Source organism: Schistocerca cancellata, chromosome 8 (assembly GCF_023864275.1).
Source record: "Schistocerca cancellata isolate TAMUIC-IGC-003103 chromosome 8, iqSchCanc2.1, whole genome shotgun sequence".
Lineage (NCBI taxonomy): Eukaryota > Metazoa > Arthropoda > Insecta > Orthoptera > Acrididae > Schistocerca > Schistocerca cancellata.
Genome location: NC_064633.1, coordinates 534,619,948 through 534,764,126, shown reverse-complemented (window position 1 = coordinate 534,764,126; position 144,179 = coordinate 534,619,948).

The following is a 144,179-nucleotide window of genomic DNA, read 5'->3' as shown; positions in this document are numbered from 1 at the left end:
AAATTTCTACCCCATTACTATTCTGTGCCATAACAACATACAGAAGACAGACATTAGTGGATGCAGAATCTCATCAAAATTTTAGCTCACATTACTTGTCGTCAGTATGGGCACAGTTTATGTCGCAGGAAGTGCGACATTCATCATAGTCACTGACACTAATTGCCCAAGAAGGCGGGACAGCAGCCCGCTTTGGAAATCTGTTCGTTTGGTTGCCTAACCTCAGGCGCAGAATAATGCTGAAGTAAGGAGAGTATAATTGGTGTACATGTTCTCACATTGAGAAACTACTCAGAGGCGTGGCTAAACCCTGAGACAATTACACACAGGCGTGCTTAGACACATGCGATCTGTTTTGACAGGTGGCAGAGCCGGTGAGCGCGAGATGGGACACAGGCGAGCATTACTTTCGAGGAGGTAGCCACTAGAGTCGTCTGCTTCACCCAACAGATGAGACTTCCAGTATCTGTAACTGGTGGAAACGACAGGACACGAAGTAATCCGTTTGACAAGGGGACAGTTGGTAGCCTGGAGGGCTACTCTATGTGGGGAAAACACGGGTGGTTGACGGCTGAAGGACGCTGATGGGATGAGCAGTCGTCATGGCGTGGATTCACAGGCCGAAAATTCATTTCACGGCCACAAAATACGTAAATTTCAAACAATTATCGTCAGAAGTTCGGCGGGGACACTAAATGAACGAGACAAACGCCTTCTCGTTAGACAAAATAGTACCTAAGATATTAAAAATGTAGTAAGTTCTAAACTCCCCAAGCGATTTTATAGAACAAAGTCTTGACAAATAACAGGCGAGCAGTACTATCAAAACAAATTCGAGAACTTTTATTCATGTATGAGAGGGGGGGGGGGGGTAGTCAGCTGAAAATGAAACAGTCAGTTGTTCATTATTTCAAAAATATTCGTCATAATTATTAATATATTCTCCCCACAGTGAGACAAAACGGCCAGTGCCTTCATTGAAAACTGTTTGTGGTTGCATACGGAACTGTAATTATACCCAGGCGTGCAAAGAAGATCTACGGCGCCGAATATCTTTCATTAGGCCCCAAAAATATAGATATCGTAGGGGGAGAATGGAGACTGTGTGGCGGATGTGTCAGGGTTTCGCAGTGAAACGTCTGCAACGTTCTTCAAAGCCACGATACGAATGCGCTGCAGAAGTTTCGATGGGAAACCTTTGCACATCCTTCACACAGTCCCCATATCTCCCCTGCGATATCCATATTTTTGGAAGCCTCAAGGAAGACATTCGTGGCCATCGATTTTCTTCGGATGAAGAGGTGCACGCAATGGTACATTCACGTTTGCAAACATTTTTCCAGGAGGGTACTGACCGTCTTGTCTCGCTGTGGGATACATGCGCTGAAATTATGGCGATTACTTTTGAAATAATAAACAGTTCACTTACATTTTTCCATCTTTCTTGTTTTCATGTTACTGTTAAATGTAGATTTGAGACTACTTATCGCTTCTTTATAAAGGCGGCCATACTCGCCAAGGACAGACCACTTCGATTTGGGTGAGGACTGACTTACGTTTCCATGAGTGGCGAATCGGCCACAGGCTTGAAATGACTCGGCCAGGTAGCAGGTCGTGTTAATGATACTGCTTCCGGAACGGGAAGGCACCTCGGCCGCGGATCGAATCCGTCTAGTGGATTAACGTTGAGGGGCAGGCGCGGATGTGGTTTGTAGACTGTTTCCCATGTCCCGATAGATGAATTCCAGGTTGTTTCCCCTTCTTCGGCTCAGATGAACGCTGCGCAAACATTTAAAAAACTTTTTCGCACTCTCACACAGAATTTTCTCTATGCTTATTTCCTGGGGGACGGGAGGGGTGAATGAGAAACCTGTCAACTCCGTTGTTTGGTCTCGATAAACACTCGACCAAAAAAGCAAACAAGCTGGAAATGCTAGAAATTTTTTGAGGCGCCACGTTTACGAACTGAAAATTCCGAAAAATAGATACTTCTTTCGTAGAGTTCGACGTTTGTGCTGAATCGCATTTGAGATTGCTAAAATTTCGATAGTTACTCTGGTGAATTTTAAATTTGGAGCAGAAGTGCTAGGACTTGTAAAATATTTCGGAAATTAAGCACAAGAACTTTACTATAAAGCAGTCTTTTGGTGTGCCATAGTTAACACCTTTCTAATTGCAAATCGTTTTATTGCTTTGTCGACCTTAAAGGTTCAATAAACATTTTTAATTTTAGGCGCTAGATATCCGGTATTTGGAACATTACTCACAGCACTAACCACAATTCTACTTGTAATTAAGTTATTAAAGAGTTAACTGACCAGTTTACTGGGTGATGAGAGAGGTTTCGCCCCAAATACGCTTACGTACTCAGTGAACATTAGTCAGTCTCGCACTTCAACCTTTCACTTGCCAAAACCTTATAGTAGCAAAAGGTTCAAATGGCTTTGAGCACTATGGGACTTAACTTCTGAGGTCATCAGTCCCCTAGAACTTAGAACTACTTAAACCTAACGAACCTAAGGACATAACACACATTCATGCCCGAGGCAGGATTCGAACCTGCGGCCGAAGCGGTCGCGCGGTTCCAGACTGTAGCGCCTAGAACCTCCCCGGCCGGGCCTTATAGTAGCGGCTGGAGACAAATATGCCACAACACGCCTGCCACCTAATGCAGTTACGTCTAGGCTTGTATTACAAATCGGAACTGGGAGAAATACTGTATCCGCTGAGATGTGTAGTTTATGCGTATTTCGTGGACGCCTCCGTGTAAAGTTTTTCCGGATGCCGCAAAGTGCTATCACTCTCAGATACCTTATGAATATAGGCTGCCGGCCGCGGTAGTCTAGCGGTTCTGGCACTGCAGTCCGGAACCGCGGGACTGCTACGGTCACAGGTTCGAATCCTGCCTCGAGCATGGGTGTGTGTGATGTCCTTAGGTTAGTTAGGTTTAAGTAGTTCTAAGTTCTAGGGGACTTATGACCTAAGATGTTGAGTCCCATAGTGCTCAGAACCATTTGAACCATTTTTTTTGAATATATGCTGGGTAATTTGCGCACCTTGAGCTAAACTGCTTCGAGGCTTATACGAACGTTCTGACTTCAATACTTTGCTTACTGTGTTCATCCTTCAATATAAAACTGTATTTCGTGATGAGCGGACTGTGAGAGCATTTTAAATTTTTAAATTCGCTCAGTAATTATATGAAACACCCAAAATCTATTTTTGTTCCCTCTGATTGTTGTCGGATACGCGACTTTCATCTGGGGCCACGTGGCAATTTTAGTCGTTCTGCAATATATATTCAACTAGGTACGCTTGTGATCGGTTTTGACACCTGTGGCTCAAGGCTATTGCAGTGCAGGCAGCTAAGCGGAAGATCCGGCGGCGACGCGCCCAGTGTCCCCCCACGAGCGACGTAGCGCGTGTAGTGGCGCGGACAGACTGGCGAAAGCGCACTGGCGCAGCTGCTGACGCGGCGCTGAATAAAAGAGGAGCGCCGCGCAAACTGCCCGCTGGCGCCAGTCCAGCTCGACTGGCGCTGGCGCAGCGGCCCTGCGGGCTGCATACCTGATGGGCGGCCCGCACGCTCGCCTGGTCCTCCCTAATCCGTTGCCGCCTCTGTCCCTCCAGCTGCCGCGTCCCTCCAATATTTACCCGGCCGGCGCCGCTGACTGAGGCGGTGTCCGGCGTCAGCGCGGGCCGCCTACTCGGTCCGAGGGCAGCGGAACAAGGGCCATTTTCGCCGATCATTAATGCAGCACGTACCATCTAGCAAACAGTTACTGATGTAAAAGCCATGTTGCACCATTGATAGCACGCGTGTGATGAAGAATCATCCGGGATTCCGCAAACGACGATATCGTAAAACCCATTCTGTTCTGTTGTTCCTCCATAAAACCCGGAAGTCAATGATACGGGCATGTTCGGCGATGCCGTGTTCATTGACTACTGGAAGGAGTTCGCTAGAGCTCCGCAGTCAGCCTGTTGTACAAAGTACGACTGTATGGGATATCAGACAAGCTTGCGCGGCTCTTTGCAAATAAAAAACAATATGTTTTTCTTAACAAAGATAAACGCTCTGACATAAAAATACACTGTGCGACAAAATTAAAGGACAAATTTTTCAAAACACCATAATGTCTCCCATTACGATGCAGTACTTTGACATTTGTCTGAAAGGTGCCTACTATCTTCCTCTGAAACGCTTCAAAAGCATGGAACCTTGTGACGTCACCCTCGGGCTCGACAACGCTTCAGACAGCAAGGAGTCGAAAGATGTTAAAAAATGGGCAGACTTCGGAAGTTCATCTGACGTGTGGGGTGGAGCAGTAATGTCACGCTGGAACCAAATTTCACCACAGTTCTCTCCAGCACCACCATGGACCTGTCACACGGTGGGAACACTGTCACAACACTGTCACAACACTGTCACAACACTGTCACAACACTGTCACAACACTGTCACAACACGTCTTATCCACATCCCATCCTCCTCTTTTGACGCCTCTGAGACGCCCAGCATGGAAATCACGCTGTCCTCTAATGGATGGTAGAGGAAAACATTTCAGACACACCGCCGCTCAGAATTGACAGGGAAAGGCCTAGGAAGGTAGCATAAATTAGGGCGCCAGTGAAACCACCCCTTTGCTTGGGGCGTTGATTCACACACATTTCCCACACGAAAAAGACAGTTCGCCGGGTAAAAGGAGTCGTTCTTGACAACTTTTGACACTACTGGCTTCCTCGGACGTTTCAGCTCTTGTGTAAAGCTATTGTGGTTCTGTATCATCATTCAACGTGATTACATCCCTTTCAAGAGCAGCGGGACTGCAGTTTTTGCGCCGGCCGGAGTGGCCGAGCGGTTCTAGGCGCTACAGTCTGGAACCGCGCGACCGCTACGGTCACAGGTTCGAATCCTGCCTCGGGTATGGATGTGTATGATGTCTTTAGGTTAGTTAGGCTTAATTAGGCTTAATTAGTTCTAAGTTCTAGGGGTCTGATGACCTCTGAAGTTAAGTCTCGTAGTGCTCAGAGCCATTTTTTTTCAGTTTTTGCTCTCGTTTGCAGGTTGAAACTTCTAAGGAACGTTCAGAGCCATTCGACACAGTGGCCGAGTGGTTCTAGGCGCTTCAGTCTGGAACTACGCGACCGCTACGGTCGCAGGTTCGAATCCTGCCTCGGGCATGGATGTGTGTGATTTTCTTAGGTTAGTTAGGTTGAAGCAGTTCTAAGTTCTAGGGGACTGCTGACCTCAGATGTTAAGTTCCATAGTGCTGAGAGCCATTTGACCCATATGAGTAACACCAAAATGAAATAATAGTTGCAAAGAGAATGCGTCATTTACAATAACAAAACACACTGCATACACAAGCATCTGCCGAGAGCAGAATTTGTCAAAGGCTTTAGGACCAAGGCTATACAATACGTCGTACCAACGAACTGTCTTCGATAAGCGTGAACTCTAAACTGTTTACATTTCTAACAGCTCGCAGGAAGATATTGCGAATGGTTGTTTGAGAAGTGTTACTTTCAAAGTAAATTTCTCTGTACACCAGACGAATTTTGTTACGTGTGACAATCTGCGATGAATTCCGTAAATCACGGATCGTTTGACTCTCCTACTGAACTTGAGGACACTTTGAGGACCAGCCACTTACAAAAAGATTTCAGATCAAGAATACCAGCCATTTATAGTATGTTATTACTTAAAATTTTAGTGGTACATTTGTGTTTGGTATATCGTAAAGAGCAACACACGCTAAAAAAGACCAAACTTCATAGTTAGTTTTTCATATTTAGTTAGCTCTTTCATAAATAAAAATCGTGCAATAACGATGACAAAAGAGTGCGAGGCGAGTGTTCTTGAGCAATTTCACATGTAACTGGATTTCAAATGGCTCTAAGCACTATGGGACTTAACATCTGAGGTCATCAGTTCCCTAGACTTAGAACTACTTAAACCTAACTGACGTAAGGACATCTCACACATCCATGCCCGAGGCAGGATTCGAACCTGCGACCGTAGCGGTTACGCGGTTCCAGACTGTAGCGCCTAGAACCGCACGACCACAACGGCCGGCTTAAGTTCTAGGGAACTGATGACCTGAGATGTTAAGTCCCATAGTGCTCAGAGCCATTTGAACCATTTGAACACCCTCCGAAAAAAGTTGTGACTACCAATATTATATGTGCAAGCTTAGCTTTACTCACAGCTGTGTGTTTAAACCATTAACTTTAGGTATCTGTGTGTTCGCGCTACTTATGTGATGTTGCTATTGACTGAATTCTACACTACTGGCCATTAAAATTGATACACCAAGAATAAATTCAGATGATAAACGGGTATTCATTGGACAAATTTATTATACTAGAACTGACATGCGATTGCATTTTCACGCAATTTGAGTGCATAGATCCTGAGAAATCATTACCCAGAACAAACACCTCTGGCTGTAATGACGGCCTTGATACACCTGGGCATTGAGTAAAACAGAGCTTGGATGGCGTGTACAGGTACAGCTGCCCGTGCAGCTTCAACGCGATACCACAGTTCATCAAGAGTAGTGACTGGCGTATTGTGACGAGCCAGTTGCTCGGCCACCATTGACCAGACGTTTTCATTTGATGAGAGATCTGGAGAATGTGCTGGCCAGGGCAGGAGTCGAAGATTTTCTGTATCCAGAAAAGACCGTACAGGACCTGCAACATGCGGTCGTGCATTATCCTGCTGAAATGTAGGGTTTCGCAAGGATCGAATGAAGGATAGAGCCACGGGTGGTAACACATCTGAAATGTAACGTCCACTGTTCAAAGTGCCGTCAATGCAAACAAGAGGTGACCGAGACGTGTAACCATTGGAACCCCATACCATCAGGCCGGGTGATACGCCAGTATGGCGATGACGAATACACGCTTGCAATGTGCGTTCACCGCGATGTCGTCAAACACGGATGCGAGCATCATGATGCTATAAACAGAACCTGGATTCATCTGAAAAAATGACGTTTAGCCATTCGTGCACTCAGGTTCGTCGTTGAGTACACCAACGCAGGCACTCCTGTCTGTGATGCAGCGTCAAGGGTAACCGCAGCCATGGCCTCCGAGCTGATAGTCCATGCTGTTGCAAACATCGTCGAACTATTCGTGCAGATGGTTGTTGTCTTGCAAACGTCCCCATCTGTTGACTCAGGGATCGAGACGTGGCTGCACGATCCGTTACGGGCATGCGGATAAGATGCGTGTCATCTCGATTGCTAGTGATACGAGGCCGTCGGGATCCAGCACGGCGTTCCGTATTACCCTCCTGAACCCACCGATTCCATATTCTGCTAACAGTCATTGGATCTCGACCAACGCCAGCAACAATGTCGCGATGCGATAAACCGCTATCGCGATAGGCTACAATCCAACCTTTATCTAAGTCGGAAACGTGATGGTACGCATTTCTCCTCCTTACACGAGGCATCACAACAACGTTTCACCAGGCAACGCCGGTCAACTGCTGCTTGTGTATGAGAAATCGGTTGGAAACTTTCCTCATGTCAGCACGTTGTAGATGTCGCCACCGGCGCCAGCCTTCTGTGAATGCTCTGGAAATCTAATCATTTGCGTATCACAGCACCGTCTTCCTGTCGATAAAATGTCGCGTCAGTAGCACGTCATCTTCGTGGTGTAGCAATTGTAATGGCCAGTAGTGTATATAATGTGTGTCCTTCGCTCTGAACATCTGCTCTCAATGGCTGGCGACATCGCGTGACATGACCCACGTTTGGCTGACAGAAGCCTAGTGCGCAGAGCGATCTCGATTTCAGTGTTCGGCAACTACTGAGCTGTATCTGGTGAAATTCGTATTTATATTATCGTAGTACGAAAATATGCGGTGTGGATGCTGCCGCGCATGAAAGGTATTTCAAAGGTCGTTGTTCTTTTTTCCTTTTTTTTATGTGTTTCATCTCCTAAAGTGCTGGGAAGTTCTGCGTCATTGTATAAAACTTTTACCATCCGAAAACAATGCATTTTTAGTCGGGAAATACGAGAATTTTTTCTTGACCGCGCATAAATTCCGTAAAAAAATCACTTAACAGCTATAATAGTGTCGTCGGTGTATCCTTGGTCAGCAATACAAGGGCACTGCCAAAGATCACTGCTGCAGAAGAATCCCAGGGAGGTTGGTGTAACGTCGGTGAATTCGCTTGACTGTGACAGCAACGCCTTTGCGAGCCTTGGAATTTGGATGCAGCCGATACCCAGCCAGTCAGATACAAGCGTGAAAAGCTGCTCTGTCGACGTGAGGGACGGAAATATTTGCAACTCTTTTGTAAAATCGCCGCGGTGGCTCTCGGCCTGCTGAATTCCGCTCTGTTGCTAATGAAATACCGCTCTCACGTGTACCAAAACGAATCAAAATACAGCTTCGGTAATTTTGCGACAAACAAAGATGAATCCCCGAAAGGAAGTATTTGGATCTCCAGTAGCGTTTGACCTTTTTTTCTGTAATCCTTGAAATTCTGTTCTGCCGCGTACCAAACAACACCTTTGGCAAAGCGTTAGTGAGTGCCTCTACACAGCGTTATAATCTCACGTGTTACGTGTTATGCGCACATCTACAAGAAGGCGTGGTGTGGAATGAGTTAAAATTTCGAATCATTAGTTACTTGACTGTGCATTTATTTCATCTGACAAGAACAAACCATAGAAGTCCCTTCTTATAATTAATTAGACATACTTAGGCCGAGCGAGGTAGCACAGTGGTTAGCACACTGGACTCGCATTCGGGAGGACGACGGTTCAATCCCGCGTCCAGCCATCCTGATTTAGGTTTTCCGTGATTTCCCTAAATCGCTCCAAGCAAATGCCGGGATGTTTCCTTTGAAAGGGCGCGACCGATTTCCTTCGCCGTCCTTTCCTAATCAAATGAGACCGATGACCTCGCTTTTTGGTCACTTTCCCCCAACACAACCCAGCCCAACATACTTAGAAAGTGAACAACTTACTTCATATGGAGTTCACAACACGTTACCTAGGATGGAAAGCCCTCGACAGATGCAGAAGTAACAGAGTAATTGTGAGAAAGCGATTAGAGGGATTGGGACGCTTACAGAGGCAGACACCTTCCTCTCGGTCAGTAAGCGAATTGACCAGGACTAAAACTGCTAGTGTTGGTACAAAGTACTCTGAGCCATTCAATGTGCAGTGGTTTGTGGAGTATTATAAATACAAATGAAAGGGGCTTGTAGAGGGCAACAGGAAGCACATAATCCTAATAATCGTAGGTCCGAAAACACTTGTTTCCGTGGTACAGCGTATTCGGACCGAATGAGTGAAAATGTCATAAGAGAGCTCCTGAGGATGCAAATTGCAGATCTGCACTTCAGGAAAAAAAATTAGAATAAGTCTCCTATATTGCCATCGTTCATTGGAAGGCAGGCTGCAGACGTCTCCTCGCTGATGCCAATACAAGATCCAAAAGTCCCCGCCAGTTCTGAATGCACTGTAAACTATCCACTATGCTTTTCCGGAGGTAATCGACACTATCAGACAGGCCCTGAATATACCAAAGCTTTTCAAATATCCTCACACAAAAAAAATTGTACGAATCCAAGCCGCTGAACCTAGGAGGCCATGATAACGGCGAGACACGATCGATACACTTCTTGTCGAAACGTTGTTTACCAGTACTTAGGTATCCGGAATAGTGATAAAATCAAACGAGGGCAGCTTATCACTTCGCAATTATCGTTCCATTTGAAATGTTTCGAAATAAATGTAGACGTAGTTGGTGACGGTGTTGCAACATTGCGATGAATGAACTTGTGCGTAAAAGTCATACAGAGGAAACTGTTGGTTTCTAGACCTGTTTTTACTACGATTATTTCAAATGGTTCAAATGGCCTTGAGCACTATGGGACTTAACTTCTGAGATCATCAGTCACCTAGACTTAGAACTACTTATACCTAACCTACCTATGGACATCACATGCATCCATGACCGAGGCAGGATTCGAACCTGCGACCGTAGCGGTCACGCGGTTCCAGACTGTAGCGCCTAGAATCGCTCGGCCAACACGGCCGGCACTACAATTATTTGTTTGTCTCATTGTCCTTTAATAGACCTGTTTACCTATCCCGTCAGTCTAAAACCTTTAGAGAGTGAATTAATAAAAAGTAGAGAAACCTTAAGATAGTTTTTTTTAATGCTTCAGGTGATCTACAATATCAAAAAAAAAAAAAGGTTCAAATGGCTCTGAGCACTATGCGACTTAACTTCTGAGGTCATCAGTAGCCTAGAACTTAGAACTAATTAAACCTACCTAACCTAAGTACTTCACACACATCCATGCCCGAGGCAGGATTCGGCCCTGCGAGGTCTACAATATCCCCCTCCCTCCTGCTCCACTACTTTGGACTGGATGTCGATTATAACACGCGTATGACCCCAGTTGTTTTTCGCCGTAAAACAATTTTCCGCGTTTTGCATTTCATTCAAGTCGCTGCAGGCGTCGACGCGTCGTTGTTTTTGTTCGAGAGTCAAGGTGTGTGGCACAAACGTCGCACACACTTTTCTGTTCTTCAAAACATTCTGGAGACTGTCTTGACCATTTGATTTAAGATGGTGGCCCACCGCGATGTGCGACACAGCAACGTTGACACGCTTGCGTAGCGCTTTCGCTGCTTAGCACTGACTGCTCGAATGCACATTTCTTGTTTACAGTGTTAGTGTTATTGGGTTTCATGTAACGTGGATCATTTTGCACGATAAATAATGATGATGTGGGACGAGTCATTTTACATTCGCATTGCAATTTAATATGTAAATGGGGTTACATGCTCAACATTTCTAAACTTTTTTTAATACATTGATGTTAGTAATTCCTACCCACCAGTTTTTATACATTACTATAACAGAAATTGTGTACGGGATAGAAGTTACCAAGGAAAAACTTTTTTAGTTTGTTTTCGCCTTTTACTTCGCTTTATATTAGACATTTTATGTCACTGAGTAAGAATCGAAAATTTTTGTCGGAGGATTGTGCACACCTTTTTGTGCTAAAGACAGCCCTAATTTTTGAGTAGGGAATGTCATTATTCCTTCAGATATTGTAGTTAAGGGCATCATGGTTCTGTTTGAACTGTAGTGTATTACTTTCAAGAAGTTTCGTGAGGGAATAAATAAAACACGTCTGCAAAATGAGAGTGGGTGAATACCTCATATTGTTACTAAAGCAAGTTTCTAAGCAACGGCTTCTCCGTTCTTAAAGATGAGTTACAGTAGAACATTATTCCATATGACATTATTAAATGAAAATATATGCAAAGTATGTCAACTTCCTGATTTCTATCTCCCTGAAATTTGCAATGATTCTAAGTGCCAATGTAGCTGAAGCAAGTCGTGTCCACCCTATTTATTATTTCCTCGCCATGTGTTAGGCGTGTCATTGGTGTACTATTCCTAGATGTGGAGAACTGAATATGTTTTGGCTTTATAAAATTGAGGGTGAGACCATTCGGAGAAAACCAGGCAATTATACTTCTAGGAACATTGTTTACCATTTCTTCTGCTTCTGTATGTATACTTGGATTGATTAAAGCACTGATTTCTTCTTCAAAAAGAACTAATTCTGTTTACTGAATATTAAATGGAAGGTAGTTTACATCTATAAGGAACAACAAATGGTTCAAATGACTCTGAGCACTATGGGACTTAACATCTGAGGTCATCAGCCCCATAGAACTTAGAACTACCTAAACCTAACTAACCTAAGGACATGGCACACATCCATGCCCGAGGCGGGATTCGAATTTGCGGCCGTAGCGGTCGTGCGGTTCCAGACTGAAGCGCCTAGAACCGCTCGGCCACATCGGCCGGCTATAAGGAGCAATAGTGGGCCTAAGATTGAGCGTTGGGAGCCCCATAAGTGGTTCCTCCCCAGTCACCGGACTATACTGCTCTGAATAACTAAATACAATAGTCGGCATTTCTTTGATTAGATATTACTTTATCCATTGTTGGCTGTACCATCAGTCCCATAAAACTTCCACTTGTTTGGGAGAACACTGTGATTCACACAGTCCCAGTTTCTTAGGTAGGTAGCAGAAAATTATAATAGCGGCTATTTTATTATTTGATGCTTGTAAAATTTGGCATTCTCATTAAAGCAACTCTTCTGAAACCCAAACTGTGGTTTGCTGAGGATATTATTGTTTCTAAGGCAAGAACGCATCAGCTTCTCAAAACCTTCGGATAATGATGTCAGCAGTGAGACAATTCGGTAGTTATTGGCATCTCCCTTATTGTGTGTCTTGAAGAAGGGGTTAACAATGGCATATTTCAGTCTCTCTGTTGGAGCTGTCGCCCACAGTGCTGACGTCAGGGGAATAAAATCAGTCTCCCAACTTAAATAGTCAAACACCTTGTATATGTGCGGGTTCTCGCAATATGTTCATCGGTGCCACAGTGAACAGCTAGATTTATCAGACTCACTTAATGACTCGCATAGTGCCAGAGCTGTGTATCAGGCAAAATGAAACAGTGACTCAGTTGCTTTAAGACGGAAGAACCGTTACGTGACAATCAGCACGGATACCTCAGGCCCCGATCATGTGGCAGCCAGCTTTCTCCGTTCGTTCAGTCCAGCAGGCTGCGGTCAGCGGAGCTCCAGTTGATGGCGCGCTTCTGGATTTGCAGGTGGTTTTATTTAAACACTGTCTACCGTTAAACAAAATACGCTCTAAGTCAAGAAAAAACGACGCGCCACGAAGTAGTTATCCGAATGGGACGGAAATAAGTAAATGTGATGTACACTCCTGGAAATGGAAAAAAGAACACATTGACTCCGGTGTGTCAGACCCACCATGCTTGCTCCGGACACTGCGAGAGGGCTGTACAAGCAATGATCACACGCACGGCACAGCGGACACACCAGGAACCGCGGTGTTGGCCGTCGAATGGCGCTAGCTGCGCAGCATTTGTGCACCCCCGCCGTCAGTGTCAGCCAGTTTGCCGTGGCATACGGAGCTCCATCGCAGTCTTTAACACTGGTAGCATGCCGCGACAGCGTGGACGTGAACCGTATGTGCAGTTGACGGACTTTGAGCGAGGGCGTATAGTGGGCATGGGGGAGGCCTGGTGGACGTACCGCCGAATTGCTCAACACGTGGGGCGTGAGGTCTCCACAGTACATCGATGTTGTCGCCAGTGGTCGGCGGAAGGTGCACGTGCCCGTCGACCTGGCACCGGACCGCAGCGACGCACGGATGCACGCCAAGACCGTAGGATCCTACGCAGTGCCGTAGGGGACCGCACCGCCACTTCCCAGCAAATTAGGGACACTGTTGCTCCTGGGGTATCGGCGAGGACCATTCGCAACCGTCTCCATGAAGCTGCGCTACGGTCCCGCACACCGTTAGGCCGTCTTCCGCTCACGCCCCAACATCGTGCAGCCCGCCTCCACTGGTGTCGCGACAGGCGTGAATGGAGGGACGAATGGAGACGTGTCGTCTTCAGCGATGAGAGTCGCTTCTGCCTTGGTGCCAATGATGGTCGTATGCGTGTTTGGCGCCGTGCAGGTGAGCGCCACAATCAGGACTGCATACGACCGAGGCACACAGGGCCAACACCCGGCATCATGGTGTGGGGAGCGATCTCCTACACTGGCCGTACACCACTGGTGATCGTCGAGGGGACACTGAATAGTGCACGGTACATCCAAACCGTCATCGAACCCATCGTTCTACCATTCCTAGACCGGCAAGGGAACTTGCTGTTCCAACAGGACAATGCACGTCCGCATGTATCCCGTGCCACCCAACGTGCTCTAGAAGGTGTACGTCAACTACCCTGGCCAGCAAGATCTCCGGATCTGTCCCCCATTGAGCATGTTTGGGACTGGATGAAGCGTCGTCTCACGCGGTCTGCACGTCCAGCACGAACGCTGGTCCAACTGAGGCGCCAGGTGGAAATGGCATGGCAACCCTTTCCGCAGGACTACATCCAGCATCTCTACGATCGTCTCCATGGGAGAATAGCAGCCTGCATTGCTGCGAAAGGTGGATATACACTGTACTAGTGCCGACATTGTGCATGCTCTGTTGCCTGTGTCTATGTTCCTGTGGTTCTGTCAGTGTGATCATGTGATGTATCTGACCCCAGGAATGTGTCAATAAAGTTTCCCCTTCCTGGGACAATGAATTCACGGTGTTCTTATTTGAGTTTCCAGGAGTGTACATGTGCAAGCAAGCAAATGATTGTAAATTCAGAAAAATCAGGAGACAGAGCTTCACAAACTGCGTAGGTCAGTATCGCATTGGTCCACTTCAGGCCCTTGCCGAAGCATTCATTCGGCTTGGCATTGTTTGGCAATAATGCTCCAAAAGTTTACAGTTTGGGAGAGATGCGGCGAGCAAGGTAGAGATTGTCAAGCATGGAGACAAGCAATAGAAACTCTCGCTGTGTGCGAGCGTGAATTATCTCCGTGAAATTTACGCCCAAGATGGCTTTCCCGATGGCCAACAAACTAGGGTGTAGAATATCTACCACTCCTGGTTGTCGGGCAATATGGCGGGTGACATCCTCGTTGGTATCACGTCGCTGGCCAAGGCGCCTCCAGACACGCCTTCGCCAGTCAAAGCCGCTCACTTCGAAGTGGGACTTAAGACAATTATACTCCAGTCAATTACGTTCCAGGCCGAAGACGTGTCTGGAGATGGTTCGGACAGCGGAGGGGTACCAACCTGTCTGTTTCCCGCCACTTGTCCCGACATCCAAGAGTGATGGTGTGTGACGCCGCTTCTTTATCATCAGCTGCACCCTTGCAGCACAGTGGTACTCCGACTATACTTCACGCCTGCTTTTGTTGTCCTTCATGGTACGCCGTCCTGGGCGCACATTTCAGCAATATAAAGCCCTTCCGCAGACGGCGAGAGTTTTTGTTCCTTGTCTTAATGCTTGCCAACCCCTACCTTTCGCAGCAAGGTCGCCGGATCTCTCCAGAATCGTAACCAGGACCCTCCAACCAGCTCGGAACTTTGACCATTTAACGCACCATTTGCACGGATTTTGAGTCGATATTCCTCAGGATGGCATCCAACAACTCTATCAAACAATGCCAAACCGAGTAACAGCTTGCATAAGGGCCAGCGGTGGACCAGCGCGTTATTGATCAGCTCAGTACGTAAAGCCCTTTCTGTTCAATAAATCACCCAATATTTCCGAAATTCTAATGATTTGTTTGTCTGTACATGTACGTCACATCTATCGATTTCCGTTCCATTTGGGTAACAGAACTGAAACTTTCCCAGCTAACACACTTCTTAGAAAGCGAAATAAACTACCCAATTACCCCTAGGGGTTCTCATAGGGACGTCACAGTATACAGGGTGAACCAAAATTCGAGTACTAGGACGCCACAGCACGTTTCATTGCGTACTAATAGTAAAAAAATTCTGTCACAACATATCGTCCCATGCTTTCGGTAGCAAATGGACGAAAAAGGAGGACAATTTGGCAACACCGTATTCTAATGTGCGACAAGTAATTTCATTCAATCCTGTGTAGCTTTGCTACGCCGTTAGTGCAATGGACAGAACTTTCTATTGGAACACACGAGTTCGAGCTCTCCATTCGGGGTCTAGGTATATATTTCAATATTATTTTCTAATCTTGATATACCCAGAAAAACTGCAGTTTACACTTCCTTTTGAACGATGTATACCCTAAAATTAATTTTCTTAACGTTGAACATAACAACTATTGGCCAGACGAGGTGATGGACAGAGTGACCTTTAGAAATACCTGACACATTCATTTAATTTTATCAAGCAGTAGACGATATTTATACTTTGTAGAGATTGTGGTTCCGACGTGACGGTCCATATGCACTGTATTTAAGCAGAGCTTTTCCCGGGAAATGGATAGGTCGTGGAGGTTCTGTTTTATGGCCTCCATTCTTCTGACCTATATCCTCTGATTGTACTCTTGTGGAGGTACCTGAAGTAACAGATTTATTCTACTGCAATGAATTATGGAAGATCTGGTAACGCTCTTAGACGCTAGCCTTGTAACCGTGGATGCATGTATGCTGAGAATAATTCAGAGAAGCATCAGCTAGCGAGTCGCTAAACGTTAAGAGAGGCAGGGAGGTCGATTTGAGCATCCTCTCCGAACACAATATATCTTAGTTTTATAAAAGACATTCTCTCTGATAGTACATTAATTGTATTACGACTGGGCGCTCTTCCTAAATGTAGTACGTGTATATGATTGACTTTTCCTCATCAGAATTGTCTTTTTTCTGTCCTATGGCAAGCAATTTATTTTATACTGATTATACTCCTCATTAGATTTTTGAACTTTAATTGATACGATTAATATGAAATACTCGAAACTGTAGCAATATTGTTTGATATAACATTATAGGTCAGATTATACTCAAGAAGAAGTTACACTACCATCGAAAACGAACTTTCTTATACGAACACTCGAATACTGCAACACAAAAATCTACCCACTTCCCTAACGGGGTACAAGAGCTACGTTGTATACTAAATGATCAAAATATCCGGACACCTCTCAGTAGAAACTAATGAGCGATGTGTCCAACCTTCGTATTTGTGTCGTGACGTGTCTGAATTTCTGCGGAGGAATGAGCGCCGATTCTTCCTCAACAGCCGAACCGAGAGAAAGTAATGATGTCCGATTCAGGCGCCCAGAGCGAAGTTGATGTTCTAACTTATCCCAAAAGGGTTTCGCTGTGTTCAGGTTGGGACTATGGGCAGGTTGGTCCATTTCATGAATGTTGTTGTCTACTAACTATTGACACACAGATGCTGCTTTATGACAGGGTGCACTGTCATGCTGATACAGTCACCGTCCCAGTACTGTTCCTCTCCTGTACGCAGTACACAAAGCTGTAAGATATGTTCATATCCTTCTGAATTTGGCGTAGTTTTAATTGCAGTAAGGGGACCACAATCAGGCCACGGAAAACACTCCCATACCGTAGCATCAGCTCCTCTTCACTGCTTCACTGTTGGCACTATGAGTGACGGCAGGTAACATTCTGCAAGATTTCGACAGACCCAAATGCTTCAGTCGGGCTATCAAAGGGTATAATATTTTTCGTTAATGCAAATCACTCGTATCCAGTCATCCACTGCCAAGAAGCATCGCTCTTTAAACGACATCAAATGTCGCTTAATACTGACTTCAGAAATGTGTGGCTTATAAGGGCTGCTAGACCATCGTACCCCATTAGTTTTAAGTCGTTATATACAGTCATTGTGCTAGCTGAACTGCTGGCAGTACTTTGGAATTCACTTCCGTTGATTTCGTGCCCACCCCACCCCCTTTTTTTACGACCACCCTCTGCAATGATCGACGATCCGTGTCTACAAGGACATGAGGACAGCTATATCTGTTCCTTTGGATGTTTGTTTCAAATTCACATCACATCAATGACTAGTCCATGTTCGAAGTCCCTGAGCTCTCCTGTTCGACTTATTCTGTTGTTACTGCCTCACTACTGACAGCACAATGCTGTACGCCTCCGTTTATACCTTTCGTGTCATCTATTGATTAATTCCGCATTGTCTAGGGGTGTTCATATACTACTGATGAGACAGTATAATTTTGTGTACACGTTGCTGTAGTGTTGCAATTGTGCCTTTTCTATCGAAAATACGAACGAGGTGAAATTTTTGTTACAGAGCTTGCGCTATTTTGCTTCGCCCTATATTTACAGGATGGTTCAGCTTCCCCTGTCGATAGGTTTTAAGCAACCCACAATGCCTTCAAAAACCACGCACAAGATTTCCATATTCTCTCGCTCGCTACACATAAACCTTTAGTCCTGCAAGAAAGAAAAGAGCACTCACTTTTTTGTAGGAAATTAAATTTAGTTCAATCTTTTATTGGATTAATTTTTCACTGGAGGCCATGGTTTTCGAGTTACACAAGAAAAACGCGTTTTCATTTAAATTCATTTCTTATAAAATATCATTTTTCATTTATTTATAGGACTAATATTTGCATGTAGTGAGAGAATACGAAAATTTTGCATGTGGTACTTGAAGGCGTTGCGGGTTGCATAGTATCCATGGGTATGGGGAGTTGAATCACCCTTGTATACAAACGCCCTGTGAACAACGATTTTTACCTCTCAGGCTACTCCAATGTATACAAGAATGAAGTCTCGTCTTTCGGAAATAAGCTGCACCACTTGACCGGATGAATCTAAGAGAGGAGAGTATTTTCCAAGATGGAGTCTCACACTTGTAAATCGTTTTAATTGACGAATGAAGAACTGCGTTGGAATTGCAGGCTTAAACTGCTGTCCAATACAAGTGTGCCTATTAATGTACAGATAAAACTGGTATAAGTCGTTGAATTTATTGATTAGTTTCGCTCCTGAGATGCGAGCCTCTTGAAACGTTCATTTCTCTGGTGGAAACACGTCAGAAGCTTGAAACTTTGGCAACTGTGCCTTTGGCTGAGTGTCACTGACTGCATTGTCACTGAAAACTTATTTATGTGAGGCCATTGTCTCACGATATCTATTTTACACTAGGGTGTGAACGAATAGGGCTTTCTGTTAGACGTTCTTTTCGGTTTGTTGTGCATGTTTTCGTTTTGGACTGTGGTCTGAGAGCCACTGAACTCGACCGCAAAATTTCCGGCGTCTCCTCTATTTCAAACATTTTTCTTTCCCACTGGACTTTTTTTATACGTACGTACAAACGGACCTGTGTGTGGAGGGGGGGAGAGGCAGCAGATCACAGATAAGCTTATGTATTCCGGCGGGTACAGGCACAACGCAAGGGCATAAACCCGAGATTTTTATGAGATGCCTGCCCCCTCTTCCAGTACCTCATTTCATTCGCAGTTACTTTCTCTCTCTCTCTCTCTCTCTCTCTCTCACACACACACACACACACACACACACACACACACACACACACACTTACTCCCTTTCCATTTTCCTTCTTGCATTCTGCCCACAAGATCTAATTTCAAATAAGCGCCTTCTGGCTTTGTTTTGTAACGCTTTTAGCTACATCCATTCTCAGTAAGATGCTTTGTCAAAAGGCTTGTGGTAGCAAATATTAATCTACCCCATCGCAGCTTCGTATTAGCGAACGAAATTACTTAATGGTGATTTCACCAGAAGATTACTTGAAAACTCGAAATTTAGAACTTTCTGTCATAATCCAGTGTCCATCATAATCAGTGGAAGAAGCTGATAAAGTAGAAAATACACTATACGAGAGGTGGAAAAGCCTTAGTGAATACGAATACGCAAATGCACCTCATTGTGAGATAAGTGCGAATGTGACAACTGATGCAAAACCACTGATACGAACTCTATCGACTGAATGAGGACGCAATTAAAGAAATCCAATGCCATGAGCTGATTCCAGTCCTATCTTGCAATTTAATGAATACGTCGTGATAGAAGAAAAGTTATGAGCGAGCAGAATTAGAACCCGGAACTACCCTAGTGGTAGTGATGGAAAGTGGCAGGAGAAAACATCACATTATATGTGATAAGGCATCAGAGAACAACACATATGCTACGAGACGGAGTCGCAGAGAAGAAAAAATTGTTTGGTAAGGCAGAGGCGGATTGCGTACAACAATTAATTGAGTTTGTCAGGTTGCTACTTTGCTAATGAAATGAAAAGACTAGTATAGGACAAGAAAACTCGGCTGATCCTAGCAATTCACTCAAAAGACTGATGAGGGAGAAATATACGCAAGCACTTTTATTCTTCGGCTAATGGCAAGCAAATGGTAGAAAATTTAGTTTGCTTTGGCAACAACCAGCTACTAGCACTTCTTCAGTTTTCCTTTTCATGTTAATATTGAAAAAAACATTTTTTTTTCAGAGCAAGTTATTTCGTTACAGGACTATTGTTCATATTACGTCTGAGTGCACCCAACGTTTTTTGCATGCTATTTTTCGTGATAGGTGGCATAATCAACTGTGCTTCCCCTAACTTATCTGGCCTACTCAGAAAGTGTTTTCTTTCTCCGCGCACAATGACCCCTTTCCTAGCTGCGGGTGGGAGCTGAGTCTCAAGTGTATCTGATGAGTGTCGGTAGATTTATGGATGTATGAGTAGAATAGCCATGAGTCATGTTTGTGCTGCCAGGCCGCCAGGGTTAAGGTTTCCATCCGATGAAGTAATCACCATCAGCGGTGTCACATGACCTCTGTCTGCTGGACACTGCTGCGTGATTTTGGAATTTCATGTAAGAAATTAATGCAGTGTCTGGTGGTCAGGACGTTTTCTCCACCACCCGACCTCTCCTTGCCGACCAAATACTGGAGGTGAAAATGTATTCCGCCACCAGAATTAAAACAGGTTTACCTCTGAGTCGAATGCCACCACAAAGGCGTGCATTAGCACCTTCGCTACGGAAGCAGGAAACACTCATGTAATAACACTTCTTTACAAATATTAGACAACTTGTACGATGATAAAAATAGACATGAGGAGTCATTTACGTTTATAAAGACAATACAGATCATTTCCATATTAAAGCAAAAAAATTTCACGTGTTTCATTTGTACCTGATATTGTGTTGTGTTGAGATAGCAACATTTCTAAACTGTTACCATTTTTTCTAACTGGCATGATTTAAAAAATAATTTAATCACCAGCAGGTGCTAATTGCAGATTCGCAATTACCTGTCAAATAGATCGTTTTTCGATCTCTTGTTTATCCAACGATTTTAGTTCTAATGTCAGTTTATGTTACTATTCATGGTCAACCGCGTAGAGCTTACGACAAGGTGTTAAATCGTTTGCATCGCTACGTAAGACGATATGGCATAGCATAAAAGACATCTTATTGGAACGCTTATTGACTTTTAGCACCAAAGCAAGTTCTTTTCAAATATATGCTACAGACATCCTGATTAGGGGACGATCTGAAATATGAAGAAATACTTCAGAGCCAATATCTAAATGCGATCTGGGCTCGGAAGTATTTCTTCAAATGTCTCTTCAAATAGTAATCAAACATGAGGTAAAGAAAATAGGGCTAAATATATGTTCGTGTAAAGTTCTCTACGTAATCAGCGGAGACGTGTATGACGTACCAACATGCAAATGTGTAACAACAATAGATTGTGACCCTTTTAGCCCTAATAATAGCGTGAAATGCACAGTGTTATGATTGCACCGTGTACAGCATTATCCCGAGTAAATGAAGCAAATTCATAATATCGTGCCGTTGTAGTTTCGGACGATGCCAGCTGCCACCAGTTCCGTGCTTGTGAAGTATTTATATGTTGCAGTGATACGATTGCGCTATAAAAATGCGACTACATCGTTCGCTGTATTTTTATCGGCACTAACTATAAACATAAAGTGCAAGCAGCCATATTAGAAATTTCGAATCACAATTAATGGAAGGGCCAGAAAGATTATAGGACAGGAGAAGCAGTTTACCACGGTGCTTAACGCAGCTCCCTCTCTAGCTCAGCTTATAAATACACTCCTGGAAATGGAAAAAAGAACACATTGACACCGGTGTGTCAGACCCACCATACTTGCTCCGGACACTGCGAGAGGGCTGTACAAGCAATGATCACACGCACGGCACAGCGGACACACCAGGAACCGCGGTGTTGGCCGTCGAATGGCGCTAGCTGCGCAGCATTTGTGCACCGCCGCCGTCAGTGTCAACCAGTTTGCCGTGGCATACGGAGCTCCATCGCAGTCTTTAACACTGGTAGCATGCCGCGACAGCGTGGACGTGAACCGTATGTGCAGTTGACGGACTTTGAGCGAGGGCGTATAGTGGGCATGCGGGAGGCCGGGTGGACGTACCGCCGAATTGCTCAACACGTGGGGCGTGAGGTCTCCACAGTACATCGATGTTGTCGCCAGTGGTCGGCGGAAGGTGCACGTGCCCGTCGACCTGGGACCGGACCGCAGCGACGCACGGATGCACGCCAAGACCGTAGGATCCTACGCAGTGCCGTAGGGGACCGCACCGCCACTTCCCAACAAATTAGGGACACTGTTGCTCCTGGGGTATCGGCGAGGACCATTCGCAACCGTCTCCATGAAGCTGGGCTACGGTCCCGCACACCGTTAGGCCGTCTTCCGCTCACGCCCCAACATCGTGCAGCCCGCCTCCAGTGGTGTCGCGACAGGCGTGAATGGAGGGACGAATGGAGACGTGTCGTCTTCAGCGATGAGAGTCGCTTCTGCCTTGGTGCCAATGATGGTCGTATGCGTGTTTGGCACCGTGCAGGTGAGCACCACAATCAGGACTGCATACGACCGAGGCACACAGGGCCAACACCCGGCATCATGGTGTGGGGAGCGATCTCCTACACTGGCCGTACACCACTGGTGATGGTCGATGGGACACTGAATAGTGCACGGTACATCCAAACCGTCATCGAACCCATCGTTCTACCATTCCTAGACCGGCAAGGGAACTTGCTGTTCCAACAGGACAATGCACGTCCGCATGTATCCCGTGCCACCCAACGTGCTCTAGAAGGTGTAAGTCAACTACCCTGGCCAGCAAGATCTCCGGATCTGTTACCCATTGAGCATGTTTGGGACTGGATGAAGCGTCGTCTCACGCGGTCTGCACGTCCAGCACGAACGCTGGTCCAACTGAGGCGCCAGGTGGAAATGGCATGGCAAGCCGTTCCACAGGACTACATCCAGCATCTCTACGATCGTCTCCATGGGAGAATAGCAGCCTGCATTGCTGCGAAAGGTGGATATACACTGTACTAGTGCCGACATTGTGCATGCTCTGTTGCCTGTGTCTATGTGCCTGTGGTTCTGTCAGTGTGATCATGTGATGTATCTGACCCCAGGAATGTGTCAATAAAGTTTCCCCTTCCTGGGACAATGAATTCACGGTGTTCTTATTTCAATTTCCAGGAGTGTACATTGCGAAGGTGGCACCTTATAACAGCAGTGATCAAGACATACCATGACAGGACAAAGTTTTTGAAGAAATTCGAGTTAGACTCTACATCTACATCACGTTTCTACAATTGGCAGCTAAATTGCCCAACACACTCTAATATTCAAAAGATAACTTACAGTACAGACGATACCATGTATGCGATTGTAGTTTCGTCACAAATAAGTCACAAAATTATTAGTGGTGTAGTTATGCAACAAGACGCAAAAGATAACGCAATGAAAGTGTTCTTCCTAGTTTTAGTTGAGAAAAAGTGTGTTTGAATGTCACAGATGTTTCAATCACAGCTTGGACACAGGGTTTCGAACTAGTCACTAAGGGAATGCAGCTATTCACAAATACGTGCCATGAGACTTAAGTCTGTACAAACGCGTTTCAGTGAAACGTAGAGGAAACTAAAGTGACGTGTGGGAAATGCTCAGATTAAGCCGAGAGCATGCAGCCATCCCACCCAAATATATGAAAAAGCATGCTGAAACAGCTGTCCTGCATCGTCCCTGCCAAAAGGAGCACCAGAGTCTCCCAACAACACAAAAGCTCGATCTAGAGTGGCTTCCTGTTGCGGCCCAACTGTCTGAAACTGTAATGTTCGCGGCGAGCACACTTGTCGTCTCCAGCAGCCCAAAGATAACCTGTGATCCGCAAGTTATACCATGCACCGCTACACAGTGATAATACCGCAAAAATCTAGGTATTGCAGCCTGTCGGAACTTCTATATACAATCTAAGACAAAACAAAGCACGCGCCACGAATGAATTGTCGTAATGGGACGAAAATCAGTAGATGTGATGTATGTTTATTACATTAGAAAAAATGCATGATTTATTCAAGGAAAGTAGCTTCGCAAATTCGGCGAGTCAGTAACGTGTTGGTCCATCTCTGGCCCTTCGCCAAGTAGCTCTTCGGTTTGGCATTGAGGTGTTGCATACCCTCCTGAGGGATATCGTGCCAAATGCCGTCCAATTCACGCGTTAGCTCGTCAAAATACCGAGGTGGTTGGTGGCTCCTGCCTATAACGCTCCAGAGGTTCTCAACTAAGGATAGATCCGGCGATCTTGCTGGCCAAGGTATGGTTTGGCAAGTATGAAGACAAGCAGTTGACACTCTCACCGCGTGCGGGATGGCGTTGTTTTGCTGAAATGCAAGCCCAGAATGGCTTGCCATGAAGGGCATCAAAAGGGGGCGTAGAATATCGTCAAAGAACTGCTATGCTGTGAGGATACCCGATGATGACAACCAAAGGAGTCTGGTTAGGAAAGAAATGGTACTACGGACCATCACTTCTGGCTGCCGGGCCGTATGTTGGACGACAGTCCAAGTTGGTACTCCACCGCTATCTGCAGGGCCTCCAGACACTCCTTCGGACTGGAATCTCATTGTAGCCAGCCAAGTCTCCTGATCTCTTCCCATCTGAGAACGTTTGGAGCATTGTGGGCATTGTCTTCCAATAATCTCGCGATTTTAAAGATCTTACGCGCCAATTTGATGGAATTTGGCTCAATATAAGATGAACATCAACAAAAGCAAAACGAGGATAATGGAATGTAGTCGAACTAAGTCGGGTGATGCTGAGGGAATTAGATTAGGAAATGAGACACTTAAAGTAGTAAAGGAGTTTTGCTATTTGGGGAGCAAAATAACTGATGATGGTCGAAGTAGAGAGGATATAAAATGTAGACTGACAATGGCAAAAAAAGCGTTTCTGAAGAAGAGAAATTTGTTAATATCGAGTATAGATTTAAGTGTCAGGAAGTCATTTCTGAAAGTATTTGTATGGAGTGTAGCCATGTATGGAAGTGAAACATGGACGATAAATAGTTTGGACAAGAAGAGAATAGAAGCTTTCGAAATGTGGTGCTACAGAAGAATGCTGAAGATTAGATGGGTAGATCACATAACTAATGAGGAAGTATTGAATAGGATTGGGGAGAAGAGAAGTTTGTGGCACAACTTGACCAGAAGAAGGGATCGGTTGGTAGGACATGTTCTGAGGCATCAAGGGATCACCAATTTAGTATTGGAGGGCAGCATGGAGGGTAAAAATCGTAGAGGGAGACCAAGAGATGAATACACTAAGCAGATTCAGAAGGATGTAGGTTGCAGTAGGTACTGGGAGATGAAGAAGCTTGCACAGGATAGAGTAGCATGGAGAGCTGCATCAAACCAGTCTCAGGACTGAAGACCACAACAACAACAACAACAACAACAACAACAACAATATTCCTCAGGATGACATACAACAGCTCTGCCCACCAGTGCCAAACCATAGTGTTACTGACTTGCTCAATTCGTGAAGCCCTTTCTCTTGAATAAATCATCCAATTTTCTGAAATTGCAATCATTTGTTTGTCTGTACGTGTGCATCATATCTACCGATTTCCTTCCGATTTGCATAATTCCTTCACGGTGCCTTTTTTGCCTGAGGGAACGTAGAATAGCGTGCGTCGTGGTTGAGCGCATGTCAAGCGTTCGGCGCAGATAGCCGACGAGTTTCATTGTAAACTTCTGAGTGAGGAGACCAGAGTTTCACATCCCTGTCGAGTTTGCTGGTGGGGACAAAACAGATGTACTTTGCTGTGTTGACAGTTTGGCGTTCCTTATTTCGGAGGACAAAGGCTGCTATGTAATTTGCATTTGTGTTTTCCCTTGATGATGCTACTTCGTAACGGTACTGCCTGAAGATCTGCTAGCGCCGCAACAGGGCCACACTGGAGAGTCCACCAGCCGCCGAAGTGCGTGCTGAGCCGCACCGGACGACAAACGAATGTCGCCGCTGCGGGCGGATGCAGAGCCAGGTGGCGGAGGAAGCAATTACCGGCAAATGGAACGCTCCCCGCCCAGATAGACCCTGCCAGCTAGCTGAATGCGCCCGGACTGCGCCACTGTGCGCAAACAGCGCGCCCTGCTTGCCGGACCGCCATGGAAAATCGTGTTCCAGTCACAGAGACCTCGAAGCGGTAATAGAATGGCAAAAACATTTCAAAACACTGCTTACGCAAGATTAAACCAAATGTAGGGCGGCGGACTAAAAGGTTTGTTATTGATTCATGAGATATTATTTGTTCTTCATGCATTTTCTATACGTTTCCGCGATTTTTAATACGAATTCTGTTTACAAGAGACGAAAATTGTTTGCGCAGACAGCAAGAAAGTAATCGCGAAATCTGCAACCCATAATCTCCAGTCCAAAAGTCCACAATCCAGCTCGTCGAACTGGAATAAAAAGTTCTAACTCTCTATGTACATGGCCCAGTGACATTAATGTGACCACCGCCCACGCTCGACGTCAACGTGCAACAACCAGTCGCAGACGGCAGGTTGCAGCACTAGCAGTGGAGGGTATATTTAGCGTGTCGGGGATTGGGGGGGGGGGGGAGGGGACAGAGCAATCGTTCTCGTAATGCAGAAGGGAGCGATTTATGTGACGTCCAATGGCTCTAAGCACTATGGGATTTAACATCTGAGGTCATCAGTCCCCTAGACTTAGAACTACTTAAACCTAACTAACCTAAGGACGTCACACACATCCATGCCCGAGGCAGGATTCGAACCTGCGACCGTAGCAGCAGCGCGGTTCCAGTGTCCACAAAGAGTCCAGAGTGTACGAGAAGCGCCTAGAACCGGTCGGCCACAGCGGCCGGCTGCGCTATCCATATCTGGCGCCGAGGGAACAGTTTTGCACCACGGGCCGTAGATGACTGGGGTGAACAACTGCTGCGGAGAAGTTTACGGGTGAACAGACGTGCAACTCTTGAGAAGTTGATCACCCAGACGAACCAAGGTGCTACCAACATGGTGTCCTCAATGACCGTTCAGCTACCGTTGTTGCATATGGCCTTCCACAGCAGGCACCTGGATCATGTGCCCATGCTAACTGCTTATCATCAGCAACCAAGGCTGGTATCTGCACACTAATATTGTAACTGGACATCAACTGAATGGAGACGTGTGGCATTTTCAGATGACTCGCGGTTTGTGCTCCATTGGACAGATGGCCATTGGCCTGTACAGTGAACAACGTCTGAAGAAAACACAGTACAACAATCGAGGCTGAGTTATTGTCTTGGGGAATGTTTTAGTGTAATTCCCTCTGTGTTCTCGTCATTCTAGAAGGCACAATGGACCAACAGAATTATGCATGAATCCTTGGCGATCATGCTCCCCCCTACAACCCGTTTGTTTTACGTCGACCTGATGGCATCTACGAGCAGGACGCAGCTTGCGCTGAATGTGCATGGTTCGAAGAGCACCAGTATAATTTACCATACTTCCCTGGGTACCGAACTCCCCGGATTTAAGTCCAATTGAGAACCTATGGGACCATCTCGATGAGGCTTTTCGCACCATAAGTCCTCAACCGAAAAACCTAGCGCATCGGTTCAATCCCGCGTCCGGCCATCCTGATTTAGGTTTTCCGTGATTTCCCTAAATCATTCCAGGCAAATGCCGGGATGGTTCCTCTGAAAGGGCACGGCCGACTTCCTTCCCTAATCCGATGAGACCGATGACCACGCTGTCTGGTCTCCTTCCCCAAAGAACCAACCTAGCGCATCTGGCGACGGTATTGGAGTCGATGTGGCTCCACATCCCCGTCAGTAAGTTCGAGGACATCATTAACTTTGTTTCTGCACGTCTCGCAGTGAAAAAGGTGGTTATCCATGCTATTGACAGGTAGCCACATTAATGTGACTGGGTGATGTATAATTAGGAGGAGTCGTGAACTGCGGCGATAAATGAAAGTTAGCTGCTTAGACGAATCATCTTGTTCAAGAAAAGTTCACATAAACAAATTAATATTTCTGTAGCGTAATGAGTACTCGAAACAGCTCGAAACTATATATACTACAAATTCGAAGCATTACTAATTACTGTTCCGTCTGTTAGGTAAGTCAGTTAATTGCTCGCCCTAGAAGTGGTGGATAAACCACGCCAGTAGCCACGCGGTTTCTACAACACTACGCCAGCACAGAAAATAAAAACCTGGAACCTAAAACGCAGGTTTTCCAGTAAATTATCAGTTCACGAACTCCCCCCCCCCCTTCCAACACGTTGGCACAAATTGTAGCGATAAACACCTGTAGTAAATTGTTTTCAGTGCCATCTGAGGCTTATCATACGCAGTCGCGGACATAAGTGCGGCACGTCGTGAAGTGTAGAGAGATACAGCACGTGTAACTGACGACGACGACTGAATGAATCTTATATATCGTTAAGGTGGTCCTTATATAATGTCGGTGTGCTTTAGCACCAGTAAGCAAACAGAACATTTTTAATTAGTACTCCTTTAGCGCATGCGGCGGTGCTCAAATGGCATGCTTACTGTCTACGAGGTCTTGAAGACTAACAACTTTCCCATTTTTCTAATAACGATAATTTACTTCTCGTAGGTTCCAAAAAATATTAGTTAAAAAGCTCTTAAATTCAGAATTCTGGAATTTTTCTGTCGGAACCGAGGGTAGATTGGGACCTCTGAACTGTGTCTGTTCTATCGCTTGTACCTCTGAAAATACATAATTATCTTCCAATTTGGTACCGCTCCATTATTAAAAGTAATGAAGATAGTGTTGTAATTTTATCCTTCTAAATGATAGTTAATCCATCGTGATTTTGCAAATTTTTGTAAGAAAAGCGGTTTTCACTTAACTTAAAAAATGAGAGGAAATTTCATAAAAATATCTACACTGTTTTTGCATAAAACTGAACCGTAACCCAAAAGTACAACTTCCTCTTCTTTAATATTTCGCTCTTTCGAAATTTCGTGGAAGGCGTATTTTTGTGGAAACGTATACTCCTGGAAATTGAAATAAGAACACCGTGAATTCATTGTCCCAGGAAGGGGAAACTTTATTGACACATTCCTGGGGTCAGATACATCACATGATCACACTGACAGAACCACAGGCACATAGACACAGGCAACAGAGCATGCACAATGTCGGCACTAGTACAGTGTATATCCACCTTTCGCAGCAATGCAGGCTGCTATTCTCCCATGGAGACGATCGTAGAGATGCTGGATGTAGTCCTGTGGAACGGCTTGCCATGCCATTTCCACCTGGCGCCTCAGTTGGACCAGCGTTCGAGCTGGACGTGCAGACCGCGTGAGACGACGCTTCATCCAGTCCCAAACATGCTCAATGGGGGACAGATCCGGAGATCTTGCTGGCCAGGGTAGTTGACTTACACCTTCTAGAGCACGTTGGGTGGCACGGGAGACATGCGGACGTGCATTGTCCTGTTGGAACAGCAAGTTCCCTTGCCGGTCTAGGAATGGTAGAACGATGGGTTCGATGACGGTTTGGATGTACCGTGCACTATTCAGTGTCCCCTCGACGATCACCAGTGGTGTACGGCCAGTGTAGGAGATCGCTCCCCACACCATGATGCCGGGTGTTGGCCCTGTGTGCCTCGGTCGTATGCAGTCCTGGTTGTGGCGCTCACCTGCACGGTGCCAAACACGCATACGACCATCATTGGCACCAAGGCAGAAGCGACTCTGATCGCTGAAGACGACACGTCTCCATTCGTCCCTCCATTCACGCCTGTCGCGACACCACTGGAGGCGGGCTGCACGATGTTGGGGCGTGAGCGGAAGACGGCCTAACGGTGTGCGGGACCGTAGCCCAACTTCATGGAGACGGTTGCGAATGGTCCTCGCCGATACCCCAGGAGCAACAGTGTCCCTAATTTGCTGGGAAGTGGCGGTGCGGTCCCCTACGGCACTGCGTAGGATCCTACGGTCTTGGCGTGCATCCGTGCATCGCTGCGGTCCGGTCCCAGGTCGACGGGCACGTGCACCTTCCGCCGACCACTGGCGACAACGTCGATGTACTGTGGAGACCTCACGCCCCACGTGTTGAGCAATTCGGCGGTACGTCCACCCGGCCTCCCGCATGCCCACTATACGCCCTCGCTCAAAGTCCGTCAACTGCACATACGGTTCACGTCCACGCTTTCGCGGCATGCTACCAGTGTTAAAGACTGCGATGGAGCTCCGTATGCCACGGCAAACTGGCTGACACTGACGGCGGCGGTGCACAAATGCTGCGCAGCTAGCGCCATTCGACGGCCAACACCGCGGTTCCTGGTGTGTCCGCTGTGCCGTGCGTGTGATCATTGCTTGTACAGCCCTCTCGCAGTGTCCGGAGCAAGTATGGTGGGTCTGACACACCGGTGTCAATGTGTTCTTTTTTCCATTTCCAGGAGTGTATTATCGGATCATGTTGAAACTTGAAATATGTAGCATTGGTATGCTTTTACATCGTCTGGAAATGTACTGTAACAGTATTTATATATTTAATTTTTGTTTAGGTCGTTGTGCAGTGCTGTGTCAAAATTCTTGAGCACATGTTAAGTGCCTGGTGACTGGGAAGTACCGACCTCATTCGCTCGCCACCGTGGCGTTTTGTAGCCACAGCGCTTGGTCCCAAATTACTTATAGGGACATACAACTGGATTTCGAGAACGAGTTAACTGTGGAAAATGTAGATCCAATAACTACAGCAACCATAGACAGAGCCGTTTCTTCACAGGTCTAAACATACAAATAGAATTAGTAGTGTATGGGCCGGGTCTGTTATAGCTATGTTTAAGTAAGTTGTTTAATGTATGCATGTTAGAGGGAGAAGTAGAGCCCATGGAATGTAATTTGACATATACAGGGTGAGTCACCTAACGTTACCGCTGGATATATTTCGTAAACCACATCAAATACTGACGAACCGATTCCACAGACCGAACGTGAGGAGAGGGGCTAGTGTGATTGTTTGATACAAACCATACAAAAATGCACGGAAGTATGTTTTTTAATACAAACCTACGTTTTTTGAAATGAAACCACGTTAGTTTTGTTAGCACATCTGAACATATAAACAAATACGTAATCAGTGCCGTTTGTTGCATTGTAAAATGTTAATTACGTCCGGAGATATTGTAACCTAAAGTTGACGCTTGAAACCTCCGACGTTCAGTTGCGTGTTGTAACAAACACGGGCCACGGTCGGCGAGCAGCATCTGTAGGGGCATGTTTACGATGACGACCGTGTTTACGAGTGTGGCTGTAGTGCACTGTTGTGGTTTGGTCTAGCTGTCTCAGTGTCCGCATGTAGCGCTTGCTGCTGTTGTTACTCTGCATTCGTCTCCGCACGCAGACCAACTGTAGTACACCGTGTTACCAGACATCTGTGATAGTGTAGTGTTGTAGGAACTGTGACCATGGTGTATTCGAACTCTGAAAAGGCGGAGATGATACTCATCTATGGCGAGTGTCGACGAAATGCAGCTGAAGCCTGCAGGGTGTATGCAGAGCGGTACCCGGACAGAGATCATCCAACGTGCCGCACATTGCAAAACATCTACCGCCAACTGTATGCAACAGGTATGGTCGTAGCACGCAAACAGGTCCGCAACAGGCTCGTCACAGGAGAAGCGGGTGCAGTTGGTGTGTTAGCTGCTGTTGCCATGAACCCACACATGAGTACACGGGACATTGCGAGAGCCAGTGGACTGAGTCAAAGTAGTGTCATGCGCATACTGCATCGTCACCGCTTTCACCCGTTTAATGTGTCGCTACATCAGCAATTACATGGTGATGACTTTAATCATCGAGTGCAATTCTGTCAATGGGCATTAACAGAGAATCCGTTGCAGCTGTACCTGTTTACCGATGAAGCGGGTTTCACAAACCACGGGGCAGTGAATCTACGGAACATGCATTACTGGTCCGTGGACAATCCTCGCTGGCTCAGACAGGTAGAGCGACAGCGACCGTGGACTGCAAATGTATGGTGCGGAATCATTGGCGACCACCTCATTGCTCCTCACTTCATTGCAGGGGCCCAAACAGCCGCAACATACATCGCGTTTCTACAGAATGATCTGCCAACGTTGCTCGAAAATGTCCCACTGGAAACGCGTCGACGTATGTGGTATCATCATGATGGTGCCCCTGCACATTCCGCAATTAACACTAGGATGACCCTTGACAGGATGTTCGACGGGCGTTTCATAGGACGTGGAGGACGTATAAACTGGCCAGCCCGTTCTCCTGATCTTACACCTCTGGACTTCTTTCAGTGGGGTACGTTAAAGGAGAATGTGTACCTTTCTGTGGGGTACGTTAAAGGAGAATGTGTACCGTGATGTGCCTACAACCCCAGAGGATATGAAACAACGTATTGTGGCAGCCTACGGCGACATTACACCAGATGTACTGCGGCGTGTACGACATTCGTTATGCCAGAGATTGCATTTGTGTGCAGCAAATGATGGCCACCACATTGAACATCTATTGGCCTGACATGTCAGGACACACTCTATTCCACTCCGTAATTGAAAACGGAAACCACGTGTGTACGTGTACCTCACCTCTCATGGTAATGTACATGTTAGCATGTGGACGTAATGTGCTGTTCCAGTCTCTTCTGTACCTAAGGTCCATCACTGTTCCCTTTGGATCCCTACGTAATTCGGTGCTCTCCGATACACACGATCGAACAGCGGAGGAGTGGTACTCAAGCGTCAACTTTAGGTTGCAATCTCTCCGGATGTAATTAACATTTAATAATGCAACAAACGACACTGATTACGTATTTGTTTATATGTTCAGATGTGCTAACAAAACTAACGGGGTTCCATTTCAAAAAACGTAGGTTTGTGTAAAAAACATACTTCCGTGCATTTTTTTATGGTTTGTATCAACCAATTACACTAGCCCCTCTCCTCACTTTCGGTCTGTGGAATCGATTCGTCAGTATTTGATGTGGTTTACGAAATATATCCAGCGGTAATGTTAGGTGACTCACCCTGTATATGTCCAATTTATGAGGAAGGTAGCAAGAAAGTACACGCCGATTATTGTGGAGCCAATGTTACTAACTGTATTGGTAGGTTGTATGATGTGGTCCTAAAAGACAGAATCGGGTGAGGGGGAGGGGGTGTTGTTGGACGCTGAAGAACAAATTGGATTCTTGGAGGCAAGCCCTTGCAATGACAACATTTTTACTTTAAGGCAACTAATTGCAAAGAGACTGGGAAGTAATCTGAGTAGCCATTCGGCGTTAATTGATCTCGAGAAGGCGTATGACGTGGTGCTGCTGAAGAAACTGTGTGGAGCTCTGATAGGGAGTGGCCTGAAACGACATATGGTAGAATACCACGCCAATACAAGTTTGCAGAGTGTGTAATCAAAGTAGGAAATAAAATTTCGTCCCATCCTTGCAAAATTACAAAAGGATTCCTCTGGTCACCTATATAGTTTAAATATACATCCGGAAAGCCTTATGAAGTAGAAAACATGTAGGAATGCGCATTCAGATAACAAACGACCAGTGTATGTAAACATTGTTCTTCCCAGATGATCGGGAAGTAGCGGCTATTGAAGAGGATGATATCTGCTTTACGCTAAGAAAATTTTTAGGAGAAAAGATACGCGGGAATTTAAAGGAAATTTGCAGAAGGCTAAATACCTATGCAGTGAAGAAAGTGTAGGAGACCTAGCAGTTGATGCCCAGAACATCAAGTCATGTAAATATTTGGGTAGAATACTATCCGAAGACGGAACAAACAAGTGGGAAATACAGCAACGAGCAGCTCTTGGGGGAAACATCAATCCAGAAGCTAAGCCTTGTGCCGTGGTCTTCTAAGGTGATTTGGAAAGTATGTAAGGTGCTCTGTAGAAATACTGTAGAGCCTATAAAGACCTAAGGATCCCAGTTTTGGGGGCTTACAAAAAAAAATGACATTGCAGAAATGGACTACCTCAGAAGATCGTGTACAATATGTTGGCAAGAACATGTAAGAAATACAACGTTTAGAGAAATGACCCAGACTAAAGAAATAATCACAGATAGGAAACGGCAGCCCATCTGGTATGAGCATCCCATGCGAATGACGGATGGCCAAAGATGATCTTGATGTTCCATCCTCAGGAAAGAAGAAGAGGTTGCCTGGTTAGATGGGGACAGAGGAGGCCAACACAAATAGGACACCAGACAGCATGGGCAGAGAGAATCCTATGACGTCGTACGCGGTGACAGCTGTGTAGCAACTCCACTGGAGAGAAAGAGAAAGGGAGAGAGTGCTAGTAGGAATGGACTTTGTAGCTAATATCTGTAAAAAAAGAAATACCTAGAAAGAAATAGCTGAAAGAGTAAAAAAGTTGTAGAGCATTGTGTACCAGCAGTACGTGACTAAGGTCCATTATACATGGGCGACTTTCTTATCTCAATCGACTACTCATGTCATGTGAGTATACTGCAGCGCCCCGGGCGTGGATTTTTTTTTCTGTACAGACTCTCTCTTCCCACGCGCGGTCGTTTTTCGCTTTTAACTTTAGCAGGACTAATGAACAAGCAATGATAATAGAGTCTAGTAATAAACGAATCAAAAATGATAACGGATTTTTTTGACAAACCTTTTAAGGTAAATTCTCCACATATTTAAAAATTTTAAAACGGGCTAATTCGGCCTAGTGTTGTAGTTAGAAACTGTTAAGTTTGTATCAAGCTGGTGTGTAACACTCTTGGATTGTACATGACGAGATTTATTTAATAATGGCAAATAATCGTAATTTTCCTTAGCTCGCAGCAAGTGGAATACAATTCTAAAGCACAGCTAAGTTATCTGTTGTCGCCTAGTTACGACAAAGTGATTATTAAGGCCAGAATTGAACACTATTTTTGTACTTAGGGAACAGTCATGGTGTAAGCAAGGTACGTGCATTGAAAGAATAATTGGTCTGACTTACATTCTGATGTTATTCAGTTCAGTGGGTGTGTCAGTGTTTTGCGTTGGACGAGGAGCGTTCAGTAAGTAATGCAACACTTTTTTATGAAAGCAGATTGGTTTTATTACGATTCCATACACCATATTCCCCACTCCTTTGGCTACAAAACCCTATATTCAACATAACCTCCGTGCAGTGCGACGGCCTTAGGCCGCCTTACTGGCAGGGTCTGTATGCTAGTACAGTACCGTTCTACTGGTCGACGGCGGAGCCAACTTCCCGCTGTATCAGCCACGTACTGCTTCCCATGGAGTGCATCCGCCATTGGGCCAAACGAATGAAAGTAGGTTAGGTCCGTTGTGGTTACAAGAACTGTATGTGATGCTCGTAATTATGTACGTAGGTACTTCAAACACAGAAATTCATCTGCAGTAGAGTTGTACTTTAGACATAGCTACGAGTACTGGTGAGCATAAAGTTCCATCATCTACACTGTCTGACTAAAGTCTAGGGTTTCGTTGAGGTGTAAAAGTAAAAACTCTGTTTTATAAAATTACATTTGATATGTGACAATTTGCAACGGAGATGTTTACAGAAAATAATTTTTATTAAAAGATCGCCGTATTGTGAACCAAGCAGATTTTTACCTCCTCATGTCTGTAGCTGCACTCCTAGAACAAGTAGTGGATTCCATGCAACGTTCTGTGCCATCTTGCACTATTTGTCGAAGACCATTAGTACACTCCTGGAAATGGAAAAACGAACACATTGACACCGGTGTGTCAGACCCACCATACTTGCTCCGGACACTGCGAGAGGGCTGTACAAGCAATGATCACACGCACGGCACAGCGGACACACTAGGACCGCGGCGTTGGCCGTCGAATGGCGCTAGCTGCGCAGCATTTGTGCACCGCCGCCGTCAGTGTCAGCCAGTTTGCCGTGGCATACGGAGCTCCATCGCAGTCTTTAACACTGGTAGCATGCCGCGAGAGCGTGGACGTGAACCGTATGTGCAGTTGACGGACTTTGAGCGAGGGCGTATAGTGGTCATGCGGGAGGCCGGGTGGACGTACCACCGAATTGCTCAACACGTGGGGCGTGAGGTCTCCACAGTACATCGATGTTGTCGCCAGTGGTCGGCGGAAGGTGCACGTGCCCGTCGACCTGGGACCGGACCGCAGCGACGCACGGATGCACGCCAAGACCGTAGGATCCTACGCAGTGCCGTAGGGGACCGCACCGCCACTTCCCAGCAAATTATGGACACTGTTGCTCCTGGGGTATCGGCGAGGACCATTCGCAACCGTCTCCATGAAGCTGGGCTACGGTCCCGCACACCGTTAGGCCGTCTTCCGCTCACGCCCCAACATCGTGCAGCCCGCCTCCAGTGGTGTCGCGACAGGCGTGAATGGAGGGACGAATGGAGACGTGTCGTCTTCAGCGATGAGAGTCGCTTCTGCCTTGGTGCCAATGATGGTCGTATGCGTGTTTGGCGCCGTGCAGGTGAGCGCCACAATCAGGACTGCATACGACCGAGGCACACAGGGCCAACACCCGGCATCATGGTGTGGGGAGCGATCTCCTACACTGGCCGTACACCACTGGTGATCGTCGAGGGGACACTGAATAGTGCACGGTACATCCAAATCGTCATCGAACCCATCGTTCTACCATTCCTCGACCGGCAAGGGAACTTGCTGTTCCAACAGGACAATGCACGTCCGCATGTATCCCGTGCCACCCAACGTGCTCTAGAAGGTGTAAGTCAACTACCCTGGCCAGCAAGATCTCCGGATCTGTCCCCCATTGAGCATGTTTGGGACTGGATGAAGCGTCGTCTCACGCGGTCTGCAAGTCCAGCACGAACGCTGGTCCAACTGAGGCGCCAGGTGGAAATGGCATAGCAAGCCGTTCCACAGGACTACATCCAGCATCTCTACGATCGTCTCCATGGGAGAATAGCAGCCTGCATTGCTGCGAAAGGTGGATATACACTGTACTAGTGCCGACATTGTGCATGCTCTGTTGCCTGTGTATATGTGCCTGTGGTTCTGTCAGTGTGATCATGTGATGTATCTGACCCCAGGAATGTGTCAATAAAGTTTCCTCTTCCTGGGACAATGAATTCACGGTGTTCTTATTTCAATTTCCAGGAGTGTAGCTGGACTAGAGAACGCTGGGGCGCCCGCGTCACATCTCGCCTTTGCTGCCGAGAGGGAGGCCTACCTATGGGCGCTTCCCATGTAACTTCCACGTTCTGTAGCTGCGTCAGATGACGTTTCTCCACATTGGTTTCTATCACCAGTTTGTTCCTCAAGGCATACTTCCCAAAGCCACGAAGTGTGTGGGTATTGTTTGAGATTAGAGTACATGCACAGTGATCATGAGGCGAATAGAAAGTAGGTGCGTACTCATTTTGAGAGCACGTAACTTCCAGGCACGTTCATGTCTCTATGTGTAGCCACCCCACGCCTTTCACTTAGAATACTTTAAGCAAAGTGAGGGTATGAAGATACTGAATTTTCTCGTTTTCTTTCATTAGTACCTATTCAAGTACAATATGTCTGATTTGCTACCACTGTACTATAATAAAAGTGATAAAATTATATTCGTTACACAGCAAAATAAATTCTTGCAATGAAAATTATATTACGAAGTTCTCAAATTAATCTAATTCTTAATTAAAACAGTGAACTGAATCCGAATATCAGTGTGCAGTATTTATGATTTAACAATTCAGTTTCATACTCCTTCATCACACATACTGCTTACTGGCAGATGTAATGTCATGTCTTTCCACTATAACGTGTATCACCTCTTCTACAGGGTGTTTAACAACTCATGTTACACATTTTTAGAGGTTGTAAAGGGAACTTAGTAAATCAGACTTTACATATAAATCCACGTCCGGAAACGTCGTCCAACGACGCTACAGACCATAAAAATTATAGGCGCCTGTAAATGTATGTATATACAGGGTGACACCGTGATGATGTTACAAACTTTCAAGGATGATGGAAACGGGTAAATGTATCATTTTCAGGCAAGGGTCCTTGCTTCGGAAACTGAGAAATGGAAAGTTACCAAGCGAAAGTTATCCTGATACCTTTGACAGTGGAATACATTTACCGGTACTGCTGCGCCTAAGAATGAAGGATATGCAACCTTCAGATGTGGTAGTATAGACAAAGACAAGAAAAATATTCTGGTAAACGTGGACTCTAAAATGCCTGCCTGAGGAGCTGTGAACACTTGCTCATCTTCGCTAGCGTCAAACCCATCTTCTCTGTTGAATAAGTGCTCATACTCCTCAGGCATGCAATTTAGAGGCCATGTTTACTAGACACTTTTTCTTTATTTGGTCCATACTACTCTCTCTGAAAATTGTCTGACCTACAGTCTTAGTAACAACAGTACAAGTAGAAGTATTCCACGGTTGTATGTATCAGAACGGTTTTCACTTACAGCTTTCGACTCGTTCGTTTCCGATACAGGCACCTTACCTCAAACTGATATATTTATCAGTATCAGTATTTATATAGAATCCTAGTAATTTTGTAACATCGACACGAAATCATCCTGTAGGTACATACATTTACAGGCGCCGGCTCCAATACCTTTGACGCTCTGCAGCGGCATTGAATGACGTTTCTGGACATGGGTCCCTAATACTTGGTCTACTAAGTCCCTTCTTCAACCTTTAGAAGTCTGTAACAGAAACTGTGGAACACCCTGTATAGAATAATCATTTTCTTGTATTTGGTAGTAGTGGTGCGAAAGATGTCGCAATGGTTATCTTGCACATAGAGTGGAGTACCTCGTTTTGGTAGCAGCTGTCATGCTGTGTCCACCAGTAAGAGCCCTCACGTGGATGTCAGTTTCCCGAAACCCTGGCAGGCCGCTACCAGAACGTGATATCGCTCTCACGTTTTCCAATTACATCCGAAACGTGTAGCGAGCTGTGACGTAGAGTTGCCCGCAATGCGTTCTCCGTTTATCGGCATCCGTACAAACTCTCAGTAATAAACGACCTGTTGCTCACTACTACTCATAACGACGAATAAATGATAGAAATATTTTTATATGCAATGCGCTCCACAGTAACTACAATTAACGTAGTAAGATCTGACAATTAAGGAATTACGCAATATCATTCTTTCATGCCCCTGAACAGCATGTTAACTCATTCTACTGAGGTCGTAACCTCCTCCATTACTTATCGGTTAATGCCATCGTACAACCGAGTTCGCGTATGCCTAATGACATCGGTTTCGGACGAGTCTATCGTCTTCCAAGAAATTTTTGATCTAATAGTAGAGAGAAGTGTAAAAGTTGTACTTATGAATACTGCACTTTCTACCTGTTTGAAGTTTGTTTACTACTTAAAACAATGCCATCATTCACGTAAAATACGAAACGAAAAGGTTTACCACTTGAGTCACAGTCCACAACAAATGCAATTGCAGTACTAGAGAAATTAATTAGTACATTAGCCAATCCAAATGGACACGGTTTGTATATTACCTGACAATAGTACAGGGAATAATGATAACGTGACCGTTTGGCTGCATGTGTGGTAACAGAAGTTTGACGCATGTTTCTGACAAAACATCTTACTAAATAATAATGGATGACGAAAGAAATTGTATTATATCGTTAATACTTATCTATTCTAATTTGAAGAAGATATTTAAACTTGTTACTAAAAAGTAAATGATTTATTTGAAGTAGTTCTTTTGTTACAATAGTAATTTATGGAATCTCAGGTTAACCTTTACTTTGGTGCACTAGTTTCTTGGATATGGTAATCCACGTACTTCGAATAGAATGTAATTACTATCTACATTACTTCATAAAATATGCAACTTTTGGCTGCAGGCCGGAGTGGCCGAGCGGTTCTAGGCGTTCCAGTCTGGAACCGCGTGACCGCTACGGTCGCAGGGCATGGATGTTCTTAGGTTAGTTAGGTTCAAGTAGTTCTAAGTTCTAGGGGACTGATGACCTCAGAAGTTAAATCCCATAGTGCTCAGAGCCATTTGAACATGTGAACCAACTGTTGGCTTTCAACAGATTGACTACGCCGAAATACGAACCATGCCAGTATATAATAGCACTATTACTATATACGCAGGTGTGAAATACGTGAACTTAATCTATTCTGTTCTTTAATTTTAGATTTTCAGAATTAATTTTAGTTACTTTACTTTACTTTGTCTCCATTGAATTAGCAAGAATGATCTTAATTCTGAAAAGAGTGTTAACTTGTGAGGCTTCATCATTAACTACTTTAAATTACCTTTTAGCAAACAAACAAAACTGGCAATGATAGTCTTCTACTACTTTTCTTTTAGCTATTTTAACGACACACCGGGTATTCAGTAACTAGAAAGGGACGGGAGGCTAAGTAGGTCTGAGGATAATAAGACCGTTTTTACGTACAACACTTACTATCGAAATTCAATTCTCTGATAATGTCACCGGGTAATGCGTCAAAAAGCTCCTAACGGGAAAGAAAATAAAAGAACCTCACAGTTCGTTGTCGTCTACAATGCTCCCATTGCTCCATGAAATATTGTGGGCACTCCTTGATTCGCAATGACCAGCTACGGGACAGGTGACTGATGTTATTGGACCCTCTCACATCTGCCCTCACTCGTCATGCTCTTGGTGTCTGACTAGAGACATAAGAGTGAGCACATCCAAGTCCCCTGCGTGCTCTGTTCTGACGTCACACTCGCGTCCACAGACAGTGCTCCATGTAAGACTTTACTTTCTGCCAACGATATTGCTTTTCCTAACTGCATTAACCCAAAATAAATACATAATGACACAAAACATTTATGCAGTCTACATCATAAATCACATCTATACTTAAAATGTCGTTGTTGTTGTTGTGGTCTTCAGTCCTGAGACTGGTTTGATGCAGCTCTCCATGCTACTCTATCCTGTGCAAGCTTCTTCATCTCCCAGTACCTACTGCAACCTACATCCTTCTGAATCTGCTTAGTGTATTCATCTCTTGGTCTCCCCCTACGATTTTTACCCTCCACGCAGCCCTCCAATACTAAATTGGTGATCCCTTGATGCCTCAGAACATGTCCTACCAACCGATACCTTCTTCTGGTCAAGTTGTGCCACAAACTTCTCTTCTCCCCAATCCTATTCAATACTTTCTCATTAGTTACGTGATCTACCCATCTAATCTTCAGCATTCTTATGTAGCACCACATTTCGAAAGCTTCTATTCTCTTCTTGTCCAAACTGTTTACCGTCCATGTTTCGCTTCCATACATGGCTACACTCCATACAAATACTTTCAGAAATGACTTCCTGACACTTAAATCTATACTCGATGTTAACAAATTTCTCTTCTTCAGAAACGCTTTCCTTGCCATTGCCAGTCTACATTTTATATTCTCCCTACTTCGACCATCATCAGTTACTTTGCTCCCCAAATAGCAAAACTCCTTTACTACTTTAAGTGTTTCATTTCCCAATATAATACTCTCAACATCACCCGACTTAATTCGACTACATTCCATTATCCTCGTTTTGCTTTTGCTTTTGTTGATGTTCATCTTATATCCTCCTTTCAAGACACTGTCCATTCCGTTCAACTGCTCTTCGAAGTCCTTTGCTGTCTCTGACAGAATTACAATGTCATCGGCAAACCTCAAAGTTTTTATTTCTTCTCCATGGATTTTAATACCTACTCCGAATTTTTCTTTTGTTTCCTTTACTGCTTGCTCAATATACAGATTGAATAACATCGGGGAGAGGCTACAACCCTGTCTCGCTCCCTTCCCAACCACTGCTTCCCTTTCATGTCCCTCGAGCCTTATAACTGCCATCTGGTTTCTGTACAAATTGTAAATAGCCTTTTGCTCCCTGTATTTTACCCCTGCCACCTATAGAATTTGAAAGAGAGTATTCCAGTCAACATTGTCAAAAGCTTTATCTAAGTCTACAAATGCTAGAAACGTAGGTTTGCCTTACCTTAATCTTTCTTCTAAGATAAGTCGTAAGGTCAGTATTGCCTCACGTGTTCCAGTATTTCTACGGAATCCAAACTGATCTTCCCCGAGGTCGGCTTCAACTAGTTTTTCCATTCGTCTGTAAAGAATTCGTGTTAGTATTTTGCAGCTGTGGCTTATTAAACTGATTGTTCGGTAATTTTCACATCTGTCAACACCTGCTTTCTTTGGGATTGGAATTATTATATTCTTCTTGAAGTCTGAGGGTATTTCGCCTGTTTCATACATTTTGCTCACCAGATGATAGAGTTTTGTCAGGACTGGCTCTCCCAAGGCCGTCAGTAGTTCCAATGGAATGTTGTCTACTCCGGGGGCCTTGTTTCGACTCAGGTCTTTCAGTGCTCTGTCAAACTCTTCACGCAGTATCGTACCTCCCATTTCATCTTCATCTACATCCTCTTCCATTTCCATAATATTGTCCTCAAGTACATCGCCCTTGTATAGACCCTCTAATTACTCCTTCCACCTTTCTGCTTTCCCTTCTTTGCTTAGAACTGGGTTTCCATCTGAGCTCTTGATGTTCATACAAGTGGTTCTCTTATCTCCAAAGGTCTCGTTAATTTTCCTGTAGGCAGTATCTATCTTACCCCTATTGAGATAAGCCTCTACATCCTTACATTTGTCCTCTAGCCATCCCTGCTTAGCCATTTTGCACTTCCTGTCGATCTCATTTTTGAGACGTTTGTATTCCTTTTTGCCTGCTTCATTTACTGCATTTTTATATTTTCTCCTTTCATCAATTAAATTCAATATTTCTTCTGTTACCCAAGGATTTCTACTAGCCCTCGTCTTTTTACCTACTTGATCCTCTGCTGCCTTCACTACTTCATCCCTCAAAGCTACCCATTCTTCTTATACTGTATTTCTTTCCCCCATTCCTGTCAATTGTTCCCTTATGCTCTTCCTGAAACTCTGTACAACCTCTGGTTCTTTCAGTTTATCCAGGTCCCATCTCCTTAAATTCCCACCTTTTTGCAGTTTCTTCAGTTTTAATCTACAGGTCACAACCAATAGATTGTGGTCAGAGTCCACATCTGCCCCTGGAAATGTCTTACAATTTAAAACCTGGTTCCTAAATCTCTGTCTTACCATTATATAATCTATCTGATACCTTTTAGTATCTCCAGGGTTCTTCCATGTATACAACCTTCTATCATGATTCTTAAACCAAGTGTTAGCTATGATTAAGTTGTGCTCTGTGCAAAATTCTACCAGGCGGCTTCCTCTTTTATTTCTTAGCCCCAATCCATATTCACCTACTACGTTTCCTTCTCTCCCTTTTCCTACACTCGAATTCCAGTCACCCATGACTATTAAATTTTCGTCTCCCTTCACTATCCGAATAATTTCTTTTATTTCATCATACATTTCTTCAATTTCTTCGTCATCTGCAGAGCTAGTTGGCATATAAACTTGTACTACTGTAGTAGGTGAGGGCTTCGTATCTATCTTGGCCACAATAATGCGTTCACTATGCTGTTTGTAGTAGCTTACCCGCATTCCTATTTTTCTATTCATTATTAAACCTACTCCTGCATTACCCCTATTTGACTTTGTGTTTATAACCCTGTAGTCACCTGACCAGAAGTCTTGTTCCTCCTGCCACCGAACTTCACTAATTGCCACTATATCTAACTTTAACCTATCCATTTCCCGTTTTAAATTTTCTAACCTGCCTGCCCGATTAAGTGATCTGACATTCCACGCTCCGATCCGTAGAACGCCAGTTTTCTTTCTCCTGATAACGACGTCCTCTTGAGTAGTCCCCGCCCGGAGATCCGAATGGGGGACTATTTTACCTCCGGAATACTTTACCCAAGAGGACGCCATCATCATTTAATCATACAGTAAAGCTGCATGCCCTCGGGAAAAATTACGGCCGTAGTTTCCCCTTGCTTTCAGCCGTTCGCAGTACCAGCACAGCAAGGCCGTTTTGGTTATTGTTACAAAGCCAGATCAGTCAATCATCCAGACTGTTGCCCTTGCAACAACTGAAAAGGCTGCTGCCCCTCTTCAGGAACCACACGTTTGTCTGGCCTCTCAACAGATACCCCTCCGTTGTGGTTGTACCTACGGTACGGCTTTCTGTATCGCTGAGGCACGCAAGCCTCCCCACCAACGGCAAGGTCCATGGTTCATGGGGGTGGATACTTAACACAGAGTATGTAAAAAATTACAGAATAAAACAAGTACACAATAAAAAAAATGGCTCTGAGCACTATGCGACTTAACTGCTAAGGTCATCTGTCGCCTAAAACTTAGAACTAATTAAACCTAACTATCCTAAGGACATCACACACATCCATGCCCGAGGCAGGATTCGAACCTGCGAACGTAGCGGTCTCACGGTTCCAATCTGTAGCGCCTAGAACCGCACGGCCACTCCGGCCGGCTACACAATAAAAGAAGTACGCCATATTTACGGAAAATGTAACGGGCAAATATTTTATGTAGAACATCTGTATTATATTTCCTCAAGGTGTTCATTTGTTTCTCCTGCCTCGAAGTGTAGCTTGCAAGTAACAACAGCGATTTCAAATGTTTAATGCTTGCCGCTGCTCTTGGACAGTATCTGAATGTTTTGTAAGTCCGACAGATGCTCTTCTTCCTGCCCTAGGTACGTCCTGAGGCTGTCTCGATTGTGCTGGTTGCGGTGACTGATATTTTCGTCAGTCTAGCGGTCTTCAGAAACAAAACGAAATGTTCATAGGCCTCCACGGCTGGTGTCCGCGTCATTGTAACTACTGACACGGCTGAACTGCCGACGCTTCGACCGACTTGCTGCGGTGTTCTTCACGGCAGGGAATTGCCCTGAAGAGGACCGCAGCAAGTCGGTCGAAATTTCGACAGTTTAGCTGTATTACACTACTGGCCATTAGAAATGCTATACCACGAAGATGATGTGCTACAGACGCGAAATTTAACCGACAGGAAGAAGATGCTGTGATATGCAAATTATTAACTTTTCAGAGCATTCACACAAGGTTGGAGCCGGTGGCGACACCTACAACGTGCTGACACGAGGATAGTTTCCAACTGATTTCTCATACACAAACAGCAGTTGACCTGCGTTGCCTGGTGAAACGTTGTTGTGATGCCTCGTGTAAGGAGGAGAAATGCGTACCATCACGTTTCCGACTTTGCTAAAGGTGGGATTGTAGCCTGTCGCCATTGAGGTTTATCGTATCGCGACATTGCTGCTGCGTTGGTCGAGATCCAATGACTGTTAGCAGAATATGGAATCGGTGGGTTCAGGAGGGTAATACGGAACGCCGTGCTGGATCCTAACGGCCTCGTATCACTAGCAGTCGAGATGACAGCCATCTTATGCGCATGGCTGTAACGGATCATGCAGCCACGTCTCGATCCCTGAGTCAGCACATGGGGACGTTTGCGAGACAACCATCTGCACGAACAGTTCGACGACGATTGCAGCAGCATGGACTATCAGCTCGGAGACCATGGCTGGGGTTACCCTTGACTCTTCATCAAAGATAGGGGCGCCTGCGATGGTGTACTCAACGACGAACCTGGGTGCACGAATTCCAGAACGTAATTTTTTCGGATGAATCCAGGTTCTGTTTACAGCATCATTATGGTCGCATCCGTGTTTGGTGACATCTCGGTGAACGCACATTGGAAGCGTGTATTCGTCATCTACATACTGGCGTATCACCAGGCGTGATGGTATGGGGTGACATTGGATACACGTCCCGGTCACCTCTTTTTCGCATTGACGGCACTTTTAACAGTGGACGTTACATTTCAGATGTGTTATGACCCGTGGCTCTACCCTTCATTCGATCCCTGCGAAACCCTATGTTTCAGCAGGATAATGCACGACCGCATGTTGCAGGTCCTGTACGGGCCTTTCTGGATACAGAAAATGTTCGACTGCTGCCCTGGCCAGCACATTCTCCAGATTTCTCACCAATTGAAAACGTCTGGTCAATGGTGGCCGAGCAGCTGGCTCGTCAAAATACGCCAGTCACTACTCTTGAAGAACTGTGGTATCGTGTTGAAGCTACATGGGCAGCTGTACCTGTACACGCCATCGAAACTCTGTTTGACTAAATGCCCAGGCGTATCAAGGCCGTTATTACAGCCAGAGGTGGTTTTTCTGGGTACTGATTTTTCAGGATCTATGCACACAAATTGCGTGAAAATGTAATCACATGTCAGTTCTAGTATAATATATTTGTGCAATGAATACCCGTTCATCATCGGCATTTCTTATTGGTGTTGCAATTTTAATGGCCAGTGGTGTAGTAGTTACAATGACGCGGCCCAATACTCAGAATTATTTGATCTAAAACAAAAAGTATTTACAAGGTTCGCTGAGGTGTGAAAAGCTCCACACAAGAGTTTTCAGAGCCCCTCTACCTAGTCACTACATTGTATGCTGACAGCAGCGCAGCTTCCCTGGTGGTGTCGTGTGCAGTTCTGACATAGGCTGCTACAAAGCCTTCCGGTCCGCCACGGCCGCGACGTTTTTAATTAAACCTGTCCGACACGGCGCAGCAAGCGATCAGCCACGGCTCGGGGCATCGGAATATGATTTCCGGTCGGAGAGCGGCGGCAGGAACAAATACTGCCCCCCCCCCCCCCCCCGCCGTGTCTTCCTGTTCTCGGGTACCGAGCCGTTTAACACAGGATGTGCGTTCCAGAAACTGTCGACCCAAAAGCAATTAGCCTGAGAGTCGCTTAAACGTACGGCACTGCAGAATAAGTGCCTTCTGCTACGTGGCTATCGTACGTCTGAGGGCTCAGGTCGTCGGATATATCTGGTAAGCTGCTTGAAATCAGGAAATGAAGCCGTGACATGTTAAGCTGAATTTGTAACTTTTTCGCAAGTAGCTGCTGAGTTCTGATCCGAAGTAGGTGATTGTGTGTTAATGGAAGTAGCCTCCCATTTATTGACAGATGCAGAAAGCAGGCAAAATTAATTTGAGAACAATCATGACAGATAATAGAGCTATTAAAGCCCTACCTCAGCACAAACAAAAATATAAAACATAATTAAATTATATAAAATTAAAAAAGCTTTGTATAGCGGTTTCTTTGAGGTCATAACGTTTCGATACTGTGCTCGTTACTTATCGCTGCCTTCTGGAAGTTTCTGAGGCGAGTGTGCCTTTTGTATGCCGGATCATTTGTCTTGCCACGTGATGACAGTAATGCCCCAGTACTAATGTTCATGCGCGTTGCCGGCCGCAGTGGCCGAGCGGTTCTAGGCGCTCCAGTCCGGAACCGCATGACCGCTACGGTCACAGGTTCGAATCCTGCCTCGGGCATGGATGTGTGTGATGTCCTTAGGCTAGTTAGGTTTAAGTAGTTCTAAGTTCTAGGGGACTGATGACCATAGATGTTAAGTCCCATAGTGCTCAGAGCCATTTGAACCATTTTTTGCTCAGAGCCATTTGAACCAGTCACGCGCGTTCTTGGCACGTGCAGAAGAGTCGGCGTTGAGTTTCCGTACGGAGCGGTTGTGCACCACTGCGCTACGCATAAGTAATGTGCAGAATTCGGTAAAAAGTAGAACTAAAATCTGAAAGTGTTGCGTCGGTTTGTAGAAGAAAAGTGTTTCGGTATTTCAGTTATTTCGCCGAAAGGCGCACGGCATTAATTAAGAGAGTTGTGGCTGATACAGTGTCGTATTTGACAACCAGTAATAGCCATGGAGAAACATATTGATAGTAGAACGGAAATGAAACGGCTTCCGTCATCAGTTATTAGCTATGTAACTAATGTGAACACGCAACGTTGCAATGGTTGTTTCAGTGTGAAGGTGAAACAAACATAACTGTTAACACGAGACTGGATGAGGTTAGGTATTGTTAGGGAAATGTGTTTCGTACAAAAGGGACAACAAAACAAAATAATTTGACATGCGCTGTTATCATTTCAAAGAGATACTTTTCATTCTTTAATTTACGTAATTAAAGAATCAAAAATATCACTTTGAAAGATGACAGCCACGGAACTTGAGTCCGAAGCCGTAGAATATACGTTATCAAAACTAAAGACATGGGGACAGAATCATTACACTTGTCTCTGCGATAGGTGCAGGCTTTCCCAATAAAAATATATGAAATGGTGTGGGTGTGATGACCCTCAACTATGCACCCTCCGACTCAGAGTTGCAATATTAAAAGTTTTGGCTGGTTTCGTTGTCTGTGGGCTGGGATACGTAGTTGCCGCATTACAGGCCAAATACTGTTGAGTATATAGTATAAGATAAGAATACACACATGAATCGAATGGTCGAAGGTTTCTATCACTTGGCTATTGCGAATTATGAAAGTAACATATTAATTTATTAATGAAAGATTGCAATTAAATAAAATCTGCAGGTACTATCTTAACGACTTTAAATGATGAGTACGATAGTAGAAGTACTTTTGAGTGTGCGGAATATTTCTGTAAAACACTTATTGGTGTCGACGGTCCAGCAATTAAATAAAATATAAGTTGAATAACAGGGAAACAATAGATTCCTACAGCACGTAATTAGTTAGAACAACAACACAGCTCGCCAGATATTCACTTATAAATGCACACTACGTTTCCACTGTAGAAGTCACGGAAATGTCACAAGTGCACAAGCCGGCACTCCAAAGTATTTCTATCTCCCGCGACCACGCGCAAACCGCTCCACACTCTCCAAGTCTCTCTCCTGCGACTGTGCGTCCGTCGCGCCTTTACGTCCAGCACTTCCCGTGTCGTGTCCCGTGCTCCCCTGTCATGTGAAACTCTCACAACTACCTCGTGTCCTCTTCATCCAGTCTCCCCATTCACGAGCACTGTGATTGGCTAGAGCGCTCGCGTGTCTTTAAGCCAATGCACCCACACATATATGATGAAACTTATTCGAAATACTGGATTTACGTTTAAATACTTGAAATTAAATAAATATCACTACGGCTGGACCATAAACACGCTGTAACACACATTATTAAATATATAAACAATTAAATAAACATACATCAAAAGAAGTAGAACAACAGGTAGGCCAGGAGCCTAATGTCTCTGCGCTTTCTAAAACACAGTAAATATTTAACCAATTTCTTCATGAATGGTATATATCGGATATAAACAAAGACCTATAAATATATTTATAAGCATGCTGCTGCCGTTTCTTTTTTCATTTATCTGTGGAGTACTTATGACCTGACGCGATCGATAGTAATCAGCCACCTTGACCTCCAATAACTCATGTACTATTCAAGTTACATGCCTGCAACTTATACCAATTTAGGTTTAAACTAATAGCTTTCTAAGGAGACGTCGATCGACGAAATCGGATGAAGCGTTTAAGTTTTCGAAATTCGTTGCAGGGTGTTACTTGTACAATTTACCGTCAGATACTAAACGGTTCTAATGACTCTGAGCACTATGGGACTTAACTTCTGAGGTCATCAGTCCCCTAGAACTTAGAACTACTTAAACCTAACTAACCTATGGACATCACACACATCCATGCCCGAGGTAGGATTCGAACCTGCGACCGTAGAGGTTCCGCGGTTCCAGGCTGTAGCGCCTAGAACCACTCGGCCACCCAGGCCGGCTCAGATATTAAACTTTAAACTTATAAAGATATTGAAAATCTGATTACACTATCTGAATCGTCGTGCAAATAATAGTAATGTACATGTTTCTTTTTGAGGTATCATGATTCATCTGGCTACTATTAATTTCTATATGAACTGTGAAATGTCTGCCGTTAAGGTTTCACAAAGTCCGCCATCTTTGGCACTCCGGCATAGAAATCTCCTTCGACACAAAGCACCGTCCTCGTTACAATGTCAACACGGAATTCCCAGCCACGGGGCCGCTGGACCCCTCTTGCTTCGGCCAGTGTCTGGCACCACGTGTTCGGCCTGCCGAGCAACCCGCGCCCGCCGAGCGTCCTGTGTGGCCGCCCAAACTCCGAACATATAATATTTCCAGGGCGCCACAACTCACCCGTTAACTCAAATAGCACACAGTTGAATGTGTCGTCGTCGCAACGCAACAAATAAATTACAGCTTCTGTTGCAGAGTGTACGAAGCGAAAGATCTTAAAACGTGAAGAGAGGAAGTGAATGGAAACTATGTAAGTGACACCAGAGTGTGAAGTGGAAGCAAAAATTTTGGAGTAAACGTGGGTCCGCGATCAAGTCGTTTGCAAAACAACTGCAAATGTGTGGTCCGAGCAGCCGCTGACCAGATGAAGTATTGTCCTAGTTATCACAAATGTATTTGAAATGTAAACTTTCTGACACCTCCACATGACTGTGGGAGAGCAGTTGTTTGTCCAATAGAACTCCAACGTGTCGGACTGCGGACGAGTTCTGTTGAATGTCTTTGTGCTGCAGTCCTGAGTTTCCCGATTACGTTTGTCTTTCGTCCCCAAATTGCCGTCTTTTCCCATGTACCTGGCTTCATCTTGTTGCCACCACCCTCTAAACGTAGTCTGTCCTTTAAACTTCAGACATTTTTCTAGTCATAAATCATCTGACTCATTTGATACGGCAGGCCACAAGTTCATTTCATAGTAGCACTTAAACTCATGGCTATACTGAGAAACCAAAATCGTCCAAAAAACTAAACGTTTCAGAAGATTCAAAAAAAAAAAAAACACTCCAGTCTTAAAATTATGCTGAAATTCTCATTTTTCGTTAAAATTAGTGTAGACTGAAGAATGCCAATTCAATGTAAACAATCTTGATAGATTTTCTTGACGTTAAGATTTATTTAGTGAGGATGTGGGCTTTCTCAATATTCTGTAATAAACAAACGTAAATCATTATTTAACTCATACTTAATTGCTAACTTGCTCAAAAATCAAACATATTATGCCTATTTTCCATTCCTTTTGCACTATACTCCACACATACTTTAACACTTGTTGGCTATTTGTATATCAGAGTAGAAGTTGTCGATGATTTCTTCCTTTGGCAGGAATCATAGAAATCGCCGGATATCGTGTATTTTCTTCTCATTCATAGGATCATGAGCTTGACTTACAGCGCTTCGTAGAGTTACAGGTGGATCAGTCGGTTGAATGTGTGCTTCTCTGCTCCATCAGTCAATTGCTTAATTTTAACAACACGAAAACTTTCAAGTGAGTAGCAGAACAACATGAATTATGTTACATGACAGTGCTATTTATTATTTCTTTTTGTAGTGCTTCCTTCTGTTCCAACGGAAATAGAATTCTTTCCGTAGAAATTTGGCCATCATTCCGAATATTTAGCACCTCTTCCGTTTTTGTTACTTCCATTTCAAAATTCATCTTTATGCTGGTCACTTTTATTAAGTCTGCGTCTTCTTTCAGCAAATACATGCTATCCAGTTTCTAATTATCCTTTTTACGATGCCGAAATATCTGTCACACAAAAGATAAGAGTAAGTATTGGTAAGTAACGTGTGATGAACTGAAATCTTCCCTGTGGCCCCAGGATCGGCCTGTAAGTTCATAGCACAAAATGATAGGTAACTCAGTTTTGTGACAAAATAGACATGTGGGCTTTTTCAATATTCCCATTCCACTGTTCGCAATTATTTTTTCGATATTTTCAAACCTATGACTCCCCCTACACTTCTTAGCCTCTAGAGCTCCCTACAGTATCACTAAAGTATTCCCTGATGTCTTAGCACATCTCTCGCCATCCTGTCACTTCTTCTTGTCAACTGCGGAGTATCTCCTCAGTTCTTATCTCATCATTCTACCTAATACTTCTACATCACCACATCTCAAACACTTCGCTTCTCTTCTTCTTAGGTTCCGCCCCCAGTCTACGGTTCACTTATAAACAAAGCTGTGCTCCAGACGTACAGTCGCAGAAATTTCTTCCTCACTTTATGGGCAATGTTCGATGCTGTTGGGCGTCATTTGGCCGGCAATACCCTGTTTGCCTGCACCAGGCATGATGCGACGTCATAATGACAAATGGGCTCGTACTGCCGAGTTCTTTGTAAATTTCACTGAATACTGTAACCACTGAAATAACATCACATACCCTCTCAATCGTTGAAGATTACTTTAGTTTTATACTTCCCTTCTGGGTACTTTACGTTTTTTTGCGGGCTATGTAGAGAGCAGCAGAAAGGTGGAAGGAATATATAGAGGGTCTATACAAGGGCGATGTACTTGCGGACAATATTATGGAAATGGAAGAGGATGTAGATGAAGATGAAATGGGAGATACGATACTGCGTGAAGAGATTGATAGAGCACTGAAAGACCTGATTCGAAACAAGGCCCCGGGAGTAGACAACATTCCATCAGAATTACTGACGGCCTTGGGAGAGCCAGTCCTGACAAAAATCTACCGTCTGGTGAGCAAGGTGTATGAGACAGGCGAAATACCCTCAGACTTCCAGAAGAATATAATAATTCCAATCCCAAAGAAAGCAGGTGCTGACAGATGTGAAAATTACCGAACAATCAATTTAATAAGTCACGGATGCAAAATACTAACGCGAATTCTTTACAGGCGAATGGAAAAACTGGTAGAAGCCGACCTCGGGAAAGATCAGTTTGGATTCAGTAGAAATATTGGAACACGTGAGGCAATACTGACCCTACGACTTATCTTAGAAGCTATTTTAAGGAAAGGCAAACCTACGTTTCTAGCATCTGTAGACTTAGAGAAAGCTTTTGACAATGTTGACTGGAATACTCTCTTTCAAATTCTGAAGGTGGCAGGGGTAAAATACAGGGAGCGAAAGGCTATTTACAATTTGTACAGAAACCAGATGGCAGTTATAAGGGTCGAGGTCCACGAAAGGGAAGCAGCGGTTGGGAAGGGAGTGAGACAGGGTTGTAGCCTATCCCCGATGTTATTCAATCTGTATATTGAGCAAGCAGTGAAGGAAACAAAAGAAAAATTCGGAGTAAGTATTAAAATCCATGGAGAAGAAATAAAAACTTCGAGGTTCGACGATGACATTGTTATTCTGTCAGAGACGGAAAAGGACTTGGAAGAGCAGTTGAACGGAATGGACAGTGTCTTGAGAGGAGGATATAAGATGACCATTAACAAAAGCAAAACGAGGATAATGGAATGTAGTCGAATTAAGTCGGGTGATGCTGAGGGAATTAGATTAGGAAATGACACACTTAAAGTAGTAAATGAGTTTATCTATTTGGGGAGCAAAATAACTGATGTGGGTCAAAGTAGAGGATATAAAATGTAGACTGCAAATGGTAAGGAAAGCGTTTCTAAAGAAGAGGAATTTGTTAACATCGAGTATAAATTTAAGTGTCAGGAAGTCGTTTCTGAAAGTATTTGTATGGAGTGTAGCCATGTATGGAAGTGAAACATGAACGATAACTAGTTTGGACAAGAAGAGAATAGAAGCTTTCGAAATGTGGTGCTACAGAAGAATGCTGAAAATTAGATGGGTAGATCATATAACTAATGAGGAGGTATTGAATAGGGTTGGGGAGAAGAGAAGTTTGTGGCACAAGTTGACTAGAAGAAGGGATCGGTTGGTAGGACATGTTCTGAGACATCAAGGGATCACAAATTTAGTACTGGAGGGCAGCGTGGAGGGCAAAATTACTAGAGGGAGACCAAGAGATGATTACACCAAGCAGATGCAGAAGGATGTAGGTTGCAGTAGGTACTGGGTGGTGAAGAAGCTTGCACAGGATAGAGTAGCATGGAGAGCTGCATCAAACCAGTCTCAGGACTGAAGACCATAACAACAACATTGTAGAGAGCTGGATGAAGCTCGCCCTTTGCGTGATGACTACCGCAACGCAGTTTCGTGTCTGTATAGTCCCGGTGCCACCTCGGCGCTAGGGTCTCGGGTGGCCCTGTGGAGGGGAACAGGGGGACTGGTAGGCGGCCAGCAGCTGCGCCCAGCGCTCTTCCGGACTGCGCGGCTGCCGCCTCCGCGCCGCACGCCTGCCGTCAGGGTCCCGCCGCACTTTGAAGCGGCAATCAATACGCGCGTTGCAGCCGCGTGCGCGCCCCACGCCGACCACCGCACGGCAGGGCAGGGCAGGGCTCGGCACGACCGCCAACTAATGGCACGCCACGCCGCCGGCCGCGCCGTGCACAACTCGCTACCGCGGCGTGCCTGGGGATGGCGGTTAACGCTGAAACAACCGGTTATATCGTATATTTATCACTCTAGTTTAACCTGACTGTTAAATCCGCTCAAAATAACCGGACCCGTAAAATAAACAATCTTCGGATTTTTTATTCCCATTATGTCCTGTAATAAACGTAGGAATCTAAGACTGAAAAATTTTCACTCACGCAGTTTCAACCAACAAAGAATCAAAATACTGAATTAAATAGGAAAATAAAAGGAAAGTCCGTCCACTGTTCTCTGCTTTTCTGTAAAAGCGTTAAGTCGTTGAACACTACAAAAAAATGGTTCAAATGGCTCTGAGCACTATGGGACTTAACATCTGAGGTCATCAGTCCCCTAGAACTTAGAACTACTTAAACCTAACTAACCTAAGGACATCACACACCTCCATGCCCGAGGCAGGATTCGAACCTGCGACCGTAGCGGTCGCGCGGTTCCAGACTGTAGCGCCTAGAACCGCTCGGCCACTCTGGCCGGCGAACACTACAAAAAATCACCAGTTTTTTTTTTTTTTTTTTTTTTTTTAAACTCTGCTCAAAAATCATCTTGTAATCGCGGCGCATACCACTATTTTGCCACTGCGAATGGCCAGTGCTACAGGGTAAAAACTGAGGTTCAAGACCTTTTTTCGTGTTAATTTGTCCGTTTTCTACGGCTACATTCAGGTAGAGGCATATTATGTACACAAAGACAGTAGATCAGTTACTTTCTGTTGTAAACTATGAGTGAATTCTTCTTAAGTTTTTAATTTATTACTGTTACCATCATTTCCCTCCTCTTTTATTATTTTGTAAAAATGGCAGATAAATCTGAAGTCTTTTAAAGCGAATGAAGCATTATGCCTCATTGCTACGTCACTTCGTAGAAATATTTCCAGACTTTGGATGGTGCCATTCTACAGTGTAAAGGATGTTCGGCGACAGCAGCGGGAAACTAGCATACTGACAGCGTGGGACCACGTCTTGCACACTACACGCACTCGTGTACCTTAAGTCGTGACACACGGCGACAGGTACGTTACCATTTGAGCAGTGCTGTGCCAATTCTTCCGCCATCTGTGTGTGTGTGACGATCGTTCTGGAATTGTTATTAAAATAGCACTTATTGCTTTTCCGATTTTCTATAGTAGCGCAATATTTCAACTCAATGCAAATTTTAAGAATTCAACCTTTTTTTTAAAAAAAAATTTATTTAAAAACGAAAATATTCCATCCCTGTCAGTATGCCTCCCTATCAGTCCTAATTTCTTTGACTTTCCCATGCTGCTCATTTCGCGACATGTACATTATCTCTTCAAAAATATCCAGACACCCCCAACGTGATGTGGAATATATACTACCAGATATGACGAGAGGCGGACTCCATACAAAAGAAGACGGGCAAAAAAAAAAAAACTTTCATTTCATCTCAGCTACTTGACATGTATAAAAGGTAGCCTCATTGAAGATCTTATCGTCCAGTGCGAGGGATGAAGGTAACATTCAATCAGTACCTTTTTTGCCTCAAAGGCACTCTCTTCCTCTGCTTTCGTATCAAACCAGTGAGCAAATTGGTTAACGCACTTCTTAGACGCGGGTGGACAGTAAACTTACTACTCTTCTTACGAAAAATGTCAGGTAAGCTATTGAAGACTACGACATTGCAGTGCCTGTGTTTTTAAGAAGACCGATGCAATGTTTCTTCGGACACGTATTCGCTGCTGCTGCTGCACAGATTTTCATTGTAATTCTCTTATTCACCTGATGGCTGATTGCATTCGGAATTCTGGATACATTTCTTCTTTCGAAGACTGATAGGTAAGAAATATCTCAGGGAGGCTTTAGTCTCATTTAAAGAAAAAAAATAGCGAAAGAACGAGGTTAGTGTTCGGTCGTTCACCATCCAACAGTTGGTCACCAACCTCTCTTATTTGAAGCCTAAAATAAAAGTCTACAAACGTAATAAAAATTACTTACTTCATAAGAAGTCGTATGGGTGATGGAATTCACATGAATGACACGGCAGTACATAAGATATCACAATAATTATTCTAACAGTTTAACATAAAGAGAAAAACGTCTTGGCTGATTAAAACTGTATGCTGGACAGAGACTGGAACTCGGGACTTTTACCTTTTGCGGGCAAGTGCAGTACTGACTGCTGCCTAAGCAGTGCAGCCGGTAGAACACTTGCCCGCGAAGGTAAAGGTACCGAGCGAGTTCTTCGATAACCCCCCCCCCCCCCCCCTCACAGTTGGGTAGTACCGGGCAGAGGGTGACCGCCTTCATGGGGCTCCACACGCTGCGACATGTTGTACCAGTTTGGAACATGGAATCTGTACGCAGATGGGCCATGCACATGGAATGGCGTGCGGGATTTGGTTACATTTTTCTTTCTTTATTAGCTATCATCAATCTATTAGTTTCAAATTCTATTTCATAGTTTTGTTCTGTTGTTGCTACGGATGTACATTCTAATTTTGTTTGTCGTAACTGAAAGACGCCTTTTTCCATATATGAAAAAAAGGTTGGCAGATAAAATAATTTACAATTAAAAAATTAAAAAAACAATAAAAAACAAAAAACAAAATAAAAAAGGTGGTAGAGCACTTGCCCGCGAAAGGCGAAGGTAAATAAAATAAATAATAAAAGAAAAGGTGTTCACCACCACTCTCCCTTGTCGTCCGTCTTCACTTAAGAGGGAACGAAAGGGTGACGGTCGAAATAACTCGAAATTTTTTTGTTATGGAATTCGTATGTATGTATATTGAAAAAAAATAAAAGAAAAATGATAGGTTCCTATGATGATGGTCTGGGTTTGATTTCAAACTCTGCCCATGATTTTTAATAGGGAGAGAAAAAATAAATAAAAAAAGTAGTGCAGCCGGTAGAACACTTGCCCGCGAAGGTCAAGGTACCGAGTTCGAATATCGGTCGGGCACACAGTTTTAATCTGCCAGGAAGTTTCATATCAGCGCACACTCCACTGCAAAATTTCATTCTGAGAGCAAAACTCACATGCTTCCTACAAAACACACAAGCTTCCTACAAAACATCAGGCAAGAGCATGAGTGTGCTAAATGTTTCAAATGGCTCTGAGCACTATGGGACTCAACTGCTGCGGTCATCAGTCCCCTAGAACTTATAACTACTTAAACCTAACTAACCTAAGGACATCACACACATCCATGCCCGAGGCAGGATTCGAACCTGCGATCGTAGCGGTCGCGCGGTTCCAGACTGTAGCGCCTAGAACCGCTCGGCCAGCCGGCATGAGTGTGCTCGCTGGTTCCAGACAGTAGAAGCGCGGTCCTTCTTCATTGTTTCCTCAAGATATTATACATTCACATTTACAGAATTCACTGAAATTAAATACTAATGTGAATAATAAAATTAATTAAATAGACATGCCTTTCTCATTAAGGTGGGAGATAAAAGGATGTACCATTAAATTTCAGACTTCTTCTAAAACGACACAAATTTTAATAACTTTAAAAAAATACTTAAAGACTGTATTGTAAGTAGAGAAGCAGTAACACCGGTCAAAGACCTCATTCACTTCGAACGTTATCTGAGAAACTTCCCAATCAGCAACATATCAACCTTTCCCAAGCTGCCCATGTCGACTATTTTTGAAATGACTGTGAAGTGGAAACGCGAACTAACAACCACTGCTAAAGCAAGACCAGGCCGTCTTCCCGTACTGACGGACAGAGAGCCTAGCATTACAGAGGTGGTGTAAAAACGAACATAAAATCAGCAGAAGGAGTCACTAACAGCCAGCACAGTGACTGACTGTGCATAGGGGTCGAGAAGCTGCTAACAACCCACACGTTACTGTAGTCAGTAGTAAGCGACGCCTAGGGTGTTGTAGAGATCAACGCCGATGGACGCTGGAAGACTGAAACGAGTGATTCCGGACTGTAGAACCACGCTATACCGCTGACAGTTTGATGGTGGCGTTTGGATTTGGCGAATTCCTTGAGACTGTTACCAGCTTCGTTGTCTATATCTACACATACTACTCATGCCACCGTATGGTGCGTGGCGGAGGGTCTAGTGCCAACAGTGAAATACATAGGAGATGGTGTTATGCTATGGTGCGTTTTTCGTGTTTAGGGCGTCGCTCCCTTATTACACTTGAAAAAACTGTTGACGCGGAAGAACATGAACATGTTTTACTTCATTATGTGCCGTGTACAGCAGAGGAACAGTTCAGAGACGTTTCGGCATGACGGTGCACCTTGTCATAAACCTGCATCTGTCAAGCGACGTATTGTGGATAGCAACATTACTGAAATGAAATGGCCTGTCCAAAGTCCGAAATGAATCCAACAGAACACCTTTGGAGTGAGTTAGATCGTCGACTTCGCTCCAGGACCCAGGGTCCAACATCACGAAATTCTCTGATCTCGGCTCTTTGCGAAATATAGGGCTGCCATTCCTCCGCAGGCATTCAGACACGTCATTTGAAGTGATCCCAACAGAGTTCAAGCCGCCACAAGGCAAAGCTTGTTCACACCACATATTAATGTCCATTAACAGCCCGCCGCATACTTTCCGTCAGGTAGTGTAATGGCGCTTGCAACAAGAAAGTTCTTTCGTCATTTTCAACCAGTCATTTTTCTCGTATGGCACTTAGAACGTTCTGAATAAAATATTTATTTTCCAGTATGGCTCATTATTTTTTGCGGTGAGCATTATAATTCTGTGGTATCAGAACAGTTTCTCAATTTTTTCGATACAAGTAAGTTATGTACAAAGAGATATACACAGTTTTTTTTATTCTGCTGACAGATGTGATGTTTGGCACTTCCACCGTTTTCCACCTCAACTCTGTTACGGATTCCTAACCGACAGGAGCTCGACTACAATGAAATTCTGCCAACTATATTTGTTAAGATAGTCATTCACCCAAAAGGTAAATACGAGTAATCATCCAACGAATATGTGCAATTGAAATTTCCAATTTTTCTCAACATTGATTAATTTAAACGTGCAATGTAAACAGAGAATTTGAAAAACATTAAACAAGTAGTAACGTAGTATCGAATACCACCATCTAGTAAATGTTGACCTTCGTAGGCGATGGTGGACCGTCTTGTGCCCTGTATGTTGCAGTACGGTGCTCGAATTTAGAATAAACTCCAGGGTTTCTTCGGAATAGTTTCCAAAGATAAAGCAAAGTACTTGGGGCGCTGTCATAATACTTCTCACTTGTCTCAACATGTCCACACATCGCTCGTGCCATTGTTGTCTGTAGCAGTATAGCTTTCTGCACCAAAATACGCCAGTTGCTTCCATTGTGACTCGGAAACCGCTTTTTTTCCTCTGTTCGAACTTTTCATGACTTCTAAATCAGCTTCCATAAATGGCGTTTCCGGTTCTGTAAAGAGCGAAAAGAACACCGGAAATCGCGATTTATGAGAGGTGTTCAAGAGAAAGGGTACGAACCGGTAATTTGAGAGTAACTGAAATCGTTATTCAAAAGTAACTACCTGAGGCGTGAGCAAAGCTATGGCACAGTTTCACGATCAGAAGGATTCGCAGACTCCCTGTAGCTGTGGCAGGAGCACCTCCACTGTGTTCTTCACTTCGTTCGACTTGAAGAGCTTTCCTTTGATATATTTGTTTTCTTCTTATTATTGTTATTATTAGTGATGCAAACACATGGAATTCGCAGGGCAACATGTGCGGGATGTAGGGCAGATGTTAAAGCTGCCCCCACTTGGACTTGGCCATTACATTTTGTGTGACCTTGGATACGTGTGGATGCACGTTATCGTGCCGCAGAATCATTCCCTCCGTGGGAATCTCAGGTCGTTTGCTCTCGATGGAAGTGCGTAGGCTGCGAAGTGTCTCACAGCTCACGTCGCTGTTAAGGGTTTGACCGAGCTCGAGGAATTCGACGAGTATCGGACCTCGAACGTCGAAAAAGACGGTATCACATTGTCGGCAGAGAGCATAGCTTTGAATTTTTGGGGGGATTTGACAGCGATACATTCGTGCCCCTAGACGTCTCCTACGCTATTCCAAAGCGGCATACGCTAGTTTCAACAGGTTTGGTTATAACGACGTTTCGTACTTTCTCATTTGAATACTCTTTATGCTTTACTCATCTTCAGCTGCTGCAGAAGCCACTAGCTGTGCTGTACCGACGCAGAACAAGGCTATGCAGCTGACTGCGTCAGCAGTTCTCCTTGAGTATGTGTAGCAATAACAGACGGGAGCGGTATTGGTGCGGTGAATGTCGAGACTACCGGCTTAGCCGGTGGGAAGGCGGTTGATCCCCCAATCTAGTGCTGGGGTCTCGCCAGAGATACTGTACTTCGGAACGAGATTGTCTCGTCAATTATACAGCGCCAGATAACCGCGTCCTGACTCATTCACTCCCCCCCCCCCCCCCCCCACGTAGACTGCCTTCTGAGCGAAACGACCAGTGTTGAATTTTTACTCCCGGAGACTGCGGCAGAATCTCGTGCTCATCTATATTCTACGACTCTCCTTAAACCACTTCTGATGAACGCCGGATCTGAGGGTGATCCGCAAACGAAACAACGCTGCGGCTATTAATTCCGTCCGCGCCGGAAAGCCCTTAATTGGTCCCTACTATTACATCTACATTTGCCTATATAATTCAGGACATAATAGAACGTGCTTCGTACCCATATTGTATTCATTAGCGCATGAAACTAAAAAACTATAAGCCTCTTAAACCTTCATGAGATCCTGATTCTCTCTTACCTTAGTCTCTTGCTTTCTACTGAAGACAGCATAAGGTGGCGCACTGGACTCGTATTCGGGAGGACGCCGATTCAAATGTCGTCTGACCATCCAGATTCAGGTTTTTTTGTGATTTTCCTAAAACGCTTAAGGCAAATTTCGCAGTGGGTACTACGAAAGCCGGCCGAAGTGGCCGTGCGGTTAAAGGCGCTGCAGTCTGGAACCGCGAGACCGCTACGGTCGCAGGTTCGAATCCTGCCTCGGGCGTGGATGTTTGTGATGTCCTTAGGTTAGTTAGGTTTAACTAGTTCTAAGTTCAAGGGGGACTAATGACCTCAGCAGTTGAGTCCCATAGTGCTCAGAGCCATTTGAACCATTTTTTACTACGAAATACACTGCCGATTTCCTTCACGAATCCAAACTTCAGTTCCGCTTCCAAACACATAGCCATTCACCTGGCGTTTAACCCAGACCATTAAGGAAGCAGTATTAATGCTCCAACATTCCGGCCGGCCGCGGTGGTCTAGCGGTTCTGGCGCTGCAGTCCGGAACCGCGGGACTGCTACGGTCGCAGGTTCGAATCCTGCCTCGGGCATGGGTGTGTGTGATGTCCTTAGGTTAGTTAGGTTTAAGTAGTTCTAAGTTCTAGGGGACTTATGACCTAAGATGTTGAGTCCCATAGTGCTCAGAGCCATTTGAACCATCCAACATACCTCGTAAGAGTTTTCTCTTTAATGCACACCATCCGCTATTCAAAGAGTCACATCCTCAATTTCAAGTTGAATCAGGCACACTCATGCCACCTACACTGGACCGTGGTAACTAACTGCCGCTGACGCTCTGTATCTTCTCTGTTCAACATAATTTGTATCAAGAGTTGTAGGTTGCCTACATAAAGGCTCCCAGGGGCACCAAAATTTTGGCTGTACAGTATTTCATATAATTATTGACCGAATTTAAAAATTTAAAATTTTAAGAGGTGTAATCTTACGTTAAGGGTTTTACACAGTAAGTATTAAACTTGGAAACTATACATATATCTCCAGGCTGCATAACTCACAGAGTGCTGTTTACCCAGACCACATTCATTCTGTGTTTGAGAACGAGAGCACTTAGCGACTTCCAACAGACCTTGTACATGACATCAAACTTGCCGACACTTTTGCTCGCCGACACCCTTCATAAAATAATGAAATGAAAAATTAATTTAAGTTCTATAAGGTGAATAATGAGGCATTTCAGGTAAACATCAACAAAAATGCTTGAATATGCGAAAAGGAGCTACACAAGCCAAAGTACTGCGAACATTTGCCCCATTAGACTTGCGCACGTCTGCACCATTTCGCTATTTTCTTATTCGCCAATCTACAAGTAGGATATTGGAAGCTTATAGCCGCCAGTTTCGGTACCGAATTTGTCTAGTTTTGAACAGATTTAGGTTCACCTAACACCCAATCAAAGGTATACAAGTTCTACATCACAGACGTACAAAAGTGATTTACCGCAATTTCTCCAGGTATAAGACGTGTCTGACTGACAAGTGGTTCCGCTGTAGAACTGAGGAAATGATGAATCCGCTAACTTGTCGGAAAATGATGAACTTATGCGTTAGGGACGTGAAAGCATGATGCGTACTCATGCCCCCACACGTACTTTTACACCCACCTACTCCAGTTCAGGAGATACGACATAAGTTTTGGAATACGTAGAAAACTACCTTTTCTTAAAGCGAAGCGCTAATTATACCTACAAGGGAACCTCCCCATCGCACCCCCCTCAGATTTAGATATAAGTTGGCACAGTGTGTAGGCCTTGAAAAACTGAACACACATCTATCGAGGAAACAGGAAGAAGTTGTGTGGAACTATGAAAAACATAAGCAAAATATACAAACTGAGTAGTCCATGTGCAATATAAGCAGCATCAAGGAGAGTGTGAGCTCAGGAGCGCATGGTCCCGTCGTTAGCTCGAGTGAAAAGTTTACTTTTTTTTCGCAAAGTTATGATCTGTCCGTTCGTTCATTGACGTCTCTGTTCACTGTAATGAGTTTAGTGTCTGTGTTTTGCGACCGCACCGCAAAACCGTGCGATTAGTAGATGAAAGGACATGCCTCTCCAATGGGAACCGAAAACATTTGATCGCAAGGTCATAGGTCAACCGATTCCTCCACAGGAAAACACGTCTGATATATTCTGTACGACACTGGTGACGTCATGTGCGTCACATGACAGGAATATGTTGTCGACCCACCTAACTTATACACTTGGCGAATGGGTAAAAAGATTCTTCTTCCTTGCCCGATTTAGGTTTTCTTGTGGATGTGATAATCACTCCCAAAAAAGTGATGAAAACGTAAGAGTTTGTCACATAAACTATAAAAAATTAAACTTTTTACTCTAGGGTAGACTTGAACCAAGGACCTCTCGTACCGTAGTTGCTCACGCCAACTACGGGACCACGGCGCTCTTGAGCCAACTCTTTCCTTGATGTTGCCTACCTTGCACATGGACTAATCAGTTTGTACATTTTGCTTATTTTTTCATAGTTCCACAGAACGTCTTCCTGTTTTCTCGATTTATCTGTGGTTAGTTTTTCAAAACCTATCCACTGTGCCAACTTATAACTGAATCTGAGGGGAGTGCGATGGGGAGGTTCCCTTGCTAGTATATTCATTCGGTGTTTGCGTTCTCATATTACTTTACCATATATGACCCATGACTACCGAATTAAGACATGAACGTGGGTGTCATTACAGCTGGCAATGTACCTCGTACGCCAATATGTAGTACTACTGATGCATTTAGCAAAAATTTTACATAACTTACCATTTGTTACGTAAGTATCGTTAGTATTTCCCAGTAATTCACCGTCCAATGTATTGTAAGAGAGATGTTACATTTCCGATTTTTTCATCGTCCTGAAGATCAATAGTGAATAATCGTAATAAGTAACATCGGTCTTGACTTCACACGATTACGAAAATCAACCGCGCCATGCTTCAGTTTCGACTTTTTAATTATTATAAAGGTCTATGATCCGAAGCTAACAAAACCAACGTAAACAGGGTTTTGCGTCTTCAACCATAAAAGTTTTACATGCTTCGCGTATTCTAAAGTAATCTGACGTTTGAAGCTGTTTTGCATGTGGTTGTTCAACTCTTTAAAGAATCAGGCGTTTAGTGTTTTAGCTGAATTGAAAACCTTCAAATTTCTATGATTTGTCGTATAACCGAAATCTTTGAAATTGTTGTAGTACTCTTGTAAAAGACCTCGTATTATTTTTATTGTTCAGGGTCAGTTTACACTTTTCGCATCATGCAATTATGTTCCATAAATCATCTCGTAATTGGTTTTGGTGCTCCGATGACGTTACTGGATAGTAAACGACGTCATCATCTGTTAACAATATAGGAGGGCTGTTTCGATTTGATCCTAAATGGTTCGCTTCTTTGATGAAGTCCAGATATCACTTCGGTTGAAATAGGTAACTTCCCATCAGTTACTACCAGGCTATCATAAATAAGCACGGACTACGGTACCTTTTCCAAGAGCCCTGATCAATTAAGGTCGTACCCGTGTTACCTGTATGTTAGCCGGCCGCTGTGGACGTTAGGTTCTAGGCGCTTAAGTCCGGAACAGCGCTGCTGCTATGGTCGCAGGTTCGAATCCTGCTACGGGCATGGATGTGTGTGATGTCCTTAGGTTAGTTAGGCCATTAAAATTGCTACACCAAGCAGAAATGCAGATGATAAACGGGTATTCATTGGACATATATATTATATTGCAACTTACATGTGATTACATTTTCAAGCAATTTGGGTGCATAGATACTGAGAAATCAGTACCCAGAACAACCACCTCTGGCCGTAATCACGGCCTTGATACACCTTGGAATTGAGTCAATAGAGCTTGGATGGCGGGTACAGGTACAGCTGCCCATGCTGCTTCAACACGATACCACAGTTCATCAAGAGTAGTGACTGACATATTGTGACGAGCCAGTTGCTCGGCCACCATTGACCAGACGTTTTCAATTGGTGAGAGATCTGGAGAATGTGCTGGACAGGGCAGCAGTCGAACATTTTCTGTATCCAGAAAGGCCTGTACAGGACCTGCAACATACGGTCGTGCATTATCCTGCTGAAATGTAGGGTTTCGCAGGGATCGAATGAAGGGTAGAGCCACGGGTCGTAACACATCAGAAATGTAACGTCCACTGTTCAAAGTGCCGTCAGTGTCAACATGAGGTGACCGAGACGTGTAACAAATGGCACCCCATACTATCACACCGTGTGATACGCCAGTATGGCGATGACGAATACACGCTTCGAATGTGCGTTCACCGCGATGTCGCCAAACACGGATGCGACCATCATGATGCTGTAAACAGAACCTGGATTCATCCGAAAAAATGACGTTTTGCCATTTGTGCACCCAGGTTCGTCGTTGAGTACACCATCGCAGGCGCTCTTGTCTGTGATGCAGCGTCAAGGGTAACCGCAGCCAAGGTCTCAGAGCTGATAGTCCATGCTGCTGCAAACGTCATCGAACCGTTCGTGCAGATGGTTGTTGTGTTCCAAACGTCCCCATCTGTTGACTTAGGGATCGAGACGTGGCTGCACGATCTATTACAGCAATGCAGATAAGATACCTGTCACCTCGACTGCTAGTGATACGAGGCCGTTGGGATCCAGCACGGCGTTCCGTATTACCCTCCTGAACCACCGATTCCATATTCTGTTAACAGTCATTGTATCTCGTCCAACGCGAGCAGAAATGTCTCGATACGATAAACCGCAATCGCCATAGGCTACAATCCGACCTTTACCAAAGTCGGAAACGTGATGGTACGCATTTCTCCTCCTTACACGAGGCATCACAATAACGTTTCACCAGGGAACGCCAGTCAACTGCTGTTTGCGTATGAGAAATCGGTTGGAAACTTTCCTCATGTCAGCACGTTGTAGGTGTCGCCACCGGCGCCAAACTTGTGTGAATGCTCTGAGAAACTAATCATTTGCATATCACAGTATCTTCTATAGCACGTCATCTTCATGGTGTAGCAGTTTTAATCGCCAGTAGTTTTGTTCTATGTCTAGGGGACTGATGACCAGAGGTTTTAAGTGCTTAGAGCCATTTGAACCATTTTTACCTGTATGTTAGGTGTGCTGCATACCTATTGGCCATAAACTCATTTCTGTCTCTTCGCGTTTGCGATCTCTGTCTTAATACAAGGATTATTCGTGAAGTAAGGAACGATCGGTAGCGAAATGGAAATCACGATGAAAATCCACTGTGGCAGTGCTGGGCAGTGTCTATAGTGTGCCCGAACACAGCATCACATCGCTCGTCTCTGTTCTAAGCGCACACTGATCGCGCAAAATTGCCTAAAAAATAGCGTCTCCTGGTATGTATGGGTGCCTGTCGAGAGATGTCGCCCAATTTTATGCGACACCACATAACGTGACTGTCATGCAGTTCCTTCTTCAAAACAACTTTCAGCCGCATTCTGCAGGAGCAACAAGGTCGCTCCGACAGCGTTTTTGGTGGAAAGTGTTTGATCACCTACCATACAACCCGGTCTTGGCTCCCTTTGATTTTCATCTCTGCTCAAACGAACATCTGGCTGCGAAGACAACATTTTGGCCCAGACAACGAGCTGCAATCCGGCGTAGAAAACTGTCGGAAAGCGCAGGAGGTCGCCTTCTATGACGAGGGCATTGGAAGTTGGTAAATACTACTACAGATGACTAAATCGCAGCAGCGACTATGTAGAGAAATAACTGGAAGCTAATTACTGACTTTCACTGTGGTTTACAGTTTGCAACCGATAATTCCTTACTTCCTGAATAGACCCTGTAGATTCTACGGAAGCTGTGATCCGTCTAGAAACTGAGGGAGGACACATAAAACGAAGTGTAACCTACTCAACATTTCTGTTCTACGTAATTATTTAAAAATGAACAGTATTTGTGGCAGAATAGTAATTTTCAATATTAAATCCAGGTTTTATTCGAAATTTGTTGATTTGTGAAGTGGGACAGAAGGATATTGTACTGTAAACTTTAAAAAAATACAGTTTTGTGACATAGTGCTAAAAAATGCCACTTCTTAAGAAAGAAGGGAACATTTTGAAAAAAAAAATCAAAAGCTTATCAAACATGGCTTCACTACCTCGTCGAGCTTATATAAAACGTATTTCTCTTATTCGCAAGCAACATTCGTACTTTAACAGTAATAAGAGGAAACTATTACCTTTGATCATGATGAAGAACATTCTATTAAGTAAAACACCAATCATTCTATAGATGTTTTTATGTTTGTGCTTGCAAAGTGTACTTTTTGACAAAAGTTACTGCTTCGGTTACATAAAAGCGCAGAAGTTACACAATCAACACATTTTTATTACATTTTACGTTTTGTAAGGATATAAAATATACAATCGGCTACCACTGAACTACGTACGATTCTGATTCTGCGCAAAACAAAGAATAAACAGGAAGAACTCATCGGGTCCAAGTTTTCCTCTCACATATCTATATGTTTCTTTCCTTTCCGGTGCTACGAATAATACCGCTAATCCCATCACATAGTACGTCGTTTATGTACTGTATATAATCACTGAACTATAGTTTTGGTAGAGCGCATCACTAGTTACTACGAACTGGTACCTTTCTGAGAAGAAATTACGAATCCAGTCGCTCAGACGACATGATATTCCCTATAGAATCAACTTGAAATGCCCTGTCGATAGCACTCAATCCTTCATGTGAAAAAAGAGTCAGTCGAGTTTCTCAGAAGCGATATTTTCTGGTTCCGTACTGGTTATGTTGCAGTAGGTGTTCTACGACGTATTTCAGAAAGTTGGAACAGAGAGCGTGGTCTATTGTTGCGGTACGTACTGCGAGCGGTGTGAGACTTTTTCTGCCGCTACTTCCGCGCCATTTACGGCTGCGCTCCAGCGCGCCGCTTGGCCGCCTGATAGAGCCCCTACTGCCCCCCTGCCCCCTTGCCCCCTCCCAGCCACCCTGCCCCCTCACTAGTCGTAGCTGCGGATAAATCGTAGCCGCCGCCTCGGCCGCAGGCCCCCACTCCCACCGCCACCGCCCCCGCAACTGCCCCATCCGCTGCCAGAGCACGGAAATCCTATCCGGGACGACTTGGCTGCTGCTGCTGCTGCTGCCCCTGCTGTGTGACGAACCCGCAACGCGCGCCTCTGGCTGCCGAATACCCCAGCAACAGCGGCGATCGCAAGATGCTGCCACTAATGTCCGCTCGCAGCTTTTATTATTGGTGCCCTTCTGATACAATTCTGTTGCATTCTCAGCTCTTTACTTTAACCACAGATCGATTTTGGGAACTATAGCTATTCCTAATCGATTGTTTCAGCAGTAACTTCCTTTGCTCTTCATAACGTCCTTTTACCTGTTACCCTTAAGCTTTTGACAATGCTAACTGGAATATTCTCTTTCAAATTCTGAAGATGGCAGGCGTAAAATACAGGGAGCGAAATATTTACTATATGTATAGAAACCAGATGACAGTTAAGAGTCAAGGGGCACGAAAGGGAAGCGGTGGTTGAGAAGGGAGTGAGACAGGGTTGCAGCCTATCGCCAATGTTATTCAATCGGTACACTGAACAAGCAGTAAAGGAAACCAAAGAAAAATTTGGAGTAGGAATTAACATCCAGGGAGAAGAAATAAAAGTACTGAGGTCAGAGACACAAAGGACTTGGAAGAACAGTTGAACGGAATGGACAGAGTCTTGGAAAGAGGACGTAAGATGAACGTCAATAAACGCAAAACAAGGATAATGGAATGTTGTCGAATTAAATCAGGTGATGCTGAGGGAATTAGATTAGGAAATGAGACACTTAAAGTAGTGAAGAAGTTTTGCTATTTGGGGAGCAAAATAACTGATGATGGTCGAAGTAGAGAGGATATAAAATGTAGACTGGCAATAGCAAGGAAAGCGTTTCTGAAGAAGCGAAATTTCTTAACATCGACTACATATTTAAGTGTGAGGAAGTCTTTTTCTGAAAGCGTATGGTGTGCAGCCATGTATGGAAGTGAAACATGGACGATAAATAGTTTAGACAAGAACAGAATATAAGTTTTCGAAATGTGGTGCTACAGAAGAATGCTGATGATTAGATGGGTTGATCACGTAACTAATGAGGAAGTACTGAATAGAACTGGGGAGAAGAGAAATTTGTGGGACAACCCGAACAGAAGAAGGGATCGGTTAGTAGGACACGTTCTGAGGCATCAAGTAATCATCAGTTTAGTACCGGAGAGAACCATGGAGGGTAAAAATCGTGGAGGGAGACCAAGACATGAATACTCTAAGCAGGTTCAGAAGGATGTAGGTTGCAATACTTAGTCGGAGAAGAATAGGCTTGCACAGGATAGAGTAGCACGGAGAGTTGCATCAAACTCGTCTTAGGAGTGAAGACCACAATAACCAATTACTCGGTATAAGGAGCGCCTGTTAATGGTAAAGATTGTTTTTTCATATAGCTCCAAACTTTCTACATGTATCCTATAGTGTACAGCGGGTATTTCATAACCCAACAATGTCAACGTAATGACAACAAAAACAAAAATTTTTTTACCAAGTGAGTGGGCACAGCTTTTAGCACATTGGACTCGCATTCGGGAGGACGACGCTTCAAACCCGTGTCCGGCCACCTTCATCTCGGTTATCCGCTTCAGCCAAATGCCAGCATGTTTCTTCTGAAGGGCACGACCGACTTCCTTCCCCATCCTTCCCTAATCCGATGGGACCAACGACCTCGCTGTTTTATCCCCTCCGCAAATCAACCAACCAAACAAAAGTTATTTTTAGGCCTAATTTTCGCAGATTATTTCTCATTAAAACATGTTCACATTTTCCAGATATGAATTGAGAAACCCCACTGAGGTTGGCACAGAGGTGGTTAACCATGTTTGTCCCCATATGAAAAAAAAACAGTTGTTTGCATTACCGTGCACAATAACTTCATCTGCAAGCACGACTAATGAAAGAACAGCAAAACCAAATGACAAATAATTTTTACTTGTATTTACTTTGTCAGATTTCACCGTTTGATTCACCTTTTCGTATTTCTTTCCGCTTTTAGAAGGTATTGCCATATTGCCAGCATTACTAACATGCAATTTCGTCAAATAAAGACGTGATAGGTGACCACAGTTCTTACCTGAAACAAACTGTTGACGGTGTACAGAACGTGCCGGCGCGCGCGCGCACACACACACACACACACACACACACACACACACACACACACACACACACACACAGAGAGAGAGAGAGAGAGAGAGAGAGAGAGAGAGAGAGAGAGAGAGAGAGAGAGAGCGCTCCCCTTAGTAAGCAGACTTGGTGATGCTTCATTACCGAAAAAGCCTAGAAATTACTTTCCACCCTCCAAGATAATTAAAGTTTCTCCGACTATCTGCAGATCAAGTAATAAATCTTGTAACGCTGTATATATCTACAATGTCTACATTTACATGAATACTCTGCAAATCACATTTAAGTGCCTGGCAGAGGGGTCATCGAACCACCACTAATTATAGTCAGTAATCTTAATGGCGCTGCTGGCCGGTGTGGCCGTGCGGTTCTAGGCGCTTCAGTTTGGAACCGCGTGGCCGCTACGGTCGCGGGTTCGAATCCTGCCTCGAGCATGGATGTGAGTGATGTCCTTAGGTTAGTTAGTTTTAAGTAGTTCTAAGTTCTAGGGGACTGATGACCACAGATGTTAAGTCTCATAGTGCTCTGAGCCATTTGAACCATTTTCTTAATGGTGCTAATAATGATAAGATTTAGTGTCCTCCCGTCAGCACTGCTCAAATAGAACATAAGGTTTCCTCATACCTGCACATCCACATTAATTTCTTTACCAGTTTGTAAAATCAGTTGGTAATGCTTAATGCACTAATTCCTGTTTACTTCCAGTATTTTGAAATTTGAGAGAGATTTGTCAGATCCTTGTCATATCTTTTCACGTTTCTAACCTGTCATTGGCTTTTGCCACTCACTAAATGTTTTCCAATACAACCAACCTCTCGGAAAGAAGTGTGCCATTCCGTTCTTTAGGTTTGCATGTTTGCTAAATGATAATCTGGGTCTACACTCCCGAGTTATTTCCTGGTCCAAATAATTAGAAAATACAATCCGACAATGGGCGAAAAAGATGCAGATTAATAAAAGGAACGTCGGAATATGCCGTAGTTTGTCCGTCTGCGGTGATTCACACTGTTTTCCACTAGTAATTTAGTGTAAGCATAAGCAGGGCAGAACAATTTGCAGTCACCCTAGTAAATAGCTCCTTTTAGTAGAGCCTTGTTAGATAATTTGTTACTCCCCTTAACAGGGCAACTAACAAGGAAGCTAGATTTTATTGAAATTGTTGTGAATTGGCAGGAGCCAATTCACGGAGTTTGGAGGAAACCGAAATGCACGCGTTTAAGCTCACGCAGACTGGCGTGAGGTCTGGAACAGTTACGGGAATTTATAATAGCAAATAAAGTACGTAGTTGATGTAATACTTAACTTTAATCCATAATTGGTGTACATCGCTCATGACGGTACATGTTTTACAATCTCAATATAAACTGGTAATGGCGCCTTGCTAGGTCGGAGCAATTGACTTAGCTGAAGGCTATGCTAACTATCGTCTCGGCAAATGAGAGCGTATTCGTCAGTGTAGCTTCGCTAGCAAAGTCAGCTGTACAACTGGGGCAGGTGCTAGGACGTCTCTCTAGACCTGCCGTGAGGCGGCGCTCGGTCTGCAATCACTGACTTTGGCGACACGCGGGTCCGACGTATACTAACGGACCGCGGCCGATTTAAAGGCTACCACCTAGCAAGTGTGGTGTCTGGCGGTGACACCACAGAAATAACAGTATTTTTGGTATGAAAGAGATATTACTCCATCCGTGAGCGACTTAGGGCAGGGAGGTCTTCTGCCGCTCACTCGAGGCAGAATCTTCACATACAGTACTCAGAGAAGGCTTTACCTCAGAAAATTTCTTTTCAAACTCTTCAGGGCTCCGTCACGCCAGATTTCTAGTGGAATGTGCTGTAGCGGACAGGATTCTAATTAACGCTGAAGTTACGCCTACTGCAGACACAGTGGCTCCAACAGCAAGGAGACACCTCAGGACCTGGTTGGTGCCAGCTGAGAACTAACGGTCCACTGCTTAAGTAGAAGTTTATCCTCACGTTAATCTCAGCGGCGTCAAAGTTGCTCACAAGAACTGTGAAAACTATCGTGGTTTAGTTAAGATGCTTCGGAAAACAGTCTGAATTGAATGGGATGATGTGAGCGTTTGCCCATGCCTTATAGCTAATATGTGTTCGAGGATCTTCCCGAGGATCATAATATGAGAGTAGTGGAATTATGTGGACCAGATCGACTACCTCTGTTCTAGACCAACGGGAAGTACCATATAACTTGTGATGAGTGAGTTTGCGAGTATCAAAATATGTGTCAGAAACGGCCATATCTTTTGACCGCAATGACTTAGAAGCTCCACGATTCAACATCACCAAGGGACTGTAGATCTTAATAAAAATTTCAACTTGATACGTCAGCCGGTTACCGAGAAAGTGGGGTTTGAACAGAGGGACGGACGGACAGACAGACAGGCAAACAGATGTTGGGGTCAGAAGATTTTTGACACATTTGCTCACAAATATCCTGAGGTATTATCGTGTTTGTGCATGCTTCAGAGACATTACAAATTTAGAGGTGGAGAAAATTGTCAGAAACCTACTGCATGGAAACAGAACATCCAAATTCTTAGTGGTTTACTATGAAGAACACTGGCTTTGTAATCATCATGAAATAAGAGAATTGTTTCATAAGAAGCTGAAGCTGTGTCAAGAAATGGAATTCTCTGATGATGGCGATTAAATTAAAAATATCCCCATATTGTTAGTTTTTATGTGGAGAACAGGAAAAATAAGCCGACAAGAGTGGTGTAAATATTTTTCCAAGTAACGAAAAATTTGTGGCTCCAACCAATTATACGAAGGCTATTTTTTCTAACTTCTGACCGGCCGTGAAATTAAAACCACAGTGAAAATCCGATGTGCTTAGCGCAGATATGCTGTGCAGGGTATCCAGTGTCTGTCGATCGCGTCACGTCCTAAGTTTCAGTCATGATCTCGCAATGAGCACGTAAACACGCTTCGAACGATAGTCCTCCACCATGTTTGTGAAGTACCTGCTCAAAAGCTCTGCCTGATTTCATGCAGCCTACGTAACGTAGCTGTCGTGCGTTTACTTCATGATGACAATGCTCAGACAAGGAATGCAGGTGCAACGAAGACGTTCCTGCAGAGTTTTCGCTGACAAGCATTTAATTGTGCACAGTGGCTCCCTCTGATTTTCACGTCTTTGCTCCAAAGATGCGCTAGATATGAGGACAGCACTTTGGCACAGACAGCCTGCTATAATGATGGTACTTGAAAATTTATTCCACGCTACGACAAATGTCTGAGTCAGAGCAGTAACTGCAAGGTGTAGGTAAATGTTGCAAAAAAAAACTTCTTTGATTTTCACTGTGGTTGCCATTTTGGGGACTGAAAAAGTAGTCCTCTTACTAAAATAAACATTTTACTGATGTTCAGCTCACAGCGACTCACAAATCGTCATTTTCGAACAGAAAAATAGTTATTCCAAACAGACTCACTCGCCAGTTAACGAGATTCACTGACCAGCTCTACAGTTCTGTATTGGAGATTCTGCAGTAAGAACGCTTCGTTGTTCCCAGAGCACTAGCAGGTGAAATCTGTGTCTCCTCCGAGACCTGGGGCAACATCTGGGGGGCTTCCCGAAGGCCGCTGGCGACACTCCTCGGGTGTGCGAAGATCGCAGCAATAAATCCTGCGGGAAGCGGCGCCGTCGTGCGGGGCCAAGCGAAGTACGTGTGGGAGAGGAGGCGTGGGAGAAGTCAGGCGGTGACCCCTGGCGGTGGTAATTCAGGCTGCGGTAACGAGCTAGCGCGGCCACGTCTGCATGCAGCGGGCATGAGGATGTACGGCCGCACACCGGGGAACGTTGGTGGTGCGATTCCAGGACCGCATGCAGTAGCGAGCGCCAAGGGCTCTCTCCGTCACAGCAGCTGTGGGACCGTGCTAGCAGTCACGTGACGCTTCTGCTGCAACGCGCCCCCGAGAGCGCAGTGAGCCAAGCAAACACGACCAGGTCGCTGCTAGCGTTGTGGGGCTCAGTACGCCGCTGCTTCATCTACGTACACGTATACGTGCAGAGACAATTAACAAGTAATGTAACACATTTTTTCCTCAACCAATTTCGGCTGAAAAAATTTTGAATTTGTTGTTGGAATTGTGGAGTATTCCCGCTTCAGTCTATATAATTTCATAAAGTTCCAGAAGCATGCGGCCAATAACTAGCCTTTGGAATGACGTCTGTAACTGAGGTGCGTCACAAGCAGAGTGTCGTCATTGAGCTTCTTTCGGCGGAAAACCAGGCAATCACAGATATTCATAGGCTCTTCGTGAATGTCTGCAGAGACCTTGCAGAGAACAAAAGCACGGGGAGTCGTTGGTCGAGGAGTCTGTCATCAGCGCAACAACGTCGCGTAAACCTTCCGATCTTCTACTTAACAGCCATTTTACACAGAAAGTCTACTAATGTTAGTTTCACGAATGAAACGCCGTTTTCTTGCTCCAGTGGCGGTATTTAATTCACAGAAGAGGTTCGCCATTTGAGATTAAAAGCGTTTCCAGTAGAGTTTAGGTTCTTTTTCCCCCACTCGTCTCTCTGATCGGACATTGCCTTCATGTTCCCCCAGGTAAGCGTAAGTTACGAGGTGCACTTCCACATCATTTACGAAAATCGGCGCGAATTCCTTTCGAAAAATTTTCGGATTGCTTTGCTTTACACATTTTCCTTTGACGTCTACTAAATGATTTGTAATACTTCACACTCCTTTTGCCAATTACTTCACATATATTCCACGAGGAAATAAGTGGTTCCAGGTCCGGAACCACGTGACTGCTACGGTCGCAGGTTAGAATCCTGCCTCGGGCATGGATGTGTGTGATGTCCTTAGGTTAGTTAGGTTTAAGCAGTTCTAAGTTCTAGGAGACTGATGACCTCAGATGTTAAGTCCCATAGTGCTCAGAGCCATTCGAACCAATTTTGAAGGAAATAATTAAATAAAGCCGCAGTAGTTGCCCACCCACATGTGAAGCGTTTCAGTGTCATGCAGTACACAAAAAACGAAGTACATAAAGCAAAAACACAGAAAATTCTGATGTGAATTTAATAAAGGCAATAAATTTCTTCTAAGAGTCCCAATCATTGTGGAGATTTGTGAATAAAACCGTCTAGATTGCTTATTACAATTTCTTTATTACGCTCATTTGGCTACTTCCAACATCGTATATCTTCAGTTAGGACTAATGAAACGTAACGAGCAACAGGCCTTTGTCATACGACATCAAGCTACAAAAGATGAAAACTGGAAAGTTGAAAACCAGTTTTAAAAAGTTCACTCACGAAATAGCTTAGAACTCTTAAAACAACGTTCAGTGTCATTATTAAAAACCTATCCTTTTATCGGAGCGTCAACTAACAACATGACTCAGAAAATTACGCAAAGATTTAAGTTCTGGGTGACAGGCTGCGTTGTTGTGTAGAACGTTCCCTTCAAATTTTAGTTTTTTGTCTTCGTACTTACAAAAAGACAGACAGTCTTTAAAGGCGACAAGGGAACTGCCACACGGAGCACGTTACTGGTTCTTGCGGAACATGGAGCTGCCTTCCAAAATATTTCAGTTTAATGGTCAGATTGTTTCGTTGTACATAATCTGTTTTACACATTTTAGTATGTTGTTTGGCTACGTTTTAGTGCTGAGGACCAAGTTTTTCGTTAATAGAACACGCGTAGTTCTAACAGCACGTACTAGTTTTATAATTGTAACATCATGTTAAACGCAAAGTGTATATAATATTAAAAACTCATGCAGCTGTTGTATAGATAATATTATGCAACAAATGCAGCGAGTACTTGTTGTAAAGTTTAGTCACCTCCGCGTGGAGTAATTGCATCTATCTGAAAAACTAGTTTTTTGGTTAGGCCGCAATACTAATTTCAATCGAGTTTTATAATTTGACTTCGGATGTTTGTAATTGAAAGACTGTCTTTCTGAAGTGTGAAGAGAAAAAAAAATAAAATCAAAATTTGAAGGAAACGTTCCACACATTATCGCAATCTGTCGGATAGAACTTAAATCTTTGTGTATTTTTCTGAGCCATGTTGTAAGTTGACGCCCAGTTACGCATAGGTTTTTTAACACGGACGCCAAACATTGTTCTGCAAGTTCTCAGCTTTTTGGTAAGTGAACTTTTTTAAAAATTTAACTATGTATTTTTCATCTCGTGTAGTTTGATGTTGTATAACGAACTGCTGTTGCTCGTGTTGTTTCTTTCTACATCTACATCAGTACTTGCAGTTCACACTTACGTGCCTGGCAGAGGATCATAGAACCATCTCCACACGATTTCTTCACCGCACCACTCTCTAACAGCACGTGGGAAAAAGGAACACTTAAGTCTCTCTGCACGATCTCTGACTTGGTTATTGTATTACGATCATCATTTATACCTAAGTAGGTTGGCGAGAACAAAATATTTTTACATTCAGACGAGAAAGTCAGTAATTGAGATTTCTTGAAAAGACCCCGCCGGTACGGAAAACGCCTTTCTTTTAATGATTTCCACCTCAACTAGCGTATGATATGGATATCATACTCTCTCCCCTACTTCGAGATGATAAGGAACGAGCTACCCTTATTCGGACTTTTCCAATTTCCTGTCTCATTCCTATCTAGTAATGATCTCATATCACACAGCAGTACTCTAGCAGCGGACGGACAAGCGTAGTATAGGCAGTCTCCTTAGTAGACTTGTTGCATCTTCGGAGTTTTTTGCCGAAGAAACGCAGTCTTTATTTCGCCTTCCCCGTAAGATTGCCTATGTCATCGTTCCAGTTTACGTCGTTCGCAATTGTAACTTCTAGGTATTTATTTGATAACCTTTAAATTTGTATGGTTTACCGTGTAATCGAAATTTAACAGATTTCACAGACAATTTCCACTTTTCGTAGCATACATATATCTTGTCTGAGTCATTTTGCAATTGGTTTTTGTCTTCTTTTGACTTTACTGGTACGCGAAAGACAGCATCATCTGAAAATCAGATTAAGCTTATCCATTACGGATATTTTAGAATCCGTCACTTACTGGCTGCAGTTTATGTATTTACATTCAGTTAACACTTTTCCGAGTAGTTATTTATTATTCCATGAGCCGGTTTTCGAACCTTTCCAGGTTTATCTTCAGATGGTTTTCCGGAAGTTACATATCTATTTGTGGCGTAACGCTGGGTGCTGGCTTGCGCCATTATGGCCGGTTTCTCTCTGTCTGCTTCCATTGTGATGGCCAGTTGGTACATCACTTCACACACTTTTACACAATGATAGCGAAACTTTTCCAACATCCAGCATGTGCTATACAGCTAGAAATAGGTACGTAACTTCCGGAAAACCATCTGGAGATGAACCGGAAAACATTCGAAAACCGTTCATGGAATAATGAATAACAATTCAAAAAAAAGGAACTGTTTCAGTTTTATGTATTTACATTTGCAAATCAGTTTAACAGGTGTGCTCAAATAATCTCCTAAATGTTTTACTTACGTTGGGTACAGCAGAGGGCCTGTAACGCTTCCTCGGGGGGCGCCGGATATGAATTCCATTTCACTCGATAAATTCTCTTCGATTACCACCTACAGTCACCTAACTGACGGAAAACCAAGAATCCAGTCTCACCACTGAAATGATTATACCACATACGCAGGCAATTTGTTTATAGGTCTCTTGTGAGGAACAGTGTATAAAGCCTTCTGGAAATGCAGCAATATGGAATCTATTTCAGATCCCCTGTCGACAGTACTCATTACTTCGTGCGAATAAAGAGCTAGTTGTTTTTTACAAGTTCGATGTTTTCTGTGTCAGTGCTGACACTCTTAATTGCAGATGCCTGATGAACCCAGTAGCTGAAACGTCGAAGTAAAGGAATTTTTTTTCTACTGTCTAGACGGCTTCCTTCACAAAATATGTGAGTGGTTTATTTCAATAGTGGTACAAGTCTATTTTTGTTCATATTGAGATACAGTCCTAAAGTTAAATGAGCGCTGAAAAATCTGCAGTTGAGATACCATAAATATTCAAGCTTATGGCTTCTTGCTATAGATGAACCTTTCTTTCTGTTTGTTTGTATCATTAATTTCAGAAGCATTATAGGCATAAAAATGGAGGTAATGGACTTGTACTACTATTGAAATAAGCCCTTCGTGTGTAGACGTTTCGTAAGTGAAATGGAAATGCGTGTCGTAACCTGCGCCCAAATGGAATAAAACACACAAACTGTCATGACAAGCGAAAGTAACAAATCTTTGTGTGTCCATCCCCCTTCCTTGTAGTAGATAGTTACAAGAACTTCCGCTGTTCAATATGAAATGAAAATTTAAACACTTGCAGCTGCTTCTATTGGATTTAATTTATCTACGCAATGAGTTCCGGTGTTTCATTACACCAACTTCATGCCTCTTGAGCAACTAAATTGGGAGATAACCAATCTCGTGTGCATTCATAACAGTGAAACGTCCCCTTAGAACAATTATACACGACTGTGCTGATAAACCGCTTACACTATTTGCTTTTCAAACAGCTGAGCAAAACTGAACGTACTCAAACATTCACTAAAGTGACACACAATATTTTTAGCGCAACGCAATCTGACTTTCAAAAATTCCTACAAAAGAATGGCCCTGACTAACATTAACCTATACCTTTCACAAATCACTTACCTCACAAAAATCTTCATTACTTGAACTACTGCAATACAGCGAGCCCCACTACTGCCAGCTAAATAAAAGATTCAAACTACGGAAGGCACTAACAACTAGTAGGCATAGTTATCAAATGAAAGATTGTAATAGAGAACAAACAATGTATTTACCTTAATAGTCATAATATATAGAGCAGTTCATGACAAATTTCAAAACTCCGCCATCTCTCTCTCCCCACATCCACCACTGCTGGCGGCTCACCTCCAACTGCGCAACGCTACGCGCTGTTCACATCCAGCTGCCGCTGCCCAACACTACAATGGCAGACAACAATGCAAACTAGCCACAGACTGCACACAGCACAGCCAGTGATTTTCATATAGAGCGCTACGTAACGTTGCCAATAAGAAAACATAAACAGCCTACTTACATAAAGAAAACATAAACAGCCTACTTACATAGCCCCCATGCTCCCCACAAAAAATTTTACAAATTGTTTTGGGCAGTGGCCAATAATGATTTGATAAAATTTTTCATAATTACAATAACAAAGATATCCAATGCACACACTTATTGATAAAATGTTGGTCAAAAGCTAAAATTTTCTCACAGTCCATAAAGACAGTCCAGATTGGTCATCACAGTAAAATTGCAGTGTTTTTCCCAAAGTCTGAGCAGTAAAAGAAAATGCACACGGAAGTAGTGGATTTCCATGCAGTCTTGAAGAAGTAGTGTTGTCCTTCTAGCGGAAAGACAGTGCTGACTCTTGACATGCAGACAGGTAATGGGCCACAACTGAGCAAACCCACAGTAGAGTCATTCGACGTTTTGAAAAATATTGGTAGGTAGGTCATCACAGAGCAGACCCACTGTAGTCCTGGTAGAGAGTATGGTATTGGTGGGCCACCAGAGGTGCAGACCCACTGCAATCCTTGTATAAATAATGGTATTGGTGGGTCATCAAAGATGCCGACCCACTGTAGTCCTTGTAAAGATGGCCAGCAGCCGTCTGTTGCGACTGTGCAGGTGCACATTCACCATCGAAGAGTCTTGCGGAGAATATAGCAAGTCCATAAACCACCACTTGTGCACTCACATAAACAGCCTACTTACAACAGGAGCCGTTATTATATAACCAGTATCCGTACATCTCGTGTCGTGTCATGCACGTCAGACATCTACGTACAACGGTTATGTAATATTGGCTCCTTTCATGACTGCACACGAGGTTGGATTCTTCCCAATTTATTTTGGTCAAGGCTGCTGAAGATAGTGTAACGGAACGCCAAAACAGATTGTGTAATAAATTTATTGCGAAATAGACTGTTGCTGGTGTTTCAATTTTTTATTTCAAAGTGACTAACGAATCACTTTTTTTATAAAAGGGCAAGAGGTTCTAAGAGATTGAATATTACTGTTACGGCAATAAAATGGTGTTTAATGTATCCAATGAATATTTTTCGATTTTGTTTGTTAAGAAAATCGTCTTCTTTGTCTCCAGGAGGCCAGTGTAATCTCTCAAATCATTTCCGTAACACTCCCCTACTGGACAAACCGACCGGTGACAAATCTAGCACCACGTCTATCGACTGCTTCGACGTCTTACCTTAACACGTCATGGTGGAGATCCCAAACACCCTAGCAGTACCCAACAATAGGTCGCACAAACGTTTCTGCACGTTTCGATGATTTCTGGTGTGGCTCCACTACTCAAACGTTCTTCACCAGGACCACGCATTCACGGCTTCGTTTAAATTCGGCAGCCCTTTTCTGCACACTGGAAAGGGGTGGAGGGGAGTCACCATACACATTTATGAACCCGAAATGAATTACGGTTGGCATCACCTCTTTTTTCCAAAAAAAAAAAAAAAAAGACAAAAGATCTTTGCACGCTGCTCATTTTTAGGATCCAGTGTCTCAATCTGTAAAAACGGAACCAATAGAATTGCTTTTTGTCTGTCTGTCTGTCTGACTGACTGACTGACTGACTGACGGCTAAGAATCCCTTGTCTCAGGAACGGGCAGACGTATCAAACGTAAATTTATGCCACGTATTAAGGACTATGGTCGCTTGGCGATGTGAAAGTTTTGAGTATCTATGTCTATTCAATCAAAAGATATGGGCATTTACGCGTATGTCACATATTTTGATACTCGAAAACTTACTCATCAAAACCTGCGGGCCACTTCCCGTTGACCCGATTCATGAAATTTGACAAGTGGCAAGATTTCGCAATATAAATAAGGAAATAAACCTGAAACTCGTTAAATTGTATCACATAAAAAGAACCTTTTTGCTATTTGAAAATGCATTGCCTTCGTCATCCGTCAAAAGCATAACAGGCGAAGATTAATGAATGTAGACACACAATGTAAGTTACAGTCATGTTTTAGTAAGTCAATAAAAACGTTGTACTAAATCTCACATATCTCTCTCTCTCTCTCTCTCTCTCTCTCTCTCTCTCTCTCTCTCTCTCTCTCTCACACACACACACACACACACACACACACACACACACACACACCCTCTACGTATACAAACTGAAGTTCCCTGCTTGGTTCTATTTGTGTGTTCGGGCTAATCTGAGGAGTTCCTGCAGAGATTTTGATACAGTCTTGGAATCCCTCGGGACCAACCCCTTGCCAGTATCGATATCAGGCAAAAATTGTTGAGGTTCTCGATCCCCAGGATGGGTGAACAGTATCTACACATAATTAAATTTGTTTGGAACCCTCAGTGCGCTACTCCTACTCACACCTGGCCAATTTATTTTCTGATTTTCCAACAATTCAGGTACCGTGCGCTCTTCAGACGCCTACAGCAAACTACTGGACAGAATGAAGCAATTTCACACGGAAACTTTTGAATGTTGTAACTATTTCTGGATAAAGAAACAGACGCAAAGTGTTGCGCCCTGTGGGCGAACTCGAGATATTTTTCAGACAATCCTCATATCCCCTCCGCCACCAAGACAACACTTGTGGGCCAGATTGTCTGAGGAATGGATGCAACGGCTGTGTGACACGCTTCCCAACTGAATCAATGCATGCACCCGGACCCGAGCTGCTGCAAAACCCCACTGACAAGAGACAAGGAATGTGCGGGTACTGCCATAAAACCAAAGTGACATCTCGACACGTCGTTTCATTTCACTTCCTCCACTTCCTCCTAGATCAGTGGTTCCCGCCCTTTCTGTAGCCATTAGTCCTGAATGTAACCAAATATTTGCGATATCCCCCCCCCCCCCCCCCGTCCCACCATAGTAACGTTAGCGTCGAACTAAACTTCAGAATGAAAAATAATTTTCTTTGAATACTTCCATTTTTAACTAAAGAGGAACGAGATTTAGTTTTTAGGAGTGTCGTGAAACTACGAATTAATGTGTCATTGAGAAAATTGGTAATGCTTGTTTCTAAAACCCTTTTATAACTCCTTCTGAGAAAGCAATGTTAACAATCCACATTGAGGATGGGACAGCTCTTAGAAAATATGTTCCCTTTGCACCACTCATCTCCCTAGCGGCACTTACCTCAGCCACCCCCTGCACCCCCTTTTAAAATCAACAAAATAAAAATGTTTGCACAATACTTAGGCCTACTTTGTGTAAATCACTTAACTGCTTGACCCTTACTTCTGACCTAAAGGAAAGTAGCGCTGGCCTTAATAATTAGAACAACAGTAGTAATATTAATAATAATGTTAATGATAATGTGTAGACCATTTGAAAATGTAAATTGCAGAGAGTAGGATATATACGGTTATCCTTGAATTCCCGACGTAAGACCACGTTGTTAGCCTGGAATATTACTGATTCAGCTACCAATAATGTGTGGAACAGATGTTGTCGGTGTACCGCCACTAACATGCGGAACCGTGGTGCCCCCTGTCCGCTTTACTTTTGAACAAGAGGACGCGTCGTCCTCCAGCTCTGCCGAAACGATCTTCTCTGTCTTCGCTAACGTTCAGGTCTTCACTGTAACCATAGCTGGGGCCTTTACGCGTTGCTATCAGCATGGCCAACTGAACCAAGGATTTTTTTTTAAGAGGTGTTACTCTTCTTTTGTCCTGGCTTGTGACAGGCAACCTACCTTTAGAGCACACGTGGACAGAAGAAAGGAAAAGATACCGTGGGGAGAAGATGGAGTAGTGGAGAAATAGAAAGTAACAAGGAAAGAAGAGGAATTGAAGTTGATAATGTTCCTAGTTGGTCAATAAGAAAATTTAAAAAATGCCTAGATCTTACAGCAGTGTAGTAGTCATCACATTGTTAGTGTTGTGTTGCACTGTCAGTTAATTTGTTTAATGGTTCAAAGTGAATAGGAAAGCAGTTGTGCGATTTACAACTCGGAGAAGACTCGTCATGTGATACTTAAGCATTTGTGGTGTACATGTCTAATTTTTACTGTCACAGTTGCATGGTGTCAGGTATCTGTGTAGTGTGTCGACTGTGTGAGAAGGATATTCATACATTTGTTTCACGAGCTGTAATCTCGACCACAATCTGTCACGCGTTGGAAAAAAAGTAATTATTGGTAACTTATGTAATCAGTATTTCAGTCTTACGAAAAAGTGAGAATAGTAAAGATACTTTAAAAATTTAAATTTTTTATCCAAACACAATCAAAACCTTTTGTTTTTGCCCCTCAGAAAATTTTATTTTACCCATCAGGAGGCAATTACCCCCAAGTTGGGACCATTGTGATAGGTGCTTAAAAGCTGCTGAAAGCGAGCGCATCTTTCTGCCATTTGGCTACTGCTGCAGCACGTACGTGTATACCAAGTAACGATGGCATGTAAAACACGGTTACGACAACAGCAAAACTACATCGACCGCAGAAGAATCGATTAGACGACGAGTGCTGTTATCGCAGATACACGGCAGACCACAACAAAAATTCTACCGCAACGAAATGAAATCCATCGGCAGCGTCGTGTGCGCCGGTGCGGCTGCTCTGCCCGCTTCGCCGATCTCACGGCGCGGATCGTGTTTTTCCACGCGTCGGCAACCGCGTGACGAATTGCTCCGTCGGAAGCTGCGACAAATCGCTGCTGATTTATCGCCTGCGACCATTTCCAAAGCCCTGCCATCCAGAGGTGGCAGCGGGGAACTGAGCGGAACTGAGATAGCGCGAGAAACGCGAAAGCAAAGAGAGCTCCGGAGATTCTGCGGCGCGAGAACCGATGTGAAAAGTATTCACAAGAGGAAGACCGCTTCTGCAGGGTGACTTTTCGACGTCTACGGGAAAATTAAACGATGCAGTGATCTGCTGAATGCAACCGGAAAGTTTTGCACCACTTTTCAAGCAAACCAATTTCTCCGATGGTACCCTTGCGTTTCGATAGCTCATCAACTACACGAATACGAAATAGCAGGGTGTCAGTTATTAAGACGTATTATGCAGTGTTCAACATTGCATCGTACTCCTTAATAACACAGGCACTGCTATTTCGCATTTATTAGCCAATACCAGGCAGTCGTCTCCCAATAAATGTGTCCTTCCTGGATGGGTGATATACTAACGTATGAGTGCAGGTTGTGACACAAGGACGACGACATATGGAAGTTCAAGTCTGGCCGATATTCGTGCACAGATGGCCGAAGGTGATAAGGCGACCACTCACGTAAAGCGGTAAATCCGGATTCGAATCGAGGTCTGACCTGCAGTCATTCTTATTCCAATATACAGCCGGAGGTGGTTCTTATTCGCAATTGCGAATACTTTTCCTGTACAGCCAAGAACATTTTGGAAGAACATAAAACTGATTTTTACTTAAAAGTGACTATATAATAATGATTTACAATAGGTCATGGTAGCGAAATATCAACACCAATTGTTTGCCGAAGAGTAGTGAAAACGGTAGAGGCCAACCTCTGAGAAGTTCAGTTTGATTGCGGAGAAATGTAGGAATACGTGAGCCAATACCGATTCTACGACTGATTTTATAAATATTAAAGAACCGGAGTCGTACGTTTAGAGTATTTCTCGGTTTCGATAAAACTTTTGACAACGGTGACAGCCTGAACTCTGACATGCCGAAGGTAGCACGAATAAAATTCAGCGTGCGAAACCTTACTTACACTTTGTACAGAAACCAGACTGGTGTTACAGTAGACGAAAGACATGAAAGGGAAACAGTAGTTGAGAAGGCTGTGAGACTGGGTAGCGCCCTATCCCCATTGTTATTCAATCTGCATATTGGACAAGCAGTAAAGGAAATCAAGGAAAAATTTGGAGAGGGGATGAAAGTTTAGCGACTCTGTCATTTTGTCAGTGGCGGCAAAGGATGTTGAAGAGCAGTTGACGTGGTTAGTGTCTTGAAAAGAGACTATAGGTTGAATATGGAAAAAAGAAAAAACATGAGTAGTAGACTGTAATTGAATTACATCTGGCGCTACTGACGGGATTAGGAAATGCAACACAACAAGTAGTAGACGAGTTTTGGTGTTTGAGTACTAATATAATTAACGATCTCCAAAATGGAGAGACTATAAAACGCAGACTGGCAATAGCAAGAAATACGTTTCTAAAAAACAGAAATTTGTTAACATCTAACACAAATTTAAATGTTAGTAAGTCTTTGGTCAAAGTACGTGCCTGGAGCCTTTTACGGAAGTAAAACGTAGACGATAAACAGTTCAGACAAGAAGGGGAAGAAGCTTTTGTAACACGTTGCTACAGGCGAACGCTAATGATGAGATGAATAGAGCTGCTCACAGTACACCATCGTGCGGAGATGAGGCAAACCCACCTTCAGACTAAAGACCACAACAACGATAACAATAACGAAAACAACAAAAATAACAACGGTTTCATTGATCTGCTTCGTGTAAACCCCATAGCAAATTTATGGGATGCACTCCATAGAAAGCTCAGGAAAACTAAAGTCGACTCTAAAGATAATGTGAATAAGAAGCAGAAGAAAGAATGTGAATTGATCGTGGCTGAGAATAACAAAAAAATCATTGGTAACATGAAGCGGTTATGAAGCAGAAGAGATATCCCAATAAGTACTGAGTACCAGTGCTATTCCTGTACTCGAGAACAACTATGTTGTTATCGAATATTGTGTTAAGTTGTGATATATTATTTCAGAAAATATTTTCTAGTTCGGTAACTTAAGAAATTAAATGCCACAATTTATATCTGTTAAGAGAACGCATTTTTCATTTATCGAAATTTCATTCTTTTTTGAATATGTAATATGTGAAAATAAAAGGCATACTACTGCAAACAATAAAGTGATCGAATGTTTCAGCCGCTGTAATTTTTTTCGCTGAACGTCTTCCACAAAAGAGGGCACGTATCTGGATCAAAAAATGATTGTTTTACAATAACTTAACGCAGAAAAAGCTTACACCGTACATAAATAACAGCATAAATTGAGGATATAATATTTATTGGGTATTAGTAGTGAAAAGATGAAGTTTTTTGACGACTTTTTGCACTATGAAGGGGAAAAAACGTAAAGAGCGGGTAAATATTTCCAATTTATTGCCTTCTTAATATTGTTTGAATTTTACTTGTCTATATACTTCCTGTAGCAAATAAACTTACACTATTTGAAACCTTTTGCCGTTACCTTTCCTATTGTTTCATTTGACAGCAGTGTGACATACAAACTTTGTGGAGAATGTGAGTCATGAAGTTTGTTATTGTGGTTTATAAACTTCTTCATTGCGAGTTACTTGCTTTGTGATTTACTCATTTACACTCCTGGAAATTGAAATAAGAACACCGTGAATTCATTGTCCCAGGAAGGGGAAACTTTATTGACACATTCCTGGGGTCAGATACATCACATGATCACACTGACAGAACCACAGGCACATAGACACAGGCAACAGAGCATGCACAATGTCGGCACTAGTACAGTGTATATCCACCTTTCGCAGCAATGCAGGCTGCTATTCTCCCATGGAGACGATCGTAGAGATGCTGGATGTAGTCCTGTGGAACGGCTTGCCATGCCATTTCCACCTGGCGCCTCAGTTGGACCAGCGTTCGTGCTGGACGTGCAGACCGCGTGAGACGACGCTTCATCCAGTCCCAAACATGCTCAATGGGGGACAGATCCGGAGATCTTGCTGGCCAGGGTAGTTGACTTACACCTTCTAGAGCACGTTGGGTGGCACGGGATACATGCGGACGTGCATTGTCCTGTTGGAACAGCAAGTTCCCTTGCCGGTCTAGGAATGGTAGAACGATGGGTTCGATGACGGTTTGGATGTACCGTGCACTATTCAGTGTCCCCTCGACGATCACCAGTGGTGTACGGCCAGTGTAGGAGATCGCTCCCCACACCATGATGCCGGGTGTTGGCCCTGTGTGCCTCGGTCGTATGCAGTCCTGATTGTGGCGCTCACCTGCACGGCGCCAAACACGCATACGACCATCATTGGCACCATTGCAGAAGCGACTCTCATCGCTGAAGACGACACGTCTCCATTCGTCCCTCCATTCACGGCTGTCGCGACACCACTGGAGGCGGGCTGCACGATGTTGGGGCGTGAGCGGAAGACGGCCTAACGGTGTGCGGGACCGTAGCCCAGCTTCATGGAGACGGTTGCGAATGGTCCTCGCCGATACCCCAGGAGCAACAGTGTCCCTAATTTGCTGGGAAGTGGCGGTGCGGTCCCCTACGGCACTGCGTAGGATCCTACGGTCTTGGCGTGCATCCGTGCGTCGCTGCGGTCCGGTCCCAGATCGACGGGCACGTGCACCTACCGCCGACCACTGGCGACAACATCGATGTACTGTGGAGACCTCACGCCCCACGTGTTGAGCAATTCGGCGGTACGTCCACCCGGCCTCCCGCATGCCCACTATACGCCCTCGCTCAAAGTCCGTCAACTGCACATACGGTTCACGTCCACGCTGTCGCGGCATGCTACCAGTGTTAAAGACTGCGATGGAGCTCCGTATGCCACGGCAAACTGGCTGACACTGACGGCGGCGGTGCACAAATGCTGCGCAGCTAGCGCCATTCGACGGCCAACACCGCGGTTCCTGGTGTGTCCGCTGTGCCGTGCGTGTGATCATTGCTTGTACAGCCCTCTCGCAATGTCCGGAGCAAGTATGGTGGGTCTGACACACCAGTGTCAATGTGTTTTTTTTTCCATTTCCAGGAGTGTATTTCGGGAAAACCTCATTTCACCAGATACAGGTATTTCATATAATAATACAAAAAGGACATTTGTCTTAGTTCATCACAAAATGTATACCACAATGTACTATAAAATATCAAATTATGTAAAGATAAGCAAACAATTAAGCGAGACAATTTTTCTTCAAAGTATATTAGTCAGACTGCGACAATACAACATATATCACAAATTTTCAGTATCAAATGTAGTAATATTTATATACATGGAAGTATAAGTAAGAAAAGCTCCTTAAACTCTAAGTTCCCTTTTACAATGATGGATGAAGTAGCAAATACATGTGGCGGCGAACCTACTCGTGTTACTAAGCGCTACTCTAAGAAAAATAAAATCCTTGATTTTTTTAGTATCGTAAATGTAATTCTTGCTGGAGGATTGTATTTATCATATCCCATTGGAATATGTACAATGCCCACTTCAGTGAGACATGAATCGGAGTTTGAAGTAATTATTACTATTAACAAATGTCTAGTTCTATTGGTATTCATGTACCTGCTCTTAGACTGCTAATAATAGCAGGGAGGCATGGAATGTGTTGCTACTTCACCCAATACCGTGGGCCTCTGATGTCCTTCTTGAAGGCCATCAGTATCGTCCCTCTGCTTGTTTGGCAAGTATGCTATGAAAATCACTGTATAGCAGGGTATGACAGGGGGAAATACAAGGTGCGTCTGAAAAATCCGCTGAATGGTCTCAAAAAATAAGGGAAAGATAAAGGTAAGAACAATATAAACAAACTACTATTAATGCTAGCCTTCAAACTAATCCACATTAACTACGAGGTGCATCCAAGTTCTAAGGCCTCCGATTTTTTTTCTAATTAACTACTCACCCGAAATCGATGAAACTGGCGTTACTTCTCGGCGTAATCGCCCTGCAGACGTACACATTTTTCACAACGCTGACGCCATGATTCCAAGGCAGCGGCGAAGGCTTCTTTAGGAGTCTGTTTTGACCACTGGAAAATCGCTGAGGCAATAGCTGCACGGCTGGTGAATGTGAGGCCACGGAGAGTTTCTATCATTGTTGGAAAAAGCCAAAAGTCACTAGGAGCCAGATCAGGTGAGTAGGGAGCCTGAGGAATCACTTCAAAGTTGTTATCACGAAGAAACTGTTGCGTAACGTTAGCTCGATGTGCGGGTGCGTTGTTTTGGTGAAACAGCATACGCGCAGCCCTTCCCGGACGTTTTTGTTGCAGTGGAGGAAGGAATTTGTTCTTCAAAACATTTTCGTAGGATGCACCTGTTACCGTAGTGCCCTTTGGAACGCAATGGGTAAGGATTACGCCCTCGCTGTCCCAGAACATGGACACCATCATTTTTTCAGCACTGGCGGTTACCCGAAATTTTTTTGGTGGCGGTGAATCTGTGTGCTTCCATTGAGCTGACTGGCGCTTTGTTTCTGGATTGAAAAATGGCATCCACGTCTCATCCATTGTCACAACCGACGAAAAGAAAGTCCCATTCATGCTGTCGTTGCGCGTCAACATGCCACACGGGCAGCCCTGTGGTCGTCCGTCAGCATTCGTGGCACCCACCTGGATGACACTTTTCGCATTTTCAGGTCGTCATGCAGGATTGTGTGCACAGTACCCACAGAAATGCGATCTGTTCAACAGCCATTCGGCGATCCCCCAAAACAATTCTCTCCACTTTCTCAATCATGTCGTCAGACCGGCTTGTGCGAGCCCGAGGTTGTTTTGGTTTGTTGTCACACGATGTTCTGCCTTCATTAAACTGTCGCACCCACGAACGCACTTTCGACACATCCATAACGCCATCACCACATGTCTCCTTCAACTGTCGATGAATTTCAATTGGTTTCACACCGCACAAATTCAGAAAACGAATGATTGCACGCTGTTCAAGTAAGGAAAACTTCGCCATTTTAAGTATTTAAAACAGTTCTCATTCTCGCTGCTGGCGGTAAAATGCCATCTGCCGTGTGGTGCTGCCATCTGTGGGACGTATTGACAATGAACGCGGCCTCATTTTAAAACAATGCGCATGTTTCTATCTCTTTCCTGTCCGGAGAGAAAAAATCGGAGGCCTTAGAACTTGAATGCACCTCGTACAAAACACTACTTATCAGCAAACGCTTTTTGTGGAATCGCTCGAAGCACCGTGATCAGGCGTTGTTGGATATCCGCATCATTGCAGAAGATGATAGCTGGTGCTACGAAATACTATTCGGAGACCGAGCGACAATCAACAATGGCATGGTGTTCATCGTCTTTCGCCCGCCGCCCGCCAGACGCCCCCCCCCTCCCCTTCTGCACCCCCAAAAAATAAAAATAGTCGGCAGGAAACATCCAAAATTAAGACGGTGTCGATCGTCTTGTTAGACAGCAAGCGCTTGATCCGTCATGAATTTCTACAAGGAGGAGGTGAGGAAGAAGACGATATGTTCTCATCTTCAGTTATGACACGGATATCCAACGACGTATGACTAAGATGCTTCAAGTGACTTTCCAAGAAGTGATTACAGTCGGTTTCCAACAGATTTACAACCGTTGTCAGTGGTTTGTTGTAGCTAAAGATGATTATTTTGAAGGCCAGAAAAAAAATTTTTGTTTGTAACAGTTATTTCCTTTATTTTCAGAGACCGTCCAGCAAAGCTTTCAGACGCATCTTGTAGATGTCCCGGCATCCATTGTACGCGAGTCAGCTGACATAGCTCTTTTGCTCTTCCGAGACTTCTCAGTATATCGTGTGTCAAGGGATTTACTGTTTTTCGTCGTAAGAGACTGTAGTGCACTGTATAGTTACCACATATAACGAGTTTGTCGACTTTTCGTATCGGCTATGTAATGAATATCTTGTGAACAGCAATCCACTCAGCAGTTACTAAAGATGCTTCTGTAGGCAAAAAGTAGTGTTGGTTTGTTGGTTGGCTGGTTGGTTCATTAGGGGAGAGAGGACCAAACAGCGATGTGATCGCATTAGCTAAGGAAGTCGGGCGTGCCCTGTCAAAGGAACCGTCCCGGCATTTTCCTGAAGCGATTTAGGGAAATCACGGAAAACCTAAATCAGGATCGCCGAAAGCGGGTTTGAACCAACGTCCTCCCGAATGCGAATCCAGTGTGCTAACCACTGCGGCACCTCGCTCGGTAAAAGGAGTGTTCAAATGGTCCAAATGGCTCTAAGCACTGTGGCACTTGTAACGCGTCCTCTTATATTATTATGTTTTGCTATTGTTATTGTTAGAAAAATCTTTATTCAGTCGGTCGCCGAAATTTTGAAATAAAAGTTATTGTGGATGCCGCGCAATAAATATTTCGCGTGAAGCGCTTTGCGACACAGGCAAAGATCAAATGTAGAAACTAAGGCACTGAATATTACAAATAATGTTATTAAAGAATACGGCCGACTGACTACATCAAATAAGAGGGCACGTACATTCGCGAATGAGTGGTCAAAAAAAAAAAAAAAGCGTTAATACTGTGTAGGAAATGAGTCTTAAATATAGTTACGCTTGTACACAATCAAATGTATGCGAACATACGAACGGGATAGAGGCACGTACATTTTGAGTGCAATCATCCACCGTGTCCTGGATAAAAAGAATTACAGTTAAATGCATTTATTCATCTTAGAACGTAAATGTGTGGACTTCGAAATTAAATGAAAAGGAAGACTGCATGTTCTGAATGTCGCGGCAAATACACTCCTGGAAATGGAAAAAAGAACACATTGACACTGGTGTGTCAGACCCACCATACTTGCTCCGGACACTGCGAGAGGGCTGTACAAGTAATGATCACACGCACGGCACAGCGGACACACCAGGAACCGCGGTGTTGGCCGTCGAATGGCGCTAGCTGCGCAGCATTTGTGCACCGCCGCCGTCAGTGTCAGCCAGTTTGCCGTGGCATACGGAGCTCCATCGCAGTCTTTAACACTGGTAACATGCCGCGACAGCGTGGACGTGAACCGTATGTGCAGTTGACGGACTTTGAGCGAGGGCGTATAGTGGGCATGCGGGAGGCCGGGTGGACGTACCGCCGAATTGCTCAACACGTGGGGCGTGAGGTCTCCACAGTACATCTATGTTGTCGCCAGTGGTCGGCGGAAGGTGCACGTGCCCGTCGACCTGGGACCGGACCGCAGCGACGCACGGATGCACGCCAAGACCGTAGGATCCTACGCAGTGCCGTAGGGGACCGCACCGCCACTTCCCAGCAAATTAGGGACACTGTTGCTCCTGGGGTATCGGCGAGGACCAGTCGCAACCGTCTCCATGAAGCTGGGCTACGGTCCCGCACACCGTTAGGCCGTCTTCCGCTCACGCCCCAACATCGTGCAGCCCACCTCCAGTGGTGTCGCGACAGGCGTGAATGGAGGGACGAATGGAGACGTGTCGTCTTCAGCGATGAGAGTCGCTTCTGCCTTGGTGCCAATGAAGGTCGTATGCGTGTTTGGCGCCGTGCAGGTGAGCGCCACAATCAGGACTGCATACGACCGAGGCACACAGGGCCAACACCCGGCATCATGGTGTGGGGAGCGATCTCCTACACTGGCCGTACACCACTGGTGATCGTCGAGGGGACACTGAATAGTGCACGGTACATCCAAACCGTCATCGAACCCATCGTTCTACCATTCCTAGACCGGCAAGGGAACTTGCTGTTCCAACAGGACAATGCACGTCCGCATGTATCCCGTGCCACCCAACGTGCTCTAGAAGGTGTAAGTCAACTACCCTGGCCAGCAACATCTCCGGATCTGTCCCCCATTGGGCATGTTTGGGACTGGATGAAGCATCGTCTCACGCGGTCTGCACGTCCAGCACGAACGCTGGTCCAACTGAGGCGCCAGGTGGAAATGGCATGGCAAGCCGTTCCACAGGACTACATCCAGCATCTCTACGATCGTCTCCATGGGAGAATAGCAGCCTGCATTGCTGCGAAAGGTGGATATACACTGTACTAGTGCCGACATTGTGCATGCTCTGTTGCCTGTGTCTATGTGCCTGTGGTTCTGTCAGTGTGATCATGTGATGTATCTGACCCCAGGAATGTGTCAATAAAGTTTCCCCTTCCTGGGACAATGAATTCACGGTGTTCTTATTTCAATTTCCAGGAGTGTATATTGAAATTGACGGTGGCGGTCACGAAAGGAAAAAGACGAACACATTCACGTACCTCTATTGTTGAGCTGCGTCGCCGTGAAGATCGTCGACTCCATCTAAATTCTCCGCATAAAATTCAAATAATAGTAATAATTTTCTAGAATTTCAGGAGCTGGGACCCATGGTATCACAAAAGACGAAATCTCTCTGCTTCTAAATCACTTCCATTATTTAACCCAATTTTATCAGTAAGAAATGGCACAACACATCTTAACACTAGGACAGGATAACAGCGAAAGGTAACCTTTCTAAAGCTATTAAACGAAGAGCGTTAAGCTTCTTTTGTTCAGCAAATGCTTTACGCATTAATCTCTGGTAATTGAACTAGTGTCTATATATTCATAAAAAATTTATATAATTCCTTTTAGAGACTTGACAACATCTGAGGTCATCAGTACCCTTGACTTAGAACTACTTAAACCTAACTAACCTGAGGACATCGTACACATCCATGCCCGAGGCAGGATTCGAACCTGCGACCGTAGCAGCACCGCGGTTCCGGACTGAAGTGCCTAGAACCGCTTGGCCACCGCGGCCAGGAACAAGGAATGTCCGTTCATTAATTCTGATAGAATATTCCGACTTTTTGTATCACGGAAAGTATCTCAAAAACTCAGTTTCGCCGTTCAGTACTGAGCTCAGGAAAGTGATGTTGGGTTGACGTTTCGTCTGTGAACACACCACCACATGACGATGATGCTGCCAACCGTTCCGTTCCGTTGGCGTCAGGTGCGAATCGTCGCATCCGCCGACCAGCTCTTCTCCTGTCAAATGACCGCCTCCGACTTGATCGGATCCTCCTAGAGTAGTATTACCTGAGCGGTGGAGTTCGCGAATTGAACAGCAGCCGTTGACCAGCTTTACTAAGCAGTTATCACTTTGATCCACAGAATACCTAATGTTGCAGTGTGCAGACGTTGCCCAGTGGTGTTCTGAGACAGTTGCCGCCTACTGCGGCTGGTGATGGACGTAACGAGGCAGTCCCATCGTAATAACGAGTTGCGCCTTCAGCAACCCGCCCTGTCGAGACTCCGAACATACCGATTATTGGGCAGCGCGTTCCGCTTGTGGAATCGGATTTTCCGGCCGCTCCGGTGCTGATTATTTATTCACCGCCACAGACCGCGCCGAACGCTTTGTTCGCACCTCGCTGTGGGAACAACACCTGCTGACGTAAAGTGAAAGCGTTGTGACGTGGCGGTACCAGCGGGATTTACAAAATGAGATAGAGGAAGGTGCGCTAAAGTAGGCAGGACGCGGAAAATGGCCATTGCGTAGTTTCTGTCCCAAACAGTACTCCTGCCTGCCGAGATGTGGTCAGACTAGATCTAATATACGGAGTATAGGCAAAATAATGTGAGCAGTGGTAGTAATGGGATGGTTGTGTTTGACAGTCAGCGACGCAGGTAAGGCACGTGTTGTGTTGGACTGTGCGTGTACAGTACAGGCCAGGCAACAGCGCCGGTTGTTTACGACTAGTGCACACATCGTACTTTCATTCAGAGGCCGATGTCGACGAGCAGTGGAAGACCTAACAGACGTCCAAAGAGGGCAGATTGTGGGAGCTCGATTAGCTGGAGCATCACTAACCAAGACAGCCAGCTTACTGAATGTTTCAAGAGCAACGGTTTCAACGGTCATGACAGACTACACAAAACACGGAAAGACATCATCGTGTGAACGCAATAGTGGACGTAAATCAAAGCGAAATGACAGAGACCGACGTATGCTACGACGAATTGTGTCAAAACAACACAAAACTACGACGGCTAAAGTGACTGCAGAGCTCAATAGCCATCTTCGAGACCCCGTGCTATCGACACTGTCCGCCGAGAACTCCGTAAATAGAATATTCGTGGACGAGCTGCTATTCCGAAACCATTAGTCACAACAACTAACGGAAAGAAGCTTAAAACATGGTGTCAGGAGCATAAGGCCTGGGTGGATGATCTGTTCAAATGGTTCAAATGGCTCTGAGCGCTATAGGACTTAAATTCTGAGGTCATCAGTCCCCTAGAACTTAGGACTACTTACACCTAACTAACCTAAGGACATCACACACATCCATGCCCGAGGCAGGATTCGAACCTGCTACCGTAGCGGTCGCGCGGTTCCTGACTGAAGCGCCTAGAACCGCTCGGCCACACCGGCCGGCGTATGATCTGTGGAAACACGTCATATGGTCCGCCGAGACAACGTTGTCGTTATTTCCAACATCCGGCCGGGTTTACATCTGGAGAACGCCAAAAGGAGCCTACCATCCTGATTGCTTGATTCCAGCTGTTAAGCATGGCGGTGGAACTGCGATGGTGTCGGCAGCCGTATCATGGAATTCTGCTGGTCCCATCATTACTCTCAAAGGCCATATTACACCAAACGATTATTTGAACTTTTTAGGTGATCAGGGGCACCCCATGATTCAAATGTTGTTCCCCAACAATGATGCCATATTTCAGGATGATAATGCTGCCATTCACACAGCCAAAGCCGGCCGGAGTGGCCGAGCGGGTCTAGGCGATACAGTCCGGAACTGCGCGACCACTACGGTCGCAGGTTCGAATCCTGCCACGGGCATGGATGCGTCTGATGTCCTTACATTAGTTAGGTTTAAGTAGTTCTAATTTCTAGGGGACTGATGACCTCAGAAGTTAAGTCCCGTAGTGCTCAGAGCGATTTGAATTTGAACCACACAGCCAAGACAGTAAACTCGTGGTATGAGGAACATGCAACTGAACTGCAGCATCTTCCCTGGCCAGCACAGGCCGGCCGGTATGGCCGTGCGGTTCTAAGCGCGTCAGTTTGGAACCGCGTGACCGCTGCGGTCGCAGGTTCGAATCCTGCCTCGGGCATGGATGTGTGTGATGTCCTTAGGTTAGTTAGGTTTAAGTAGTTCTAAGTTCTAGGGGACTGATGACCTCAATAGTTAAGTCCCATAGTGCTCAGAGCCATTTGAACCATTTTTTTGGCCAGCACAGTCTCCGATCTTGAACGTTATCGAACTCTTGTGGGCGCTATTGGAGCGCAGAGTCTGGAAGAGGTTTCCGCTTCCTTCATCACTATAGGAGTTAGAAGAGATTCTTATCGAAGAGTGGCGTAACATCCCATTGGAGACTATACAATCATTATATGCCAGTATTCCAAGAAGAATCGCAGCTGTATTACGGGCAAATGGGGGTCCAACTCCTTATTATCAACCACTGCCAAGTAAGTACTGGTGTTCACATTATTTTGCTTATCCCCTGTACACCAGCACTGTTGTCAGTGAGTTTGACAGAGGGAGGTCGTTCCGTGATTTTTTGGTAAATGCTTCTCCCATTTTCAGCCTTCTGACGTACTTCATTTATATTGTTCTTGTTATACCTCATTTATATGTAGGGTAATAAATATTTACGACATGAATGATGAAGACCTTTTGCCTTACAAATGTAGTTCCTTGTTGTTCCTTTTGCTTTGTGAACCACAAAAGCTGACTCGCGTCCGATTCGAAAAATTGGCCCCACTAAGGGTCTGGAAAAGCGACGAAGTGTGAGGTGTCAACTGAGCTTTCACCGTACCCCTGAGATGATATAAGTCCGAACCCCAGTGACCTACAAAGAAGGGAGGCTCCCAATAATATTACGAAAATTTAAGAAAAATAATGTCACTCAAACGAAGCGTCTTATTCAAAGAAGACTATTACAGGTGGCTAAATCGAGCATGAAATTACAGGAACCACTCTGCATATGAATATATTAATAATGGTCTCATCCATATACAAAAGGAACTACCGGTCTTTATGACAATTTGCTTTATTACTGTAAAGCATCAAACAAATTAATTTTGCACCGAAATAAGAATGTAAACATTTAATATTTGGCCAAAGGATTCTAATAATAAAGTTTAGCCTTGCTACAGTCGGGTAGACACATGAAAGCGTAACGTGAAATACGTCGTGGATATGGCCAATGACAATGAGTGTGGTTAGTGGTGAAAGAAAAAAAAAAACAAAAATAAGTGAGAACACAGGTGGGATCGTAAAAGTGCTTGATGGAAGGAACTAGATGGCTGAAAATGTTAAAACTGTTCGATTAAACCCAGGTGAAGGTTAACTGACCTCTCATCCCCGTCAGTGCAGTGACAGCATTGCTGGTTCATTCTTACCACAACTGCATGGTGTGTGTGTGTGTGTGTGTGTGTGTGTGTGTGTGTGTAAGAAGGTGGCAGTAACGGCGGGAAATCCTGAGTCCAGATCGTCCTCTATACTCGGACCTAGTATGGAGACATTCCTTCTGTGCAGCGTCTCAGCAGAAGCATGTAATCCCTTCCGTTTATATGCATCAAGACTACCCTCTTCTGTTGCCTGGCAAAATGCGTTACCTGACTTACCTCTTTGTAACGACGCTGTTTCTGCCAGTGTAGGAATATAGCCGGCCAACTGCAGCAGACCTTGCGAATTGCTGCCAATAATTTTATAACTAAGTTTGTTAACCCATACTCTCCAGATCTTGTCATGGTTCACCAGCGGTTGTCTATTGTGTGGAGGACAACAGAAAATCTCTCCCACTTCGTGACAGGTTTTTAACCCGAGCCAATCGAATGGCTTATATTCAGAAATGCACGGGAAAGTCCAGCTTCTACGGAAATAATTACTGTGTGCCAATCAGAATGCACGTTACTAGAATTTTAAATGAACATTCTCTGCAGTCGCACCATGAAAGAAACGGCTGGTCTGACGCTTAATTATTCTGTTAGCTTCACAAGTTGTGTGTCCAAAAGCATTGCTTGAAGTGGCTCAGCCGGCCGTTGTGGCCGAGCGTTTCTAGGCGCTTCAATCCGGAGCCGCGCTGCTGCTACGGTCACAGGTTCGAATGCTGCCTCGGGCATGTGTGTGTGTGTGTGTGTGTGTGTGTGTGTGTGTGTGTGTGTGTGTGATGTCCTTAGGTTAGACAGGTTTAAGTAGTTCCAAGTCTAGGGGACTGATGACCTCAGATGTTAAGTCCCATAGTGCTCAGAGCCATCTGAACTAATTGAAATGGCTTACATAACAGAGTTTGGTGGCAGATTGGCTGCCCCAAGTCGCCTGCTGTGCCGCGAGGGGACGTGGGGAATTCTGCGTCTCCTACGTGTTTGGGCGGACAGCCTACAGCTCCCAACACGTTTATGACCCCTCCTGGTCCGCTCAAGTAAACTGTGTTGTGTGAGCCAGCCAGAAAGAGCTCTTCACGGCTGCAGAAAATAATAGATCCCCCTTCACTGTAATAAAAGGAAAGGAAGAAATCACTACGTATGCAATCATTGTCAGTATAGAATACTGTCTGCAGCTACGATGCAGCTTTGAAGGATCTACTACAATGACTATTCGGATGTCCATATTACACTACGAAATATGTTGTGTGACAGTTTATGGTAAACTGCCATGAAATACAAAGTGGCCAGATACTTTTTAATCTGTTTAGCGTATTAAAAGTTATTTACTTCCACATATCACACATAATGCTACAGATTGTGTTCTAAAACCTTTCATATACAAATTTTAACTTAATCAGCTAAAATTGTTTATAACCCTCTGTGTTCTGTTATTTTTGGCGTAAGATAGAAACGAGACTGGAAACGGTCTGCTGTAGCTGCTTACTAGTGTTTCGCATACTAGGGCATCAAGATGCCTAGAAAATGTGTCCATAAATTGGAGTACCAACGTGGAACCCTGTTAGGGTTGAAACTGTGATTGAGGCAGCAACAAACCATCAGATGCCTTTTTCTGAAGAACCAAAGCAATTTAATGTCCTCGTAAGATGTTGAAAAGAAGACTTCTAAAAAAAACACAAAAGTGGTAGGTAGTACAAACAACACAGTTAGCTTAAGGAGGTTTTTCAATGAAGAACAGGAACAAGGGATTCTTAACTATGTTTTGGAAATGGAAAAGTTGTCTTATGGATTTATGGTGAATGACCTTCGGAGATTATAATTATAGTTGGGAGGTCAGAACAAAGTACCTAATCATTTTTATACAAATAATGTACATGGAGAAGTAGCTAGGTACTTGCTCATTGACCCTTCAGTCAGGGGAAAGTGGCCACTACGTAAGCCATCACAAAGATGCATATAGCTCCTATATATTATTTTCTTTTCTCTTAAAATATTTAGCACAATACCTTATAATATGTATGAGTATGTTCTGAAACGTAATGCCCTCGAAATTTGTGAGCAAACTCTTAAGGCTTTTTAAATAAAACAAACGTTATTAACATTCTACACCTTTATCTTTCATGTCTACATATATATTTCTCAAATAGACACCCTGGCAACACTTTTCTGCCAATCAGAGCCAAGTGTTTCAATACCTTTACTGTAGGATGCTAGACTTCGTTGACGGAGCCACACCCTCACCTCTTCTTGCACCCCTTCCTCACTGTCAAAGGGAAGTCCTCGAAGGTTTTCTTTACGTTTTGGAAACAGATGGGCCCACGTCGGGAATGTATGAAGAATATTGACGACAGTGAACCCAAAGTGTCGGATTGTTGAAGATGTCCAACACACGAGTGTGGTGTGGCATTGTTAGGCTAAAGTAGAGGGTGATCCATGTGTGGACAAGCTATTCGAATTCTACACTCGACAACAGCTCGCTGTTCCTCGTGCACAAACGTAGCTACATTACACACGGCAGTGTTACAGACTACAATTTAAAGCCCTCTAGAGACAGAGGGCTGGAGTTATGTAGACAGGAACAATGAAGATACAGAATTTCAATAATGTTTGTTTTACTTAAAAAGCCGTAAGTGTTTCCTCTCAAAAAATTCAGAGGCATTACATTTTATGTCGTTTCCGTAGATTCAAAATGAGTAAGTGGCAAGCTTCTATCAATAACCGTGGTATGATGTACATCGAATTTCTCTTAAGTGGCCACTTAATGTCACATTCCCTTGCATTTGTCCTCCCATACATAACTAGGTAAACGCCTCTTAAGATAAAGTGCACGATGCAGTAAATAACACAATCGCTAACTGTTCGTTCCAGATTTCGAATCGAACTAGAATTTGGAAAAAAGGTACAACTTGTACAGACAGCAGATAGCAGTTGTAAGAGTCAAAGGATGTGGAAGGTAAGCAGTAGTGAGGAAGACACGCTTGTAGCCTCTGTACGATGTGTGCTGGGCAAGCAGTAATGGAAACTAAGGATAAATTTGACTAAGGAAATAATGTTCAGGGAGAACATATAAAATTAAGATCTGTAATTGCCATTGCCTTTCTGTATGAGACGACAAACGACTTGGAAGAGTAACTGAAGAGAAATGAATGTGTCATGAGAAGATGTTGAGAGATAAAAATAACTAAATTAGCCTAAGGTGATAGTTCATAGTCAAATAAATCACTTAATGCATACGAAAATACATTAAGGAATGATGCTGAAAGTAGTATATGAGATTTGCTATTTGTACATTAAAATAGCTGACGACAGTTAATGTCCACCATCATAATTTACTTTCTTACCCAAACACTTAAATAGGTCTGCTACTTTAAGGGTCACATTTCCTATTTCAGTCTACTAGCATCCTCTGGTTACAGCCGATAACTACCTATTGTTCTTGTATTACTTTTATTCATGTTTACTATATACTCTCTTTTCAAGACACAGTCCATTTCACCCAACTGGTCTTCCCAGTTCTCTGATAGAATTGCCACGCAACCGGCGAACTGCAAAGTTGTTTCACCTCCCCGAACTTCAATTGCCTTTCCATATTATTCCTTGGTTTCCTTTAATGCTTGCTCAATGTACAGATAGAATAACATCAGGAACAGGCTATAACCTTGTTTCACTCCCTTCTCAACTACCACCGGGCGAGGTGGCGCAGTGGTTAGTACGCTGGACTCTCATTTGGGAGGATGACGATTCAAATCCCCTCTGCTGCCCAGATTTAGCTTTCCCATGATTTCATTAAATCGCTCCATGCAAATGGTTCAAATGGCTCTGAGCACTATGGGACTTAATATCCGAGGTCATCAATCCCCTAGAACTTAGAACTACTTAAACCTAACTAACCTAAGGACATCACACACATCCATGCCCGAGGCAGGATTCGAACCTGCGACCGTAGCAATCGCGCGGTTCCGGACAGAAGCGCCTAGAACCGCTCGGCCACCGCGGCCGGCTGCTCCATGCTAATGCTGCAATGGTTCCTTTGAAGAGAGCATGGCCGCTTTCCTTCCCCATCGTTCCGTAATCCGAACATTTGCTGAGGCACAAATGAAGGAATGTAACCAGAAGGTCACCCCAAAGCAGATTCTTCAGAGAATGAAAGCAGTTCGTGGTGATTGTGCTGATGTGAGTATTGTGCGTCGTTTGGCGAGTAGGTTTAAAGAAGTTGAGGCTGGAACATCTGACCTGCGTGACAGACAAAGAGTTTGACGTCCTATTACAGCAACCACCGAGTTTCACAAGAAAAATGTTGACAGATTGATTCAGGACGATCGTCGTATCACTCGGAGAGAAATGGCAAGCACAATCGGAATGCCACAAGAACGTGTGGGTCACATTATTGCTTTGGTTGGCTATCGGAAAATCTGTGCACGATAGGTACCCCGGATGCTGACTCCTTAAATGAAAGCGCACAGACTTGAAATTTGCGAGGAACTCCTCTCACGTTGCTGTAATGAAGACGCACAGCATTCACATCAACACAATCACCATAAACTGCTTTCATTCCCTGATGAATCTCCTTTGGGGTGACACCTTCTGTTGTCAAGAATTCAATGACTGCACGTTACTTAAATCGCATTGAGCGACCGTCTGCGCAGGATTCCATACTTTACACTGTAACAACACAACTGTTCAATGCTAAGGCTTCCCGCCAACTGGAGCTGTAGAGAAGAGCCTACGGAACAATCGAGTACATGCCGCATACGAATGCTGCCAACTGTAGAAGAGTTACGAAAGTGGAGGCATTACTTTTCAGTCAACCCTAGTAATAGTTCCCTTTTTATACCTTTTGCCGGCTATAGCTGCAGTCTGGTTTCTGTAGTAATTATAGATAATCTTATGCCCCTCCTATTTCATCCGTGAAAACTTAGGAATTACAAAGAGTGTAATCCAGTTAGTGTTGTCGAGAGATAAATTTAAATATACAGATGTCATAGAAATGTAGTTTTGCTTTTTTTCATCCTATCTTCTGGGATAAGTCATAGTGTCAGTATTGCTTCATATTTTCCTACATTTATCTGGAATCTAAACTGATCTCATCCCAGGTCGGCCTGTACCATTTTTCTGTAGATAATTCATTCCAGTACCTGAGAATCCCGACTAATTGCACTGATTGTTTGATAATACTCATATTCACAATATATCGTAGAATTACGCTAAAGATAGTGGTGAGTGACGTAGGAATGTAGCTCCGTGGACCACCTCTGATTACTTTATTGAGGTCCAAGAGACTAGATTCTTTGCTGAGCTGGTTTTCTGTAAATTATGATCGAGAATGAAGCTAATTCAACAGCAGATTCTCCAAGAACCGTCACTCTGATATGTTCTGTAAACTACGTAGAAATTGTGAATCTTCAGGTTTTGGAGGCGCAAAGACTGTTCCATTAAGTTTCGGGTGTGCAGCCGCAAGAATTCTCCTTCTTCTTCTTCTTCTTCTTCTTCTTCTTCTATTATTTCAGCTGTATAACGTTCAGCCATCTTCCGAGTGAGCCGCAAGACTGCCGCTCCAGTTTCTTTTTTTTTTTTTTCTTTATTGAATTTCAATTCCCCCCCGAAGGGGGTGGGCTGGCAGCAGCTTAGTATGCCGCTCTTCAGCCTACAGACTTTGTTAGAAAGATGAAGAGAATAAATAATAAAAACAGGCGATAAAATCGGAGACTTAAAGAGTAACATGGCGAAAAGAAATCGTGTAACTTAAAACAAAGAACAGAGGGATGATGATGCTAATAAAATACATACGAAGCAGACAGGTAAAACAATAGACAGACAATTAAAAAACACGGCGACAGTCTGGTTTCTGTTCGCAAAAGACATAAAATTCACACCTAGCGACAGCATGGTTTCTGTTCGCAACATGAGAAAGACGAACAACACTGAATAGTCACTGGAACACTGCACTAAAAAGTTGGCAAATGTGACATACCACAGCCGAGAGCAGGTGGGGGGAAACTGGACAGATGATGGGAAAATAAAAAAGGGGGGTGCCGCTCCAGTGCTCGCTTCGTCCCTTTATACTGTTGTACCGCGCGACTGCGCATGCGGCCACAGATGCAAATGCGCCAGAGACGTTGGTCGGCGGCAGAGACGTGCACAATGCACGAGTTACATCTATGACTCCGCAGTCGATCTGTGCTGGCATGTCGATATATCATTGTGAGCTGCACTGTGACGACGTCTTTGTGAGTTTATTACACCGAGTGCCGGATTCCATGATTTATCAAGATTGAAACCACTATCTCTATCAATTAAATTGGTCGCCAAGCGAATCTCAATTGCCTCCTTCACTATCGAGTCCCAAAAAGATTATGTAGTTGGCAAAATTTCGACGTTGTCATACAACATACTGTGACCAGTGTCAATACAGTGCTCTGCCACTACCGATTTGTTAGGTTGTAAAAGTCGTGTGTACCTCCGGTGTTCTGTACATCTTTCTTGAACAGTACGAGTTGTTTGTCCAATATGTAGAAATTGTAGAATACTAAAAGGTAATGAGTCCGTTTGGATGAAGATTTCACGGAATACATCAAAATCTATGCGATTATTTATGTAGTGTCGGTTCTTTCAGACTATTAATCAAGGTACATATGATTAAGGATATTAGCTGCCACTAGGCATTGATTTAAATCAATAGGAGAAGTTGAAAATTTGTGCTGGACCGAGATTCGAACCCTGGTCTCCTGCTTACTGAAGCAGATCCTCTGACCACTACACCATCCAGAGACAGTGGTCCGCGCAACTGCAGCGACTACTCTAGCACACCTTCCATCAGACGCAAATTCTCAGCATATCCACACACTACTGATATTGTGCCCCTTGCTCATTATCCTCATTACTCATAGGATTTCGCTGATTCCTGTGAGAGTTCGAGCTTGGTGTACATCAGCACCGAACGGATCACTGACCGTCCTTGCCTTAATTATATACATATGTACAGGCTAGTCGATGTTAGTGCAGTGTCCATTGTGTCCGGATGGCGTAGTGTTCAGTACATCTGCCTAGTAACCAGGAGACCCATGTTCGAATCCCTGGCCAGCAAAAATTTTCAACTATCCCTGTTGATTAAAATCAATGCCAACTGGCAGCTAATGTCTTCAATTTCTTTTTGTATCCATACAATTATTGCCAGGCTAACTCACGGCCAACTTAGGACATTATGTACAGAGATATATAGGTTTGTTGAAGGAAACTGGCAAATTGATACGAAATTTTAAGCAAAGAGAAAGAGAAAGAAAAAATATTAGTGTTTTTATTTTATCTTTATAAATAGCCTTCTTATTTTTATGTTCGGTCATTTTATGTCACTAGATAAATGAACAACAGTTGCAATGGAGTAATTGTAGATTTATATTAATTCATGTTATTTTCTGTTTTACTGGCAATTTTATATGCTTCTATGTCATATTATGCTATTTTGCAGATATATCACTGAATTCTTATTCGTTCTATAAATTCAGACCCCTTTTTCTTGCTGCAGTATAAAGTTTATTTACGTTCCAGACACGTTTCATCTTTTAGATTAAAGCTTTCTGTCATAATGAGGTTTTGTTTTTACATTTGATACTTACAGATCAGAGCAGTTCACACCGTAATTTTTACACGAGTAATGTGCTACTCACAGCTACTCGTTTGTCGTATCAAATTCTGTGTTCGCTCTCATCTGATAACAGGTTAGGAGACGACATGTATAAATTCGGTTGACTTTATCTTGCTGTTCCCATGTGTGGCATGTATGCTTAGGTTGCACGGAACAAAACAATTCCAGTTTATAGAACTGCATTCCTAGAACAATAACTTTTTCATATTCTAATTTTCTATGTTTCTTTGCAGGTGAGTAACGCCGCTGCTGCCTGAGGATCTCAGTAGACGCAAGTGTAGAGGTGAGTGAGGCAAGCATCGTTGCATGAAGCTCTCACCCCTTTCTTTTGCAAACGTCACAATGTTAAAACGTGTTCCATTGCGACAACACTATTGCACTATCGTGCAACTGTAATCACTTCTTATGTATAAGAGTTCCTTCTGGAGGCTGGATGGCATTAGCAAAGGCGGGAATTTAGGACACTAACAATACGCAACTTTATGTTGTTCAGTATAAAAATTTGCTTGTAACTCCATCTGCTACTCATTATCTACTTAAACAAAAAGTAGAAAAATAAACCAGTTGTGCACATACGCTAGACTAATAACTGCAGTGTGTAAACGATAAAATAACTAAGAGCCGAATCTTAAGATTGTTAGGCCTATCGAAGAAGAATCTAACCCTTGTTGAACATAACTTACTCCATACAGGAAATGAGAAGTTATGCTGATACCACAGAATTGTGCTGCTCACTTGATCACTTTAAAAATAATTAGACAAATTAGTAATATATAATTAATTTAAGGACGTCCTAGATGCTATACTACGAAACTGTCTGCTTCTAAGTGCCAGTAAGAAAGTTTTTGTTTCGAGTGCGCAAAACCTGAGGCGCTGCGTTTTGTTTGTGATAATACAACTACATAAATGCAGCAGTAATGGTTTATCTGCTAGAACCATAATCAATCAAAGACATTTCTCATACCTGTTAATTTTTTGGAAGAGAGAACCGAAATTAAATTCAAGAAAAAAATCTGTTACTTTAGACTTCTGTTTCTTACGTAGAGTCATCCTTGTGATTAGACGTTGCAAAATTCGTGGTGAAAGTGCCTGTACTACTCGAGAAGAAATGTCAACATCGTTAACAGGTCTTTCTCTTTTGCAACTGACAAACATGGCTGATATTTCAGATAACGTACAGCATGGCATACAACATCACATTAGCCACGACTTTTCCTCTTTTGAATACAGTGATATTTTTCCATTCTTCTATTTCAGAGTACTTTTTAATAACTGTCTGAAATGGAGGAGAACGAGTCAATTTGATGACACTGCGTTTCGAGGTATTACATGCTAGCACTGACAACAGTGTTTCAGCAGCATCTTTAAAATCAAAGAAGTCAGCTCTCTTCATTGGAATCACATGTGATGGTTTCGTGGATTTATCTGACTGAACAGTCTTGCGTAAAACCTGCTGAAAAACAGCCTTGCTTACGTTTCTTTGTTTCTCTACAAAGCAAAATCGCATCGCAGCTCAAAAAGCTTTGGCCTGTCACCAAAAACTTATCTTTTAGCTCTTGAAACCACAAATGGCCTACAAGAAACATCATTAGCAACATAATTGTGCTATTTTTATTTTGGCCAGTATGTCTGACCAGATGACAAATAAATGTAGAAATTTTATGTTACTGAATCACAAATAAGACTTACTAACGACCTACTTCCGTGGCTGTTTATCAGGAGCTCAATCTCCTGTCTTTGTCTTTCAATAACATTTTTCAGGAGAACGTTGTTTTGTATGTTTACTTCTCCAGCCTTCTTATTTTGTTGAAACCCAAATTATCTCTGTACATTACAGACAAGTTTTATTGAAATGAACAAAAGCTTACACGGACTCTTCTGACTACACAAACTGCTCATCAACTAAATGGAGGAGACCTCAACACATGGCACTGTAACTCCACAGTGGAGCACTGCTCGGCACAGAGACAGTGTGCTATCTAGCAGTGAATGTCTGAAACACGTTTCCGCTTTACTGGACCCTTGTAATAAGTCCAGCAACATGCAGCAGAGTACCGAGAACACAGCAGCATTGGAAACACGGCTTGTGGAGAAATGGCATTTATCAAATTTGACATTTCCAGTCTTGAGTCATAGCGTGCACGCAAAATCGCTTGCGCTGTAGCTGCACGGGTGTTGCATTGGGGGAGGGGGTCGAGGGGAGCGATTGAGGCTCCGTTGTGAACGGCCGCTGCACAGTAAAGGGGGGCGCAGTTCCATGGCTGAAGCCTATGCACAAATACACTGAAGCGCCGAAGAAACTGGTACAGGCATGCGTATTCAAATACAGAGATATGTAAACAGGCAGATTAAGGCGCTGCGGTCGGCAACGCCTATGTAAGACAAGAAGTGTCTGGCGCAATTGTTAGATCGGTTACTGCTGCTACAATGGCATGTTATCTAAATTTAAGTGAGTTTGAACGTGGTACGAGGGCTGTCCAGAAAGTAAGTTACGATTGATCGCGAAATGAAAATCACAGTGAAAATCAGAAATGTTTCATTTGTAACAGTTAGCTACACCTTTCAGCTACTTCTCTACGTAGTTACCGTTCTGACTCAGACATTCGTCGTAGCGTTGTACCAACTTTCCAATACCCTCATCATAGAAGGCAGCCGCCAGTGCTTTCCACCAATTCTCTACGCTGGCCTCAAGCTCGTTGTCTGTGCCAAAATGTTGTCTTCATAGCCAGCGGTTCGTTTGAGCAGAGATGAAACTCAGTGGGAGACCATTACGGGTTGTATTGTGGACAACCAAACATTTCCAATTGAAACGATGCAGGAACATCTTCATTGCCCCTGTAGAATGAGGCTGAGATTTATCTTGAAGAAGAAACCGCACGACGTAATGTTGGTTGCATAGCTTCAGGGGAAAATTCTCACCAGGCCCTCGTACTTGGCGGGAGACACTATTTTCTGTAACATCTTTACGCGCTCACTAAGAGCTCAGGAATGAAAAGAGCGACATAATTCTACCTAGAGTCATACTAGAGACACTGCCCAACACATCTTTGCAAAGCTTTATAGGATTTTCATAGTCGTTTCCATTTCGCGACCGATCGTTACTTACTTTCTGGACAGCCCTCGTATTATAGTCGGCGAACGAGCGACTGGACACAGCATCTCCGAGATAGCGGTGAAGTGGGCATTTCCCCGTACGAGTATTTCACGAGTGTGCCGTGAATAAGCGGAATCCTGTAAAACCTCAAATCTCCGACATCGCTGCAGCCGAGAAAATATCCTGTAAGAACGGGACCAACGACGACTGAAGAGAAACGTTCAACGTGACAGAAGTGCAGCCCTTACGCAAATTGCTGCAGATTTCAGTGCTCAGCCGTCAACAAGTGTCAGCGTGCGAACCATTCAACGAAACATTGTCGATGTGGGCTTTCGGGGCCGAACGCCCACTCGTATACCTTTGATATTTGCACGATACAAAGCGTTACACCTAGCCTGGGCCTCTCAACACCGACATTGTATCCAGCAGATGGAAGTGCACAGCTATGGATACAACCTCATCAATCCATCGACTCTCCATTCAGCAGGGGCTGTCCAAGCTGGCGGCGGCTCTTTAATGGTGTGGGGCGTGTGGAGTTAGAGTGATATGGGAGCCCTGATAGGTCTAGATACGACTATGACAGGTGACATGTACGTATGCGTCCCGTCTGATCTGTTGCATCCATTCATGTCCATTGTGCATTCCGACGGACTTGGGCAATTCCAGTAGGACAATGCGACACCCCGTACGTCCAGAGATGCAACAGAGTGGCTCCAGTTTCACTCTTCTGCGTTTAAACACTACCACTGGCCACCAAACTCCTCAGACTTGAACATTATGGAGCATACATTTGATGCCTTCCAACGTGCTGTTCCGAAGAGATCTCCAACCCCCTCGTACTCTTACGGATTTATGGACAGCCCTGCAAGATTCATGGTGCCAATTTCCTCCAGCACTACTTCAGACATTAGTCGAGTCCAGACCACGTCCTGTTGCGGCACTCTACGCGATATTAGGCAGGTGTACCAGTGTCTTTGGCTCTTCAGTATTTATATCTTGCATAACTTGTAAGCTGTAGCCAGAGACGCTGCAAACGATTGTGTCAACAGGTTATGTCAGTATGACCAATAATTCGACAAATATAGATGTTCATAGTAAATAGTTTCTCACTGTTGTTGTTGTGGTCTTCAGTCCTGAGACTGGTTTGATGCAGCTATCCATGCTACTCTATCCTGTGCAAGCTTCTTCATCTCCCAGTACCTAATGCAACCTACATCCTTCTGAATTTGCTTAGTGTATTCATCTCTTGGTCTCCCTCTACGATTTTTACCCTCCACGCTGCCCTCCAATACTAAATTGGTGACCCCTTGATGCCTCAGAACATGTCCTACCAACCGATCCCTTCTTCTGGTCAAGTTGTGCCACAAACTTCTCTTCTCCCCAATCCCATTCAATACTTCCTCATTAGTTATGTGATCTACCCATCTAATTTTCAGCATTCTTCTGTAGCACCACATTTCAAAAGCTTCTATTCTCTTCTTGTCCGAACTATTTACCGTCCATGTTTCACTTCCATACATGGCTACACTTCATACACTTTCAGAAATGAATTCCTGACACTTAAATCTATACTCGATGTTAACAAATTTCTCTTCATCAGAAACGGTTTCCTTGCCATTGCCAGTCTACATTTTATATCCTCTCTACTTCGTCCATCATCACTTATTTTGCTCCCCAAATAGCAAAACTCCTTTACTCCTTTAAGTGTCTCATTTCCTAATCTAATACCCTCAACATCACCCGACTTAATTCGACTACATTTCATTATCCTCGTTTTGCTTTTGTTGATGTTCATCTTATATCCTCCCTTCAAGACACCATCCATTCCGTTCAACTGCTCTTCCAAGTCCTTTGCTGTCTCTGACAGAATTACAATGTCATCGGCGAACCTCAACGTTTTTATTTCTTCTCCATGGATTTTAATACCTACTCCGAATTTTTCTTTTGTTTCCTTTACTGCTTGCTCAATATACAGATTGAATAACATCGGGGAGAGGCTACAACCCTGTCTTACTCCCTTCCCAACCACTGCTTCCCTTTCATGTCCCTCGACTCTTATAACTGCCATCTGGTTTCTGAACAAATTGTAAATAGCCTTTCTCTCCCTGTATTTTACCCCTGCCACCTTTAGAATTTGAAAGAGAGTATTCCAGTCAACATTGTCAAAAGCCTTCTCCAAGTCTACAAATGCTAGAAACGTAGGTTTGCCTTTCCTTAATCTTTCTTCTAAGATAAGTCGTAAGGTCAGTATTGCCTCACGTGTTCCAGTATTTCTACAGAATCCAAACTGATCTTCCCTGAGGTCGGCTTCTACTAGTTTTTCCATTCGTCTGTAAAGAATTCGTGTTAGTATTTTGCAGCTGTGGCTTATTAAACTGATAGTTCGGTAATTTTCACATCTGTCAACACCTGCTTTCTTTGGGATTGGAATTATTATATTCTTCTTGAAGTCTGAGGGTATTTCGCCTGTTTCATACATCTTGCTCACCAGATGGTAGAGTTTTGTCAGGACTGGCTCTCCCAAGGCCGTCAGTAGTTCCAATGGAATGTTGTTTACTCCGGGGGCCTTGTTTCGACTCAGGTCTTTCAGTGCTCTTGTCAAACTCTTCACGCAGTATCGTATCTCCCATTTCATCTTCATCTACATCCTCTTCCATTTCCATAATATTGTCCTCAAGTGCATCGCCCTTGTATGGACCCTCTATATACTCCTTCCACCTTTCTGCTTTCCCTTCTTTGCTTAGAACTCGGTTTCCATCTGAGCTCTTCATATTGATACAAGTGGTTCTCTTATCTCCAAAGGTCTCTTTAATTTTCCTGTAGGCAGTATCTATCTTACCCCTAGTGAGATAAGCCTCTCCATCCTTACATTTGTCCTCTAGCCATCCCTGCTTAGCCCTTTTGCACTTCCTGTCGATCTCATTTTTGAGACGTTTGTATTCCTTTTTGCCTGCTTCATTTACTGCATTTTTATATTTTCTCCTTTCATCAATTAAATTCAATATTTCTTCTGTTACCCAAGGATTTCTACTAGCCCTCGTCTTTTTACCTACTTGATCCTCTGCTGCCTTCACTACTTCATCCCTCAAAGCTACCCATTCTTCTTCTACTGTATTTCTTTCCCCCATCCTGTCAATTGTTCCCTTATGCTCTCTCTGAAACTCTGTACAACCTGTGGTTCTTTCAGTTTATCCAGGTCCCATCTCCTTAAATTCCCACCTTTTTGCAGTTTCTTCAGTTTTAATCTACAGGTCATAACCAATAGATTGTGGTTAGAGTCCACATCTGCCCCTGGAAATGTCTTACAATTTAAAACCTGGTTCCTAAATCTCTGTCTTACCATTATATAATCTATCTGATACCTTTTAGTATCTCCAGGGTTCTTCCATGTATAGTTTCTCACTACAGTACCAAAAAAGAAATAGTCACCTACACAAAAGGGCGAACAAAGCAAACCAAAGCTTGTAAAACTGAAAATGGAAAAATGTAGAGCATCTAACAACGTTGCTTAGCAAAAAAGTGTCAATTCAAAATTAGAAAACGTGTATCGTGTAAAGTATGTGTTAGTAGCATGAACATCTGTATGATAGTATTACTAAAAAACAAAAAAATTCTTCTCCTTGCACCACATCTTTCCGAAGTAGTGAAGCCTTGGGAAGTACCTGCATGCTGCTGTTCAAATTACTTAGTAACTGACATTTTAGCGAGTTGAATGATAGGAGTCAGTCACTATCCGACACTAGCTTCTTCTTGATTGCCATGTGCGTCTTGCGGAGCGCACTTCGCCGCAGGTAGACAATACAGGCCCCTGCCACTGTTATTATGTTGGTGCATACGTTCGTAGCGTTTTTGTTTCGCATGTTGAAATTCCGGTTGCTATTGGTTTTATCGATTGCCACTTTTTATTTGTAGTTCACTGTTACTATATGAGTTTTACATACTGTCATTTTGTCATTTGGAGTTCGCTCGTTGCACTTAAACGATGGATTGACTTATCGCGAATACACACGCACACACACACACACACACACACACACACACACACACACACACACACACAATTTCTCCATGTCGCAACAATCAAACAAACAGCACCGCTGCTGTGTCAAAATTGTGAACCCTTCTCTGTCCAATGACGCGCACAGTATGTTTCTGTATTTTGTAATTTGTCTGTAGTAAGCAACTGAAATCTGTTCTTTCTTTTTGAATCACCCATTAACCATGACGGGTGCCAAAATTTGGTGAAAGGTTTGGAGTTGCTCCTAGAACAATGTTGTTATCAAAAATTTACAAGGGAAGAACACGAGCTAAAACCGGATAACAGGATAGTAAGGTTCTAAAATATGGGGACGTGTCTATTTTACCACTCGTGAGGATGAGTTATCTGTAAAACTCGGGATTTGTGCACAAGCATTGTTTGAATGCTAACCGAAACAAAGAGTACCTACTAAAGCAGAAGTATCTCAAGGTAGGATACTATGTAACAGATGTGATTCTTGAGTATTTGATAATCAAAATATCCACGGGTGTACTGCCGGTCTACAGTGTCCAACGGGCACAATATTTCGGCGATCATACATGTCGCCATCATCAGGTGAACTGACGGACTGAGCTCCTGTGAACGTGCCGGCACGGAGATCCGTACGCTATGGCCGCTCAGAGGGAACTGTTCACCTGATGATGGCGACATGTATGATCGCCGAAATATTGTGCCCGTTGGACACTATAGACCGGCAGTACACCCGTGGATATTTTGATTATGTAACAGATGTTTACGAGCGTCAGATTCACATAAATCGTAAATCAGGTATTAAAAAGCTGAAAATTTGCTTGACACAATGTACGTTAACACATCCGATTCGCACACAATAATAATCTCCAAAATAAAAGTTGCAATATCGGCGCATGCGCAAATGTGGGATTTCAGTGAAATAATTAAAACGCGGCAGAATGGAGCAGTTCGTGGCAAACATCAGAATAATGTGATCACCGTGGCTTTTGACATAGGACTACTGCATTGCGTGTAGCGTTAAAACGACGCTGAAGTCCACATGTAGCCCTTGTCACGTATGCATACTGTTCCATTCTGCTGTGCTTCACTGAAACACTAAAATTCTATTTCTGTGCCGAATTAGAGGAGAATGGACGACAACACAGCAACTTCCATTTCGTGAAATCAGTCTGCATATGTTAACATGTGTCCTTCCATGCAAGTGTTCAGCTTTTTGCCAAATAATGCCGCATTTAAGAGTGCTGTGAAAATGCCAGTCGTCATTTTCTGTTAGATGGTAATCTTTCATCCATGTTTTGTGCATTTCCACTCATTAAATTCATTAACCTTCTCAAGGTCGACTGTGCACAATTGCAGTCAGTTTTTTAAAAAAAGAATCTTCATGGGTTGTAGAACACACACATCACCGTATTTTAAACCTTTCATTATTATGTTCTGATCTTTTGAGCTGACTTATTCGCTAGTTGAGTCTGAAGCGTTGCAGAATGCTACCTCCGCACTTTTCGCATGCATGTGACAGTTTCGGTCTGCTGCCCTAACAGACCCATTGGTAACATTCAGACCAACGGAGAAAACTGACAGCCCCAGACGATTCCATATACGGGAGTCACACTTCCATTTTTTATGACTTTCCATAACCAAATAAATAAAATTTCCCTGGCCCTCGACTCTTGTTGCGCACCTTTTAGTCAGTTTTTAAGGAAAGCCACTTCAGTTTTTTTACCGACCTCCATCATATGCATAGCTGTCCAGCGCTGTACTTTTTGTTGCTGTTTCTACATTATATTTTTATTATAGCATATTTTAAAATGTAGATCACACAACTCTCTTAACATAGAATAAATAAGTAGTTCATTATGTTTCCGTCCATTGTAGTGCTAAACTAGTGGTACTAATAACAACATAGCAATTACTTCCTTTATGGAAAAAAGACATTTTATAGTAACCTCAAGCATGCAAAAATAACTGCACCCATGAGAAATCAATATTGTTGTTTTTTCTTCTCCAGTACTTTAATTTTTGGTGTCTTGTTTTCTTCTTTGGTCAAAACATCAAGTTTGTCACTCATCTTTCCAAGTTTCTTTGTTTCTGATTTCAGTTCTCTGCTCTTTTTTATCTTTTTTGAGTTTTTCTTGACTCTTCGGGATTTTTTACATCTCCTGTGATCACCTCTAATATTCGTCGGCAGTCTTCAAGTAACTGGTGTAAGCTGAATTCTGTAATAGAATCTCTTAGCGATCTGTAGCGTTCTTTGAGCAACAAAATATTGTTCAGTCACCATGAAGAAAACACTGAACCCTGTTCAATGACTTGCCAAAATGCTTAGTATTTTTAGCTGCTCATCATGAAACATGAATTAGTCTTTACAGAGATCTTACAGTTTCTAAATAAGTTTTACTGTTTACTCCAAATACTGTTGCAACTACTATTATATAGGGCATTGGCTTTATTAGATCGATGTCAGCGATTCTATCAGCCGTGTAAAATGATTCCAGTAATTCATTAACCCCAAGTTTTCCTTGCTATACTTGGTTCAATATTATATTAGGCTCAAGTAATTATAAACGTTGATCAGTTTTGTACTTGATTGGGTATTTTTTTAATAACTTCTCAGTTACGTTGATTGGTAAGCTATGACATTGATCTGTTCTTCTGAACATCAAATGCACTTACTTTGACTTCTTTTAAGAAACGTTTAGGTTTGCAAACTTGATTTTTTCCTCTTTAGTCACGCAATTTGGCCTCATGTTTTAGATCCAAATAAAGGAGTGCTTATGTTGTAATTGTTGTTTTATCATACTTAACAAATCTCCCCATATGTTATATACAATTTAAAAATCCTGAACAATGCTAGGAAATTTTGCTCAGAATGGATCACCTCTTAAACTTTTTCCAAAGTAGAGTTTACGTTTAATGAAAATATCTTTCGTGTGTACTGAAGTTTTTCTCAATGATTTAAGATTCAGCTTCTTTCCTTGAATCAATGAAATCCCTACTACCTTTCAAAATCTAAATTAATTCAGTATATTCTGCGCGTCATGCAGGACTACTGAAAATATAATGTCCATTTCGAAAAAGATCATTCGCGTTCCACATAGTAGCTTGGAGAGCAGATTTTATCGCTCTATTGACAGCATGTTGCCTACAGTCTACGCAATTAAATGCTACCGATACATTTCATCAATGCCTGCAAAGCACTTCCTTTTGTCAGTCTCACATCTTTTGCTTAAAACAATAAATGTAAGGACAATTCTCTCCTTCAAAAAGTCAAGAAAATGTTCCCTCCACCAATTTTTCTTCTTTCACATCTCTCTTTCTCAGTCATTTACACCCGCTTTCTTTCCCCACTTATCATCACTTGCATTCCACCACGTTCCTTTTTCTCTCCACATCCACCCCTTCTATGACGTCTACTGATGCCATTGCCTTAAAGTTAAATCTATCATGTAGTAATCTGTATTTGGTGTTCTACTGTTCACAAATAATCATGAAATGAGTTTTGTCTGCTGTATCAGTTAATATTTCCGTTGTTTATATTATAATTACATGTGGGTGTTCGAGTCCATATTAAATGTAAGAAGTCTTATAACGTGTGTCGAAGTGAATGCAGTGTAATCTATGTAAGAAGCCTGGTTAGATACAACAGAGGACCTCAACGCCCTAATCCTGTCAGGACAAGTAAATCAGTAAACAAAAACACATACACTAGCAGCGAAAAATGATTGCTAGTCGAGAAAATCCCTCCACTTACTTTCTGAAAAGCTTTCCGTTACAATTAGACACAGTCAGTAGACTACTGGGAGATGATACGAGCAATTAGTCATAAAGTTTTAATTATCGCTTAGAGGAAATATGACTATGTAATTAATTTTTGTTTGCTTGTGGCTATCGGTCAGCAGTCCTGGTAACACAGTGAATACGTGCGCCACAATAACCGCAGCACGCAGGAGAGTAATCAAAATAAAACGCCCCAGCAGGGTGATACAGCAGAGTATCGTGCGGTGATTCATTTTAGTCAGCAGCAGAAATGTTGCTGTTGTCAGGCGAAACCAAAAGACTAATCAAGTCATTTACTTTTTTTTTATTCGTTGCTATGTACGTATGTCATGCCAACTAGAGGCAAAGACTGGTAGATTTATCTCTCTCTGCAATTCTACATTCGATGGTTAATAGCATTTGAGTTATTAGAAAACTGTATCGGGTGTCATATGAACTTTGGGTGTTTATACTCTGCAGTATTATTACATTTTTTAAAAAACTTAATATTAACACTTTGACTATCGATTTTTCTAAGATGAAAGTTATTAATTTATGGTTATTTTAAGTAATGTCATAGGCAGAAGTAACAATATGAAAATACAGGCTGTTAGTGATATAAATGCAGATATTTCTGTTGGTGACTGAGGACTGTGCACTGGACAATGTAACATCAGTATTTACATTATTTTCACACTAATAATTATTGCTATTAAAAGTCATATGTGTTTGGGGTTGGTGGTACCTTCAAGAACATTTGGCAAGAGCATCAGGTCAGGTGTTGACGTGTGGACTTGTGGACGCAAAACGGTCTATACTGACAGGCGTAGTCCACTTAGTAGAGCAGTTTACGACATTGCAGAAAACGTCAGCTATTAAATTATGTTACAATGAAATGAACACGCTTAGCTGCTGACAGGCGTTGATATACATCAACGGGGACAGATGAAAATGTGTGCCCCGACCAGGACTGGAACCCGGGATCTCCTGCTTACATGGCAGACGCTTTATCCATCTGAGCCAACGAGGACACAGAGGATAGCGCGACTGCAGGGATTTATCTCTGGCACGCCTCCCGCGAAACCCACATTCTCAACGTATTGTCCAGCACTACATTCCTAGTGCTCCCGCCCAGTATACTCATTACTCGCGGCGCGTTGCCGATTCCCGTAAGAGTTCGGGCACTGTTTCTGCATTCCAACAGAAGAAGAAGATGGTCAAGTGGCCGGTGAGCCTTAACTATATACAGGGTTATTACAAATGATTGAAGCGATTTCACAGCTCTACAATAACTTTATTATTTGAGATATTTTCACAATGCTTTGCACACACATACAAAAACTCAAAAAGTTTTTTTAGGCATTCACAAATGTTCGATATGTGCCCCTTTAGTGATTTGACAGACATCAAGCCGATAATCAAGTTCCTCCCACACTCGGCGCAGCATGTCCCCATCAATGAGTTCGAAACCATCGTTGATGCGAGCTCGCAGTTCTGGCACGTTTCTTGGTAGAGGAGGTTTAATCACTGAATCTTTCACATAACCCTACAGAAAGAAATCGCATGGGGTTACGTCGGGAGAGCGTGGAGGCCATGACATGAATTGTTGATCATGATCTCCACCACGACCGATCCATCGGTTTTCCAATCTCCTGTTTAAGAAATGCCTCTGCTTTAGCCTTTTCCGTAAGATTTTCCAAACTGTCGGCTGTGGTACGTTTATCTCCCTGCTTGCTTTATTCGTCGACTTCCGCGGGCTACGCGTGAAACTTGCCCGCACGCGTTCAACCGTTTCTTCGCTCCCTGCAGGCCGACCCGTTGATTTCCCCTTACAGAGGCATCCAGAAGCTTTAAACTGCGCATACCATCGCCGAATGTAGTTAGCAGTTGGTGGATCTTTGTTGAACTTCGTCCTGAAGTGTCGTTGCACTGTTATGACTGACTGATGTGAGTGCATTTCAAGCACGACATACGCTTTCTCGGCTCCTGTCGCCATTTTGTCTCACTGCGCTCTCGAGCGCTCTGGCGGCAGAAACCTGAAGTGCGGCTTCAGCCGAACAAAACGTTATGAGTTTTTCTACGTATCTGTAGTGTGTCGTGACCATATGTCAATGAATGGAGCTACAGTGAATTTATTAAATCGCTTCAATCATTTGTAATAGCCCTGTAACTACTAAGATGGTATCTATTAAATTATGTGTCGTGTTTGCGAAAAATTCTTGATGAGAGAGAAAAAAACAACCAACGCACTAATGAGCGTACATGTTAAGATCCCAAATATAAAAAGATCCGCGGCCCACACCTACCATAGTAGTACACCTTTATATGCCAACTACCTCCGTATATGACGAAGAGAGTGAAGAAATGTATGATGAGATAAATTATTCAGGTAGTGAAGGGAGACGAAAATTTAATAGTCATTGGGGACTGGAATTCGATAGTAGGAAAAGGAAGAGAAGAAAAAGTAGGAGATGAATATAGAATAGAGGTAAGGAATTAAAGAGCAAGCCGCCTGTTCGAATTTTGCACAAGGAGTAAATTAATCATAGCTAACACTTGGTTTAAGAATCATGAAAGAAGGTTGTATACGTGGAAGAGGCCTGGAGACTTTGGAAGGTCTCATACAGATTATATAACGCTAAGACAGAGCTTTAGGAACCAGGTTTTAAATTCTGCCGGCCGCGGTGGTCTAGTGGTTCTGGCGCTGCAGTCCGGAGCCGTGGGACTGCTATGGTCGCAGGTTCGAATCCTGCCTCGGGCATCGGTGTGTGTGATGTCCTTAGGTTAGTTAGGTTTAAGTAGTTCTAAGTTCTAGGGGACTTATGACCTAAGATGTTGAGTCCCATAGTGCTCAGAGCCATTTGAACCATTTTTTTTTTTTAAATTCTAAGACATTTCCAGCGCCAAATGTGGACTCTGACCATAATATATTGCTTATGAACTGTAGATTAAAACTGAAGAAGCTGAAAAAGGTGAGAATTTTAGGGTATGGGACCAGGATAAAGAAAGTTTGAGAGACAGCATTAGGGAACGATTGGCAAGAGCGGGCGGGGGGGGGGGGGGGGGGGAATGGTTCAAATGGCTCTGAGCACTATGGGACTCAACTTCTGAGGTCATTAGTCCCCTCGAACTTAGAACTAGTTAAACCTAACTAACCTAAGGACATCACACACATCCATGCCCGAGGCAGGATTCAAACCTGCGACCGTAGCGGTCTCGCGGTTCCAGACTGAAGCACCTAGAACCGCACGGCCACATCGGCCGGCTAGCGGGGGGCAAGAAATACAGTAGAATAAGAATGGGTAGCTTTGAGAGACGAAATAGTGAAGACAGCAGAGGATCAAGTAGGTAAAAAGACGAGCGATAGTACAGAAGAGATATTCAATTTAATTGATGAAAGGAGAAAATACACTCCTGGAAATGGAAAAAAGAACACATTGACACCGGTGTGTCAGACCCACCATACTTGCTCCGGACACTGCGAGAGGGCTGTACAAGCAATGATCACACGCACGGCACAGCGGACACACCAGGAACCGCGGTGTTGGCCGTCGAATGGCGCTAGCTGCGCAGCATTTGTGCACCGCCGCCGTCAGTGTCAGCCAGTTTGCCGTGGCATACGGAGCTCCATCGCAATCTTTAACACTGGTAGCATGCCGCGACAGCGTGGACGTGAACCGTATGTGCAGTTGACGGACTTTGAGCGAGGGCGTATAGTGGGCATGCGGGAGGCCGGGTGGACGTACCGCCGAATTGCTCAACACGTGGGGCGTGAGGTCTCCACAGTACATCGATGTTGTCGCCAGTGGTCGGCGGAAGGTGCACGTGCCCGTCGACCTGGGACCGGACCGCAGCGACGCACGGATGCACGCCAAGACCGTAGGATCCTACGCAGTGCCGTAGGGGACCGCACCGCCACTTCCCAGCAAATTAGGGACACTGTTGCTTCTGGGGTATCGGCGAGGACCATTCGCAACCGTCTCCATGAAGCTGGGCTATGGTCCCGCACACCGTTAGGCCGTCTTCCGGTCACGCCCCAACATCGTGCAGCCCGGCTCCAGTGGTGTCGCGACAGGCGTGAATGGAGGGACGAATGGAGACGTGTCGTCTTCAGCGATGAGAGTCGTTTCTGCCTTGGTGCCAATGATGGTCGTATGCGTGTTTGGCGCCGTGCAGGTGAGCGCCACAATCAGGACTGCATACGACCGAGCCACACAGGGCCAACACCCGGCATCATGGTGTGGGGAGCGATCTCCTACACTGGCCGTACACCACTGGTGATCGTCGAGGGGACACTGAATAGTGCACGGTACATCCAAACCGTCATCGAACCCATCGTTCTACCATTCCGAGACCGGCAAGGGAACTTGCTGTTCCAACAGGACAATGCACGTCCGCATGTATCCCGTGCCACCCAACGTGCTCTAGAAGGTGTAAGTCAACTACCCTGGCCAGCAAGATCTCCGGATCTGCCCCCCATTGAGCATGTTTGGGACTGGATGAAGCGTCGTCTCACGCGGTCTGCACGTCCAGCACGAACGCTGGTCCAACTGAGGCGCCAGGTGGAAATGGCATGGCAAGCCGTTCCACAGGACTACATCCAGCATCTCTACGATCGTCTCCATGGGAGAATAGCAGCCTGCATTGCTGCGAAAGGTGGATATACACTGTACTAGTGCCGACATTGTGCATGCTCTGTTGCCTGTGTCTATGTGCCTGTGGTTCTGTCAGTGTGATCATGTGATGTATCTGACCCCAGGAATGTGTCAATAAAGTTTCCCCTTCCTGGGACAATGAATTCACGGTGTTCTTATTTCAATTTCCAGGAGTGTATAGAAGTGCAGTAAGTGAAGCAGGCAGAAAGGAATACAAACGGGGTCAAAAATGAGATCGACTGAAGGTGCAAATTGGCTAAGCAGGGATGGCTAGAGGACAAATGTAAGATCGCAGAGGCATGTATCACTAGGGGTAAGATAGATACTGCCTACAGGAAAATTAAAGAGACTTTTGGAAAAAAGAGAACCACTTGTATGAATAGCAAGAGCTCAGATGGAAAACCAGTTCTAAGCAAAGAAGGGAAAGCAGAAAGGTGGAAAGAGTACTTAGAGGATCTATGCAAGGGCGATGTACTTGAGGGTAGTATTATGGAAATGGAAGATGACGTAGATGAAGATGAAATGGGAGATATGATAGTGTCTGAAGAATTTGACAGAGCACTGAAACACCTAAGTCGAAACATTCCATTAGGACTACTGATAGCCGTGGGAGAGCTACCCCTGACAAAACTCTACCATCTCATGAGCAAAATGTATGAGACAGGCGAAATGCCCTCAGACTTCATGAAGAATATAATTATTCAGGACCTCAAGCAGGTGTTGACTGGTGTGAAAATTACCGAACTATCAGTTTAATAAGTCACGGCTGCAAAATGCTAACACGAATTCTTTACAGACGAATGGAAAGAGCTGGTGGAAGCCGACCTGGGGGAAGAACAGTTTGGATTCCGTAGAAATGATGGATTACGTGAAACAATACTGACCCTACGACTTATCATAGAAGATAGATTAAGGAAAGGCAAACCTACGTTTCTACCATTTGTAGACTTAGAGAAAGCTTTTGACAATGTCAACTGGAATTCTCTCTTTCAAATTCTGAAGGTAGCAGGGGTCAAATACAAGAAGCGAAAGGCTATTCACAGTTTGTATAGAAACCAGATGGCAGTTGTAAGAGTCGAGGACCATGAAAGTGAAGGAATGGTTGGGAAAGGAGTGAGACGGGGTTGTAGCCTATCTCCGATGTTATTCAATCTGTATGTCGAGCAAGCAGTAAAGGAAACAAGAGAAAAATTTGGAGAAGGTATTAAAATCATTGCAGAAGAAATAATAGCTTTGATGTTTGCCGAACACATTGTAATTCTGTCAGAGACAGCAAAGGTCCTGGAAGAGAAGTTGAATGGAATGGACAGTGTCTTGAAAAGAGGATATAAGATGGACATCAACAAAAGCAAATCAAGGATAATAGAATGAAGTCGAATTAAATCAGGTGATGCTGAGGGAATTAGATTAGGAAATAAGACACTTAAAGTAGCAGATGAGTTTTGTTATTTGGGGAGCGAAGTAACTGATGATGATCGAAGTAGAGAGGATATAAAATTTAGACTGGCAATGGCAAGGAAAGCGTTTCTGAAGAAGAGAAATTTGTTAACATAGAGTATAGATTTAAGTGTCGGGAAGTCTTTTCTGAAACTATTTGTATGTAGTGTAGTCATGTATGGTAATGAAACATGGACGATAAATAGTTTAGACAAGATGAAAGCTTTCGAAATGTAGTGCTACACAAGAATGCTGAATACTAGATGGGCAGATCACGTAACTATTGAGGATGTACTGAATAGAATTGGGGAGAAGAGGAATTTGTGGCACATCTTGATTAGAAGAAGGGGCAGGTTGGTAGGACATGTTCTGGGGCATCGATTGACCACCAGTTTAGTACTGGAGGGAAGCGTGGAGGGTAAAAATCGTAGAGGGAGACCAAGAGATGAATACACTAAGCAGATGCAAAAGGATGTAGGTTGGAGTAGTTACTTGGAGATGAAGCTTGCACAGGATAGAGCAGCATGGAGAGCTGCATCAAACCCGTCTGTGGACTGAACACAACAACAACAACAACAACAACAACAACATATAAAAATACACGGGCTTACACCCGTTACACCATTTATATTCCTTGCTGTTTCATTTTCCAATGCAGTGAAGGGTTATTCACAGGTACTTTATTTCAGAAAACGACTGCACAAAAACTAAAAGACATACGAAAAGCATACACACATCAGTGGACAGAGCATGTCTCCAAGTTTGCAACTCGTGTTTCAGCTGTTCTATCGGGCACTTTATGTGACACGACAAACGTCAGTACGTTCGAGCAATGAAATGAGATAAATTTTCCGGGAAGGTGCGACGCATCATGCTCCTTTCATTAGGTCTCCCATATGCAGGGGCAAACTAAATCGATGCAGCAAAATGGAGGGTTAGCAATCAAACTAGAATACGGCACAGATTACAGGAGCAGACTGTAATTACAATAATTCTGCGAACTACTAGCACTCTTGTCTTTACCAATGGAACACTAATACATAGCAGTATCATGCAGGGAATTCCTACTGGTTCTTTCACAGCATACGCGGGAAAACATGTTCAGCTTAATCTATTGTACGTAAAGCTATTCTTTAAGAAGAATAAAAAATGCAATAGATCCTTTAAAAAAGAAAGGAAGACAGACTTTAGAAAATATTATGGTAAATAGGTTCCCACCGTCTAAGCCAATGAGTGAGGAGGCCTTGAAACAACTTAAAGCCACGTAATTCTGCTCAGTTGCCACTTTAAATGTAATAATGCATATCTAAAGCTGATGATTTAATGCTGTTTGTTTAATGCCAATAATGTAACGATAAACTAGGCTGTAATGTGTCAGTTCAAAACGTCTTTTTTTTCTTTTCAGGTGTTATGTCACTAATATCAGCTAAAATGTGATCCAAATATAGTGTTTCTGTACTTAGTTTGCTTTGTTAGTGTCATACACATCCTTGTACATTTATCCATGTGTGTCCACTAGTCCATAAGCCCACTTGTACACATCTCTACATTCCATGTGTCGGCATGTCCACGTCTTTTATCACTCTCCACATGTTGTTTTCCATGTCACTTTGTCCATAGTTTCGTCGTTTCAGGGGCCTTAATCATTGACTGGCGCCCATCTACCTCGCTGTATGTTTTAGACTGCATCTTTCGTTTAAATATGCCCACTGTAACAACTTGGTTTATCTGGTTTAGTTATAAATGTTTTGTTGTGTTTGTCCACTATGGCTCACATGGCCAAATAGTCTGTAGTACACTCAAGGAAACTTATCTCTCCACAAGTGCATTCTTGCCATTGGCTGAGGTTTACACTCTTTAAATGTGCTGCAGAAGGAACAGGTCTGTTAAGATATGGGATGCGCATGTTACATCTACAGCTAGTCCCTGATGTTGCAAAAGAATGTGTATAGTCCACATTCCTTGTCTCTGTTGTTCCATTCCCTCTACCTCTGTCTTCTCAGTTGGCGTTTGTGATGTATACACCCTTCTGTTATACAAATATCTTGTCTATTCCGGTTCAAAGTGGTTCAAATGTCTCTGAACACTATGGGACTTCATTTCTGAGGTCATCAGTCCCCTACAACTTAGAACTACTTAAACCTAACTAACCTAAGGACATCACACACACCCATGCCCGAGGCAAGATTCGAATCTGCGACCGTAGTGGTCGCGCGGTTCCAGACTGTAGCGCCTAGAACCGCTCGGGCACCCCGGCCGACTGTCTATTCCGGGTTGAAATTTTCACTCTGCAGTGGAGTGTGAAATGGTGTGAAACTTCCTGGCAAATTTAAACTGTATGCCGGACAGAGACTCGAATTCTGGACCTTCTGCCCTTTGCAGGCAAGTGCTTTGCCAACAGATATACCCAGGCATGGCTCACCACCACTCATCACAGCTTTACTTTCGCCAGTACCTCGTCTCCTACCTTCCAAACGTTACAGACGCTCTCCTGCGAAACTTGCCACGTCTTCGTAAAACTCTTTCTTCCAGGAGTGGTAGTCCCGCAAATCTCACAGGAGTACTTCTATAAAGTCTGGCAGGGAGGAGACAAGGTACCGGTGGAAGTATAGTTTTGAGGACAGGTCGTGGGTCGTGCTTGGATAGCTCAGTTGGTACAGCACTTGCTGCCAAAGACAAAAGATTCCGAGTACGAGTCTTAGTCCAGTAAACAGTTCTAATCTATGAGGAAGTTTCAACTTGTCCATTTTTCCCATCTTCAGTCAATAGGCGATATCTAAAGAGTAGGTGAGGGAAATTACATATAGTGATTCAACTGGGTTGGCGAGACTCCCCCTTACCCGTGGGTGACGCCATTTTGTTTTGGCGCCTCTAGTGGCGTGTTGCGGTACTATGAGGCGACAGTTCCAACTTGTACCAGGACAGTAGAGTTGTAACTGTAAAGAAACAACAGATTCGTTATGTAAGTTTATTTCTTCTACGTGGTAATTAAAACTTTGTGACTACTCGTCGCTCACTTCATAGCCGCCAGCGACCGCCGAGCGTTTAATTTGCGTCCGCGGGAGACGGCGAGCGTCGGGCGGCCATATATCAGCGTCGCGAGGCGTCGCGTCTGCTCCGCTATGAGAGACCGACGTCCGGCGTCCGGCGCCTGCCTTTGTGGTTCGCCGCGCTCAATGGCGGCGCTGCCGTCGCCGCTTTTGTTCCGCAGGACACAGCGGGAGGCGCCAGCACAGTCGCTGCCAACTGGCGCGCCACTCACACGCACACAACTGGCGCGCAGCTGCCTACGCACTCGGCCCAATTCACTCCCGCGTAAAGTGGTTCGCTAAAACGGTGCAACCCTCAACTCATATCGCACGATTTTTTAACATAAGTGGTACGAAGGTTTCTGCCAGACTTTTGAAATTTGCTATTGAACCACATACAGCTTTCTTGCCTTATATTTTGTGAATAAACGACCGTCGACTGTCTGTATTTCAGTTTCGTAGGCTTTTATTTCTGGTGTGTATTTGAGAGCGAAAGTTCCATCATCAGTATTAACAACTTCTACTGGAGGTTTTCCATCTCAGACTGGAGAAACAATTTAATACCGACTGAAATACGGTAGCGAGCTTGTGTTGAGAGGTAAGATAGCGGCCATAATTTTACTAACAGATTTAATGAAGAACATTTTATCATCATATTAAAAAGAGCTGAAGCTATCACAGCACCTACCACTGCAATTTAATTTTCTAGCGACTTCCTCTTTTGGATGCATGGCAACTGATGATAGAACCTACAAAATCTCCAAAATAATTTTTAAGAAAAAGTTGTAAGAAAATAATCTAAAGAATAATTTTTTTGAAATCTTGACGTAAAATTCAAGCCTTAACACAAATGTTCAATAAAATCAACAAAGTGGCGTTTAGCAGTACATTCCAAACTAATGCTTTAGAGCCCTACAGAAATACGCAATTAACATATGCCAAGTAAAACAATGGTATGCTGGCAGGGTCGCCATATGAAACGTCCCCTTTGAAAAATTAAGGAAATATGAAACGTCTCCTTTGAATAATTATGAATGACTGTGCTGGTAAACTTCTACGTTATTTGATTTTCAAACAGCTAAGTACAAATGAACGTACTCGAACAGTTTTCTCTTTACTTATTCTGATCATCTCTAAACTGACACACAATATTTTTAGCGCAACGCAATCTGAGTTTCAAAAATCCCTACAAAAGAATGGCCCAGACTAATAATAACCTATACCTCCTATACCTTTCATGAATCACCTACCTCACAAGAATCTTCGTTATCGAACTACTCCCATACAGCGAGCGCCAATACTGCCAGCTAAATAAAAGATTCTAACAACTGAATGCAGGCACTAACTAGCGATAGGCATAGCTAACAAATTTTTAATAGAGAACAAAGAATGTATTTAGCTTAATAGTGATCAAAAATCATTAATTATATATATATATATATATATATATATATATATATATATATATATATATATATATATATATATATATATATATATATATATCAGTTCATTACATCCAGTCTTACGAATTTCCTTTTTCTGACGGACACACGTCCAGATCGTCCGCTCTCAAAACTCTGGCATCCCTCTCCCCTAAATCCACCACTGCAGGCGGCTTACCTGCAACTGCTCAATGCTATGCGCTGTTCACATCCAACTGTCCAACACTACACAAGCGAATATTCCAACAATGACTCCAATCAGCCACAGACTGCACACAACGCAGTCAGCGATTTTCATTCAGAGCACTATGTGGCGTTACCAACATAAAAACCTAAACAGCCTGCTTACAGCATTTAATTAGGAAAAATAAGCAATCCAAGTAAATAGGCTGACGACAAGTGTACATAAAATATAATCAGTTTGTTTCGCAGACAAGGTGCCCAACACACAGCCTGGCTGGCCAGCTGAACTTTTAGGGTCTTGCTTTCATACTGTCAACGGAGAGAGTAACAACTTTAAGACCAACCATTTCCTCTGCTCAAGAACCTTTCAGCGGAACTCACAATACAAACCGCATGTATACCGGAGCTGTCCTGTAAAATATAACTTCAAAGTTAACAAGTTCGGAAAAAAATTACAACACCAAAAGCGAGTCGCGCGCTGAAATCATATTACGCACTACTTAATTTAGATAACGCCAGGACAGACCCAGGCAAGAGGCTTCCACACCGCCAGTTTAATAGAAGTACACAGTAAAATGACTTTAATGAGATCACTTCAAAAGTTCACAAAAATTGCTTTACAGGCGATGGATAACGGGGACGGTAAGAAAGAGAATAGCCTTTTCACACTTCAACTATAATGGTTGAAATTTTAATTGAATGTTCAAATGGTTCAAATTTCTCGGAGCACTATGGGACTTAACATCTGAGGTCATCAGTCGCCTAGAACTTAGAACTGATAAACTCTAACCAACCTAAGGACATCACATACATCCATGTCCGAGGCAGGATTCGAACCTGCGACCGTAGCGGTCGCTCGGTCCCAGACTGTAGCGCCTAGAACTGCACGGCCACTCCGGCTGGCAGTTTAATGTTCACAATAACACCCAGAATGTAGGAACTTAAGTCTACAACCGCCCATCCAATGGCTGCAATCGGTTGAGCATATCTACAATTAGTTCTCGTGTTTAATCCTTTGGAACTAGTTGACAGGAAACCATCCCGGCACCACAGTGGACACAGCCTTCTACGGAATAATCTAAACCCAAGTACAAGTAGATGGCCACGCAACACGCCGGAATAACTCCTACATCTGGCGATCTACACTGATCTGTCCCACACAGGGCATCGTGTAATCCCCGCCGATTAAGGTTCCAAATGCAGCGGCGAGCCAAGGACCGCGGCACTGACTACCCACCACGGACACTAGAACCCACCGTAGGGGTCACGTGCAAGAAGGGCTGTGACGAGGCCCACGAGAAAGACAGGCCGCGGCGCGAACGTCACAGCTCGTGACATTGCAGGTGTTAAAGACTGCCAGCAGCCATCGAGGAGCAAGTAATTAGATTGGTTTATTAATTCCTGACTGCGTATAAAATGCACTCAAGTTCTCGCTAACACAGACGAAATGATGACCTTTAGTGGGTACCTTTTCAGTTAGATATTGATTTCCCGTGGACCCTGCAGGGAGCCGAGCGTTAGCGACGTGTGGCGGACGAGCAGACTAGCGTAACGTCACAAGTTTGTCGCATGTCCCGTATACCCCGCTGGGCCCGGGGCTGTGAGCTGTGACGTCACTGTGAACCCTCCCGCTATGCAGCACTGGACTGGAGCTTGAACGTTACGGCAAGAAAGGAAGAATGAATTGATTTTTGGTGCTAATAACGATCATCCTCCTTTACCTCCTCTGCGTTACTACAGCTGACGTGTCACTGAGCACATTTTCTGTGCATGCAGTACACGTGAGGCGCTTAATTGTTTCCACTGCACTGTGTGGAATACGAAGGTTCTGTTATAGTTCACTAACCTGATGTCTTCAAGTTGATGTCCCCATCGTAGAAAACAGCATGCAGGTCGTAGGTTCTGTATCTTGAGGCTGAAACTTACTTTTAGCGAGGTTCTGTTCTAAAATAATGTATCACTTCTTTTGCGATGCCACTCGCGTATTTTAATATAGCCACACGAGAAGACTACATGATCTTAATACAACACTTTCTGATACAGCAAAGTACATGATCAAGCACAATGTTTACGAAAATGTGTCTTTACACTATTTGTGGCACGTGTCTGTGCCTCATGACTACTGGAGTGAATCTTTTAATACTAAATACCGGCAAACACATCCTGCCACAGACAACATGACTGTACATCTCGACTGCCTAATCCAAAGTGACGAACAGGAACTCAAATAAAAATAGGAAACATATCCTACGACAGACAACATGTCTGTTCTTCTCGACTGCCTAATCCAGAGTGACGAACAGCGCGAAACACTTCGCGCGCCATACCAGAAAAGGCGTGACCCGAATGCTTCGTCTCCAATTTCGTCAGTCCTTTGTTTTTGACTTAAATTGTTTTTAATAATTCTAAAATGACTGATTGATAGTCAGCTGTTGAGGAATATTTACATTAAAAAGTGAAGTCATTCCAATGAGTAGTTTAACTAATAATAATAACTATACTTTAACGTTTTGGCGCCCTTGCTCCGAACACAGCAGCCAATCACAGAGCAGTAACATTATGCAGGCGGTCTTTCTCACGGGTACCTCACCCCACATTTCGTCATCTATATACTTGTTGCATCTCCACTGGGAACAGCTTCTTGGAGCCTAATATGATGGCTGACTAAGCCAGAAATATTACAAGGTACACGACGCACACATGTTTAATACCCAGGTATGAATGCAATCGAGTTTTTTCAGGTTTCAGTGTGTTAATACTGATGTTAATGTTATTGTTATTACTAAGCTTTATATTAGTTAGACTATTTTTTTCTGCGGTCGATGAAATGCTAGCGCAAAGCTTCCGAACTACGTCTTTATTCCAATTTTGTTAATTGTAAGGTGTCAGGCAAATCCAACACCTTCCATGAAAACCCTGACATGATAAGCAAATCAAGTAGTATGTCACATAGCTCCGAATAAATCGTGACATTAAATTAACCAAACTAATATGAGTAACGAGTGAGCAAATGGAGTACCATAGACTAACACAAGAATGCCTAAATGCATGTCATACCTTCCCACCGTGAGACAGACGCAGTTCCGAGGGGAGAAACGAGAACAGAAGCCGAGAGCAGAACCGTGTTAAGGTAGAAGGCCCTACGATAAGGGACGGACACCCACGTCTCCAGCTAACCGACAGGACCACCCCCAACTCATGTTAAAAGCTAGAGCCCTCCAGAAGAACAGTATAGATCTTACGATAACACTAAAAGGGCCACACCAGCCGCAAGTTTTAGTGTGAGACTTTTTCGCGTCTTTGTTACGTTGCAAACGTTAAAAACATTGCCCCACCACGAAAAGTATAACGTTTCTCATTGGATAGACAGAATTTTTGTAGGCAGAGCTTAAGATTAACATTGAAACCCTGATTGGTCCGATGAAAACACAGCCAGATAGTTTTTTTTTAAACCAACTTCAGTAAATTGTAGTAAGGAGAAGTTAGAAGAGAGTTGCTTCCGAGACGGCGAGGTGAACGGAGCTGTGCTGCCCGCCGCCCCCTGACGAACACCGACAAGGTAATGAACGCACGCGATGCTGCATGTTTGAGCGCATAAGGCTTCACTCAGAACTGCAGAAGTCTCATCTGTTACATCCCCTTTTTGCGTAATACTAGTGTCAATCGTCAATTAAAGCTCATGGTATTCACATTTGCTACGTAAGTTAAAATCTGAAATGCGATGCTTTTTCGGTTATATAATTATTGAGAAGCCACATCAGCCACTGTAATTTACGACAAGTTAGATAAGTAATTAAAGATAATTGAGGGTCACTGTAGACCATTTTGACAGTTTTCTCTTTTGTGAAACTTAATTTAAACCTAGGTTATAGATGTGATATGGCATAGGTCATCCTTCGATCCTTGTAGAACTTGGAAACCCATTCATGGAATATTCGTTCGCATTTTTGTTGAATGCAGTTGGTTTTTATCATTCTGTATTAAAATATTTCCTTTTATCAATAGTGCAATGTATAAACAATGTTTTGTGAGTAGAGTAAAATTTCCAATGGTAAACTTAACTGCTTTTTCTACGTTATTTTACCAGCTAACTAAAAATAGGAAAGCCTTGAACCCCTTCCACTAAATTTAGTTAGTATTAAGATTCTTTTACAGGGAGTGCAGTGGAGCTGACGCTGAAATCATTAAGTCTTTGGTTATATCATCGCTAGTCTCACTGAACTCTTCTGAACTGTACATGTCATGTGTGGTCTGGCGTCTCCTTACCAGCAACAGGTCTCAAGTTCAAACTAGTCAGTTCCCTAAAAAACACGCTCAGAGCGTCGTTGCGCAAAAGTGGTAGGGAGACACGACTTAGAACAGACAGACACCATGCAGAGTGTTAGATAATAACAATGTTTTCGGAACACTGTGGCTTAATTTATTAAAACCTGGTGGACCGCTACATGGCCTATGTCTTTTCTTTAGTAGTCACTTCACTACGAGGAGGATATTTCGTTACTTTCTGCCAAAAGATAACGTTTCCAAAGATAATCAACGTAAAGTCGCAGCCTTGGCAATATATTCAGGTGAGCAGTTAGTCCACCTGAAACCTCCCATTCCTAATCGGCCTTCTGTATTGCGATATGATTAACCGTGATCGCGTATGCCTGCTGAAATTTTCCAATGAGTAAGGCTATCGCTACCGAAGGAAAATAACACAGGTTAGTAGGAGAAAAGTGTACAACACACCCTTCTGAAGGAAGAATCTGTTCTAAACGCAACCTAAAGACTGATAATTTTCAAATGGGTGGAATACAGTGCAATCACTCACGAACCACATAGGGGGAACAGGGCACCACATAGTATTTATTAAAAAAAATACTGAAAATAAAAAAAACACTGATTAGTTAAAAAAAGATAATTCGAAGGTCGCCAGCCCACTAGGGCTATGAATCTCCAGAATCTTAAGGGAGGTAATAGCAAACAAACTTAAGGAAATAACCACTGGCGTGGCAACAGAAGGTTGTCAGGCTTTTCCATCGCACAACAGTTCAGCAGAACATAAATGAATCACGAAACACTGAGTTTGTAGTTACTTATTGGAAAATACTAAATTTTGAAAGTAACGATAAATGAAATTACTGGTTAAATAAATGACTGACTTAACTTGAACTTTGTTATGTAAAAAAGTAACTTTGAGTAACGTCAGCGAAACGTAGCGCGAAATTTAGAAAAAAGGTAAGCAATTTACTTTTGGTTATTGAAACATTGAACTCAATTTACTTTAAACAAATGAGCAGTTGGTTTTACTTTTAAAACAACAGCGATAAGATACATACCAAAGCCGGCCGCGGTGGTCTCGCGGTTCTAGGCGCGCAGTCCGGAACCGCGCGACTGCTACGGTCGCAGGTTCGAATCCTGCCTCGGACATGGATGTGTATGATGTCCTTAGGTTAGTTAGGTTTAAGTAGTTCTAAGTTCTAGGGGACTGATGACCACAGCTGTTAAGTCCCATAGTGCTCAGAGCAATTTGAACCATATATACCAAAACAGTAGAAGTCAGTTGCTAAGCTAAATACAGAATCAATGAAATTGCGCATTCGTACTTTGTACTGTGTCTTCAGTTATCAGTTTTGCCAATGAAATTTTACGAGACTTTATATGAATGAAGTTAATACTCAGAACTGCAAATTAGTTGACCCTCTGTTATGAAATAACAGAATGAACAGCTACTGAGGCAGAAAACTTCGACTGAAACTGGTCCTTACCAAACAAAGAAAACTTCTTCCTTCTAGAGACTCATACATGCACTGCCCTAAAACGTCACCTAGATGTAGCTGTCATCTCAAGGTGCGGTCTAAAGACAACATACTACATATACGTGGTGTCTTTTCTTTCGTAGATGTCTGAAAGAACAGACACCATTTTGGTCCTGTAGGCACTATGAACCAAGACATAAAAGAATTAAAGACATTAGATGCCAGTGCGCGTTGGTTTTATATGAATGAGCAGGTTGAAAATTTCGTTCCTTCGGACATGCCGAAAGTACCGACGCCACACATACAGGGCTATTACAAATGATTGAAGCGATTTCATAAATTCACTGTAGCTCCATTCATTGACATATGGTCACGACACGCTACAGACACGTAGAAAAACTCATAAAGTTTTGTTCGGCTGTAGCCGCACTTCAGGTTTCTGCCGTCAGAGCGCTCGAGAGCGCAGTGAGACAAAATGTCGACAGGAGCCGAGAAAGCGTATGTCGTGCTTGAAATGCACTTACATCAGTCAGTCATAACAGTGCAACGACACTTCAGGACGAAGTTCAACAAAGATCCACCAACTGCTAACTCCATTCGGCGATGGTATGCGCAGTTTAAAGCTTCTGGATGCCTCTGTAAGGGGAAATCAACGGGTCGGCCTGCAGTGAGCGAAGAAACGGTTGAACGCGTGCAGGCAAGTTTCACGCGTAGCCCGCGGAAAATTGGCTCATGCGACAACTGGAGACCCACAGCGCCGACTTCATCTTTCAACAGGATGGTGCCCCACCGCACTTCCATCATGATGTTCGGCATTTCTTAAACAGGAGATTGGAAAACCGATGGATCGGTCGTGGTGGAGGTCATGATCAGCAATTCAGGTCATGGCCTCCACGCTCTCCCGACTAAACCCCATGCGGTTTCTTTCTGTGGGGTTATGTGAAAGATTCAGTGTTTAAACCTCCTCTACCAAGAAACGTGCCAGAACTGCGAGCTCGCATCAACGATGCTTTCGAACTCATTGATGGGGACATGCTGCGCCGAGTGTGGGAGGAACTTGATTATCGGCTTGATGTCTGCCGAATCACTAAAGGGGCACATATGGAACATGTGTGAATGCTTAAAAAAACTTTTTGAGTTTTTGTATGTGTGTGCAAAGCTTTGTGAAAATATCTGAAATAATAAAGTTATTGTAGAGCTGTGAAATCGCTTCAATCATTTGTAATAACCCTGTATAATAACGGTGTCGACGGCCAATGATCTCTTCAGTGCAGATACGCACCAAGCTCAACTCTGACTGGAATGGGCGAGATGCCGCGAGGAATAAGGCTAATGAGCAAGGGCACTTCATCAGCAGTGTGTGGTGTAAGTTGAGAATTTGGGTCTCAATAGAAGCGTGCTAGCGTAGCACGTGCCGTTGTGGTGACGACTGTGTCCGGATGGGTCAGTGCCGGCGCGGTAGCTCAGCGTGTTCGGTCAGAGGGTTAGCCGCCCTCTGATATCTAAAAAGAAATGAGTTAAATGGTACGACGATGAACTTGAACAAGCGTCACGGGACGTCCGCCCCGAACAAATAGAATGAACAATCATGAACAAAATGAGATCAACAACAAAAAGTGGTAAGCGCATCTGCCTGGTGAACAGGAGACACGGGTTGGAATACCAGTCTGCCACAAATTCTCAATTTGTCCCATTAATGTAGATCAATGCCCTATGGCAGCTAATGTCTTTAATTCCTCTGCGTATCGAAGATACTATGCGTTCGAAAAACGTTAATCAGTATTAAGAGGTCTAATAATGTTGAAATTTTGTTTAAATTTGCTTGGAAAATATTCGATACGATTCTTCATAATTTAAATTCTGTTGTACATTACTCAATAAAATATATATTAAAATGTCGTTGGTGTGACTCCAACTCAAAATCTTGAAATACGAGCTTAATATACTAAGATTTATGCGTGTTCTGTTGCCACGTCGTGCGTGCCACGGGCTCTGACGTTGAAATATGGGGGTTGGGTAAGAAATGTGCCTCGTGGCAAGTTGTGAGCGGATTTTCACGCATTCGCGACAGACGTGCTAATGATTTTCGAGCGACTCAAGTACGGGTCTTACGCGGGCTGCTAGTAGTACACAGGCAGCGCTGTGTGTGGTAGAGATTGTACAATGACACATCAGCGTAATTGTCATATGTATCACCCTTACCGGTTTTATGATTTTCAATGCAGATCCATGAGAAGCTGAATAATACCAAGTTTTACTTAACAAAAATTACGGGTTTTTCGAGATATTTCGGGCTTTTCATAAATTTTAGAGCCGCCGCTAACATAGATACAAACTGGAAGTTTGCGTAGTACGTGTGTTGCAACGTGAGAACATCTTCCTAAACACTATTTCAGAATATTTTCATTATTTTCCGAGTTACTGATAAAAGTGAGATTTTTCTATCGTGAAACATAAAAGAGAACAGTAAAAATCGTGTGTACTTTCAGGTGTTAAAACGAGTTCTTGATTCCACTTTTCTGTGCGATGTTTCGACGGTGGATTCGATCGTCGTCTTCAGCTGTTGTGTGCTGTGGTGTAATCCGTAGTCGCTGCCTGGACTCCAAGTAGACTGCAGCATTGTTGGTGTCTGGTCACTATTCATAGCCGAGATAGACTCCCAGAGTTCCAGTGCTTAATAGTACAAGCTGTAAAAACAAAAAATAAAAAAAAACACATCGAAAGGTATAAACTGTACATTGTGAAATGTAAGATACAAGAGAGGGACTGAAGAGTTTCATCTTAAAAGAGTAAACACCTTATTAAACAGATAATCTGGGATGAAAAAGCACAAATAAACCACACCCAGTTTGGTTTGGTTTCGTACTATCGGTCTCTCTCTGGGCACACCTTCTTACACAGGGTGTGTTCCCGAAGAATGGGAAGGCTGCAAGAAGCCACTCTACGGGGAGATCAGTTTGGGTTCTTGGAATATACGAAGACGTCCTGAAAAGTAATGCCTCCGAATTTTTTATTCTGTTCTCAATATCGGTTGAGGTATTAAATATCGTGTATATTACTCTGACGACTTTCCTTCTTTGCTGACGAAAGTGCAACCCTCTGCCGCTGGAGGACTCTGATTTGTAGAGTGTAACACGGCGGCGAGTAATACTTGAGAAACAGCGTGCTGTATTCGAGTTCCGAATTCGAAGAGTTCGTCCACACACGAGCGCTGCGACATGTGCAACAGTCCGACGTCTTCGGTTCACCGTCATCGATCATCCTCCATATAGTCCCGACTCCGCCCCCATCCAATTTTCCAAAGCTTAAAGAACACCATCAAGGACTTCACTTAGCCGCGCGGGATTAGCCGAGCGGTCTAGGGCGCTGCAGTCATGGACTGTGCGGCTGGTCCCTGCGGAGGTTCGAGTCCTTGTAACGCCGGAAATGCATATCCTCCTATTTCCATGTATTGTGCTATAGATTTTTCCTTATTTTGTTACCTGAAGATATGACATTTCTGTGTCTTTATATATTGTAATTGTTTTACTGTTTGTATATATATATATATATATATATATATATATATATATATATATATATATATATATATTTATTTATTTATGCATTTATGTTGGTTTGTTTTGTGAATATTATTTGTATTTATACGCGTGGGTCTGGCCTAGAGAAAACTATGCTATCGAACGAATACATCGATAGGCCGTGTGGAGAACCAAAGTGTTTAGGATCTTTGGTAGTGTTAACTCTGTCCAGTGGAGCGCGGGCAGAGGGAGTCTGGCTGGGGTGGTGCAGTGGAGCAGGTGTGTTGTGTGACGCTCCCGCGAGTTGTCGCGCTTTCGGGGTTGGGCAGCATGTAATTGCGCTCGACTTGCTATGATAGTTTCTAACACGGTGTCGCGGACGGGAAGCATCAGTTGGCGCGCATCAACAGCCCGTTTCCTCTGGTGACTGTATCGAAAAAAGGCGCGCCAACATCCAGCTTCTGCAATAGCGACGGCCGACAATGAGTGACTGTCGCCACCGCCTCGATCGACGGCTTCAAACCTTCAATCAACCAACAAGGAAGACTGGAAGCACGTTAAGTTTTACAACTATATGGCAGACCTCAGCTTTTGAAACTGTTCCATTTTCATAACTAAATTACAGCAATGTAGCATGAACCTTCGTTGCTCATTGTACCAATTTCATTACCAAGCAGGGTCCCTTCCTTTTCCGGAATGAACCCGAGTGTCGTTGAAATTCAAACATCAGCATCATTCGATTCCACTGCTTTAATTTCAAAGTTCAGTTAAGGTATTCATTGCTGGCTACAATATTTAGATTACACAAGCACAAATTAAGAGTGCGAGTTTTGTTACCGTATTTTAGCTTACCTGCGACTGCAGCTCAGCTTGGTACGTACTAAATTTTACTATTGTTAATTGTTCAGAATCATTTAATTCAAGTTCAAAGTTAAATCTCTTATTTCTAAATTGCGTAGATTCAAGTAGCTTTTGAAATGATTGTTGAGGTAGTCGAAGACTAACCATATTTTACTGAATTTCGATATGCTTCAGAAAGAAAGCTCACTATTAACTTCAGTCACTAAATTAACTTTCGATTTTCCGGTTTTATTAATTCTTTTGTTAAATTAAGTCAGAGTGTAGCGAAATTTATTACTTCTGACAAACTTTCAGTTTTCACACTACACGTGTCAACCTTCAGTTGTCACGCTTCTAGTGCTAATTATATGTGTAATAACCTTTCTTTTTCAGTTACTATAGTAATTGTCCATAGGACTGGCGACCGTAATTTCCCCCAAGTCTCAAATATCTAATTACCGCTAGTTAATTGTTAACGTAACGGCCGCACATTTACTTTCTTTATTAACTTTACCCCTTTTCAAAATTAATTTCCACCAGTTTCATTTGCATTTTTCCTTTCATTTAGATGTAACCCTTTCCTCCCTCTTTACCGACAAATTAACTTCGGTGACGATTGCTTTTCCCAAATTTCCATTAGGTACACGCGGTTTAATTTTTCACTATCATTAAGGTCGATAAGTGAGGGGGAGATTACATCCTCCCTCGGGAAAGGGTGTGTGTGTGTGTGTTTGTCCTTAGGATAATTTAGGTTGAGTAGTGTGTAAGCTTAGGGACTGATGACCTTAGCAGTTAAGTCCCATAAGATTTCACAGACATTTGAACATTTGACTTCACTTAGTCAATTACGATGTCGTGCAAGCAGAGTTGAAGTTGCCGCTCCGTCAGCTGGAGGTAAGAAGGGAACACTGCCGGTAATACTCGCCCTACGACTTGCCTTGAATGCTACGAAGAAAGGAAGGAAGCTTAGAGTTTAACGCCCTCTCGACAGCGAGATCCTTAGAGAGAGCACAAGCTCTAAATGCTCGAAGAATGAGGAAGAACGTCGGCCGCACTCTTCCGAAGGAATCATCCCGGCATTTGGCTGGGAAACTACAGGAAACCACAGGAAACCTAAATTTGGGTGGTAGGACGCGAACGGTCGTCCTCTCGAATGCGGGTCCTGTGTCATAACCATTGCGCTACCTCGCTCGATCTTAAAAGTTAAAGGAGGGCAAACCTATGCAAATTTAGTAAAGCTCTTGAGACTGTTAATAGGAATACATTCTTGGAAATTCTGAGGGTAACAAGGAAGGAAACAAGATATTTAGAAAGGGAATTACAGTTTCGGAGACAAACACTTAATATATGTATGTGAGACTGTAGTTTTGTCTGACAAATCAAGGACTTGGGCGGTCAGATGAAAGGAATGATTGAGTCTTTAGAAAAAGTTGTGAGATGAGCCGGCCGGTGTGGCCGAGCGGTTCTAGGCGCTACAGTCTGGAACCGCGCGACCACTACGGTCGCAGGTTCGAATCCTGCCTCGGGCATGGATGTGTGTGATGTCCTTAGGTTAGTTAGATTTAAATAGTTCTAAGTTCTAGGGGGTGATGACCTCAGCTGTTAAGTCCCATAGTGCTCAGAGCCATTTGAACCATTTTTTTGTGAGATGATTATCAACCAAAGTAAAAAATGGTGAACAAAACCTTTCGCACTAGCTGTTAAAATACCTCTATTGGTTTAATCTTGACGATGAACGGTGGGAATTGGCTAATAACATTTAGTTTGGGGAGCTATACCTGTTTAAAACAAGCAATCTTCTGAGCACTCAGCTCTCATTGATATTTGGCGCTTTATGATATGACACATCTGTCTGTAAAACCGTTGTAATCCTTTAATATTTCTTTTTATTTTACAGATCGTCTGAAGATGCGTCCTCTACTGATGCGAAACTGGTCTTGACTTTTTTATTAAGTATTTTAACAGGCAGTGCGGAAAATTTTGTTCTCCATTTGCAACTGTGGCTGCGGCTTCCCGACCTCTAAAATAGTAAGTTCAAAGTAGAGCAAAAGTAACTTAACTGAATGAAGTTATTTTAAGGGATTAGATGAGCGAGTGAGAAGCTGTAATTACGAGACAATTTTGCTATTATGGGAGAAAAATGACTGAGTGTGGAAGAAGTAAAGAGGGTATAAAACGCAGATCGGCAGCAACGAGAACAGCTCCCGTCAGGTGCGACATTCTTTTTCTTCTTCTTTTTCGTCGTTTGAGTCAACTGAGGTCCACGCGGCTCGTATCTACCGTAAAGATTTAAATTTTTTCTTCTTCCAGTACTCCTGGATTTTGTAGCCGTGAACCAGCTCTCCTTCATTGGTCCACTTAGTGTCTGTGCTCTTCTGACTGGTAAGGGACTTAGCGAAACCTCGCTGTCGGATAGCTTCCCAGAATCACGCTCGGTCTAGTGTTTTCTTCAGTCGGATCTTCAGCTGTTCTAGACCCGATTTCAGCAGTGGCATCCACTTGTAATTGGAGGCCTTCCTTCTGCCTCTCACTGTGCAGAACCTGTTTGACAGTCTTTGGGGATTTATAAGGGTCAAGTGCGATTCGCTTTTTGCTTACACACGTGACGATGCCCTCCTGGTTTTAGTACATATCGTCGTTTTGCCGGAATCTGTAGACGGCTTACTTTTCCGGTACGGGTTCTTGTGTCCTCAGAATCTTCTACTCCTTTATCTCCAGTTTCCTGAGTGGACCCTGTCTGACCATTACGAGGCTCTTGGAACAAGGGGTCTGAAGTATTTAAGACTTATTCTGAACTTGAGTGCTAGGACGTCTTTTCAGAAAGTAGTTAGCAGGAGTGTGACCTTGTACAAATGTGAAACGTGGACACTGAACAGTACATACAGGAACAGTAGTTTTTGAAATACGGAGCTACAGAAGAATGCTGCAGACTGGGTGGGTAGATCTGATGACTAATGAAGTACTGAATCTACACTACTGACCATTAAAATTGCTACATCAAGAAGAAATGCAGATGATAAACGGGTATTCATTGGACAAATATATTATACTACAACTGACATGTGGTTACATTTTCACGAAATTTGGGTGCATATGTCCTGAGAAATCAGTACCCAGAAAAACCACCTCTGGCCGTAATAACGGCCTTCATACGCCTGGGCATTGAGTCAAACAGAGCTTGGATGGCGTGTACAGGTACAGCTGCCCATGCAGCACAAACACGATACCACAGTTCATCAAGAGTAGTGACTGGCGTATTGTGACGAGCCAGTTGCTCGGCTACCATTGACCAGACATTTTCAGTTGGTGAGAGATCTGGAGAATGTGTTGGCCAGGGCAGCAGTCGAACATTTTCTGTATCCTGAAAGGCCCGTATAGGACCTGCAACATACGGTCGTGCATTATCCTGTTGAAATTTAGGGTTTCGCTGGGATCGAATGAATGGTAGATCCACGGGTCGTAACACATCTGAAATGTAACGTTCACTGACCAAATGCAAACAAGAGGTGATCGAGACGTGTAACCAATGGCACCCCATATCATCACGCCGGGTGATACGCCAGAATGGCGATGACGAATACACGCTTCCAATGTGCGTTCACCGCGATGTCGCCAAACACGGACGTGACCATCATGATGCTGTAAACAGAACCTGGATTCATCCGAAAAAATGACGTTTTGCCATTCGTGCACCCAGGTTCATCGTTGAGGACACCCATCGCAGGCGCTCCTGTCTGTGATGCAGCGTCAAGGGGAACCGCAGCCATGGTCTCCGAGCTGATAGTCCATGCTGCTGCAGAGGTAGTCGAACTGTTCGTGCAGATGGTTGTTGTCTTGAAAACGTCCCCATATGTTGACTCAGGGATCGTGACGTGGCTGCACGATCCGTTACGGGCATGCGGATAAGATGCGTGTCATCTCGATTGCTAGTGATACGAGGCCGTCGGGATCCAGCACGGCGTTCCGTATTACCCTCCTGAACCCACCGATTCCATATTCTGCTACCAGTCATTGGATCTCGACCAACGCGAGCAGCAATGTGGCGATACGATAAACCGTAATCGCCATAGGCTACAATCCGACCTTTATCAAAGTCGGAAACGTGATGGTACGCATTTCTCCTCCTTACACGAGGCATCACAACAACGTTTCACCAGGCAACGCCGGTCAACTGCTGTTTGCGTATGAGAAATCGGTTGGAAACTTTCCTCGTGTCAGCACGTTATAGGTGTCGCCACCGTCGCCAACCTTGTGTGAATGCTCTGAAAAGCTAATCATTTGCATATCACTGCATCTTCTTCCTGTCGGTTAAATTTCGCGTCTGTAGCACGTCATCTTCGTGGTGTAGCAATTTTATTGGCCAGTAGTTCAATAGGGGAGATTGAATATTGTTTTTATCAGCAATAATTGCTAACGTTTTATCACTTCAACTGTACTTCACACAAATCAACAACGCGAGTCTAAAGAAAATTGTTACGTAATCAGGTTATCAATAATTTGTGTTCACTCTTAACAAACTGATGGTTGATTGGAATGAAGTACGATTAAAGCGGTTGAGCGTTACCAATTGTTGCCGACAGAATTGGGGAGAAAATTATGGTAGAACTCAGAAGAGAAAAGGAACGGCTGATTGGATAAAATCTGACACATCGAGGAATAGTCCATTTGTTTATAGGTACAAAGACAGATGGTGAGGCTTGTACGCGATAGATTAGCGTGTAGAGCTGCAACCATCTAGTCTTGCGAAGACCACAACATAAACACGGTCAACACCCTTATCTCAGCAGCCACCACTTTATGTGGAACAACACACGTGCTGGACGACAGTGTCGGAGGCGCCATTCTGACAGAACAAACGGCAAGTCGTTCCCAGACTAGAGCCTCAAATCGTTCAGCCTTCAAACAACTCTCAACAAAAACCCATTAAACGAGAGGACACTGCCGGATGCGCAAATCTCGTTTAGTTTTGTGGCGCTATTGCGTACCGGGACGGTCGGTCGCTTTTATTTCGTCACGAAGTATTTCAAGTGCTGCCTTGGAAAATTAAAAGGAAGAGGAGGGGGGATGGGGGGGGGGGAGGGAGAGAGGTTGGGGGCCGTCGTACAATTGGGCCCAGCCTCGTGCCTAGTCGGGCGCCAGCCAGCCACCAGATCAGAGCGCCGCTGCGGGCGGCCACAGGCGGCGCGCTTTTACGAGTACAGCGCAGACGGTGTAATGGCCGAGGCCGTAAAACTGCGCTCAGCTGTATAGCTGCCGCTTTTTGCCCTACAGGGGCGGCTTCCTCGCAGAGAAGTGCCGAAAAATGAATATCTGTCTAGCAGACACTTTACCTGATACTGTACGTCGAATGTGCACAGGAGGAAGCGTAATAACACTTCCGTGTTTTCAATATACAGGGTGGTCTAAAAAGGTACGGCCAAACTTTCAGGAAACATTCCTCATACACAAAGAAAGAAAATATGTTATGTGGACATGTGTCCGGAAACGCTTACTTTCCATGTTAGAGCTCATTTTATTACTTCTCTTCAAATCACATTAATCATGGAATGGATACACACAGCAACAGAACATACCAGCGTGACTTCAAACACTTTGTTACAGGAATGTCCTCCGTTAGCGAGGATACATGCATCCACCCTCCGTCGCATGGAATCCCTGATGCGCTGATGCAGCCCTGGAGAATGGCGTATTGTATCACAGCCGTCCACAATACGAGCACGAAGAGTCTCTACATTTGGTACCGGGGTTGCGTAGACAAGAGCTTTCAAATGCCCCCATAAATGAAAGGCAAGAGGGTTGAGGTCAGGAGAGAGCGGAGGCCATGGAATTGGTCCGCCACTACCAATCCATCGGTCACCGAATCTGTTGTTGAGAAGCGTATGAACACTTCGACAGAAATGTGCAGGAGCTCCATCGTGCATGAACCACATGTTCTGTCGTACTTGTAAAGGCACATGTTCTAGCAGCACAGGTAGAGTATCCCGTATGAAATCATGATAATGTGCTGCATTGAGCGTAGGTGGAAGAACGAAACTAAAATGAGCTCTAACATGGAAATTAAGCGTTTCCAGACACATGCCCACATGACATCTTTTCTTTATTTGTGTGTGAGGAATGTTTCCTGAAAGTTTGGCCGTACCTTTTTGTAACACCCTGTATATCTACATCTACATACATCTACATAATACTGTAGGTGCCCCGCTGGTCCCGGTCCCCTACGGTGGACTGCATGGCCGAGCGGTGACCTCTCCAGTTGTCAGGATGCTAGGAAATGGCTATAGAAGCGTCAGAAACGCCAAAGAAACATTATTAATTAATAACACCTTTATTCCTGCCGAGTACAATGTGGCTTGGTGATATGAACGACCTTCCCCAAGTCCTCGCTGACTCGTAGCGATGACACCAGCTCCGGGCCGCACCAGTCTTGCTAGCGCAGCGCCGCATGCTGTGACGTAGCGGAGGAATGCCCTTTCTACATCTACATCTACATTTATACTCCGCAAGCCACCCAACGGTGTGTGGCGGAGGGCACTTTACGTGCCACTGTCATTACCTCCCTTTCCTGTTCCAGTCGCGTATGGTTCGCGGGAAGAACGACTGTCTGAAAGCCTCCGTGCGCGCTCTAATCTCTCTAATTTTACATTCGTGATCTCCTCGGGAGGTATAAGTAGGCGGAAGCAATATATTCGATACCTCATCCAGAAACGCACCCTCTCGAAACCTGGCGAGTAAGTTACACCGCGATGCAGAGCGCCTCTCTTGCAGAGTATGCCACTTGAGTTTGTTAAACATCTCCGTAACGCTATCACGGTTACCAAATAACCCTGTGACGAAACGCGCCGCTCTCCTTTGGATCTTCTCTATCTCCTCCGTCAACCCGATCTGGTACGGATCCCACACTGATGAGCAATACTCAAGTATAGGTCGAACGAGCGTTTTGTAAGCCACCTCCTTTGTTGATGGACTACATTTTCTAAGGACTCTCCCAATGAATCTCAACCTGGTACCCGCCTTACCAACAATTAATTTTATATGATCATTCCACTTCAAATCGTTCCGCACGCATACTCCCAGATATTTTACAGAAGTAACTGCTACCAGTGTTTGTTCCACTATCATATAATCATACAATAAAGGATCCTTCTTTCTATGTATTCGCAATACATTACATTTGTCTATGTTGAGGGTCAGTTGCCACTCCCTGCACCAAGTGCCTATCCACTGCAGATCTTCCTGCATTTCGCTACAATTTTCTAATGTATACTTCTCTGTATACTACAGCATCATCCGCGAAAAGCCGCATGGAACTTCCGACACTATCTACTAGGCCATTTACATATATTGTGAAAAGCAATGGTCCCATAACACTCCCCTGTGGCACGCCAGAGGTTACTTTAACGTCTGTAGACGTCTCTCCGTTGATAACAACATGCTGTGTTCTGTTTGCTAAAAACTCTTCAATCCAGCCACACAGCTGGTCTGATATTCCGTAGGCTCTTACTTTGTTTATCAGGCGACAGTGCGGAACTGTATCGATTGCCTTCCGGAAGTCAAGAAAAATAGCATCTACCTGGGAGCCTGTATCTAATATTTTCTGGGTCTCATGAACAAATAAAGCGAATTGGGTCTCACACGATCGCTTTTTCCGGAATCCATGTTGATTCCTACATAGCAGATTCTGAGTTTCCAAAAACGACATGATACTCGAGCAAAAAACATGTTCTAAAATTCTTCGGCCGCGCGTGGCTGGCGGCGCCCTGTTGGTCGGCCGGCTCGCCGGCGGACAGCAGGGGGCTCCGGGTTGGAGTCCCGGCGCTGTGGGCACGAGAGGCGTTCTCGTGGTGCGGAGTGTACTCTGTCCCACCCCGTCTTCTTCCCTGCTCCTCCTGGTGGCTCGTCCGCGGTGGACAGGCGGAACGGACTGCAATCCCCCAGCGTCCTCGGCTCACCCTGTTGGGACGGCGGATGCACAGGGCCTAGGCCCTGCACGATCTCGAC